We start from the raw sequence: 144,179 nt of genomic DNA, 5'->3' as shown, positions 1-144,179 counted from the left end.
TCGTGAAATACGTGCAACTTTTCAGCGCATTTGTTTGCTCTCGTAGATTTAGCTTAGTCTACCTGTTAATTTTTTTCAACAATGTCCTGACTGTTTTAATATATTAAGTACATTTTACATGGCTAATTATGCTTCGAATATGCTGGGTTGCTCCATTGGTCCTGCACTGTTCATTCAATTGTTTTCAATAAATATGCCTGTTTAATATTTGCTAACGTTGATTCAGTGAATGCGTCTCATGATCTATATTTAATGTACAATGATCATAATGCAAGGTGAGCATGTTGCAGATAAATGCCTCTTTTCAGTGGAATTTAGCGTCAGATTTGGAATAGATTTAAGTATTTTAAATGGGTTGCATAAATATATATATATATATATATATATATATATATATATATATATATATATATATATATATATATATATATATATATTTTACTGTTTTCGGAAGGTTGTTTTCTTTTTAGACTAGACGACTTCAAAAATGTTGTTTAAACGTCATTGAAAATAGTCGTTACGCACATCCCTATCAGAGACCAGTTCCTCTGAAAATGCTGTCTTTTAAACCATTAACTGATTAGCTAAAAGGCAGGTTTGACACAGGAGGGTTGTGGCAGTCCACAGATACTTCAGCTGTCTAGAAGCGAGAGAGAAAATTGTAAATGTTTGCTGTGCCCTTTCACTCCCCAAGTTGTGTCTCACCCTCTTGCAAATTGTGCATTCTCCCATGCTCAGTGTTTGAATGTCTCTTCACCTTTCTCACCTCCAAGCATCTCATCTTAAATAAAACCAATTCCTTTGCCGTTATTCTGGAACTGCATTGCATAGCAGATCTGTTCCAAAACCAGCAGTCTAGTTCACTGCCTCAACAAAAGGAAACAACTGCCAACTGGGATAACATGGTGATTTATTTTAATTTAGTACTGGTCTAGTTGGTGGACCAGCAATATTTGTCTCTCTCTGTATTCTGGGATTATCTTATTTGTGAAGGATACAGGAGGCAATGCTGCCTTTGAATTAAGTCAAAAAAAGCTCTTTCACTTTTTTCACAGTATAATGTTGCTGTCAACCTACTCATCAGAAGCATGCCTACTGTAGTATGATACCTTAAAATGCTCTCTGCATCCTGAAAGCACACTAGTTTTTGGAAAGGAGCTATAGGCTCTCTTTTCTCATTCAGTTTTATCTCTGATAGCTCTATTAGTTGAATGGCACTGCAGGACACAGATGGCTTTTTTCCTTTTAGAGCAGAAGAGACAGACCAATTAAGCACAGCTTCATGTGGCGTGCCTTAAGTTATGAATGATTTAACATCATCTAGGCTGCAAGATTTCTCTTTTTCACTCTCAAATGCACTGGGCATGCCTGTTCCATATGCCTCTAAGACCACTCCTGCTATGATGTTTCTGTCTTCTTATATAGGTGAATATAAAGGTGAGGCAGATGAGGTGTGTGTGTGTACATGTTTATACTACATTGTGGGGACCAAGTGTCACCACAAGGATAGTAAAACCTGAGATCACCTACCTTGTGGGGCTAAGCCAGTGGTCCCCACAGGGGAAAGATTTAGTAAACATAGTAAATTATGTTTGTTTTTTTATGTAAAAATGCAAAAAGGTTTCTGTGAGGGTTAGGTTTAGGGGATAGAAATTATCGTTAGATCTGTATAAAATCCATAAAATGCATGGAAGTCTATGGAGAGTCCCCACAATGATATAAAAACAAGTTTCTCTGTGTGTGTGTGTGTGTGTGTAAGGCACTTAAAGGCAGAGCTGCTGCATTGCTGCAGTCTCCCATGATGCAGCTGAGCATCTAACATTCATTTTGATGCATGACTTCACCTGTCCTTTGTCCTCTGTTTGATGGACAAATCCTGTTTATTTGGAATAAAGTCTATTGATGAATTGATCCCAATATGACCAGGAACATACATTTAAAAAAAGTAAAGTTTATGATGACTTTCTTTCTAAATAGATATGCTAATATTGTTAATCAAATTAACTCTATCTAGAATTTTAAACTGAGCATCCAAAACAGAATCCAAAATATTGAGGTAAGGGCAAGAGGAAGGGGAAGAAAAAATGCACATCACTTTTTTTATTTTGAATAGCTCTGGGTCAAGACAACCTTGGTCTAATATTCAAGGGAGGCACTAGACACGTCAGCATTAAAGAGCCAGAGAGAGAGTGAGTGAAAGGGGAGACATAAGGTCAATTTAGCTTTGCTCTACCTATTCCCGTATTACTCCATTTTATTTGTGTCTCATCTGTGATGCATGCCTGGGTCTAAGGCCATTCACTGTCAGCCTTGTCACTCTGATTACATTAAAGTTTAACAGCAGTGTGACAACCAAGAGAATTACTGCAGTCAGTATCCTGTTACACTCTACCATCAGCAACACCCCCACCCCACACACACACCTTCCCTTCTGCTTACCTGCTGCAGTGTTGTCCTGTGCTGTCCATCTTTCCACTCGATGAATACACATCAGCTCTAAATAATTTTCTCTTTCCTAAATTCTCTTCTGTTCCTTCATTCTGATTCATTCCAATGTTTTTGTGGGTTTCAATGGGTTTTACATAATAAATGTTATAAAATTACCCACAGAGCAAACACGCACAACAGCTAAAGTGGCATTACTAGACAGGTGTAGACATTACAGCTCTGTTACAAACCCTAGGCAACTGCCTTCTAAGACAGCATCCTAACCATCATGGAATCATCAATGACAGATGTGGAACGCTCTTCATAGGCAGCAAGTCTGCACGCTACTGATATATCGCTCCTCACTAAATACTTTGCATACAATTTATAGCATTTGAAGTTAGCATGTTGATATGCTAACAAATTAATCTTTTTTTTTTTTTTTAAGAATTTGGATTTAACATCTTAAGGCCCAGTTATACTTTGTTTTTGTGCATAACAGATTGGATTGTGCCTGGTCGACTGGGTTGTCTCTCAATTTATACTGTTTTGACTGGGAGTGAATACAAACGCACTGAACGCATGCGCACTATGACTGCTTTTTGAGACTCTCTCTTACAGTCAACGGCTGGTGCGTACGGCGACAATGCGCACAAACAGAAAGAAAATCTGACCCGCAAGTGGACCGTTCGCATAGACTGCTGATAACAAAGTTTGAATCATGCATACTGTGTGCGTGATCAGCAACACAGACAACCGAAGTATACTTGGGGCTTTAGAAGGCAGCGTAATTAAGTTGCCTACCTCTTGGAACAGCCTTCATGTTGGGAATGTGCCTATGGGTGCCTTAATATGCTTCCATATACTAACTTACTGAGTTTTTGAAAATACCATACAATTTCATCTGTCTTCACAACTGTTGGTAAATCTGCTCCCCAGAACACCGGAGGCTGCATTTTAAGGCATCATGGGCACACTACCAAGAAGGAGGCTGTACCAAAAGGGATGTAACTTAATTATGTGGCTCCTAAAATTAAAAAAATTGTAAAATTCTGAGGTAGCATTGTATATATCATTTCCAGTGTAGGCGATCCCAGAATTCACCATGATGAACTTGGTGAAGAATAAATCCAAGATGGCAGACGAAGGAAGAATACTTTTGATTATAAATATGTGTATAATCTATTCAATACTGAAAAGTGCAGATAAAAACGTAATAATAATAATCAAATAATGCGCACAGTTTCCACCTATGTAGAGTCTTCCAAATTGGTCTCTTATTAGGCGCCTGAGAAGACAGCTGCATATTAGGGCAGGATATATCGAGGCAGCTCACTGGGTTTTGGAACAGACCCATAATTTTTCTTGACATTTTGTACCTTTTGTAAAATCTTTTCAGCCATAAATCCAAAGTGTATTTAATGATAAAGGTTAGGGTCAGTTATATGACAATTCAACCACTTTTAAAAAGTGGTGGTAATGTAGGAAGGAAATCAAGGTTTTTTATTGTAACGTAAGGCTGAATTTACAGTAACTGAGTTGCTTATATGCTGCGGCAGTACTGGCCTCACTGCTGCACTGCAAGGCTCATTAATTCATGAGGGACAGCCTTAGTAGCAAAATGGGGGCATGTGTATCGAGCAGCACATCCAGAGGAGGGGGGGTATGTGTGCTCCACACAGCCTCACCTCAACCAAGAGGGTCACCCAGAGCTCTAAATTATTAACTCAAAGACCTCGTTAAAAAAAAACACTGATCCACAGGATAAAATTGTGCTTACAGGACATTAATTATTATAATTTTTTGGACCAGGCAGACCAACTCTGTTTATACTTTTAACAAATGCAAAATGTAAAAGAAAGAATTTTAAGGGGTGAAATTTGTTTTTGCCTTGATCTGAATGCCCAGAGAACATGTTTTCCAGCCTTGTTTTAAATGCTTTTGATGCTCTTCTGGCTGGGTCGCTGTGTTGGAACAAAACGTCTTGGCTGTTCTCTGCCAACTTTAAGGCCTGTTGAAAAGCCACTTGCAGCCCGTGGCTATGCCTGCATTGAGTTCACTGTCAGTCCCCTTTTCAAAAGCTGCCCTGTTACCGTGGTAACAAGTTCTGTATCTCCGTCACTGCTATTCAGGATTCAGAGCCTCTGAAAACGTCGGAAGCAGGTCCCACACCATCTCTCATCTTCCAGCTTTTAACACCAGACAGATTGTGTTGCGCTGAGAGGACTCATTGTTAGTATGGGTTGTTTTAGCTCCTGTTACTGCAGTTAAAGCTGGTTGATTTCCACAGTCTGCTTAGTAGTCTATTTTGTGTCCTTTCTAAAAGGAGGCTACCTTTCATTTCAGCACCCAATAATAAAATGAAAAGTGGAGTTTTGCAGCTTTTAGTCCATGTTTATTAGCTTTGAAGCCATCTATATGCTAGTGTACTCTTAAGAGTTGACCAAATGAACCTTTATGCACTTAACATTTACAGTCTTGGTCTTCTTTAAAAATGTACCAAAAGTTTTGGCTTACTGAAATTCTTACTGTAATTAAGCATATGGGAACCAGTGAGCAGCGGCGGAGCTAGAGGGGTGGCCAGGGGTCGCTGTGGTGCTCCGGACCACATTGGCCTACCCACTCACAGCCGCACCTATAAACGGGTCAATGGAGTCTGTATGTTATCTGGTTTGAGCTGAATTAATTGCAGAAATGTTATACTTAGGGTTTGGTGTTTCTTCTAAACCTTAATGTTATATCAAGTGCTTCCTGCAAGCAGTGCAACCATCATATACTGTGCATGTTTAGCCCCTTTTCTGCCATCAGGCTGAATGGCTCTTATTGCTAAACCGTGCCATTCCATACTGATCTGGGTCAGTTGCCACAGTTACGGTTCCTTTTTACACTGTGGTGCTTGAATGTACATAAGAAATACATCAGTTGGGGACTGCGTGAGAGGTAAACATTGGAGCAAATGTGCTATGGAGGATTATCGCATATTCTAGTTTTTAGGACTGCTTTTCTGCCTGGTTTTCTATGCTAAAGCACAGTAAATACATGTCAAGTCAGATTTATTTGTATAGCACTTTTTACAACACATCGTTTCAAAGCAGCTTTACAGAAAATTATTCTGTAACTGAAAATTATGTTTTAATGTCAAGCATGAAAGTCCTCATTGTGTCAGGATAAACCAAACACTATTTTTTAATTAACTGTATTAACCTCACCATAGCGAACGTTGCCAGCTACCTCAAAACAAATGAGTCACGGTTGGCAAATTGACAATCGTGTGTCACTACATCCTAAAGATATTCTACCAACACTGTTAGCTAACCGTGCCGAGAAAGCCGGGCCAAGAATGGTTTGTAATTGTGCCGTGCCAAACCATGCTTGAGTGGAAATGCTATTGGAATTGTTCCTGACTTGCTCGGAACAAGCCCAGTGGTGGAAAAGTGTCTTTTGTGGTGGTGTATATATCAGAATAATCAGCAGCCTGTCTCTGTTTGTGTTAGCATGATTTATCAGGCATGGGTCAGTGCTCTGCAGATAAGTTAAACTCAAATTTCCCTTCAGTCCATCGAATGCCCAAGAGTCAAGCAGGGTCATCCTTGTTTCATACCAGTGGAAAAGAAAATTGATCACCTGCTGCAGTAATAGGATTTAGGGTCTGGAATTGAATGGGTCGTATGTGCCTAGTTCCTAGTATTGACACATAACGTCTGTCACCCTCTACCCTTTTCACTTCCCTGTCTGCTCCTAAAAGGCCTTTCCTATCTACAATTTCCTTATTTTAACTAATTTTTGAACTCTCTGTCAGAATCCTGGCTAAATGAAAGTATCTCTTTAAACTTCTGTGATACGTTTTTTAATTAAAGATTTGCTTACCAAGCAGTAAGATAATGGGATTAAATAGAATGCAGTCACACTTTGCATTTAGACATTATTTTTGTATATTTATTAAAACGTTTAACTTGTAGGGACTGTGCTAGCCAGTAAGCATTGGTTTGTTAGACCTCTCTGCGATCTCTCCCCTTGCTTTATCTTCTTACATACTGTAAAGACTTGTTACATCAAAGGACAAACAAACAGCAGAACATCTCTGAAAATTGCATGTATTTGAGATGCAGGCTTGGGGAGTAACAGAATACTTGTAACAGTGTTACTTCATCAGGATACAATTTTTATTTTATTTTAATCCCTTACAGTTACATAAAAAACAACATAATTAGATTAGTTACATTTGGTACAAATTTGAATTGCTAGCATGATTACAATTTTTATTTTATAGCAAAAGATCCTCCTGACTTAATATGAAACAGACCGCTTCTTGCTTTAGAGTGGTAGTGATATGATCAGATGCATGCTTGTCATCTTTCGACATCTAGGGCAGAAGTGCCACTCACTGTCGCATATGTAAATAACACCTGTCTGGGGGGCCTGGGTAGCTCAGCGAGCAGTGGTGCTGACTACCACCCCTGGAGTCACGAGTTTGAATCCAGGGTGTGCTAAATGATTCCAGCCAGGCCTCCTAAGCAACCAGATTGGTCCGGTTGCTAGGGAGGGTAGAGTCACATGGGTTACCCTCCTCGTCGTCACGATATAGTGGTTCTCGCTCTCGATGGAACGTGTGGTAAGTTGTACACAGTGATCGCTGGGAATGGCGTGAGCCTCCACATGCACTAAATCTTGTGGTAACGCACCCTGCAAACCTACGTGATGAGATGCGCTGGATGACTGCCTCAGAAATGGAGGCAACTAAGATTTGTCCTCTGCCACCCGGATTGAGGTGAGCAACGCCACCACGAGGACCTAGTGAGCATTGGGAATTAGACATGCCAAATTGGGGCGAAAGGGGGATGACATCCAAAAAATAAATATAATGAAAATAAAAAAATAACACCTGTCTCACATCACCACTGTGCTCTCGATGAAAATGAGTTTCATCATGATGATGTTTGAGATGCCTAACCCTGAGTGTGTTGGGAATATTCACACATAATTTATTCACATAAAAACATGATTTCAAAGTAGAAAAATATCTAACATTTTAGAAGAGAAAAAAACATCACGGTTATTTAAACCTATGAGCATTAAGCTTTCTCGTCAGCAAGTCGTTTCCTATCGTGCTCGGAGTTAGTGCAGCTCTGAGAAAGCAACTGCGCTACACCAGGTCTAAAGGATATAGCTGCACGCAGAGCTCCAAAAAGGGCCAGGAGCTCCAAACTGACAGTAAAAATATAAGGAGCCCCTAACGTAAGCCTTTCCCTAACCCAACTGTGTGTGGAATTGACCCTTTTGGAGTTGGCTCAACCCCCTTTTGGAGTAACCCCGCCCTCATCTGGAGGTACCCCACCTTCTTTTAAAGATTCCGCCCCCATTTAGAGATCTCTGGCCTGCAGCTATACTGTACCTACTTGAAGACTGTGACCACCTTGCTCTGGCAAGAGCGTTTTTTACATAAATCGGCATAACATCACAGCAAGTCCAACAGATTTCTAACCAGCATGCACCTGCCGGTGATCACCGCTGATCGTTTCTGCAGAAAACTTGCTCATCTCAAACAAGCTTACTCTATTATTTTTGTTGAAATTTCTACATTCTAGACTCTTCAAATGAGAAAATGGAAACAATATTACAGTTCAGTGCAATTTATGTCTTCCAGCCCTGAATATGCTGTCCTTTTCCAAGGTTCTAACACACCATTTAAATAAGCATTTGAAGGTTAGCTAAAATGAGTTATAAGTTCACTGATCGTTTCGTGGGAGCAGGAATAGCTGCCAGTACTCTGATGAGAATTTTGCATCATTGACTGTATGGAAGAAAGGAACATGTTCCTTATTGAAGCTGAGAAACTAGCACTCCCCTCTGCGAATGGCCCGTATTCCTGTACACAGGACACCATACTGTCGAAACTGCACTTCGTAATTTCACTTCTCATTTCCATCATAACTTCAGTTGAAACTCTAAATTTGTTCTCTGAAATGCTTTTGTGATGTAATGCCAACAGCAAGAGGGGGACAGCATTTCTTTTTTATTATTAATAATAATTGTACACTTAATTACCAAATGAATAAAACATTTTAATGTGGTAATTTGATTAACTTACTGATTACATTTTTAATAAGTAATCAGTATTTGTAACAGTATTTGAGATGAATGCTGAGTGACAGATTTACCACTAGCTTCGTTTTGTAGGCCCACAAAGAATGTTTGTTTAAGACAAATTGGTTTTGTTTGTTTCGTCACAGAGGGCTTTCATCACATGAATGTGTACCACTTTCACTGTAATCCATAAGCTGCTTTTCGGCAGAGGGGGAGGCTCACGAACTGGGGTGTTGGCACAAATGTTGCTTGCTTCCTGTTGGGCATGCCATGAAAGGTCACTCTGCACTCTGTTCAATGTAGTGTATTACTTAAAGATTATATTTCACCTTTTATTGTGTGTAGATTTACTTCATACCTGTCTTCCATATGCTAATAAAACACCATTCTAAATTCTCCCTAAACAGTTTTGTGGGTCAGTGACGTAACATTTGTTTTGTCAAGTGGTGTAACCACCCGGAGACAGTAAAAAAATTAAAATACAAGTTTAATTAAAAGTTAAAATTGTTGAAAAAAGTAATGTTACTTAAGTAGTTTGGATTTGGAATATTTTAATATTGTTTCTTTAAAAAAAGAATTAAGGGGTAAAACAATTTTGTTTTAAAATATTTATAATAAAATAAATTTTTTGTCAACCAAATCAAAGTCAGGTGGTGTAACCAATATGCAAGTAACCATTTTGTTGTCAAATAAAAAAAAAAGAAAAAAAAAAAAGACATCTGTTTCATCTGTTTTGATTTATTTTTGAGATTTTTTTTTTTTTTAAAGATTTTTTTCTGACTCATTACTGTTTTAATAAAATATATTTTATTTAGATTTTTAAAAATTTAAGGCACATTTTGTTTAGGTCAAATGGAGCAACCCTTAAAATACGTGATATGTGTGACTTAAAAATTCATGATATTTGTAAAAAATATATTTTTACCTTGACAAATATGTAAAAAAATATTTTTTTATGTATTTAACAAGCATATATACAAATATTAAGAACGTGGTGTGTTTTAAACAAAAATGTTTAAAGTTTTTTTAAAAATGTTTTTTTATCATTTTGGACAGCCTTGACAATAGTTGTTTTCACACATACAGCTTTTTCCAGAAAATTACCTACAATTTCCAGTTTAGAGGTCATGTATGAATGACCCTTTTGAAAATACTGATACATTTTGATCTGGCAATTTTTAATAATGTGAAGTTAAATCATTACCTCTACATTTCCTTATTGATTGTATGTGTGAACAGCACATTTGTAGATTTACCAGTAAAGGCAAAAAATATATATTTTCCTGTAATTTATCTGGTTGCATGAGTGAATGGAGCTTTTGACTCTTAAATAGAATATAATAATATTACAGATAATTTTACTGGTGTTAGAACTGACTCCTCTCCTCAAAAGACCAAGATTCAGAACACTTCCTAGAATGGCTTAGTAAGAGGACGTATTAAGGAGTCATCAGTGTCACGTGTTAGTAAGATATATCAGAAATAGCTTCCTGGCCACTGCTTGGTGAAGCGCGTCTTTTTAGCCAGCTGAAACCCAGAGAGAGTGAGGAATCTTCTTTAATGGTACAGATACTGCACACGCTTCTCAAGATGTAGCTTATGCAACATTAAAGCTCTCCTCCACATATAAAATGGATTTGTGTTTAAAGAGAGTGAGGCGTGCATCACACATCTTAAAGTGGGGACCCAGATTGAAAAGAGGCTGTACAGTATACAGTATGATAGGCAGATGGTCAGTGTACAGTATGTGCTAAGATCACATTAATTATGCTTTAATATGAGTCTAGGTTAGTGTGTACAGATGGGCTGTCGGTGGGAGGGTTGTCTATTTGGCATGGCATTCATAAATCATCACAACATGATGCACTAATGCACCAGACACCATCATGTACCTTCAAGAGTCTTCATAAATTTAGCTTAAAGGCTTTGCATTTTAAGATTTATTATCATTCAACAAATACCAAATATCATTCCACAAATGTCTATGACTACAGCATATGTCTGATCTATAGCGGCTTCAATTGACTAAGACCACCCATTTAAACAGCAAAAGCCATCTAACTGACATGTTAAGTGACTAATCACTGTCCATTTGTCATAACGGGTGTTTATGGGCGGGATTATTGGAGATAAATCATACCATAGTAAAAGATCGACATGGGGGAAAAAAATTATTTACATAATGGCGAGTCTTTTGCAATTATGCAGAAAATAAATGGGATGATAGCAGAAAATGTGAAGGGAGACTAAGTCCAGCACAGAAAAACCCCATTATAGAGAATTTCGTAAACAAAGCAGACAATGCAACTCTGCTCGTGGATATCCGTTTCACATTCTGCTTCGTGCCTCAAATAAAACTCTGATTATGTTTAAAAGATTTGATGTTGCTAACGTGGCAAACGGCAAATTTTGTGATTATTTAGTCCTCAAATGCATTCATTCTATCAACACTGAACTTTGCAAAAACAACATGGCTTCCAGGTGAACTCATAAAATGTCTTGTGTGCGTCTACTCGTGGAGGTTCCATCGAACCAGCCAATGAGATATGCGCTGAGTTGATAGAGAAAGCATTTTCCAGTTTTGTGTGCTATAACCATCAGAGGTTTGGAGAATGGACTGTGGGCGGTCCGTGGGCCATTTGGTCAGGAGACGCAATGAGAATTAGGCTTAATGTTATTGAAGTAGCCGTCATATTTATTTGAGAACTTGATATCAGTAACGATTGAATTTAAAAGTGAATAACAAATTCTGTTTATTTCTGCTTATTACACAAAGTGATCGTATGGCTTCAAAAGACTTAATACTGTGAGTCATATTGATTACTTTTACATGGAGTTTTATTTTTTACCTGTTTGTGCTTGACAGACTGGACTCACTATTTACTGTCATTATGGTAAAGAAACCCTGTAAAGACCTTCTAAGTTCCACGGAAGATGAATTTTTGGAGTGACCTTAGAGTGAGTAAATTATGACAGAATTGTACTTTTTGGTTAACTATTCCTTTAAGGACTGATAGCCACGGTCCCATCTACTTTCATTGTATTGAAAAAGAGAAGTATCAATATTCATAAAAATTTCTCCTATTGCGTTCAACGGAAGAAGAACAAAATTAGATTTGTTTGGAACGACATGAGTGATGACAAAATTTTATAATTGAGTGGTGGTGGGCTAAAGCACATAACTGGTAATCAGAAGGTTGTTGGTTCGATCCCCACAGTCACCACCATTGTGTCCTCGAGCAAGGCACTTAACTCCAGGTTGCTCCGGGGGGATTGTCCCTGTAATAAGTGCACTGTAAGTCGCTTTGGATAAAAGCGTTTGCCAAATGCATAAATGTAAATGTAGGTAAAATGTTATATTGACCATTTATTGACCATTATTATTATAGTCATAATAATGTTTTTGTGTGGTTTGATTCACACAAATTTGATCCAAACTCCTACATGAATTGTGTGTAAAATAACATCTCTAGGAAAGAGCATAAGAAAGTTATTGTAAATGAAATGTAAAGCTGTTTGCTTTGCTTTGAATGATCTAGTGGTTGTACACAAGTAGCACTCATCGCATACTTACCGCATACTTATCACCCTCGTAAAGAGCTCTTATCGTCTCTTGCCTTTGTTTGTGTGTACACAGACACGCATTACAGTGTGTTTCTCATTACAGTACTGATAGTTGCTGCTTTTCTCGGTCTCAATGCTTCTCTGAGACCATCACCAGAGAGGTGAGAGGAAAATATTTAGCACTTGAAAGTGGACGATGGACAGTGTAACGTGAATAACACGAGAGGGGGAGAGAGATTATAGAGAAGTAAAGAGTTATTTGTTGAGGGGGAAAATGTGGCTGATAAACTTCTCTTGAGGTCTGACTGAGAATGTCAAGGATAGTCCTGCTGGGTGCCCCTCTGTTGGGGCCCTCAGTCCCCATCTGGATTGTGTTTATCAGGCTCAGAGTTCAGTACAAAGAGTCACAGTTCTCCTCCAAACACCTTTTCACACTCACAGGTGCTTTTCAGTGACTACACTCACTGGGCCCTTTATTAGGAACACCTGTACATGTACTTATTCATGTGATTATTTAATCAGTCAATCTTGTGACTGCAGTGCAATGCTAAAATAATAAAATCAAGCAGATACGGGTGGCAAGGTGCCAGACAGGCTGGTTTGAGTATTTCTCTAACTGCTGATCTACTGGGATTTTCACACACAACAGTATCTAGAGTTTATTCATAAAAACGAAAAACATCCAGTGAGTGGCAGTTCTGCAGACGGCAATGCCTTTTTGATGAGAGAGGTCAACAGAGAATGGCAAGACAGAAAGAAGGTTCGAGCTGACAGAAAGACTACAGTAACTCAGATAACCCCTCTGTAGAATTGTAGTGAGCAGAATTGCATCTTAGAATGCACAACATGTCGAACCTTGAGACAGATGGGCTACAACAGCAGAAGAACATGTTGAGCACTTTATTAGGACCATAGTATTCCTAATAAAGTGCTCAGTGAGTGTATATCTCTGAGATCATATATCTCTATATTGTTATTACATGGTTCTCTGGAATAATTATATTTTATAATATATTACATTCTGCTGTATGTATTAATATTATATTAATATTCACTTGGCATATGCTGTTATCCAATGCTACTTTCAGTGCATTCAAGGTTTGCATTTTATTGTTTGTGTATTCCCTGGCAATCAAACCCATGACCTTTTGTGTTGCTAGTTTCATGTCTCAGTTTCTTTCTTTGGCCATACTAAAATAAATAGTTTCATGTTCATTTACTTATTATTTAATTGGTAAGGAGCAATGTAATAAGTGGGAAATTCAGTCAGTTGGCATGCAAATAAACGCTATAATGATACAAAACCCCCTTCATTTTGCATTGGGGTTCTGATCGCCCTGAAAAGCTTTGTTTTGCGATAATGACTGACTTGCATTATCCCTTCTTAATTATTTGCAGTATCTTAAAGCAGAGCATTTCATAAACGGCACTGTTTTGAGGTGTTACACGCACACAAACACTCAGGTGATAAAGACACAGCTGCGAAATATCAGAGGTTCAGTCAGACACATCTCAAACTCCTCTATCTCTCTATTCTCCAACTCTATTACGGTACATTCTGTCTCACAGTATCTCATGTCACTGTTCTGTGAAAAACTCACATCTGCTTTTTTCCTTCAGTTCTCTATATTTTCTTTCCTGTCTATCTCTGTATCTTTCTCTGTTAGGCAGTGAGATTTCATAATGCCAGCCAAATGCAGTGTAGTACAAACCCCCCACTAATTTGATGCTTTAAAGCATTAGGGAATAAAACTGTTTTACATAATCAAGTGTCCAAAAGTTTTTTTCAGTGCATAAAACAATAGCAGCATTATGGACGTTAAAGGCCATAAAATCAACATAAAACAATCATAAAACTCTTGAAAATTAATGACCATGAATTCAACAGCAACAACGTTACCTAGGTCAAAGCTTTCATCTAAAAACACTGAAACACTTTTAACCCTTACTGATGGTCCATCATAAAGCTGAGGTGCAAGATATTATCTTTTGAACAGCAAGAATAATCTAAAAGAGAAAAATATTTTAAAACAGCAGAGTTCCACTGAGTCACACAAGAAACAATTGTCAAGTTTTATGACAAGTTTCATGCAGTGGACTACACCGCATCAGCAGCAAGATGGGCTTTGTTTCATATTAAAACATTACATGAACAAACAGTAATGAACCTGAAATCATGAGCAATGACATTGCTAGGTCAAAGCTAACAGCTTAAAACACTGACACACTTATTTTTAACCCTCACTACATAGTAATAGTCCATCACCTATTACAAAGATCAAGTGCATATCTTACAGTTGTAAAGTAAAAGGAGCACATGCTCAAAATTATTATCTGCAAACCATGAAAATGACATACCCGAACTTAAATGGTTGTATTTAATGGACCCTTTAGAGTACGGACACAGTTGTAGTATCTTTTGAAAGAAGACACTTTGGGCTTTATTTCCCAAGTTTCAGAATTACAAATTTGAAAATTATCTAACAAAAAAAGTGAGGTTCCTGCAAGGATTTTTCACTGTAAAATCACTGGAAGTACACAGAGTATAATGAAGGCTCGCCTTTCAAGACGACACAAAATCTGTCTGTACTGCTTGGCTATTATGAATAAAACTATGGCGCATTTATAAAAATAGACTTTGGAGACACGCTCATTTTGTTTACGGAACTCTAATATATAAGATAATAAACGATGACGAAGGGTAATTCTTTCAGGCGAGATCATATAACAATGGAGAATATATATCAATATTTCTCAGATTTATCAATTTAGGGACAAAAAGTGTTATTGGATGTTTTTCAGTGAACACTTGTCATGGACAATTGACCCAAGTGAGCCGAACTGGATTCATCTGGCGATCGCGTTTTCATAATAAATGTATGAAGTCCTATTTTGATATTGCGTGTTTTCATTTGTACTCCTGGCACAAATAACTAAATTGCTGTTTCTGGAGCTTTGCTATCATGAAACAAAGATCGGATATCAATGTTGAACCCTTAGACCTTTGAAAAGGTCTAATGTATAATTTGTTAACATTCATTACATTTATAGACAGTAAATTATATATTAAACGTAAGCAGACTGACGTCACCACCGCATGTGGGGAAATGCGTATCAACAGGTTAAATACTAGCATGCTAACAGCCATCGGACAAAGAAATGATATCATACCATATCTAGTTGGCTCTGAGATGCAATGTTTAGGAAGCTACATACTTTAAAATTTTTAAAAGAAGTCAAACTACCCTTAAATAAAGCAGTTAGCTACAAAACAAGCTGCTTATCATTTTACATTGCCTCTTGTTGGGGAAAAATATATAGTTGCTGGAAAAGCTGAGATACTGTCATGTTGCTAATGCTAGCTAATAGCCTACTCTGACACTACAGACACTCTCACTCCATTTAGCTAACATTTGGTCAAAACTGAGACCAAATTTGTTTGGCATTCATCTAAAATCTTTGGTTTTAGTACACACTACAAACATTATAACATAAAAAAAAATATTTAATCTATTTAGAATAAACTGGCATTCTGTATTATAATCCTTTATATTTTATGTATTTATCTATGTTATACTCTATGTACTATCTTTAGACATTTTGTGAGTCAATATTATAAATGAACAGCACTGTGGCACCAGTGGAGTCATTTGGGTTCATGAGCTCTACCATCTCTCAAGACCTGAAGTCGGACACCGACATAGACTCCATTGTGAAGAAGGCTCAACAGAGGTTGTACTTCCTTCACCAGCTGACGAAGTTCAACCTGCCACAGGAGCTGCTGACTCAGTTCCACTCAGCTGTGAGAGTCTGTCCTGTGTACATCTATAACTGTCTGGCTTGGTTCAGCCACCAAATCGGACTGTAGGAAGCTACAGTCGGATAGCCGGTACTGCTGAAAGGATTGTTGGTGCCCCCCTGCCCACCCTCCAAGACCTATATGTCTCCAGAGTGAGGAAACGTGCAGGTAGAATCACTCTGGACCCCACACACCCTGCCCACTCTCTCTTTGAACTGTTGCCCTCTGGCCGCATTAGGACAACCAGACAAAAGAACAGTTTATACCCTCAGTCCATTTACCACATGAACAATTAAACTGCCTTCAGGATTCACATAGTCCAATAATGTATAAATATGTTGTGTACATATTAGGGATGCACCAATCCAACTTTTTCAGTCCCGATCCGATACCTGTGCTTTGGGTATTGTGTTAAAATGTTAATAAGCTGTATTCCTCACTGTGAGGAAGAAACTGGGAATTATTCTATTATGTGTAAAGATTCAGGCTTGACTTAAACATTGCTTTCCTAACACTGTAAAGCTAAATGGAACAAATAAATACATGTATTCAAATTGACTGAATTGTTATTTATTATTAAATAAATCATGCACCAGCAACCTGGTAAAAAAATATTCTGTGTAAACCATTTATATCAGAAACAAATTGGTCAGGAATTAAAATGAATGTGGCAAACCGTACCGTGGTACCAAGTATTATATCAGCTGGCAGTTTCGTTTTCAACAACTGTCGGGTTTTTCATCCAAACCAAAGAATTAGAGAACCTTTTCTGTTCTTTTTGTTGCTTTCACACTATCAATGGGAAGTTTCTCGAGTCTTTGCAATACACCTGACAAATGTAACTGATTCATGGAAGCGTCCGCTATTTTTGTTTGGTGTTCTTTATCATAATGCTTCTGGAGGAACTTGATTAAGTTGGTTTTGTTATATTTTGCAGTGTTACCACCACCCCTCGAAACATTGGCTTTGCAGATATTGCAAATAGCCGTTGAACTTGTTGGTGTAGCAAGCGTGAAATATCTCAAATGCAGACCATCTGTAGTTAGCTCCCTCTATGCTGTGCTAGCTAGCTCGCCTTCTAGCAAAATGTACGGGTCTACCAGTGCACTGCTGACGCATGACATTGTACACGCACGCTCTTTTGTTCATGCACATACTATGTCATGCATAGAATAACATTTGAATTGAATATATCGTCCCCATGGTCACAGATACCCGATCCTGCTATTTGAGTCAGTATCGGAGCAATATCCGATATCAGTATCGGATAGGTGTATCCCTAGTACATAAGCAGTGTTTGAAGTGGAAGAAAAAAAAGTGCAGGTACTCTCTTATCTTACCTAACACATTTAAAACTAACATTGTAACATGAAAAACAAGACTTTTGATAATATGCATTTATTTACATTAAAATAGTATGTGATTACATAAATACATTTGATAAAATAAGACTCGATAAAATGCGCTCATCTAAAAGTTGCTGGTTCATGTTTTGGAGAAGAGTGTAACTGAACTATGCCCTGACAAGCTTAAACACGCGGAACTGGACCATGAATTGCTTGACCACCGATGCTGCTGCACGTGTCAAGTTTTGTTAAACTGAGTTTTGCCACAGCGATTTGATCAAAATCATTTGGATGGTCAGATAAATATTGATTTCAATATCTGTACATACCCCTACCTTGCACATAGATTACCACTTGCACATGCACATAAACCATTCTGTGATATGTCCTATTTTTTTGGTATGTCTATTTATACTCTTACCTTGTTTTGTATTCTGTGTCTCACTGTAATGTTCTGTGTGCACTTGCTTGTTTCTTCTATCACCAAAAAAAATTCCTTGTTTTCATGCACACACTTGGCAATAAAATTCAGATTCAAAATATTTTCTAAATGTCCAAATGTGGAATATATGTCTTGTTCTAAAATTATTGTACAGTGTAATTATTGCTGTATACTTTGTAACAAAACCAGTACACGTTCTGTAAAATCATACTGGAGCAAAAATGTACAAAATGGACCACTCTGTTCTTCTGAACATGGATATCAGAGTATATTCCTGCTTCTGATGTCCAGACTGTCTGCTCCACTCCCCCCTGTGGCTCTCACTCCAGACACAAAGGATTCCTCATTCTCTCTCTCTCTCTCTCTCTCTCTCTCTCTCTCTCTCTCTCTCTGTCTAACACATTTTTGATATCCCTTCTCACGCATGAATAAACTGAAAGATGTGAACTGACAAACAGGTTCTGACATTGTAAAATGAGCTCTACTGTGTAGGTAAGTGTAAAAAATATGTGATGGAAATTAATGATCTCAAGTGTTGTAAATGAAAAGCTTTTTGTTCTTGAAATAGTGAATATACTTGCTAGAACAGCTCAAGCCTTTATTATTGTTGCTTTACACACTTCTAGCAATAAATACATACATATGCAATCAAATAAGCAATCATTCTCTTCAATATCTATCTATACTCTTAGCCGTCTTTTTGTCCCACAGTCAGAGACAGTTCTGTCACACTCTTTTAACAAAAATCTTTGTTTGGCGCCAGATCAATGAGCTGTGACAGTGTTTGACTGGTGCACTATTACTATCCATACAGGTATTGATTAGTCCCAGAATGGCTGACTAGTGACTGGTAACCCTGTCTGGTTTGAGGCTTTGGCCTAACTCCGTGATAGTAGCGCTGCATCTACATAAAGCCTGAGTGTATCTATTGTCTTTGTCATGTTATTATACATAATTTTACAATGGCCTTTGTTGCCTTGTGGTCTATTTTTTACTTCCCACTAATAGTCATCATTATTGTATCTTACATGGTCTTCTGTCCCTATTACCTTCACTCTCTTTCTCACATACTGGAACAGAAGGCAGTGTTTGCATGTGTGCATTTCTGTGTAAATAGGATTATGAGAAACCCAGAGAGAGAGACTCACTTAGTGGGAGCAGGCAAGACTTAGTGTTTGTACTGTGCCAATGTGGTGTTGAGGAGAAAATAAGCCTGCGTTTGTTATTGGTATTAATGATATGGAGAGATTTATATAATTCTTTATTGTCGTCTCAATTTTTAACTGTCCAGCATTTGAAATAAAATCATGTTGTTGTTTTCTTCTGTTTGGTAACACTTTACAATAAGGTTCCATTCATTAACATTAGTTAATACATTAGGTATCATGGACAAACAATTAATAAAATATTGTTTACAGCATTTATTCATTTTTGTTAATGTTAGTTAAAAAATTACAATTGTTCACTGTTTGTTCATGTAAGTTCATAGTGCATTAACTAATGTTAACATATACAACTTTTGATTTTAAAAATATAATAGTATATGTTGAAATAAACATTATCTAAACTTAATAAATGCTGTAAAAGTATCGTTCATTGTTATTTCACGTTAACTAATCAACAAATGGAACTTTATTGTTCAGTGTTACCTTCTATTTTAATGTGCTCTTTTTCTTTATCCTTATTAGGATTTAACAAATATTTAAAAAATCAAGTTACCTTCTAAGCTGCACTGAATAACTAATGCTACTTCTAACTCAAAATAGTTAATGGAATAAAAATTATTACTTTTCAAAATCTGTGAAATCAAAAGTCATGCTGTTAAATTTACAGTACACTAAGAAGGGAAAATGTAACACTTTACATTAGTGCTGAAAAAAAGGAAAGAATTAAATGTATTCTTTCTAGTGTTAGAATGCAACATTATACACCATTGTTACAATTAAATAACTCTTAAATAAAACTTATTGGAGCTGGTTAGAGTTACATTTTAACTATATGAAAAGTCGTTTTTACTCTGTTTGGGAGTAATTTAATAACACTTCTACATGTGGTAAAATAGTTAATAATGTAGAGATTGATTCTATTAGAGTTTAAATAAACCTTTAAGCTCGGATGGGCTTAAACAAAAATCCATTTTTGGGCACAGAGACATGTGATTGGTGACTGTTACATATGGATCCAGGAGCCAGGTACATGAGACAGACACAATGATGCAGACACATTGAATCGAATGGATCTCATTCTGTGAAATCTCATTACTAAAATAATTTCTGCATGATATGCAAACCTTTAATCATTGTTGTGTTTGCATGTGTAATTAATTCTTATGAACAACAATTATGTTTTATTTGTTTGGAGAGGCTTTTGGGCACTTGGAGACATTTTGTACAATTGGTTTAATTCTATATAATATTATATTATATATAACTTTCAATTATTTTGTTGAATCAACACAAAAGATTACTCAGTTACAGGTGACATGATTGGGAACAAAATATGATTTTCAGAGCCACCTTATTTAAACCCAGAGATAAATAATGGAAAATTAGAAAAATAAGAAAGGTTTTTTTTTGTGATTTGTTTTAAGCAGTTTCTTAGGCTGAGAGTCTCAGAATTGAACATCATCTATATCATTAAAAGATGTAAAAAGTTTACTTTACAATGATACAAAACACTTGACCCTCCTTTTTCGTTTTGCTGAGTTATACGCCTTTAATTTAAGGTATGCCACTGAAACAGGGCGTCTTTAAAAACACCTTCAGAGCTTAAAGGGTTAACACTGCCAATTTTGCTGGGTAATTAAAAGGATGACAGTACATAGCATGCTCATTAGGCAACCATTGCTACGCTGCTTGTAAACATCCGGTTAGTGCTCAGATTAACTTAATAAAGTCATTGCTGTTGGCATGTCATTCTATTTGGGGCGATAAGACAAGCTGTTACTCAGCTGGGATAAGCCCTGAATGAACGTCTGATTGTGGAGACTAGGTTAGCAGCACCCAAGCATGAAAAGGTCAGTAAATCTGTGGAGGTCTACTTTACTACTGCAGTAATACTTCCTTGCTTGGCAGGTAGCACTGAGAATCTCCATACAGTTATGTAATGAAATGTATTGTAGTGTAGGATTGCCAAAACAGACATCAAACCTAACACTTGGGATGTCCTAAAATCTAAACTAGAAAATCTAAACTAAAATTAACTAAATGCATCTGCAAAAAAAAAAAAAAAGGACTGACAGAGAGAAAGATATAAATGCAGAACACACACAAAGGAAACCATGTGAGAAGAGCTCCAGCTGGGCTCTGCTGCTTAACATCATCTTATCCTACAGGTAAAACCTTCAACACACACATAAGACTCAGACATCACAGATGGTCTCTGATGTGCCTCTGCAGATTTTTGTTCTGTCCCTGGATCATTTCGAACAGAAGGCATTATCTAAGAAAGAGGGACAAAACAGTTAAGAAATATAGAGGATGAAATTGTAATACTTTATTGTCCCTCAGAAATGTGTCTTTTGCACCAGATTCTATGATCACCACCGTCAAGCACAAGAAGATGGCATATGACAATATATATAACATAAAGGACCGAACGATCCACCAAATAACATAATGACAGTAACAAAACAAAAACAAATACATCATAGTCACATAATGTAATTAATAAAAATCTAATGTTGTGGCGTCCTAAACCTCCTTCCGGAAGATAGAAGTTGATACCAGAAGTGTAGCTTATTTAGGCAATCACAAATTATGTTGTGCGCTTAGCTCATTACCTTCTGATGAGTCTATTTAATTATTTAGTTTGAGTCCTTTGAATGGCTGCACGAGATAATAATCTGAATGAGAAATAGTTTACAAGAGAGGAAAGGGGAAGGATTGTATACTCCAAGGTTATATGTTCAGGTCCAATCAATGTAAATTGTGATGATTTTCAAGCACCACAGGGAGCAGTCAATCAATCTGATTGACTGAAATGAATTGGACAGTGCAATGCTGTAAAAATATAAAGGATACTGGCTGTTTCATTTGGAGCCTTGGAGTCTATTTAGCTCATGGACTACATCAGACTTCATGTTGTAGTTTATGGCACCCTATTGAATGTCTTTAATTAATGCCATGAACTTACCCTTAAGGAATGACTTTGTGACCCTGAAATGAACTCTGCTCCTACGTCAATCTGCTGTTAGGAGGCAATTAAATGCTAAAACCATCCTGTTTATTTTTGGACATTCAACAAAAAAAAAAAAATTCTTGTTCCACGGAAGAAAGAAAATCGTATGGGTTTTAAACAACATAATCAGATGAGAAAATTTTTATTTTGGGGTGCACTATTTCTTTAAAGGAAAGGCCTCAAATCACATTTCCATAATGACAGACAAAATAGGTAAACAGAATTAATTAACTGGTTTTAGACAAGTGTTTTGAGGCACTATGTTTGAGGTGTTTTTTCTGTAGATAATGTCAGGATTGTTGGCATCCCTTCTTTCTCATCCTGCGATGATATGTGACTAATGAACAGTGGTGGCCTTCTGGGGGCCCTACCCCCCATAAAAAACAAAAGAAAAATAAAAAAAGCAAAGATTCAAGTTAGTTTTCATCAATATGGTTTATTTTCAGACTTCACGTTAAATGCATTATGTGCACTTTCAGCATCAACAGCTCAGAATAGAAATAATCCAAACAATTCCCTTAATTAAAAACTGAAACAATGCCATTATTTTTGTTTTGGAATAAGGAGAAGTCTCACCCTTCGGCAACTACAATTCGGCACTGAATAGCACTATGTGTTATATATCAGCTGACATAAAAACAGCTTAAACAATTCCCTCATATTAAATTAACAACAACAGCAATGGTGGGGTTGGTATCTCAGCAAGTAAAGACGCTGACTACCACACCTAAAGCCGCGAGTTCGAATCCAGGGCATGCTAAGTGACTCCAGTCAGTCTTCCTAAGCAACCAATTGGCCTGGTTGCTAGGGTGGGTAGAGTCATATTGGGTTAATCACCTCATGGTCGCTATACTGTGGTTCTCGTTCTCGGCGGGGGCACATGGTGAGTTGTGCGTGCATGCCGCAGAAACACGCTATGTCTTTGCGGTAACGCGCTCAACAAGTCACGTGATAAAATGTGCAGATTGAAGGTCTCGGACGCGGAGGCAACCGAGATTCATCCTCCGCCACCCGGATTGAGGCGAGTCACTATGCCACCATGAGGACTTAAGAGTGCATTGAGAATTGGGCATTCCAAATTGGGGAGAAAAAATAATAATAATAATAATTTGGGAGAAAAAAACAAAAACAACAACAGCAATAACATATTTTGCTTGGGAATTAGTTTACAATGAATGGCTGGTAGTTTACAATGAATCATGCTTTGCGCTCTTTCAGCACCGTGGACAGCTCACTACAGGCCTGGGTAGGGTTGCACCAGCTGTGTGTAAGGTCACACATAAGTTGGGACTTAAAGTTCACACTAAGGGCTTAGTAACTACTAGTTAGTTTGTAACTAAGTCAGTGCTTAATATGGTTGCACCAACTGTTCTTAAGTCAAGACTTAGCTAGTATGTAAGCTCTCCGTAAAGTAATGCGTAATATGATGTTTACCTGTATTGATCCAATAAACAGCCTTCATATTTGTGCACAGAAGTGTTAAAAAGCTGTGAATTTGAGTTTGATCTTGTTACAGTCGATGTTCAAACTTTGTTTGCTCACGTGACTGTCAGCTGTAATAAATGATATCCCCATTGAAATACGAAACGTAATAAGACAAGATTTCATTAATGATATAGGCTATTTAGCTTATGTAAATAACTATATTCAATAACTGTATCTAAAATGAATAATGGACAATAAATAAATGCTAATACAACCGGCTGGAAAAATAGGATGGGCCAGCCGAGAAAAAATATTATCAAAATATATATAAGTACAGTCTTGACCAACACAAAAAAATCATTTTAAAACTTAAAAGCTGTACTTTGCAATGCATGTAGGCACTATGGCCAAAACTGAACAAGTGCTTTGATATTTGCAGACAAATCAGAAGTGTTCCGTTTTAATAATTTGTTAATAATCTTGCACTACATATTATTGTAATCGGTAAAAACATCAAACTGATCAAATAGCCATGTGACATATGTCATTGGAAAGCTCTCAAAGAGTACAATAAAACCTAATTGTTTTACTCACAGACAAAAATATAGTGAGTAATAGCTAACTATATGTCTTTGAAATACATGTTACGTGTAAAACAGATGTTACTTACATGCCGTGTTTCCACATATAACTTCATGAAAAATAAATGGAACATAAAATATCATTACTTAGAGGAGGCAATTATCTTAAAAATGAGACCCCACACAACATAATCAGATGCATTAATCATTAGATAATCCACACATAGCACAATGTGCAAAAACATGTTAGCTTTCCTAGATCAGATGACTTCATCGGACTTCATCTGGCTGCTACCGGAGGTGGAAGTCATCCAAATATGGGCAGAGAGAATCATTCACTCTAATTATATATGGCCACAGGAGATGGTGCCAAATACATGACAAACTCAATAATGGCTCAAAAAGACACAGAATGGAATTGAATGAGATCATGTTACTCAGAGAGAGCATATCTTTAGTCATTGTTGTGCAAATAGTTCTTATGTACAATTATTATGCTTTATTTGTTTGGAGAGGCTTTAGGACACTTGGAGACATTTTTGGACACTAGGATAAATTATTTTGTAATGTTATAACTTTTGATTACTTTGTCGTATCATCACAAGCTTTTACTCAGGTTACAGGTGACATGATTGGGAATACAAAAAAGCAGTTTTTCGGAGCTACCTTATTTATACCTTGAGATATATAAAGTAAAATCAGAAAAAATATAACATTTTTGGCTCAAGTCTTTTTGTGATTTTCAGCTGTTTCTTAGGCTGAGAGTCTCATAATCTATATAATTGTAAAATTTTTCTTTATAATACCAAACTCTTGACCCTCCTTGTTTTTTTTATTTATTTATTCATTTATTTTAGGTCAAGTTATATGCTTTTAATTTTTGGAATGCCACTGAAACAGGAAGTCTTTAAAACCCCACTCAGAGCTTAAAGGGTTAAACAGAAAGACATAGTAATAGTAGAATATGATTTTTGAAAAATATGCTTAAAATAAGAGGAGTGAAGGCTCTACTCATATTAGTCTTAGAGTAAAAGCTACTTAATATGCTGGGTGCACATGCATGAGTGCCACCATGTTGAGATCACATGACCAGCCAAATATCACTTTCACTTTTTTCACAGTAATCCCTTGTGGAATGATTCAATAATGGTTGACTGCAAATAGCAGATTTTTAGCGGTAATTGAGAACTTCTGTTTTTGCATAAAGCTGCATCAATGCCATTATTTGTCTACACAGTTTTTATAAACAAAAAAATACTGAGTGCACCTTTAACTTATTATGTAAGTTATCAAGATTTTGATTTTGATCAGTTTTATTTATTTTATGCTCAGTCTAACTCATCAAATTTAAAACACCCAAATTTACCTCCCCCTGCTGCTGACTATTTTCTGTGCCCCCCAGCTTGGCTTCCTGTCACTATGGAAATGCTTCCTCCACAATGCCTCTGTCTCATTATGGATTCTTCTCAAAACATTTTGGAAGTGATGACTGGTCTTGACTGACTGAATAAATCGGTTATCGTTCAATTGTCAAGGTTGTGGTATATTACAGAGTATTACTTGTTATTTATGTTGCCTTTAATGGATTACTGAAATACTGGATATAGAATAATTTAACTTTGCATCCATGACAAAGTGTAGCCTAGTTCTCTAAAGAAGGGCTTAGCTTGCAAACCCCCCATTCTACAAAATGTGCATGATGGGTCAACCCAGCCAGCTTTTCTGTCTGAGATGACTAAAACTGTTTATGTCAAACTGTTTCATCTGCCACTGCACAATACTTGTCAATACATTGCCATGGATTGCTATTGTGTGATGATCTAGGACCAGAGTTGTTGTTTGCTTTTTAATGGTTAAGGTTGCAGTACAAATTGAGGAAACAGTTCTGGGTCAGTCCGAAAACAGCAATCTAAACTGCACACAGTACACTTGAATCTTGTCTGGACTAACATGGTAGCCCAGAAAGGCTTTGAATTTGTGGAACTACATGTTCTATGATTTACATTCGTTACCTCTCTTGCCTTCTGTCATGTTATAAATCTTGTGTGAATCTAGCCGTGCTGTCTCAGTCACGGATTTATTAGTAGGCTACACAGTATTAAATGCAGTGAATTAATTGCTTGAATGGCTCAGTTCACTTGCATTTACTCTTTCCAGGACTGTAAAAGATCAAATGTTTAGCATGAAAATGGCTAGTACTCCCTCATCACCCTCATTTTAAACTCATGGCTCCCCCTGTGGTGAAGCTTACTACTGCATCCTCCTGCATCACTACTGATGATGTCATATCCACCCTGCCCTTCTCTCTCCTTGTTTGTTTACACATGCTTCCAGAAACCTTTTCCTATTACTGTGTATAAGAGGGCTGAGCCTCACGCTGTATTATCTGCTCTTAAATAGAGGCAACTTTTGTCCATGAAGGCATTCATATTCTTGTTTACAAGACTTTAGGTGGGCACCATCACAATAATAATTTGTTGAATAATTTGCTGAATTGGTCAATTAAAATATTAAAATCTGGATATTTTGATGATAATGATATAATGAAATAAATGTATACAATAACTCCATGAGAATCTGAGCTTGATGTATCGCAACCCAGGTCTAATGAAGTTAAGCCCCCTTGGAGAAAGACAACCTCCAGTTCAGCTGAAGGCCAATTGGGTCAAGACTAATCCTGGTTGTTTTAGCAACCGACCAGCTGCTGCCTGTCACCTGCTATGACAGCCATTCTCGTTCTGGCATTTCTTTTAAACGTTTGCATTAATCATTGTTTAACATATATACACTCACACGCTCCTTTATTAGGAACACCTATAAATTTACTTATTTGATTATCTAATCACCCAACTGTGTGATAGTAGTGCAATGTATAAAATCATGCAGATACGGGTCAGGAGCTTCAGTTAATTTTCACATCAACCATCAGAATGGGGAAAAATGTGAACTCTGTGATTTAGTCTGTGACATTGCTGGTGCCAGACGGGCTGGTTTGAGTGTTTCTGTAATCGCTGATCTCCTGGGATTTTCATGCACAACATTCTCTAAAGTGTAAAGAGAATAGTACAAAAAACATCCAGTGAGCAGCAGTTCTGTGGGTGAAAATGGCTTGTTAATGACAGAGGTCAGAGGAGAATGGCCAGACTGGTCCAAGCTGACAGGAAAAGCACAGTCAGTCAAGTGAGTGTGCTTTGTATTTTTGCAGCTGTGTTCCTGTCTGTCTTAGCCCCATATTATATATATATATATATATCAGCATATATTTATTAATACATATTCCTGTACTGTTTAAATCTATGTATCCATCCATCCATCTAAATATGTGTGTGTGTATTAACACAGGTATATATGTACATAATATACAGCTTATATAATTATATATATAACACCCCGCCCCCTCCAGAAAGCTTGAGCTAACCTGCAGAAAACGCATTTCAATGCTTATGCAATGTTTATGTGACAAATAAAAGCTTCACACATGCTCTATATCCCATTGGGCCTCAACACAATACATTTCCATTTTCTTTTCTGTCCCAAGATGGCTGGATGTGCAAGTGAGTATGTGTGTGTGTGTGTGTGTGTGTGTGTGTGTGTGTGTGTGTGTGTGTGTGTGTGTGTGTGTGTGTGTGTGTGTGTGTGTGGAGAGAGAGAGAGAGAGAGAGAGAGAGAGAGAGCTCAGTGGTTAAGCCTGCAGTCAGCGCTTCTGTCTCTCTGTTGCCCTGGCTCAGACAAGTAGACGTGGGATGCATACTAACAGACGCCGGCCTGACAAATCAGGGTTAAGACTGCTTGACGTATGTGCGCACAATGAAGTATAAGGGCCCCTCTTAGCCAAGCAGTCATTTTAAAGATGATGGCAAAAATGCAGAGGATGCAGGTGGTTGTGTATGTATGAGATCCCGTCTATGTGTAGAGTGTTAAGACTGATAGCGTTACATAACAAGCTTTTCATCAATGAAGCAGTAACCAGCTGAGGGTACGAAGCTGAATGTGTGTGCGTTTGTGCCATGGGGTGGGGGTTGAGTGGAGGTTGCTGTGCGATGGATGGCGATGGTGCTTGTCTTGCCGAGGGTGGGGGTAATCAAACAATCTGGGACAGACAACCCATGTAATCGTCGCCATGGTGACAGGTTGCTCAAACCCTTTAGGTGCGCATAAGAGTATTTATGTTTGTGTGCCCTCATTCACACTTTTCTGAATTTGACATTGACTAGCTAGACCCTCACTTGCTCAGAGTGTGGGTATTTGTGTGTTTGTGCATGCATGTTAAGTAGCTTTGCTGGATTATAGGCCAACCAAGTTTGTGTTCACTGTTGGTCATGGACTATAATAACTGCCAACAAGCCATTTCATTCTTTTTTTATTATTGCAATTTGGTTTGATGGGATTTTGTTTGGCTGTGCATCTCTTATTAGAAAAATGTATTATTATATCTCCTTTTCTGCTTTTCTAGGTAATATCTATCTAGACCCATGATCCAGAAGCACAGCCATAACATAACCCATCATATTTAAAGGTTCACTCAAAAATTTGTATTCTCTCTTCGTACTTACCCTGAAGAGAGGTCCCTTACTCATGACATCTCAGATGGGTTCAACGAAGGTTTTTAGATGAATATTTAATCCATGTAGGTCTTCATAAGGCAAGTAAATGTGTGCCAACATTTTGTTGGATCTGAGCCCCCTCTGCTGGTGAGGATGGGTTATAACCTAATATACCAAATCACTGGTGAATCATCTTGCGTTAAAGCATTGAATAAAGATAAACTGGTAGAACAGTTATCAGCTTGCAACAAGGATTTATACATTAAAAAACAGTGTTGTTCATGCTATTTTTTTCCAGTAAAAATTACTGCATCTTTGAATGTCATCTTTTTTGTTTTGTTTTCCTACTGTCCTTGACTGTCTCCATCAACATGCCATGGTTTGAGAGTGTCCAACGATCAGGAAAATGCTGATCATATGGCAAGAAGGTTAATGTGAAAACACAAAATTATATTAAACGGTAACTGAAATGTTTATTCCACAACATAAGGAAAACCAGGAATAATAATAAAAAAAGTTTATTCTTTGTATCATGAGCATAAAAAACACAAATTCTAATAAAAATATGATGAGATGTTAGTTTTAGCTAAATTATTTTCATTTAATATCTATGAACAAAATATAAGCAAATTATGTTTTTAGTGCATTTTTAAATGCTAAACTTTTTTAGCCATTCAAGTCTTATCTTGTGCATCTGAACAAAAGGTTTCAAATGTCCTTAAAAACGTGCATAACTCTCCATCTGTTCCTTTTGTCACTGGATAATTCATCATGAAGAGCTCTGTGGTTGCACTTCCAATCCATCATCAGAGATTCCTCTCACTCTTTCTTCCCAAACACCACATAGACAGCTTGCTCGAGGAAGGTATGGAGCAAACACTACCTGTAATTTTCAGGGAGCACTGCTTCGGCTGTCTAATTTTACAGACCCCGCCAATCTACTGAGCATAAGTCTCATCATCACTTGCCCAATCAATGCCCATGCAGGAAGCACCTTACTCTCCACCAGCCTGTGTAAAAAAGTTATAACAGACTTACTGGAGAGCTTGGAAAGATACTAGAACAATTTGAGTAATTGTATGGTGGACTTTATACACTTTTCAGTGATACTTTCCTACACGCACGTTTCTTTAAATCTCTTTACTAAATAAGTATCTGCTAAGAATGTATCTTTCCCTTTCAGGCACTTTAAAACCTCATTATATGATCTGGCTTGTTTTGTAATTCATTTAAACCTTCTCAGATGAGCTGGGCTGTGATATATGGGGCCTGTTGTGGTACCTGTGGCCTATGTCACAAAGCAGGATTAAGCAGCTAGCTAGATTTTGCATACCAGTAAATGTGGATAGGCTTTCATCGGGATTCGTCGCCATAATAACATATGCTATTTGGCTAACCTGTTCTGGGGACGATTATGTTCCCGATCAGACATATCATCCAGATTCTGGACCAATCAGCTGTGAGCAAAGTGACAGTCACTCCCCCCAGTATCTCTCACTCCAATATAAAGTGCACTTCAACAAGACAATTTTAGAAATTTCCAAAATAAGCTATTTAAGACCATTATTTGTTGCAAGAAATATATTTTGGCAGTCTTGCATTTGTTAAAGACAAATGTTTTCCCAATCATTTTCCCCACATTGTCTATAAAACATGTATGAATAAATAAACCTAAAATAATTATATAATTTCAAGAAAGATATTAATTCAATATCAATAATGATCGAATGACTTTCAAATATTAAAATGAATTACTCCACAATATACTGTAGATATATCAGAAAAGTGTGAATGCCACCAAACCCCTACTTATTAGGATTTGCTGGCAGAGATGCCATGAACAGATTTCTATTGAAGAACAGTATTTCACTTGAAGATCAAAGCACACTAGCACACCAAATATGTCTTTGTTGTGAATTATGCTGCAAGAAAGAAAGAAAAAGTATTTATTAGTGCATATCATAAACTCGTTTTCCAATTGCTCACATTTTTATTATTCAATAGTATATTAATATCTAATAGTATTAAACTATATTAAGTTAGTAATTTAATACTAAAGCTTTTAATTTCATTTTTTTTAATTTAAAACAAGATATTAAACAAAAAAAAAAAGATATTTTGCCTGAATGTTCTTGTTGTGGACCTAAATAAAGTTACTTTCACATCAATATATTATTTTAATATTTTCATCATATTCAGATTTTTTTCGTGCTCTAGCAGCAGCAGCAGCAATGTTTCTTCTTGCTGTGTAAATGCCTTTACATTCTTTATCATTTACTAGTGATCCTCTGCGTTGTATGAATGTATTATAATGATTCAAGATTTCAGAGTGATTATTCGTCTAGTGTAAATGTGTTTTGATTGATCATAATTTTTAACACACTCTTGTGCTGCGTTATAACTGTGTTTAAAATTGTATAATTTATCATATTTTTCATAAACATATTCAGCAGAGAAGTAAATCTCGATGACTCTTGACTGTTCGCTTCATTCATGTGAACACGTTCGTGAACTAATCATAACCTCAGGATCAAACTCTGAATTGATAAAGTTGGTAACGAGCGTCTTGATACCACTTAACCCTAATGAAGCCTGATTGGATTTGGTGAGTTTTTTTTACACTAAAACCAATCCTGGTATCCAGAATTTGTCCATCTTTTTTGTGATAAATGGCACTGCTGTCATAACTGACACAAACTCTTACCCATAATCACACCTTCCTGGATTTGGGCCATCCACGACATCTGTAACCTGAAGCAGAAATATAGCATACCTGCCGTAAGCAACACAACATTCTCGTAGTTTTTAAAATGGGTCTATTATACATTATCTCAAGGTGTTTGAAATGAGATATGCTGGAGGTCTATCTTTGTGCCTATACCTAGTTGACACAAAGTACAGGTGCACCATATGTATGACTCAGGCGGTGGAGCGTGCTGGAAAAAGCCAATAGGTGGCGTGACCTCTCTACAGCCTGGAACTCGCTTCGGAACAGAGCAGCCACTGAGTCCACCACCACCAGTCGAACCAGGCCTTTCTTCAGCAGCACAAGCACATGCTGAGACACACATGTCTGCAGAGCCTCCTGTTTACAAACATATTAACCAACATTAAGATCCTATTGGCCTTTCTCATGCTTTGCAACCTATTACAGAATAGGCCAAATACAAATGAGTTCAGCTGCGATTTAAACAGTACAAGTTTTAGAGTCGAATGTTCGTCAGTCTCACAAGGTCAGCTGCATGCTCGATGAAGATGTTGTCAATAAAACGCCTGCTGTCAATCAGAGCTGGTGGCAGATCTGGTCTGAGACTAGGCTGTTGGGTAATGAGTTGCCGAAGCCATTTGATAGGAAAGGAATCTGAAGTGCAAATATAAGCAGCTCCTGTGAACATGCCATATAAAATATGGTTTATTGTAACAATAATATGGCCACAACAGCATTTCATCAGAAATATTGAATTTAATTAAAGGCACATTACCCCCCCATTACTTATCCCCTTACCTGAGTTAAGCCCCCCATTTTCCTGTGGATACTGGCAAGCAAAGCTGCAAACAAAACTCCCAGCAGCACTCTCGCCTGCCAGCTCTGTTATCCCTCGTAGGGGAGGCCACCACACATCAGGCCATCCAGAATGGGGCAGGCAAAAGAAATCATGTGTCCGGGCTCCAAAGCAGGGCATTATTCCTGGATCAGCTGCAAGGATGAGAATACATTTAAATAAATGGGTTTGCATCAGAAGTAAAAGGTTCTTGCAAGATCATTTCCCTTATTCTTTGACAAATTTCTGAGAAAATTATTGAAAAGGGGGTCCCAGCATATTGTTTTTATACATTGGCATCAACATTTTGCATTTAGTCATTTAGCAGAAGCTTTTATCCAAATTGACAACATCTGCAGTGTAGTACTGCCATGTTTTCAAGGTGGCTGGAGTCGTATAGACACTAGCGCAGAACAAAAGTTCTTTTTTTTTTTTTGAAGAGTAAGTGGAAGTTCAGTAGTAAGTGCTATTGGTGTGGATTGGTAATGTGGGATCATACAGCCATCATACTGCTCAGGAAGGAGACACATTCTGTCTCCTAGAGATGAATGTAGTTTGGTGCATAAAGTGCAAATCAATCCCAGAACAACAGGAAAAGACCTTATGCTGGAGGAAACAGGCTGACAAGTATCTATATCCACAGTAAAACGTGTCCTATATCGAAATAACCTGAAAGGCTGCTCAGCAAGGAAGAAGACATTGCTCCAAAACTGCACTAATAAAGCCAGACTAGTTTGCAAGTTCACATGGGGCAAAAATGTTACAGTCTGATGAAACATAAATTGAACATTTTGGCCACAATGACCATTGTTATGTTTGGAGGAAAAAGAGTAAGGCTTGCAAGCCGAAGAACACCATCCAAACCGTGAAACATGGGGGTGGCAGCATCATGTTGTGGGGGTGCTTTGCTGCAGGAGGGACTGGTGCAACAAAATTGATGGCATCATGAGGAAGGAAATTTATGTGGATATATTGAAGCAACCTCTCAAGACCTCAGCCAGGAAGTTTAACTTGGTCACAATTGGGTCTTCCAAATGGAAAATGATCACAAGCATACCTCCAAAGTTGTGGCAAAATGGCTTAAGGACAACAAAGTCAAGGTATTGGAGTGCCTTTCTCAAACTGAAAATAAAACAAATGTGTGGGCAGGACTGAAAAAGCGTGTGCGAACAAGGAGGTCTACAAACCTGACACAGTTACACCAGTTCTGTCAGGAGGAATGGGCCAAAATTCCAGCAAATTATTGTGAGAAGCTGGTGGAACGCTATCCGAAACTTTGACCCAAGTTACACAATTTAAAGGCAATGCTACCAAATACTAACAAAGTGTGTAAACTGCTCAGATATCATATCTGCTCTGTACTGCCCACCTCTCTGGACCCATTGCATCTACAATACATACTGCTCTCTCCCACCTGGAAAAAAGGAACACATATGTGAGAATGCTGTTTTTAGACTACAGCTCAGCATTCAACACCATAGTGCCCTCTAAGCTTGATGTGAGGCTCTGGGCTTAAACAGCTCGCTGTGCAACTGGATCCTGGACTTTCTGTCAGGCAGACGTCAGGTGGTTAGAATGGGCAGCAATCCCACATCTCCTCATCACTGACCCTTAACACTGGATCCCCGCAGGGCTGTGTTCTCAACCCACTCCTGTATTCACTGTACACACATGACTGTGTTGCAACACATAGCTCCAATGCCATCATTAAGTTTGCTGACGATACGACGGTGGTAGGTCTGATCACTGACAATGATGAAACTGCCTACAGAGAGGAGGTGCACACTCTGACACACTGATGTCAGGAGCACAACCTCTCCCTCAATGTCAGTAAAACCAAGGAGCTTGTAGTGGACTTCAGTAGGAAAGACAGAGTACACAGCCCCATCACCATTAATGGAGCACCGGTGGAGAGAGTCAGCAGCTTCAAGTTCCTCAGTGTCCACATTACTGAGGAATTCACATGGTCCGTCTACACTGAGGCCGTTGTGAAGAAGGCTCACCAGCGCCTCTTCTTCCTGAGACGGCTGAGGAAGTTTGGAATGAACCAACACATCCTCACATGGTTCTACACCAGCACTAGAGTGCATTATGGCAGCATCACCACCTGGTACGGCAATAGCACTGCCCACAACTGCAAAGCCCTGCAAAGTGTGGTGCGAACTGCCAGACACATCATCGAAGGTGAGCTTCCCTCCCTCCAGGACATATATAACAGGCGGTGTGTGAAAAAAGCTCGGAGGATCATCAGAGACTCCAGCCACCTGAGTCATGGGCTGCTCTCACTGCTACCATCAGGCAGGCGGTATCACTGCATCAAGACCTGCACCAACCAACTTCATAACAGTTTCTTCCCCCAAGCAATCGGACTTTTGAACACTTGATCTCTCACGATCAATAGACATCAGCACTGCACTTTATTAATCTTATATCTCACACTGGACCGTCATAATTATATTCTCCACAATATAACTACTGTAAATATATATTTTTTATATACTCTTTATTTTTATTGTATGTGTATTCTATATTGTGTGTACTGTATATTATTATTGTGTTGTGTAATTATCTGTACATTTGTTATGTAAATTCTGTTGTGTAAATATGTTGTTTATTGTAATTGGTATATGTCTCATCACTGTCATGACTGCTATGTTGCTCGGAACTGCACACAAGACTTTCACCTACTGTTGCACTTGTCTATATGGTCGTGTGACAGTAAAAGTGATTTGATTTGACTGATTTGATCTTATGACCCACTGGGAATATGATGAAAGAAATAAACACTGAAATAAATGATTCTCTCTTCTATTATTCTGACATTTCACGTTCTTAAAATAAAGTAGAAATCCTAACTGACCTAAGAAAGGGAACGTTTTCTACGATTAAATGTCAGGAATTGTGAAAAACTGAGTTTAAATGTATTTGGCTAAGGTGTATGTAAACTTCTGACTTCAACTGTAAGTTGTGTATCTATTTAGACTCAATAAGTGCCTGAGAAAAGGTATATGTATAGGTTATGTATAGACTATGTGTTATGTTTAGCTCAATATGTGTTTGACAGCCAGTTGCGTCTCATGAAATGTCAGTGTGAAAGTAATAAATCTATATTCGTGGCATCGTCTCCTTCAAAAATAAAAAATAAACATCAAAATATATTTTATTCTATTATTTTCTAATTGTCTAGAAAATATTTAGAAAATCTGACACTATCTGGGTATTTTGTAGATCAATGACGTGCCGGGAGTTTGTAATTATTTGGAGAAATCCCCATGCATTTAAGGGATAAATATATCTGTAGTAAATAATAGTTGTTGTAATAAATAAACAAAGCCGACCTGTGACAGAAGAGGAATGCAGATGCAACAGCATGATGCAGACGCTGATCATCAGTCTTTGACAAATCTGGTCCCGAGACACAGAGGATGTCCTTCGCTGATCTAAAAGTGGCTAAAAAGAAACAAGTATGCGAAATTAACCAAAATGTAAACTTTAGATGAGCTATGACTGTCAGTTTGAAAGGGCGTTGTGTTAAACTTTTCTCACAGCAGCAATCCTTAGATTCAGCAAGTTGTTCCCAGTCCGTCGTCTCTCGTGAATTTCTATTTAAACATCTCTGAACAGTGTAACGTTAATGAATTAAAGTGTTTTTATCATCTTAACCTTTAACAAGTAGCTGCACACATTTTGAACTGTTTACTTCCTGGTCAAACTATCAAAATCAAAGTCTTCGACTCGAGAAACAACTTTATTTGTGTTTAAATGCTTGTGTTTAGATTTTGAAGACAGATACAATATGTAATGTTGAGACAGGCTGAAGACAGGAACAGACAATGACGAGTGAACCCAAGTGCAGTATTTATTAACAACGTAAAATCCAAAACGAAATAAACATAAACAACTTGACAATGTTACACCAAAACAATACTCGACAAAAGACAATGGCAAACACGAGGGCTTAAATACTTGAACATGAGTTACCATGACAGAGACAACCAATGACGAGACTAAACTAATGAACATGAAAATAAGGCAATGAAACAAGACTCATAAACATAGACCAATGAAGAGTCAGGACTAATAAACATGGTGGAACAAGAGGGTTACATGACAGTCACATGACAAGGAACCAATAAGAACCAATTTGAAGAATGTGACAGTAAAGTTAATTTGCATTGTTTGTCATTTTATTTGAGTAAATAACTGAATAAGTTGTTGCTAATTAACTGGCTATGAATGAAATTGGAGATTTGGAGAGATACAATGGTTTTAATCAATGGTTGTTTCAGTCAGGACCACTTGCATCAAGTGTATCAATTTTAATTTCATTTAAAGTAATAATTTTATTGTATGCTTCTTTTCTGCTCTCACTGCCCAGCCATGAGCAGGGAGAATAGAAATGAATTTATAGTCAAAGTCCAATCAGAGGGCAAATTAATTAAATCAGGGCAAGAAAAATGTAAAGTAGCATTGGTCGCAAGCAGGGAGGCAGAAAACCAGATGAAAAAAGCCTTAATTCAGAGACACACATGGAAAATCCCAAACTCCCTGAACAAGTAAAAGAAACAGACAGGAAGAAGATGATCTAACACATGGTGGTCTTGCAAAAATCGAAATAACAGGCAGAGTATAAATTCATAGAGGAAAATTAGACACTAGCATAATAATTATGTGGTTGGAGATGGAAAAGTACAACTATTTATTTTTTTCTAAATAATTCATTATTGTACTCATATTGTTATAAATACTGTAATAATCTCACCTGTATGAAGTCTGTCTATCCTCTGGGAAGTTACTACAGCATTTAGAATGTGAAAATATAATTTTGGTGAATTTTAGTGATTTTATTTCTAAAAGAATTGATTAATGTACTTATAAAATTGATCATACTGTAATAATCTCACCTGTAGTAAATCCATCTATCCTCTTGGACATTACTATAGCATTTAAAATGAGAAAATATAATTTTGGTGAATTGTAGTGAATATCTTAGAAATAATTGATAACTGTACTTATATAATTGATCATATTTTAATAATCTCACCTGTAGTAAGTCTGTCTGTCCTCTGGGAAGTTATTTGAACATTCTGTAAAAAACATTTTTTCATGTATAACTTGCAGGTCAATTGAATGAATGAGTGGACATCTCCTATGTTTTGGCGAGTGAGTGGAGCTTTCAGACGGTCCCTTAATCTGCGAAACAGAATGTCTAGCGTCAAAATAACTTTACCGCGGTTCCATATTGCATTTTTAGAATAGTCCCTAATTTGTGCATCGCAGCTGGTTGAAAGGCAAAACTGTAATGGTGTTGTTATGAATCCAATAAATGTTATTAGACCAAAAAAAAATTATTAGACCAAAAAAAAGTTAGTCCTTTGAAATATGTTTCTTGTGGAAAAGCATTGCTTGCAACTTTAAATAGTTTAGGAGGACACTGCTATAAAGTGTTTGATCTTAACTCAAGTCCTGCTTGGGCTGGTGAGTGGTTTGATAAAAAACATCTTTAAACATTAGTAAACGTAGTAGGCTATTTAGTAAACACCTCAATACCCAGTTGGCCTTCTTTGGCCCTTAAATTTTATTCAGTAATGCAATCTTTAAATTACACTTAAGGTAGTCTAATCCAATTACTTTAGGATTACTCACTGCATATTTTGATGAAAATCTAATCTTTGGTACTTGTAATAGGTTTATCTAATTAAATGTATAGATGTTTTAAGTGGTTTTAAGGAGGATTCAGTAACTTTTGTCTTTTGTGTCATCTTGGTCATATACTGACACCAAGCGGCTTGGATGCAGCGTCATTTAAAATCAATAGATTTCAGTTTCAGATGCAATTGTAAAAATTTAGTTTTCACAGTCAGTCATGATTACTTTAATCAATGAGTAAAAGTGTTGAATAACAGGACGGTTACTGAGATTAAGTGGGTAGTATTCGCTGCTCATCTAACATGGCAGCACTCATGTGCAGAACCTCTCCATGTAGTGCACCTTTAAATCAAGGGTTCAGCATAGTCAGATTTTGGAAAACCACTCATGTCTTACCTCTGTGCTCAGTAGAGCTCCCTGTTAGGTTTAAATTATCCATGGAATGCCTCCAAAATCAAGAAAATCAAGTTCACAGTTTGGATTCAACTTTTATTTCACAGTGAAATCTTATAGCATCCATGGTCATCCTAGAAAAGAAAAATATAGACTGTTGTAAGAATGGGTGGTTTCATTGCTTAAAAACTTGAACATTTTACCCAAATTGTTGACATAAATTGCTTACATTTACTGTTGGATCATACATATTGCTTAATTTTGCTTAAATATGGTACATCAAGAAAAATTCAGAAATGGAAAAATACCTCTAATTATTCCTTTATGAATACGGCTTGTGCTACCACCAGGGAAGAACACAGTCCCTCTCATTTTGGGAGACTATGGGTTTTAATCTTACAGATTTATGATCAAATAGAAAGTGACCGTCTTTGCCCTCTTTTTGCCATTGTATAAGCTTAGGTAACTTTTTTAAACCATGGTCTTTGTCTTCATGCATGAAGTTGACTGCTGGATGTTCAAATCCTTAATTTTCATTGAAATGCAATTTCAGTAATTTAAATGGCTGAATACAATGATCAATGTTGGATGTGGGATATAACTCTCAGATTGGTTTTGGCTCAGGTCAGTTATACTTGCTGCAAGACTGTCCAAAATAATATTTCCATTGTTGCAATAGCTGGTGTATTTGGGTTCTTATTTGTTTGGTCCAGCTGGTTATTGTGCGTGGAGGCTTTATTGTTCCTGTTTCCATGTTTTTCTTGGAGTGGAGGAAGACTGTTGATCGGTTTGTTGGGATTTTCTAGGCCTAGGAAATGTTGAAAACCACAGTAAGGTGTGTGATGAGCTCCACCCCAGAGAGGGATTAGGACATTTTAAGTCAAAAACCGGTAATTCACAGAAAACTCTGATATTCGAACGCTAAAGTGCAGCACGCCAACATGGTGACTAACAGATATTTAACTAATAAATAGTCTGAAAATAACTATAACATTTTATTGAAAACAACTAAAATTACGAAAAAATAAATAAATGCTCAAATACAGAGTGGCACAAAACCGCTTTTGCGCATCCTGAACACAAAATGACGTACTTCAATGTAACCGAAGTGCTTCAGGTTGATCCACGCTGCGCATTCAAAAGTGCAAAGTTGCAATATTATATTGATGACATCAAGCAATTTAAACCTTTTTATTTAAGCAGTGTCAGACAGAATCAGCAAAAGACTTTCTCTCCACAGCACCTCACAGATATGGGAATATTACTCACAGCAAAGGATTTAACGACCGACTGTGATCAACTTGAAATGTCTTGTTGATGTGACGCTTTGATTACTGTAACAACAGCACATAAAATGACTAAACATAAAATATTAAAGGAATATTCCGTGTTCAATACAAGTTAAGCTCAATCGACAGCATTTGTGGCATAATGTTGATTATAAAAACATAATAATAAGTTGGACTCGTCCCTCCTTTTCTTAAAAAAAAAGCACAAATTTAGGTGAGGCACTTACAATAGAAGTGAATGGGGCCAAGGTTAAAAAGGCAGCAATGTGAAACTAATAATTTTATAAAAGCTCTTACATGAATTATTTTGTTAAATCTCATGTATTATTTGAGCTGTAAACTTGTTTAAATCATACATTTTACAGGTTAGTAAGCAATTTTATTACACTAAAATCATGTTAACATGTATATTGTTTACATCATGTCGCTATACTTTAAAAAAGTATTTTAACATTTAAAAAATGGCCCCATTCACTTCCATTGTAACTGCCTCACTGGAACCAGACTGTTTCTTTTTTAAAGTAAAAATAAACTTTTGTCATAATCAATATTATGCCACAAATGCTGTCGAATGAGCTTAATTTGTGTAGAACCCGGAATATTCCTTTAAAGAGGCAAAACCTCTGGCAGCGGGTTTTACTGTGCTGACTGTTAATTTGAAAATTGTGCCTTCCATTAAAACCACTACCACTAAAAATATTAATATTAGTAGTCGACCCCACTAATCAACTAATCAGTTGTAAGATGACCAGTTGTTTAGTCGACCAGCCTGACACATCCCTAGTTCGGAATGACAATTATATCAGAATTAAAAATGTATGCAATCTATTCCTTTAAATGTCTTGACTATTCATGATCAGTGTGGCATCATCTTTGCACTTTAATGACAGCTGCTTTTTAACTCTTGCCTGGTTTTCAGTGTGGCATGAGAAATAGGAAGCCGTCAGAGATGCACGACTGTTATAGTTGTTGCCACACAGAGATGCTTGATCCTCAATGATTTGGACACCATTTTCAACTGAAACATAAAAAGACAAACTGATATGATAATTTAAATACAGTATGTGACTTTTTGTGTGCAGAATAATGTCAAAACACAGCAACATACCTACAGCCTCAAATCTTCTGACTTTGCCAACAAAGCCCACATCAACAGACTCCCAGAAATAAAGATCACGACACACAGTACCTGGAGCAATTAATGTATTATTATATGTAATGGCTGGACAAACTAATAAATACAACACCACATGCTACTGTATTTTTTGTCATGTACAAACAAACCTTCTGGATCAGTGATAATAACTTCCATGCACCTCACGCAGTTGAAAGCAGAGGACCAGAAGCTTGTGGTATATTACAGTTTTGAATGTCAACTTTATGATTAACCTTTTTGTGTTTGTGAATTGTTGTTCACAGACACCCAAAACAGAAGCTGACATTCACTGATATACATTGACATTATTTGGCGAAAAACACTGGCTAGAACAAAAAAAAAAAAAAAAAAAAAAGAGCAATATGCTACTGAAAGGCAAAGCCAAGCACTGTTGTGGTTTATTTGTAACCTCCTCTCAGTTTTCCCAGGAGCTTTCCCGACTTTGTTATCAATTTCGGGTATGTCAATCAATGTCTTTTGGTTGCTATAGAAACACTTAGGTAGGTTCATATGCAATAGTCATTGGTAACCGCTAGGTGTCACTGTAATAACAATGCTAAACATTTCTATTTCCTCTGATTGCCACTCGAGGGCGCTGGAGCTTAGATTCATGAAGGTTTAAGAATTCCACTGACGAAATAATTGACTTTTATTTCTTTATTTCTCTATATAGTTTAAATTTGTTTTTACATTGGTGCTCACTGTGAGTCAACGAGCCCCTGTGATTTCTGTATTGTAATCACAAACTATTCTTACTTGTGTATTTGTCAGATTTGAACTGTGTGGAATTTCTCTGTAACATAACATAATGTGTCCTTTTGTGTGGTTTTCAGGTGCTTCTAAAGCTCCAGCCTTGGGCAGTGGGTTTCACACTGGTTTGGGAAAGGTATTGTGAGCTCAGACGCTCCAGAATGGTACAATTCTGTTTCAGTCAGGTGGCATTGTAGATGTACTCATGGGATGATCAAAATTCACGATCATTTATAACCACATGCAGGCTTTTAAAGAATGTTGTGTCTGCTCTTTTCCATTTAATGAAAGTGAATTGGGACAGGTTCCATCAAGCTCCAAAATGACAAAAAGCATCATAATAGTATCATAAAATTAATCCACATAATGTGTGCACTATTTTATTATAAGTCTTCTGAAGCCCTACGACAGCTTTGTGTGATAAACAGACAGAAATTTAATCTGTTATTCACTGAAAATATGGCCTCCTCTGCCACTCTCAAATAAATTATATAGTACCATTAGACACGTTGCATTAGGTTTGATAGAATTCCCATTTATAACTATTTAATTAATATTTGATGTTTCTTTGACTCATCTACATTGATTTCTGACCCAATTACATCTTGAGCACTAATTAGATTTACATGCATCTCTGTTTTTCTGAAAAAAACACACAAGACCTAATTAACTGTTGATCCACTTCATGCAACTCCCTGATTAATGTATTTGTGATCCAAGTTTTATGCACATACAGAGACAAGACACAATATTGTGTGAACATCTGCTTGTGAGGGGCTGAGAGAACAATGTGTTTTTTAATATTTTGGGTTGCTCATGTCCTGGTGCTTCATGTATGTAAAACTGTTTTAAAGTGCTAGTTCACACAAAAAGAAAAATTCTGTCATAATTTACTCACTCTCATGTTGTTTCAAACCAGTTTTACATTCTTTCTTCCATGAAACACAAAATGAGATGTTATGCAGAATGTCAGCCTCAGTCATCATTCTCTTTCATTCTCAGTCATCTTTTTCCCAAACATTGAATGTAAATGACTAAAGGCCCAGGTATAGTCTACTTTTCCATGTTCCGGATCGGATTGCGCCCGGCTGACTGCGTTTCCTTTCTGAGTATATTTTTCAGACCGTGAACAGCATGCGTGAGTCAAGAAAATCTAGGTGGTGCATAGTCAAGCCGCACGGCTCTGCTGCTGATGCAAGTTGCGCCACACATACTGTGCGTGGAGCGATTTGCAATGCAGACACCCAAAGTATACTTTGGCCTTTAGACTGTTATTCTGTTGTGTTCCACGGAAGGAAGCCATATGGGATTGGAACAACACTAGGGTGAGTAATTTATGTTCATTTTACTTGAACGTTTCCGTTAAGAACAGAGAGAAATAAGAGGCATTGTAGCACAGAAGTCAGAACACACGCTTGCGTCTGTCTGTTTTTAATGTAAATATGTTAAAGTTAAAAACTGGTCAACTTAAAAAAAACACACACACATACACGTCTCAAGACTTTTCTTTTATTTGTTCCTTTTTTGTGCTCCGTTAACCATTAACGCAAATATTAGTTAAGTGTAACACAAAATGCTTCAAATGCTCCCAGAATTAAAAGCATCAACAGTTTTAACATGATTCTGCCTTTTAAAAAATTTGTCATAGAATCTGGTTTTACGAGACTTCCAGTATGCGATTGAGTGGGTAAGATGCGTCCGGAAGCTGCTCCGTAAATGTTAGTTTTATCATATTTTAGGGGAACAATTTGCCTGTTTAATACTCTCTGACACCACCTGAACTGGAATGTTTCTTCTGAGGTGCTGGTAGAGTCTGTTTTACTCCGTCATTATGCCTAAATCAAAACGTAATTCTCCTGCACCCGATGAAGTGGAGGCCGACAACATGGCTGCGGTTGTTGCAGGGTTAACACCAACTCCCCTAAAAGAGATGTTCACCACAACAGTCCACGAGGAAATTGCTTAATTGAGGTCTGAGTTTCTGCTGAATTATGAGCTTCTATAGTTGCACTTCAAACTACCATCTCCAATCATTGTACTAAAATTAAAGACATCGAGACTTTGGTGAACAGCAGTGACAAAAGAATCGACAATCTGGAGCGCAAATGCAGACTGTTTGAGATGGATAACGAGACACTTAAAAGCAAGGTGGACAATCAGGAGAACCGTTTGCGGCAGAATCATCTCTGTATACTTGGCATCCCTGAAAATGCTGAAATGCTTAAGCTCTCCTATTTCATGACATCATTCTTTTCTGAACTTTTTGGTGATAAGCTTCCACAGGTGCCGAAGATTGAGCAAGCGCATAGGACTCTTGCACCCCAGGAAATCTTGCAACTTTCTAGGGAGCATGGATCTTCCAGGATCTCAATCTTCCCTGACCTCCTCATAGAACTCAGTAAATGGCAATACCAGTTTAAAGTGGTGAAAGCTGAGCTGCATGGTGCCGGAACTAAATTCAGGATGCTATATCTTTGCAGACTTAAACATTTCGTGCATTTAATTTAATGGAGTGACTCGCAGCTTCAACAATCCTTACGCCGGATCTACCTTCTTCACCACTGTCATCAAACACATGTTGGACTGTGGGAAGACCACAGTGGTCACGGGTGAACAGAAGGGAACCTAATTGATGAAATACGGCATGGTGCCGTCTGTTGTGGTCGGGGTAACACATAAGCAATGTTATATCCGATCATGTAACGCTTTCACTCTCTCCTCAGGTTCAAGTCATCCAATACTAGAAGCTGGAGGTTCAACTCTTTACTTCTGTCAGATAAAGTTTTCACTAACTTGTTCGAAACCCAATTAGTCACTTTTTAAAAAAATAAACACTAACTCTGTTGTGTCACCCTTTGTTTTTTTGGGAATCTCTGAAGGCCTACCCAGATAGCAAAAAATATCCGCACGGCTTCTTTTTGCCGCCGTCCCTAAGCTGTCGGCTATAGGTGCGTCCCACTGGCGGGGATGAAACGTTTGCCGCCAAATTCGTCACTCCCATTTCTTGCGAGATGCCGCCGGCGACCAGACGGCGGGCCGCCCGCTTCATTTTCTCTGGCGGTTGACTCGGGCTGATCGACCGCGGGCGGCTGGCGGCAAGCCGCTTTGAAATACAAGGATTTCTACTCACAAAATCGACCAGCCATGTTGGCTATTATTATTTTTTGCTCCAAAGCCATTAGGGTTTATAACAGAGTCTTGACTCTTGATTCCATGATAAGGTAAGGTTTAGGAAATGACATTTAAATTACTTTGAAACTCTGAAGCGATTATACAGTAATATATGTAAAATATATTGAATTATTTTATGCACTTGAAAATTGTTTACATTTCTTTGATTGCTGCGCATTTGAGACATGCACCAATAAACCAAAAAGAATTCCTTTTGTAAAACTTACTTGGCAATAAATATCTTTATGATTCTGATTAGGTTTTAAAATAGATATTTAATTCATGGTATGAACAATTTAGCAGAATAAATTGATGAAGTTAGACTTTTCACCAATGCCTGACTATCAGTGAACAGTGAAAGACATCTGCAACATGGCCAAAATCTCGGGTATACTTTAATTTTTTTTATTAATTTGCAACCATGGTGATATCTGTCATAAACATGAAAATCCCTGTTTTGACGTGAAGGATAAACTCAATGAAAAAGCGAAATTATCCTCTGGTTTCACAGTTGCGCAGAAATTTCGTTTATGTCTAAATTTTTTCCAACCTCGATTTTTTTTTGTTATTTTACTTTTTACGGGTTTTGCAATTATGACCTGTACAAATGTTTAAGAAAGTGTTAAAGTCCCTGTAAAGGCAATAAAAAAAAATCTAAACGCATTATAAATGTTAAAAATGTATTGCTAAAACACATTACAAAGACTGAACTGTGAAGTTCCGCTGTCGCCATATCTGTTTCCGTTTTACTTGCGCGTCGCCCAAAATGTCTGTTTTTACTCGATGTCTCCAGAATCTTCCGAAAATACGCGTCAGCAATGTTCATCGCATTGTTGATGCCTGGTCCCCTGCTCCGACAAGCAAGAGGGACAAGGGCTTTAAACTCTACATATCGAGTTATCTGCACAACTACAAGGGTAAGTATTTTAATCTAATGTGGTGTGCTGGCAGATAAGCTAGTTCGCCACGTGTTCATTTTTTATGTAAGGTTAGTATAGAAGCTTGTTTTTTCTTAGTTTTAAAGCTGACTGTTTGTTAATTTTTGTGATAATTGTAATATAAATTATATTAACTTGCTCTCCTCTCAGTTTCTAATAAAGATCAGGGCACAGGTGAAGTCACTGTCAGGGCATTGTGCTACAGGTCCATGAGGAAAACAGATAAACCTCACAGTTTGAGTGTATGGTGAAGCTAGAATTGATAAGACCGCAGTTACAGGCTTGTTACTTTAATAGCCCGATGTTCCTGGGGACTCGGCTAAGGTTATTCATGTTTAATGTAACTCAAATCAAATGAAAACAGTTATTGTAGGCAGGTAAGTTTCCCTAGCTGGTCCCCTCCGGGTAAAATGAGTTCTTATTCAAGTTTTCAACTCAGTCATTCGTTTAAGATGCAATCTTGTGTTATAAGTATTAGGCTATCATGATTATACAGTGAGCAAGCTATATAAATAAGTATTTAATATAATAAAAGTGTAGAGCAACAACCGAGGGTGTAAGGTAAAGGCTGAATATTGTAGATTTATTACAATATGTTGCATGTTTGAATTAAAATACCTGTGGATATGCAGGAGCACACACTCTACAAAGGCCTGACTGGAGATTTGCCTGATCTATCCGTCCTTCAGGTGAGTAGGGATATAACAATAGCAAATTTCACTGTACAGTATGATATATCAACCAAAATCTGTATACCAATATTTCATTATTTTCTTTTTCCTCCCTTTTACAAACAAATATTCTGCTTCAAAGAAAAAAAATGAAATTGATGTTATCATAAGTGTTCTTCATTATGAACTTGTATGCCATGCATAACATACTGTGGATAGAAATTACAGGGAAAGTTACTGGTATGATAATTGTAGTTATATTATATTACTATTATATTTAGTGTATTGCTAATCAATATATTGTTACTTCCCAGGTGACAGCGGCTCACTTATAGAGCAGGTGAAGCAAGTTGGGACAATGTTGGAGACATTTGCTCGCACTGGGCAATCGGGTACAACTTGCAAACAACACCTGTGGTTGTTGGTTTAATTCCCACTGGGGCCACCTGTACATGTAGTAGACCTGGATATAAATGTCATAGTTTAGTAGTTGAAGGACCAGGACTGACTACTTTATTCTTTTATTCTGGGAACCCCTGTAGGTGCAGATCAAACCCTAATGCTGCGACGTCTTGGAGTTTGGCGATGTTGTGCGTAGCATGGACAACAAAATGCTATGCTGCAACATTTCAGTGCCAATGTGTCTGTTGGAGAGTTATCCCTGCCAGGTGATCTGTTACTCCCCCCTAGACACCCAGGAAGATTTGGCGTTGCTTGACAACAGTTTGAGGCAGGATAAAGAGCTCCAGCAACGATTTGTAAGTGTGCCGATTTCGTTTATAACGCCATAGGGTAATCTAAAAAGTAAAATTAAGATCGTACACTGCATATTCTACAGTCTGAATCCACAGCCTGTCACATTTTAAATTTATGAGAAGCTTCAGAGAAATGTAATTTGTAACATGTTTTTTTTGTATTTTCAGCTTCGGTTTTTGGCAATCAAATGTGGGAGGGACCTAAAACAACCGTGTGGCGAATGCTTCAGAGTATCTTCTCTAATCACCTTTCCATCAATACAACCTGGACTGGTGTAGGGGATAAAGCATGTTTTAGAGACATGTTCCTGAAGACCATTGTTCAAAGTAAGTTGGATATTTTTTTTATATTTAAGTAGATGTGTATGACCTTATGCCATTCAAATGGAATGACAGATCTTTATTTTCTACAGGAGCCATCCGGAAGAACCCGGCAACCCAGGATGCCACTGATGAGGTGATCCAGGTTAACGTTACGCGTTACCTGAAAGGAGCATCTGAACATGAAGGTGGAAAAAGGCGCCGCACAGCTGAGAGGGACCCACAGCCGACCCCTTAAATGTAGGCTGACTACTGACACCCCAGCATCACTGACAACTGGAACCCTTTATTTATCCTGCACTCAGTAACATCAAGACCCCTAAAAAAGCCTGCTAAAAGTGTCAGACTACACTCACCCAATCCACACTGTTCACTGTGGAAATTGCTTTTTTTTTTTTTTCTTTTCTCTCGTGACCCTGCTTTGAGGGCAGCTCCTTGGATGAATATGGGATGGTTTTTCCTTTCATACAGGCGCATGAGGAATCACTGAAGATATGCCAATTTGCACTGCCTCATTCTGGAGGTCGGGGAAAACCGGTGATTCTTAGCCCAATACGCCACACAGTCCCTCTCCAGACATTCTGATTGGCTGTGTTCTCTACAGACAGATTTTCTGCTGTTAATTATATTTATTCCCACTTGTTGTCATGTGTAAGTTGAATGTCAAAATGTATATTATACCTGTTATCCTGCACATTCCTTGATACCAAAGATCTCAATTATTTCATATACAATTTGCTGCTTATTTCATTGTTACAGTGCTTAACTATTCTATTTTTAAATATAGCTTGTAAATCCTAGATTATACATCTAATACTTGATATTTGCACATTATCTGGTATCAAATATTCTACTTACCGTGACTTTAGTATTGGCTTATTTCATTCCTTCAGTGCTTAACGATTCTATTATAGTTTGTAAATCCTATTTCATACCTCTGATACTTGATATTGCACATTAACTAGTACCAAAAATTCTACTTTCATTCCGTCACAGTGCTTAACTGTTATTCTATTGTTAAATATAGCTTGTAAATCCTTGTGCCACAGGTCAGCATTGCAGTTATAATGGTATATTCTACTCCAGAGCTTTAGTCTAAATTATTACCACTTAACCTATTGTTAGAAATGACTTGTAAATATGATGTTATACCTCAATTTATTTGGTATCCTGCACTTTATTTGGTACCAAATATCCTCATTGCTTATGTTTACTGGTAATTCTTTTTATCCCAGAGCTGACCTCTTTATATTATTAACAATTATTGTAAGTGTTACAATAGTGTTTTTTTAAAAAAAAAAATTTTTTTTTACCAAAATTGAATTGGAAACCTGCATGTTCTTTAGTGTGTGTGTGTGTGTGTGTGTGTATATATATAATGTTTGTATTTTTCTGTTATTTATATTTCAGTGATCTGACATCTTGTTTCAATGACAGTTATTGTACTTTGAAATGTGGAATTAAAACGCCAAATGGAAATTTGTCTGGTTTGATCAATCATTATTCTTGATAAACTGCATGCTATATATATATATATATATATATATATATATATATATATATATATATATATATATATATATATATATATATATATATATATATATATATATATATATATATATATATATATATATATATATATATATATATATATATATATATATACAATAAGCGCGCAGATTGCTCGAAAAGCGTTTGCCTCCGGCCGTCTCGATATAACGGCGGCAGAACGGCGGATAGCCAGCGGGCCGGCCGCGGAACGAAGGCGGTAGGAAGGCGGCTGCCGCTTTTAAAAAGCGGCTGCCGCCGGCGGTGCGCCATCAAACGTGTTTGCCCGCCGACTTATTGCTATCTGGGTAATCATCTCATATTTAGCCTTTATTAATAGTCAACGAAGGAGGAAATTAGATGAAAAATCCCATGGAATTCTTCAACTGGATTTTGCCTGTGGTGCTTCTCCGGACCCTGAAATTTACAAAAAGAGATTTTAAACTGCTGTCAACACATCAGGCTAAAAAAATTATTGCTGAGGGCTAAATAGCCTTTCATTGAACATGGAGACAAGTCGAGTAAACTCTTTGCTATTCAGTTAAAAGAAAGGTTGGCTCAGAATATAATTACCCAGATACAATCCCCTACTGGGTGAATGATTACCGACACTGTTAGGATTACTACATGTTTTAAAGAGGACTATTCTTTGTTATCAGTCAGAGACTCCTGCTGACAAATCCTCAATGAAAAGTTTTATACAACATTTACCAATACCCACTATAGTGTAAAGAGTGAGAGAGGAGCTAGATTTTGCTGTAGAAGAAATAGTGCAGGCCATTTAGAGTATCCAGAATGGGTTCCCAATTTAATTAAAAAAAAAGTTTGCTTAAACACTTAAAACACCCATTCTAAATATGGCCATTTACTCTTTTAATAATAACTGTCTTCCTCCAACTCTTTATCTGGCATCCATCTCTCTGACTAAAAAAGGACAAAGGCCCAAATTACTACAGCTTGTACCAGACATGGGGACTTGTGACTTGGTGACTTGGACTCGAGTCGACTCGAGTCGCTATTTTTATGACTTGTGACTTGACAAAAAATAAAATACTTGAGACTTGACTCGGACTTGGAAGTTAAAGACTCGGGACTTGACTTGACTTGAGACACGAAGACTTGAATGACTTGAGTGTTAATGACATCATGTTTTCAATTTGAATATAAAATATGTAAATTATTTTAAAAAATAAAGTTGATCCAGCTGGAGCGCAGGCTGAGAATACTCACGACACTATAGGCTATCATCAGCCATGCCCTCTCGTACCTTACGCACACCACGCCCACTTAGATCAGATAACACATCAACATGTCAGCCGAGGGGTAACGTTACCGAGGGTCATCGCTTCGGCTTCAAAAATTATTATCAAGATGGCAAAAGACGAACAGCGCTTTGCAAGACATGCAACGTTAAGATCGCGGACAGCCAGACGACAACCTCCAATTTCGATCCGCCATTTGAAGAGCCATTCTGCCCAGTAAGTGCTTGTCAATTTGTTAATTTTATCTGGTTAGTTGGTAGTTAGCTAATGTAATAATAGCAGGGTTCCCACGGGTCCTTGAAATCCTTGAAAGTTTGTGAATCTGAAAAATAAAATTCAAGGCCCTGGAAAGTTCTTGAAAATAAACATACATATACAGGTCCTTGAAAGTGCCTGAATTTATTTTGTGCAAGAAGTTTTCTGGAAAAAAAAAATCTGTCCATTAATTTTTTATTTCGCCAACACTTCGTGGCTTATGCTGCATACTAGCCTGCTTGATTTACCTTAGTTACGCGCATTTACGTTAAGTGTTTCCCGCGCGAGGTACTTTGTTTTGTACGTTGCCATGACGTTCACGCGCGCTGGTACCTCAAGGTGCAATACCTTTTAAAAGAGGTAATGACTAATGGATATACTCTGTGTGTGTGTGTGTGTGTGTGTGTGTGTGTGTGTGAGTGAGTGAGTGAGTGTGGGTGTGGGAGTGTGAGAGCGCGAGAGACGAGAGTGAGTGTGTGTGTGTGTGTGTGTGTGAGCGCGAGAGTGAGTGAGTGTGGGTGTGGGAGTGTGGGAGAGAGAGTGAGTGTGGGTGGGTGTGAGAGAGAGTGTGTGTGTGTGTGTGAGAGAGAGAGTGTGTGTGTGAGAGAGGGAGTGTGTGTGAGAGAAAGAGGAGAAATGTAACAAAGTTTAATGTATGTAACTGTGTTTGAGAGAGAGGGAGGGAGGTGTTCTGAGAGGAGTCTGTTGGATGTTAAGCTGTTATTTGTTTTATGGACTCAATGTTGAAAATTTAAAACATTTCAAACACTGTTGGCAGAAGTGAAAAATAAATAATTTTATGAAGTTACAATTTTGTTTGATTCCATGATGTATTTTACTGAACATGAGTATTGTAATTTACTGACAGTTACTTATATCTTGTCTTTTCACTTTATTATGATCAGATTCTGGAGGTAAAATTACAATAATAAGGTGACTTGACTTGGACTTGACTTGACATAGCCTGTGACTTGACTTGGACTTGACTTGACATAGCCTGTGACTTGACTTGACTTGACTTGCCCAAGAAAAAAATACTTGGGACTTACTTGAGACTTGAAGGTTAAGACTTGAGACTTACTTGAGACTTGCACATGTGTGACTTGGTCCCATCTCTGGCTTGTACAGACCTATCAGTCTTCTAAATGCAACGTAAGGATACTCGTGAAAATGTTCATGCGGCGTCTTGACTCTGTTCTACACAAAATCATACATGACGACCAAACTGGTTTTATTAAACATAAACTGTCTTTCCATAATATACCAAGAGCAATGAAAATATTATACTTTCAGCCACATTGAATGGAACTATATTTTTCATGTTATTCAAAGATTTGGTTTTGGCAACGCATTCATGTCCTGGATCAAACTTTTGTATTCCTCCTCAACATGCTTGGTTCGTTCCAATTATGACTCCTCCCCTTTTTTCCCATTGCACTGTAGAACATGACAAGGCTGCCCATTTTTGCTCTTTGCCTTAGCAATGGAGCCCCTGGCAATTACCATTCAGACCAACGAGACTATAAAAGGTATCAACAGAGCTGGAATGGAGCGCACACTTTCATTAAATGCTGACAATGTGTTGCTTTATCTTTCAAATCCTGCTGTCTCAATACCTCAAGCACTGCAAATCATAAATTTGTTTAGTCTTTTCTCTGGCTATAAATTCAATGAAAGCAAAAGTGAGCTATATCCGATAAATTTTCCTACATCTGATCTAACTACAAGTATTTTAAGGTTTAAAACCCTTTCTAATGTGCAATTCTTTTTTATATTTGCAACTTCTGAGTTTTGTTTTAAAGTATATTACTCTAACTTCCCACATATCCCCTCAAAATCCCACCATGACCAAATTCTTCAGGTGAACATTAGTAAGAGGGGTGTAATATTTATACTACATAGTCTAATTTACTCCATCTCAATCTCCCTTCTTTTCCGAATAAGACAGCAATGGGAGTCAGACCTCCTGTTACGATTCACTGTTGCCTGCCCTGTGTTTTGCCTCTGTCATCTGTTCCCCCCAGACTACACTTCCCACAATCACCTGCTCTGATCACTTCCAGCTGTTCCCCATTGTTTCTCACCTGTGTTTCATTTACCTCATTATCCATTGTGTATTTAATGCCCTGTTGTTTGCTTAGTCTTTATCAGTTATTATGTGTTTTGACCTTCTGTGCTTGACCCATTCCCATTGTTCATCTTTTCTCTTTTCCTGTGTTTTTCCCATTGTGGATGTTTCTTTTGTTCCTGTGTTTACCCCGTTAATCTGAACATTGTTTATTTTATAAAATACTTTTAAGCTGCGTTTAGATCCTGCTCCTGTGACCTCCCTCCTTGTAACACCTCCAACTTACATTTAAAGGTGATATCTGGGATCAGATCTTGTCACGTATTTTCATAATTTATTTTTCAAAACTTCATAACACTAATGGCACTTTTCCACTGCTTGTTACGGGTTGACTTGACTCTACTCGCTTTACTTTTCTGAGCTTGCTTTTCCAATGCTGTTTAGTGCCGCCTCAATGTGGGTGGGATTATAGGCTGATCATCATAGTTGTGCCGCCTCTACTGCCGTGACATCATCTTAAATGCAAAACAAAACAATAACACGACCAATAGCTTTTAGCTACTAGCTCATTGTGCTGCATAAAGCAGTTGTTGCATGGTGATTTTACACAAGTGTAACAGTTAAATTGGACTGGTTGTTTTAGAAGCAAGCTTTCCAGTAGCTGGACAACTAAATAAAGTGAAGCTTTCAAGCAGATTATAGAGATAACATAACAAAACGTACCATTCTCCATCGTGGACTCCAGCCATGGCTGAGTCCATGGCGCTCTCCCTCCCATTGCTCGCCAGTCTAAATTGTGCCCATTTGGTCGAACCACTTCCACTTTTCCTTGATGGTTCTAGGGAGTAACTAACGACAGGAACGTCTGCTCCTCGTTTATTGACCACGGCGTGGTTTTACGCACAGCCATATCTTTTTACAATTCGAAAGTCACATGAACAAATTATACTGCCATTGCTGTAGCTAACTTTAAAACTAGCAGGTTGATGTCCCGTGTCGAAAATCCAGTGATGCTGATAGTGACGATTCTCTCTGATCAATCAGTGATCTGCAGGGTTTTAACGTCACATTTAGTATCGGCTGGGTTCGCTTGGAACCTCGACTGAAGTGGTACTTAAAAAAGTACCAGATACTATCCACAGTGGAAAACCCCCAAAAAGCGAGCAGAGTCGAGTTGAGTGGAGTTGTACCGTGCAGTGGAAAAGCCCCATAACACCCCCCTCCTCCCCTTTTCCCAATTTAATGTGTAGCCAAGATGGCAGTATGTATAATTTTTCTTGTGGACCCTTTTTGATATTATTAACATTATTATTAATAATAATAATAATATATTTTTTAAGAAACATAATAGATGCACTATATTATGGTATTAGTGTTAAATGTAATAATGTGTGATATTATGCACATTACATCAGTGATGATAATGTAATTGCTCCAACATGCTTTGGTAATACTTCTTTTTAATGTCTTTTTCCTTTTCTTTTTTTTCTCAAAGAAATGATTGGGTTTTTAAATTACTCTTAACTTGTTTATCTGGCTTTTATCCTGTTTCTTATTCAGAAAAAAATTAAATAAACAGATTAAACTAAAACAATTAAACTGGTTTTACCCTTTAGTGCATACCTCGGGTCTTTAGTGTCCCGGGCCCCCATTCCACCCCCTGTACCTCATCCACTTTTTGGAGTTATGCCGACACATCTTTAGTATTCCTCTATCTTTTTCTTCTGAGAGAAAAAAATGGCAAATTTATTAAAATTTTTTATAACTGCTTAATTACCAAAAATGTATAGGGTAGATATGTAATACCTAGATATGTAATATATATATATATATATTTTTTTACTTCCATAAATCATGTTTTTATGATTATTTCATATCTATATATGTTTACTATCACATGATACATATTTCTTTGTTTATTAAAATAAAAAATAGTGCTTCATTCATACAAATGACTACTTTATTACATTGTTTTTTGCATGTGACAATGTTGAATTATCAGTATTCCATATGTGTGTACACATACATATTATACATGTAATTTTTTATTCAAGGTGGTGCTGATATGTTATATTATTGACTTTATTTACATTTGACATTGCTATTTGATGAAGACACAATGTGGAAGTAAACTATAGCAAGTACAACAAATGAACAGTATGATTTGGCAATTGTCATGTGGGTCTAATAATGAAATGATGTACAGTACGCTGTGTTTCTAATTAGACAAAACATTTTCAAAAATTTGACTCAAAAAGTGTCTGAGAAAATATATACAGTATGTGTAGTTTATGTGTAGATTATGTTATGTGTAGATCAATATGTCCATGTAAACATGTCTGATAGACAATCGTATATAGTTAATAAAGCTTAAGGCATTTATTTTCTAAGGCATATTATTTTCAACTTTGTAAGTGTCCTTTGGGTCATACCCACAAAGTTTCATTCATAAAAATAAAGGCAGAGGTGTCCAGTGTTCCGCGTTGCAGCAGTTATGTAACTGTGCCGTCATTTGGGGAGGTCACTGCAGACCTGGCTGCTAATCCAATGGTGTTTGCCGCGTGAAACATACTCTTGGATTAGACAGGTCTGGAGAGTGTAACGGAGAGAGAGGGTAGGGATGTCACACAATGGTTCCAGAATAGAAGGATAACACTCTTAAAAGCTTTCAGAGTTATTTTGGGCCTTGGCACCACAGTTGGGGGGGCAGATAGTCCAACATCCACTTCATCAGCTGTGGTTCTGTAACTAGCTACATTCAGTATGCTAAAGCCCAAGTTTGATATTTTGATTTCTGTCTGATGAACTATATATCTGCTGTACGCATTAATACATCTCTACACAAATCTAGAGAGGACAGATTGATGAAGGCATTTATTACACATAAACACTTCTGCTTTTGCAATTTCATGCATAATGAACGACTGGAACATGCCAAACTCATCAACTTTTTCACTTACGGTAGGGACCAAAAGTCTCAGACTACTTGTGAAAATGCAACTTATTTGCATTTTTCTAATTTATTTACAAATTATATTATCAGAATAACAATTTGAGTGAAAAGATTAATCATTTTTTTGCTTTGGAACATGAAAACCTGATGACGCTGATCCCAGCATGATTTGAGAATATTCCAAAGAGTATCTTGTGTGCTTAAATGAAAACATGGAAATCTGATCATTTGTACAGAGGAATTAACATGGTCAGTGTCACAAATTGTATTTGATCAGTGACCTAGAGATACTACAGAAACATGGTATGAAATAATTTTCCCAAATCCTAAAACTGTCTGTATATTTACAGGTTTAAATTAGATTTTGAATGCCAGATTTTCAATGTGGACTTTTGAACCCTAAAGTACGTCTTTTTATGGAAAGAAACACTGAAGTGCACTAATTAAAAAATAAACACATTGCATTAACAGTACATAAATTTTTGGGGGATGCAATTTCATAGAGTTGTATATTTTAAGATATTGTATATTGTACACTGGCGACCTGTCCAGGGTGTCCCCCGCCTTTCGCCCAATGTTAGCTGGGATAGACTCCAGCCCCCCGCGACACTGTACACAGGATAAGCGGTTGACGATGGATGGATGGATGGATGGATGTATATTGTACGTACTGTATATTTTAAGTAAATATTTTGGCTCTACATAAACAAATAAAAGCTGCAAATTCTGCTCTAATATTTCAGTGGATAAAATTAGGTTGGAAATTCAACCTTGTACATACATCCTCTACTGCTTTTCCTGCAATGCCAGAATGTGCAAGGATGTACAAGGCTGACATTTTAGAGCCGAATTTGCAAAGCGAAATATAATGGACCAAATATTACCTGTTGAATAATAAAAAGGAAATAAAAAATAAATAAAAAACCTGAAGATTTTGAAATTGAACTTTGGAGGGTTAATATTAATTCTTAAATATTTAATGATTAAATTTAGCGTGAAATGTTTTCAATTCAGAAATATTCAGAGCTTAATTATACAACCACATAAAATTTCATTCCATAAAATGAAAGCACTGTTAATGCAATGCATTTATTTTTAAATTCAGTGTGCTTTTTTCGTTTTAAAGTCATCTGTCAAGAAATAATTCTATACCTTATTACCCTGCAAATTTTGCATGACTGAAATAGTTAAATTACGTGGTCTAAAACACACTCATCTTTTCAGACTTTCACTGTCTGGGCAGACCAGCTCTTTTGCTAAATGATGTGTTAAGTAAATACTGGAATCTGACAGATAGTCTACTAGACTGTGGTTTTAAATGTGAATTTGAATATGCTAAACACATTCAGGCCCCACTAGGGAATTTCAGGGCAGACTGATTTATTCTATGTGTACAATGAATTACAACTTGGCCTACACGGAGATCATCTGTTAAAGAGTTGAAAAGTGTAAATATACGAGAGACTTTGAGAGAAGGAAAATTGCAGATGGCCTCAGACAGGGTGTTAAACAGCTGTCCATATTTTCCAGGTTCCATTGAAAGTCTGTTTGGCTGTGTACCGTTCTCATGACATCATTGCTACTGGAAAACAAACACCTGCATGTGAATTCATGCCTCTGTGTGTGAGTGTACATGCATGGATCTTTGGTTGTTTGCACAAGCTGATGCTTGTATGTGTCCTCTCTCCAGCGAAATGACAGATACACAACCTCGGCAGCCAGCTGCAGCTAAACAAGCATTGCCTGGACATGGCCTTTAACTTCTACAAGATGGTGGTTAGCAAGCACTTGACACGAGGGCGAAAGATGACACACATCATAGCCTCCTGCCTCTACCCGGTCTGCAGAACAGAGGGAACGCCTCGTATCCTTCCCCCAGTGACCGCCCCTGAGCTGCTCAAGTGAAAGGCTTTATGAACTTTAACCTATGGAAAATTATAAAGAAGTGTGGACATCCTACTCAGGTTTGGTACAGGTGCAGGATGTAGCAGACTTAGAGACTCAACATGCTTCTACACACCTTTTTAAATTGTTTTTCAATGTCAACATTGGTATATGTACATATTTGACCGTTGCACCACTTCTCGCTGTTTTTTCAGCCTCTTACGCAGGAGCGCCATGTTTTTTTAGAGACTGTGTCAATTTTAAAAAAAACGTTTTAGCTTTTAAAAATGCATCTCAAGATACCTGTGCATAGACCTTATTCACAATAGTGCCATCTTTGATTTTTGACATGATTGAAAATGAGGCTGTGAGGGATAGACTTACTGTCTCTTCAATCACATGCACTGCAAAGCTCCTAGATCACATAAAATTTTGATGTTTTTGAGAGTTTTTTGTCTACTGAAATTTCTTGAAAATATAATTTTCAGTGTTTCGTCAGCGGAATGATCCAAAAACACTTTTAACAACTGTAGAACCCATTGAAAAGACTGTTGGTATGTCAAAAATAAAACAATTTGCTGTTGTTCTATTCTTTGCACTGCATATAGCTTCTTTTTGTTTTAGCACAAATACACATTCGGTCTAAACAGCCCCTTAGAGTAAAATAGTAGGCTAAATGTCTGCACACCTACGTATATTATTGCTCCCAAAAATGAATTCAGTAGACCTGGAGTCTTTTAGAGCAATAATATCAGTTAGTGTATATTTACTCATTTTCTGAACTTTTATCCTTGCTTATCTATCCACTAATCAAATCCAATTTTTTTTATAATATGGACAACTAGTAGCTTATATTGTTTTTCAATTTGTGTTCACCCCAAAACGAACATCCTGTCATCGTTGAATGCAATGATGCAATGAAAGGGAATGATGACTGAGGCTAACATTCTGCCTAACATCTCCTTTTGTATTCCATGGAAGAAAGAAATTCATACAGGTTTGGAACAACATGAGAGTGAGTAAATGACGAATGAGTGTACTATACCTTTAATCAGAAACAGAAAATATGTCATACTTTTACATTTTTATTTTACAGATTAGTTGTTGTTGTTGTTAGTTTTAGTTTTTTTACTATGAGTTTAATTGACTCAAGATTCAATATCCTGAAGACATTTACATTTTCTATTAATGCATTTGGCACAGTGAAATTACAATGCAAGGGATATGTTTTATCATTCCATGTATTTCCTGGGGGAAAAACAACAGTCAGGATCTGAAGGCCCAGTCAGGATGTGTAAACAATAGCGCTACAATATGCTGTCAGAGAGGAAATAGAGGAAGAGGAAGAGTGTTTACTGCACCTTTATGACTCTAATCACAGAGGATGTGCTCTTGAGTAAATCATTGAAAGTAGCTCAGCAAGTGATTTTTTAAATCACTCTATTAAAGGGATAGTTCTCCCAAAATGAAAATGTTCTCATTATTTACTCATCCTCATGCCATCCCAGATGTGTGATTCTTCAGAACACATAGAAGAATATCTCAGCTCTGTTGGTCCATACAATGCAAGTCAATTGTGACCAGACCTTTGAAGCTCCAAAAATCACACAAAGGCAGCATAAAAGTAATCCATATGACCAGTGTTGGGGAGTAGCTAATTACATGTAGCGACACTACTAACTTAACTACATTTTTCAGTAGCTTGACATAGCTGCTTCCAGTAACAAACTACTTTTTCTAGCATGGAGCGGTGTAGGGTGACCAAATTATATACTATCAGATTATAACTAATATTGAGTATAAACCAAACTTTTACTGTCAAAACTTCAGACGATCTGGCAGCATATTTCTGTCTGCTGATCAGAATCAGGCAGCGTCATCTTCTTCTTTTGTATTGGCAGATCACAAACAAAAATAGTGAATTACCACCATCTACTGAGAGCATATCACAGCTCACTTGGATAAGAATAGATTGTCTGATGGTTATGTAAAGTGAGCAACCACAGTTTGTTTACCTTTACAAGACGTACAGGGGCAGGTAAATCTGAAACTCTGAAGAATGTTTCAGACACTTTATTCTTAATAGATCACACAACAGCATATTTACATTTCTATTTTAAATAAAGTAATTCAAAAAGATATTATTGCCTTTTGAGGGATTTTGTTTCTGTTCCAAATACGTTTATTTCACTTCTCATCATCTGTGCGTTATTGGAAGCAGCGAGTGAATTATTATTATAATATTTATAAATATACATGATATATTATTATAATAATTACTATCATACAGAACTATTTGATTTCTCCATTTCTTGGCATTTAATTAACTATTATTTTCATGTAAAATAAATAAAATGATTGGTAAAAGAAATAATTTATGGCATGTATTATTATGCAACAATCTAGGATGACCATACGTCCACATTTTTTGGACCTGAACAAAGCAAACAAATATTTGTCGAACAACCTCTGTATGTGACCTGTAAAGCTGGCACTTGCATGTCAATGGCAAAAAAGTCAGAAAATATAATGAGCATGAACCCAGGTGAGGGGAGAAACAAGCCCCGAGTCTTTATCCATATATTTTCCACACTAACTATTATGGAACTATTATAGGCTACACCTGGCCACAGCAGGTCTGAAAAGTGTGAAGTATAGTATAAAATAATTTTTTAATGGCGTATGATCTTTTTTGTTTTTATTTTATACTGCTGTATTTTATTTTTTGGCCATTATTAACTGTATTAATGTTACTATTCATTAATATATTTAATTAAACACATTACATTTATTTAATTAATACATTAATTAATAAATGTCATTAGTGTAAATTTTGTCATTAATATTATTGGTTTGATAGTAACATAAAAAAAAAATATTGCCTCATTAAGTAGATTAAATATAGCTAGCTACTTTTTGATAGTAACTTGTAATGTAGCTTAACTACTTATAATTATGAAAACTACAGTTTCAAAGTAGCTTCCCCAACAATGCATATGACTCCAGTGGTTTAATCCATATCTTCAGAAGCGAGATGATAAGTGTGGGTGAGGAACAGATCGATATTTAAGTGATTTATTTTTTTTACCATAAATCTCCACATTCAAAATGTGAAAGTGGAGATTTATGGTAAAAAAAATTACTTAGATATTGATGTGTTTCTCACCCACACTTATCATCTCGCTTCTGAAGGTATTGATTAAATATGGATTGGCCTTTATGTGTTTATTTTTAAGCTTTAAAAACACAGCTGACATATTCTTCTAAAAATCTCAATTTGTGTTCTGCAGATGAAAGAAAGTCATGCACATCTGTGATGGCATAAGGGTGATTAAATGATGGGAGAATTTTCATTTTTGGGTGAACTATTCCTTTAAATGTATGGCAAGAATCTCTTTTTAACAAATGATAGTGAACTGACACTCATTTGATTTTAATTCATTTCCTTTTGACTGAAGAGTCATAGGGCTTTGAGACTGAAGTACGTTTCTCAAGAAGTAGTTGAGTGTTATGTGAGGGAAAATATCATTCCCCTATAATGAGTTGTACAACTTGAGGGCAGGGTTGTTTTTTCCCCCAACCTGTTATAATTCTGTTCTCAAATTATATGTGAGCGACACTTTCACTCACCACGCCTGTGTTACGACCCACACGCCAGGATAGTATTACACCATCTCTTTCTCTCTCCTTTCCACAAAAAGACAGACAGATTCTTACTCACACACAGAGGCAAACACCATCCTATCTGTTTGCTTAGTTTACACCCAGATCTCTGCTCTGCTTTTGTATAGTGTCAGGCTTGACTGGGTGCCTGTGTGTTGTCTAGAGTTGCCTAAGGAGAATTGTTACCTGTGTCTGGGTGGGGCTCATTCAGCTGCATGCTAAGATTCAGTACCCTATGCAAAAGAGCAGAAAGACAAAGGTGTCATCCAGCACTTTACAAACAGCAAAACCCATTCAAAATGTTGCCCTACTTTTAAATGCCCCTATGCTTACTATTTTGTGACATGATATAGCTGCAATTTTTGTTATTTGGCCTTTAAAGTTATAGCTCACCCAAATATGAAAATTGTTAGGCTCAGTCAACATTCACTTTCATTGCATCTTTTATCCATACATTGAAAGTGAATGGTGATTGGTGATCGAAGAAAGTCATATGGGTGAGTAAATGATAGAACCAAACCGACACGATGAACCAAATACCCCTTACACAGTTTGAAATATCACTGATGTCAGTCAATGAAGTATAAATATGTTTTTCTTGTAATGATTGAGGTTGTAATTTAGGCCGTTAAGAGTCCTGATTACGAGGGACTAGCTTGTCTTGTAGTGATGCTAATCTCTTTGCTTAAGGGGGCATTAGTCACCATGGAGACGCATGCCTCAGGTGTGTGTTTGGGTGAAGAGTAACAGATGGTCAGAGTGAATCTCTTGCAGAGATAAAGAGATCCTGCCTGAGACCTACTGGTGGAAAGAGATGATCAATACAAGTCTTAACTCCTCCAGTCACTATTACAGAGCCATTAATCACTGTGACTAGGATTGACTTCTTGAAGTAGGATAGACTCCTTATGCTTAGCTGCATTTGGACAAAGATGTTTAGATCTTTATCACACTTTGAACACCTTTTTTTCATATATAATTTCTTTCATGTTTTTGATTTTATGACTGCAGACATGTTCCTCAACTTGAGCTATCTTTTACAGGTTGGCTCCTTTTCAATTTCTTTCATATTTTTTTAAAACACTTACTCCGAATAACACAACGTCCTAAGCTGCTATGGCTGGATGATGTTTGACATTGAAATAAAATATTTTATGATAATATAATATCTCTGTATAACTGCAGTGAAGAAATGGTGTAAATATGAGACTGTTTCAACATAAAGAGTGAAGGTATTGTAAAGCATGTGACATAACAGGTAAGCAGACACCAATTGTGATTGTTATTTTCTAGAGTCATACTATCACATAAGGTATATGGGGACGAGTTACATTATGTTATACTCTTATTTTATACAGTAATTATTAATGTAGTTAAATGCTATTTATAGATGTATAAAAATTATGGATAGCTTTATAAATAGTTGATATCTGACTAGCCAGATTTGCAGGCGTTTTAGAATAGCTGTTATACTTACAACATGATCGATGTAATTCATAATATGAATTCTATATCAATACGCCAAGTTGCTTGTCCATGGTCTACAGAGAGGATAATGAACTAGATTACTTAGCACAACAATTGTTTAGTGTAATATTTATCAATATATGTGACTATTTATTGAACATTTGCAATGTTTTTGTATTGCTGATGCTGCTCTTAAAAAAAAAGCAATAAGACACTTGATTCCTTTAAAGTAATTGTTTACCCAAATATGAAAATTCTCTAATCCTTTAATCACCCTCATCCCATCACAGATGTGCATGAATTTCTTTCTTTTGTTGAATACAAATTAGGTTTTATAGAAGAATATCTCAGCTCTGAAGTTACTCACAAGCAAGTGAGTGGGTACCAGCATTTTGAGGCTACAAAAAGCACATAAAGGCACCATAAAAGTAATCCATATGACTCCAGTTATTTAATCCATGTCTTCAGAAGTGATATAGGTGTGGGTGAGAAACATATATATATATATATCCATATGACTACTTATCTTCAGAAGTGATCAATATATAAGTCTTAATTTCAATAAATTCTCCTCCTCCTATATTTTTTATACTCTCTCTCTCTCTCTCTCTCTCTCTCTCTCTATATATATATAAATTCTCCTCCTCCTATATTGTTTATACTCTCTCTCTCTCTCTCTCTCTCTCTCTCTCTCTCTCTCTCTCTCTATATATATATATATATATGAGTATAAACAATATAGGAGGAGGAGAATTTATAGAAATTAAGACTTATATATTGATCACTTCTGAAGATAAGGAGTCATATGGATTACTTTTATGCTACCTTCATGTGCATTTTGTAGCCTCAAAATATTGGTACCCATTCACTTGCATTGTGAGAAACTACAGAGTCGTACACTTCTAGGAAAACATTAGTTAGTAAATTATGAGAGAATTTTCATTTTTGGGTAAGCTATAAAGGATTTTACTGTAACAAGTGGCATTTCATGCCTTATTGCTTTATTAAAAACAAGCAACTGTAGTATTACAATTTTGTTTGTTAAACAATACACAGGATTCTCTTAATAACAAGATATACCGTACTGTTTTTATTAGATATTTCAGGGGCAAACATGTCAGTGTTACACAGCTGGTGTGATGTTATTTTTACTTTCCCAGCTGTCCAGGGAGTATGGCCCACAAAGCTCTATCTAGTATTGACCAGACACTGAGAGGTTAAGGTGGAGCCAGGCTGAAATATGACATGAATCTTTAGCAAGTGCAGCCACACCCAAATCTGACAAAACCCCAGTTTTTTGTGCCTGGGTGCCAGGCTAACTAGGGACCTGATGCTGAGGTTATAACCACCTTCTTTCTTATTAGGGAGCATCTAACGTGCTGTTTTAAAACGTAAACATTGCAATAATCTAATTGTAATAATAGTGGACTTTTCTTGCTATGAGTTTAAGAGGGATTGCACTGATTCTTGAGTATGGGATAAAACAGGCTACAGAACTAAACAAAATAAAGGTTTATGCTTCAAGGAGTTTGGATTAATATTTTATGCATTTTGAGAGGTATTTACCTATGTTGTATTGCAATGTACATTTTCTTACTAAATAAATTATTCTCCTTGCCATCACTCAATATGTTTCAACACCCTTACTGTCAATATGTATATATATATATATATATATATATATATATATATACACTCACCTAAAGGATTATTAGGAACATCTGTTCAATTTCTCATTAATGCAATTATCTTATCAACCAATCACATGGCAGTTGCTTCAATGCATTTAGGGGTGTGGTCCTGGTCAAGACAATCTCCTGAACTCCAAACTGAATGTCAGAATGGGAAAGAAAGGTGATTTAAGCAATTTTGAGCGTGGCATGGTTGTTGGTGCCAGACGGGCCGGTCTGAGTATTTCACAATCTGCTCAGTTACTGGGATTTTCACGCACAACCATTTCTAGGGTTTACAAAGAATGGTGTGAAAAGGGAAAAACATCCAGTATGCGGCAGTCCTGTGGGCTGAAAATGCCTTGTTGATGCTAGAGGTCAGAGGAGAATGGGCCGACTGATTCAAGCTGATAGAAGAGCAACTTTGCCTGAAATAACCACTCGTTACAACCGAGGTATGCAGCAAAGCATTTGTGAAGCCACAACACGCACAACCTTGAGGCGGATGGGCTACAGCAGCAGAAGACCCCACCAGGTACCACTCATCTCCACTACAAATAGGAAAAAGAGGCTACAATTTGCAAGAGCTCACCAAAATTGGACAGTTGAAGACTGGAAAAATGTTGCCTGGTCTGATGAGTCTCGATTTCTGTTGAGACATTCAGATGGTAGAGTCAGAATTTGGCGTAAACAGAATGAGAACATGGATCCATCATGCCTTGTTACCACTGTGCAGGCTGGTGGTGGTGGTGTAATGGTGTGGGGGATGTTTTCTTGGCACACTTTAGGCCCCTTAGTGCCAATTGGGCATCGTTTAAATGCCACGGCCTACCTGAGCATTGTTTCTGACCATGTCCATCCCTTTATGGCCACCATGTACCCATCCTCTGATGGCTACTTCCAGCAGGATAATGCACCATGTCACAAAGCTCGAATCATTTCAAATTGGTTTCTTGAACATGACAATGAGTTCACTGTACTAAAATGGCCCCCACAGTCACCAGATCTCAACCCAATAGAGCATCTTTGGGATGTGGTGGAACGGGAGCTTCGTGCCCTGGATGTGCATCCCACAAATCTCCATCAACTGCAAGATGCTATCCTATCAATATGGGCCAACATTTCTAAAGAATGCTTTCAGCACCTTGTTGAATCAATGCCACGTAGAATTAAGGCAGTTCTGAAGGCGAAAGGGGTCAAACACAGTATTAGTATGGTGTTCCTAATAATCCTTTAGGTGAGTGTATGTAGGCAATGCTACCAATGCTTCTCTCTACCATTATTCTGACATTTTGCATCCTTAAAATAAAGTAGCGATCCTAACTAACCTAAGACAGGGAAAATTTTCTACGATTAAAGGTCAGGAATTGTGAAAAACCTGTATTTGGCTAAGGTGTATGTAAACTTCTGACTTCAACTGTGTGTGTGTGTGTGTGATATATATGTGTATATATATATATATATATATATATATATATATATATATATATATATATATATATTATTATTATTATAAACATTGACAAATTTAGCATTCAAATTTTATTAAGAATGAATTAAGAACACAGGCTCCATCAATTGAATCATCTCCACTGTCAGATAGAAAATCTGATTGGGATGATGACATAATGTGTTGGCAAACTATAACATGTAAGAAATGCAATACTTTTTTCTTTTTCTGGTGTTTTAAGCTACAGTCCCTAATGAGGGACATTTTCTAAAAAATACCAAATTTCTACAAAAGTGATGGAGTTTATATATCATGCTTTGACTGAAAGCAGTTACCTAGTAAAATTATAACCTTAAAAAAACTAAAATCACCAGAGCCTGTTTATAGTGACCATGTCATAATGTCATAATTTTTATCAAATAAATAGAACATAAAATGAAATGGTATATTTATAAGAACATTCTGGTCAAAATTTCTGATTTATTTCATAGGAGTGTTGCTATTTTCAAAGTTGAAGGCAGATAAAATCGTGGGACAAGTTTGGTCCCATATTTTAAGAATCAGTGATTGTTAAAGCTGAATCCATTACAAGGACTGAAATATCTGTTCTCAATTTCTTCTACTTTACTGTAGGTTCATGTGTACATTCTGGGAAAGACCAACTCCTGTTGGCTAGAGAGCTCTGTATCAACGTTCCAGCTGTTGGCAAGTCCTTCTGTAATGACCTCTGTGACCCTTTTGGATGAACCTCATTAATAAAGCAACCAGTATTTCTCAGAAAACCTTGTTAAATTGTTATCAATAATACCCCACCATTGGCTGAGTACAAGTATACTTAATATGTCCATATGATTTGGCCTATGGATTCTTAATTTCATCAATTAAACTGGAAAATATGAACTGTCATTGTATCAATGTAACAACTTGCAAGTCTTTATAAGTTTTATGCTCATCCAGGCAGGGCTCTGCATATTGAGTTTTGAGTAATATTTCTCCACCTCATACTTTTGTATAATTCTAACAATTTTAGGCACAGACTGAAAATGCATTTACCCATCTGGAAATTACATTTTGTAAGTTGCGGTTCAGATGGAAATAACTAGGGGGCACTGCATCATGTAAAAAAAATCTATGATGGTCCATCATAGTTATTGCAAACCTTTTTCTGCCTTCTAAAAACACAAAGGTGACAAATCAAGTCTGTAATTTTTAAACTGATTCATCAGATATTACAGAAAGGAGAGTTTCTATCCAAGAGAGACACAACAGAAAGGCATAATCCCAATGCTGTCTGATTAGCAGTTCTGCACGTGTCATAATTCCATATTCATCTGTTTTTGTTTTTTTGGTCAAAAATCTGCTATTTTACCAAGCTGCATCTGCTTCATGTTTACGAAACCCTCAATTAGAATGCAAACGGTGGAGCAGCAGATTCTATGAGCTCAAATCAAACAGACTCCCTATTCAGTTCATCATGCTGCCTGCTGGGGATAATAGGTCCTTTATGTGGCCTTTCAAGATGAATATTTTATCCACACTTAATCACGGTTTCATTTGCACAAGCCCACTGCCGTTGCAATGTGTGAATATGGGTTAATTATTTTGAATTTCTGTTTGACTATAATGCACATCATAGCCTGGAAAGACTCTTATGCTAAGATCTGTAATAGTTTCATAATTTTACCTCAATCAGATATACTTATCCTTTGAGGGAATTTAAAGTATAGATTGTGTTCAACCTTCCTGGCAATTGATGATGGATGTCAGGACTATCACATTCAAACAACAAGGCTACACAGAATGGCACTATAAGATCTTCCTCTGATGCATTTCATGGCCGAGTGTCTATCAAAAACAAGGAGTCTTTTTATAATTTTATAATCTGAAATTCAGGAAGCAGATCACTAATACAATAAATTTTATTTGTCAGACAGCATAAAGCTGCAAACAAATTTACCTCAAGTTATGTACAAACATGACACACTAGTGGCTTCAGTCCACTTTAAGGGCAGTACAACTATCTTCGTTTTATAGATAGATAGATCTGCTTGACGCAGCATCAATAATTAAAATCAAATATATAGATTTTTTTTCAATAAATAAAACTGAAGAACATTCCTTCAATCAAAATCTGCCATAACAGAGTCTGTTGTGGTACTGAAGAGCCTTTACCATTAGTCTCAACTGCTACATTATGAACAAGCTAAGAGCTTTATAAGACCCTGTATTCTCCTGTGTTCATACCATCTAAATCCAGTGAGCGGAATGCACTGCAATGTGGATGTCCTAATGCCTTCAGGCATAGAAAACCAGCTCTGGAATTTGACCCCCCTGCACTCCAGTTCCATTGGTACTGTCTGAGGAACACTGAAATTGAAAGGTCACCTTTCCACATTGCACTTCTGTCATACCCTCCTGCCCAAAGTAACTGAGTTCATTCCCATCTAACACAGCAATGACTGTGTAGAAGGCATCCTGCTCCACCTGAACCGGGTGTTCGAACCATACAGAGAAGGTGTTGCTGGATCCATCTGAAACAAATTTAGTTAAGTTCTGGGCCAGAGTGACTCCTTGGCGCTTGAGTTCAATCTTGACGCTGTACTCTGCCTTTCCACCACTGGACCCATACAAGCCAAGCCCAGCAATGAAAATCCGCTTGTCCACAGCAAACTGGATGCTATCGCAACGTCCACGGTAGCGCCACTGGTTACTGCGGTAAGCAGAGGACTGGAAACGGTGGCAGCGCTGTGGTGTCAGACCCTTTCTTTTTTGCAGTGGGAACTCCAGCTTGGGCTTATTAGCTGCAGTGTACCACAGGAAGACATCATGAGTTTCTTCCAGTGTTAAAACGTCTGACTGTGCAGCTCCATTTGCAAACTCCTCCAGGGTCATGGTAGGGATGCGAACCAAGTAGAGAGTCTTTCCCAGCACTGATCTTTTATTACAAGAAGTTGGTCCCAGACCTTGCCTTTTGCATTCAGCAACTGCCCAATCAAGAGCAGCCTGGAAGACTACTGCCTCCCGGGTGTTGAGAGTCTCTCGCTTTAGTATGATTTCCAAGGTCTGAAGATCAATCTCACAGAAACCTTCGGAGCAAAGGGCCAGCTCTGCCTGAGCATCAATGACCTCCCAGCACCGCTGGGTTAGCTCAGGCTCTTCAAACAGCCGACTCTGAGATAACAGAACACAGGCATTTTTGGCCTCCAGGCTGGTCTCCAAAAAGGTGACACAGGCCTTAGCCAGTGCAGGCACTATATACTTTTTGGCAGCGTACAGAGTGGCCAGCACTGTGTCCGCTTCAAGTTCAATCTCATCACTGTACATGTACCTGGATGTGATAAAAAAAGAACTTCGATCAACAATTTAGCATTACACTTTTTTTAGAGATAAAACTGAAAAAAATCAACAAGGTCAGTATGTTTAAATGCGCAGTTACAGTTTAATCACTATACAGCAGGTTTTTGCATAGTCAAGCTACAGCCTACATCTGTCTACCCTAGTATATATGAAACAATGTGCAGTAAATATTTTTAAGAAGAACGTCAGCTGATAAAGTAGCGGTAATATGAATCACATCTGTCATTTGGCGCATGCGCACAACAGCGAGTACAATTGTGGACCTATTAAAGACGCGATCACTTATACCTTTGCATGGCGATATTCCGCGGGCCAAGTCATTTCAATAATAATTCACGCAATCGGGAATTTCGAGTGATGGACTTTACGTGGAGTTCATGCTTGATAAAATTTGAAAGTCGAATTCACTGCGTGGACCAATAGGAAGTTGTTTGGTTTGGCAGTGACCTCTGAGTGGGTGCTGCTTCGTACACGGCTACATTGAATATCTACAATGGACAAGGATACAATTTTAGCAGCATTTTAACATCACTCTAACAGAGCATAAAGTGCAGCATTAAAAAGAGGCAGTGTGGCAATTAGTTGTTTGCTGGTTTCAAACACACTCAACATCCACCCATGCAAAGATAAATGTGACTGCACCGTAAAGGTGCTGCAAGCGGGGTTTTTTCCATGGAAAGGTTACAAAAAATCTCCTACTCCCTCTAAGATATTAAGTAAATAATGTCATGATAGATCTCATCGGTCTCTGTGACAGCACTAGAATCTGTAAACAACAAACAAAAATGTGTCCGTGGGCTGAGGTCTCTGACGTTTTCTGCTTGTCAATCATTTTGCACATTTTCATATTATTGTAGTTGCAGTGAATTATTGAGGTTTAATGCCATTTTATGCCATCTTGTTCATAACAGTTGTCAGATGAGGGCGCTATTTTGCTGTTGTTGTTTTTGACAGCCGCTTCTGCTTAGTGTCAGTCTCAATTAAGTTAATTTGGTATCTTTGGAGTGCAGGATTTTGGAAAGATGGGTGTGGCTAATCCAACAGCTCAGCTAGTGGAAATTCCAGAACAGGTAATATTGCTAACAGCACCTTTAACTTGTATAAATCCTGGACAAAACCAAGCTACAATGGCTTTATCTAGCTCTGTTAGTCCTTCGTAAAAAAACGTTTTTAGTCGGATTAAAGCGTTTACATGACAATATTTTTTTTTGTCTGATTGTCAGTAAAATGTATAAAGTGCTCACTTCAAAAGGATTAAAAAAGCAGCAGGCTCCACGTCAGGAATATGAATCTCTGATTCTCCCTCTGCAAGACCCCCGTAAAACATGGCACCGAAAACAGAACTCCCCACTGCCAACACGTACTGAAAGCACAAATGTTACACAAAAGTAAAACATGGGCAGTTGATGAAAGAGTCACTTGAGATGCTTTTTGATACAAGAGGATGTGCTCACCTTATGTGCTGGAACTTTTTGGGATTCACCAGGAGGACCCACAACAAAATGAACATCTGCCATGAGTTCGTTATTGAACATCAAAGCATTCCTGGAGAGAACAAAATGCATTAGAATATGATGTTTTTGTATTGATATAGCGTAGATTATTTGGAAGGCAAACATTTTGAGCAAAATGTGCCGTTACCTCTCTCGCAACGTCGGATGAGTGGACTGCCAACTGGCAGTCTCAACGTTATTGTTGTTGATGTTCTGCTGAGTGGCAGTTGTGGTCGGTGTGGTCACCGTTTGAGTGACCTGGACAATGTTTTTTTTGCTTGCTGCTGTTACTGCTGTATCGTTACTGTTTGGGAGGTTGGTATTTATGCTGGCAGGATAGAGTTCTGCAGCCATCTTCTTCCTCAAGGACAAAGTCACGATTTCATAGCATACTGGCAGCTTGCCGAGCTGTTTCCCACTCTTTTTAGTCCTTTTTAAGGTTTCTGGAAGTAAAAGGAAAAACGTCAAAAACTTCATGATCCTGCCATATAGGCAATCTGGCGTTGTTGGCATCAGCAAGTCTATCCTCCAGTCAGTCGCGTAATTAAAAGGCAGGTGCACAGAAAAAAGCTCTCTTTAATTTAAGTACAAATTACAAGCCACGGTAACTCGTTCGTTATAAAATATGCCGTCCCATAGTATTTTTTTCCTTTGGAAAACGAAGCAGATGTCGTTACCAACCACGTTCAAAACAACATCATCGTATCCGTTCAGCGGAAATATTCCTGCTCGAAGACTTTTCCATCTTTCTTATTGCATCCTCAGATTACAAATTATCCCCACTCTAAACACTGTCTTTTTACGGCAAAAGTGATAAGATGCAATTTTGCAAGCGTGGACTTTTGGATAATTAACTGAAAGCCAGTCAGCTGTCCGATACGACTACGACAAGTGCTACTTGGTGGTTGTCATCCTACATATCTGAAGTGTGTTCTCAGCGTCTCTGCTGCATTTCTACTCTGTATTGTAAAGCCCGTTTTGTGTGACGGGAGAGGACGCCCAGCCCTCTGTTGACAAATCAAACCTACGGGTGAATTGGACGTCAGTAGACCCGAGGCGCCACCCACAGCCGAAGAACCTGCCCCCCTCTCTCGCTACTCACACAAGCAGGAATTAACCCTTTACGCATTGTTGACAATATATGTGCGCGTCGCCATATAAATACGGTCAATCAAAATCAGAACGTCTAATTTTTAAAGTCGCTGTGCAACCAACAGAACAGAAGGCAGGTGTCTCCAGACGCCTTTTTAAAAGTTTAAGTAATTTTTTTAACTTGACAGGGCGTCAAAACAGAAACAACAACAATGCGATTGTGTGTGAGATGTGGCGCAACGGTCAGACACCCGACTACCGCAAGTTGCATAGACAAACAATTGAAAAGCAGCCCGGACGGACGCAAAAACGCACTAGGTGTGAACGGCCCCTAACACCAGCGATAAATGAAAACCTACGCAAACCCTTGAAGGGATTTTTTGGAAATTCATAAAGTAACTTTTTCAATGGCCTAACGCGCAGTACAAAAACGGAACATTGTGCAGTCACCGTTGAGCTTCATTAGCAGTTTCAACAACATCGGATAGGTCAATTTGCTGATGAAGCCTTAAATGTCTCAACAATCTGATGCTACTGTTAGAATTTGGCTCGGGGGGAATCAACATCTGCAACGAAGTGCTCAGCCTAATTAAGCAATTCTTTAATATGTCAGTATATGCATCGAATGCTTTCATCGTTAACATGTATGATCACAGATTAAAGGGCTATTTTTTATTACAAACAGACTCGTTTTAAAGAGATAAAATAGCAGCCGAACAGATCTATCCTCCACCAAAACGGACTCCTCAGTCGAAGTAATATTAATCATTGTTTGCGTTTCAATAAACCAATACCGCAGAGGAACTTGAATAGCGCATAATTAGTCATTCTTTACCTTATTAAGCCGACCGAAGCGGAGCTGCCATGCAAATACATTCAGGTTTGATGTTTGAAGGCTCGCTGGCAGTCAGGAGCCATGTTAAATCCAGAGTATGCTGTGTTGAGAGAGGGGGTTGGGCTTTACACCGCTTTCCCGGGTCTCCAACAGAGGGCTCCGACGCTGGAAACTGGAACCTTCGCCTACGACAAACGGCATATGTTTCTCACAAAATAATTTCGACAGTAATATTTTGCCAGTCAAAGGCTGCGAAACATACAAAAATTTAGCCAAATGTCTTAAATCTCAATTTAAAATCCACTAGAGCACATTTTTATAAGTCTATTTGCATTAGAGAGTCTGCTAGTTTGCTATTCATGCCATGTATTGCAATATGCACTACAGTAGGCCTATAATGCCAATTAATATTAAAAACATAAGATAGCAAGCTAGTACAATAATTTACAAATGTACAACTACCATAGCTACTATCACAGTGGATTTACACATCAAAGGTGCTCAGATTAATTCATACTTCAATGAGTTGATGTTAGAACAACACTATTCAAATGGAATATGATGAAACTCTTAGATATGAATTAACATGCTCTTTAAACACTTTTTACCCTTTACAGTGTAGCCAAACTCCTCTCTCTGAAAATCTCCAGAACCACCCTCAAACATCTACATTTTTCACAAAAAGTAGGCCTATAAGGGGCGTATAAAAAGCATAGAAAAGGGGCATAAAACAAGTTGACCAATCAACATTTTTACAAGACAGTGCATTTCATTCTGTGTGATTTCACAACAGCAGCATCATTAAAATTGGTTTTACATAAATGTTCTAAGAGGTAAATGGATTGATCAGTGTTGAGCAATGTAAATGGCTAAGGTTTATTTGGTTTCAGCAACAGACAGGTGGTATGGAGTTGATGCAAATGGAACAACTGCCTCTGATCGAAAGAAGGATTTTGCACATGCAATGTGCTTGGTGGTCGATGCATACTTTGTTAGATCTGACTTCTTGCATAACAACCACATAATAACCACCAGATCCTCCTGTCCACCTTCCAAACCTGGGCATAACAGGAACTGCGCTTGGATGGTTTTGAGTCATACCTCACAGGCAGATCTTTCAAGGTCTGCTGGAGAGGAGAGGTGTCCAAGCCACAACAGCTAACCACTGGTGTTCCTCAGGAATCAGTGCTTGGACCACTTCTCGTCTTGATCTTCACTACATATCTCAGACCAATTATTAAGGCACATTAGTCGTCCTACCACTGCTATGCAGGTGATACACATCTCCACTTCTCATTCCAGCCTGACAACCTCACCGTCTCAGGTCATATCTCTGCCTGGCTTTCAGAGAAAGGATGAAGGAACGCCACCTTCAGCTCATCCTTGCCAGGACAGTACTCTTAGTGATCCCTCCCAGCCAACCCATCTGTTGACCACAACCTCACCATTTATCATAGTTCAACTACACTTTCAACCATTCAACCAGCCTTACACTTACAACGTTCAACCATGACACCCTAGAACCTGGGAATGGTTGTTGATGACCAGCTTAACTTTATTGCCCTCATCTCATTAACAGCCGGTCTAGCAGGTTCGTGCTTTACAACATCAGTAAATCCAGACTTTTCCTATTTGAATGTGCTGCACAGCTCCTGGTCCAAGCTTTAGTCATTTCAAGACTGGACTACTGCAACACTCTGTTGGCTGGCCTCCCAGCTAGTGCATTAAAGCCGCTGTAGCTAGCCAGAATGCAGCAGGGTGCCCAACACACACCCATTCCACATGCTACCTGTAACTGCCGGCATCAAAATTCATTGCTTTGACTCTGGCTTTCAGGACAACCAAGGAAACAGAACCTTCTTTCTCAAATCACTCCTTGCTCTTCGCAACGAGGCACAAATTCCACAATCATGTACTTTCCTCTGTTCCTCTTTGGTAGATTGAATTTCCATCCTCTGCCCAATCTGCTGAAATCATCTCAACATCTAGGAATCAGCTGAAATAACATATCTTCCATGAGCACATAACCAGACCACACTAATGGCACCTATTATTACATTATTTTATTTAATGTTAGTGCTGTTGGAATTAACACCTTAATCATATGCGATTAATTAAAAAAGTTTAACGCATTTATATTTTCTTAATTGTGATTAACGCATTTGTTGTTAATACAGCACAAACCAGCATAAACACTGATTGGGAGGGTGTAACCTTTGTAATATGTCTGCCCAGAGTCATTACAGTGACAGACACACCACAACAGCGCTTCCCTGTCAGTGATAAAATTATGGAGAAAGGAGCTCTTAGTGCTATTATTTGATTTAAAAAAGAAGCCCAGATGGGACTTGTGATAGAAATCAAGTATTTTCAGATGCACGTCAAGCCTTAACTATCACCCCACTTATCCCATGGAGTTCAAAGCGGTGCTAGACGCTGGTGTTGATGCTCTGACTCAAATCATGAGTGCAGCTTCACAATTGCTGTAGGAAGGATACCGGCAGTCTACTAGCAGATTAATATTTTGGAGGATGAGAGTTTAAGAGATTTAATGCCCATTGCAATAAATACTAAAGCCATCTTTGCACAGTAAAGGTTGCACAGAAGCTGCATCTGAAGTGGTAATTTGATGTATTTTTACAGAGCAAGATTGGTTTGAGTATTTCTAATGCTGATCTGCTAGGATTTCCACACACAACAGTCCCTAGAATTTACTCTGAATGGTGCCAGAAACAAAAACATCCTTGAGCGGCAGTTCTGTGGATGGAAACACCTTGTTGATGAGAGAGGTCAACAGAGAATGGCCAGACTGGTTTGAACTGACAAAGTCTACGGTATTCAGATAACCACTCTGTACAATTGTGGTGAGAAGAATAAAATGCAGGTTGGTGCTATTTTGCCGGCAAAGGGGGACCTAAACAACATTAGGCAGGTGGTTTTAATGTTGTAGCTGATCGGTGTGTGTGTGTATATATATATATATATATATAGAGAGAGAGAGAGAGAGAGAGAGAGAGAGAAGGAACGTTTTAACTCTTTCTTATGCGCTAGTTTCTATACTGCTCTAGATTTTCTGGGAACTTGGCAGTGCAATACTGCAGATTTTGTTGACTTTTGTATGAACATTTGCTTATGTTCCTCATTTGTAAGTCACTGTGGATAAAATTGTCAGCTAAATGATTAAATGTAAACATTGTATGACTTTGTGTGTGTGTTTAAGAATTAATCTCCCAAAATTATCAAGTATATATACAGTACATATAACCAAAATAGCTCCTTGTTGCAAAACAACTTTAAATGTCGCAGCAACCATGGGAAAGTCACTCAGTTTGGTGAAAAATTCCCCAAATTGGCAACACTGCCTTCTTCGTTACATGTTGTGTTTTTCTGTACACTAGAAGTACTGATTCTTAAAGTGTGGTTATGCATGCTACTCCTGAATTAATTTATAGCCTACTAGCCTACTATTCTAGTTTCATGTGGATGTTTTCTTTACATAATCCCCTTCTGCTGCAAAATTAATCATATAATAACCAAAAGTACAGTTACCACTTCTGCTACGTTTTGTACTCCCACTGTGTCAAAATCAAGCTTTCACCATAACCAGCTGATTAACATTTTAACAATCGTAGACATGTAAGACAAGTGCAAGACAAGGTCAAGCAGAGACTGATATAGTTTCTGAGAAGAAAAAAAAGAAAAAACTGAGTACATTCAACCTAGATCAGACATCAGTATCTTTAGGCCCATGACCATTTAGGCACACTCCTGTTAGGTTGATTAATGTTTGGTTTTTAATGTTAAAGCTGGCACATGGTATGGCAGAATAGTATTATTTTGTTAACTGTATTCATAGAAATGATTCATCTCATTTTATTATGAAGGGAAATATTCAGTGGTCATTAGTTTTGTGATAATTATGCAACTCTTCCACTTTGCTTGTTCTTCATTGGGTTGTCTGTTATTGTCTGTAAGGGATATGTACCTGCGTTGGTATCCGCAACTCTCAACATTAATTGTTTAAATTGCCTTTTTCAACACTAGCAATTTGTTGGCTTTTGTCCTGAAAATGCTTTTAGTTTCCCGTTCCCTCTAACAGTTCTCACGTCTATTTAATTATTTCTCTCTGTATTCATTTATCACTTTTTCTTAATCAAACTCTGTCAGCTGCACAGTCTTGCAAATCAGATATTTTACTGGCATGAGTGAAAAAGAGGTCTGAAAATCAATTTATATTGCAGTGTGAATGGATGACTGCAAAGAATGTTACATGTCAAGTCAAGACATTTTTATTTGTATAGCGCTTTTCACAACACGCATTGGTTTCAAAGCAGCTTTACAGAAAATCATGCTTTAACAGAAAATGAAGCTTTAATATCTATACATTCTATTTAAATAGTTAAAAAATAATTATATTTAGAACCCCAGAGAGCAAACCGAATGCGACTGACAAGGAACACAAAACTCCATAAGATGTTGGTTAATGGAGAAAAATAACCTTGGGAGAAACCAGACTCACTGTGGGGGCCAGATTATCACATGAGAAAATTAATTTTTTCTTCAAATTATTTAAACTATTTCCACTATATTACAGATGGCACACAATATTTGCTCTGTCAACCACTGTGCCCTAGTACATTAATATGATAATTTAACATAAAATTACCAACATGTATAAAAAGGCCAGTGACAGTGACATTCTTGGGGAAGTAATACAGAATGTCTTTTAAGTGCAGGTGCAGTCCCCATAGTGTAGCATTAGATAGAATCATGGCTGGCCGCCTTTCTGAGATGAGCTCATTTCCTTAATAGGACAGCAGTGGTGTTTGGGCTTTATTGGGGCAGCAAAATGAGTTTAACCAAGGACTTAGAAGTAGGTGGAAGTGAGGGATATTTGCTCCCATGGACTGACTCCAAGCCAATCCACTTTTAGAGGTTCCCATAGGGAGACTGTGTTCTAGATTCAACTCTGAGTCAACGAGAACCTCAGAAGACTTATGCTGTTTCTTAATCCCACGAAAGGACATCAATTAAAATATGTACACTGGAAGAGAGTCGGTTAGTCTTTATTTGTGATAAACTCAAACTTTCAGCTTAAGTGACAAATCAGGTTTGTGTAGATCAGCAGATGTTAAATAAACATCCAACTTCCAAACTGTTGATATCTATATATAGATCCATGTCTGTACATTCCACGTTTCGCACACATGTTGGAGTTTGGTGAAAAGACCCATGAGGTTTCGATGACTGCTCTCAGACTGTTGCAGAGGATGAAACGAGACTGGATGCATTCAGGACAATGGCCCTCAAGCTTATGTGGTGCAGGTAGATTGTCTAACACTCAAACGATAAACTCTTTGATGCTGTAATATTTTTGTTTGTTGTTAACTTCCCATGCTCTAATAATTCAGATTCTAGCGATTAGATTCCTTTGTCAGATTGAAATAAAAATAGTCTAAGTGTTATTTCAGTCACCAGTTCTCTGCATCAGTTAGATCATAAAGTAAATGCCTAGCACTTCATGTGCTAAAAGTTTGACATGGGATCTGGAGCACTGAGTTCCATAATGAGGATACAAAACAAGATCACTGCAAGTCCTTTTCACCACACAGATCTTGGTGCCCTCTTTAAAGCAGAACACACTAATCCCTGCACTCTATCATCAGCAAGATGACCTGGCTGCATCTCAAGTTCAGCCCTCTGTCTCTGTCTCACTTTTTTCTACCTAACATCCGCCAATTCATCATTAATCATTCACAGTGTTCAGGCGAGTAGTTAGTGTAAATGCCAGTTTTCAGTATCAAAGTTGATTGTTTCAGAACAAGTGGTAAACAAAAGTAGACTTTACCTTCTTACTCAGAGACTTCAGGTGCAAATGATTCAAGCTAAAAAATAAATTAAAGATAAAGAGAATGACTGCTTCAATTTATGAAGTTGTTTTGTCTGATTTTGTTGTTTTGAAAAAATTTTGCTCTGTATTTTTGTCTTGTTTTCCAGCAAAAATATTGAAACATCCTTAAAACAAAACAAATTTAGTGAGGTTTATGGTTAAAATAAGAATTAAAATAACTATTTGCCAATAGGCTAAGACAAATAGACTTAATTTTAAGGGAAAAAAGGCCTATTGTGTTTGTGTTGTAAATACAACTCCGCAGCATTTTTCATACAACTACTACATGGGTTACTAGATCGCACATCTCAGCATCTCCGGAGATTCTTTTTACATGAATCTATTACTAAAGAAAATGCACTTTCAACAGTTTTGTATGGCACATATAATGTAGGCTTGCACAGTAGTGAAATGTCATACCAATTGAAAACAACTGGGTCTGGGGACAAAACATTTATCCTCATTGTCTCTCCCACGCCCTTAGCTCTGCTGGTGGCAGCCCGTATTCATGAATTCCGTTGCACAGTGAAGGAGGTGATATCTGTCGTCAAGGTGTGCGAGGTCACGCTAAGAAAAAGGTGAAGGTTTTTTATTTTTTTATTGCAGTGAATTGGGGACAGTAGCAAATGTTATTTTGCGTTCCTGATTGCTCCAATAGCAAAATAAAAAAATCCACTATTGTGTTTCTATGACTTTCCAAGAGGAAATAATAGAGAGATGGATTACAACAGTCATGCCAAATTTATTGTTACTCCCTCAGCAGCTGTATTTGAAATGCCATTGCAGCAGTGAGCAGTGTTGACTAGTTTTTTGTTTTATTTTTGAATTAAGGCCAGATTAATATAACACAAATAAAATAGATAAATAAAAAAAAGAATGTAAAATCTAAAGAATCTAAGGTATATGTATGTATATATATATATATATATGTCACGATCGGCCACCGGAGATCACGCTCACCTGAGTTCTAATCTCCTCCTTACCCACATACCGGGGCTTGATTAAGGTACAGCTGTTCCTCATTCAACTCCCTCTACATAAGCCACGCGCAGTGGCATTCACATTGCGAAGTCTTGTTTGTTCCGGCTACACTACTGAGCGTTCTAACTACTAAACCTGATTCATTCTCTGCCTACCGACCTTGCTTACCCCTCTGACTACAATTGACTGCTACCTACCTACCTACCTACCTACCTACCTGAAACTCTTGCCTGCCTCTTCGTATTGCCACTTGCCCTGACGTTCTGCCTGTCTCACTACGCACTCAGCCTGTCTACGATTGCCCTGCTTACCCACTGCTTGACCATTGCCTGTTTATCTCTGTGAGTTCAATAAAGAAACTGCTGATGGATCCCAACTTACCTGAGTCTGTGTTACAATATATATATATATATATATATAAGGTGGAAATGTGTCATCACAGTCTGTGAAAAGTCCATTGTTCAAGAGTACATCACTTCAAATACAAGCAAAATACTAATACATTTTCAGTCATGGAAAATCTGGAAATATCATTAAATTAAAAATAATTCTAGGCTTGGGTAAGTCATGGAAATTCCTTTAGTGCAGTGTTTCTCAACTAGTGGGTCATGACCCTGAAATGGGTCGCAGGTCTGTGTACAGCAGTGAAAGAACAATGCCAGGATTTTTTCTCCATTTAAATGTTTCAGTGGCAAAAGCAAATTTTCAGGCCACAATGACAAGTTTTTATGATATTCATCTCACGTTCAGGTGCTTTATACACATTAAAAACGCTTCTCATCTGAAACGACATCTCAGAAACACTCTCGCCAATGATCTGCTCTGCTCTAACCTACTGTCTCTCTGGATCACACGCACATCAACCAGCTCCCCTCAACATTGCAGTGTAGACCACAAAACTGATGCGACCCATTTGAATTCATGTGAGAATTTTCTAGTTTAGGAATTGAGGAAGTCAATCTTCTCAAACAGCTAGACAGCCCAGACATTATAAGCAGCACTGATTTACTCTAATTAATCACAATTTACAATAGTAAAAGTTACTGTGGTATTTGACAAAAATGTCATAGTTAATAATCTATTAGGTGGAATCTATTGGAGCTTAATTTTATTGCAACTGTAGCAATTGTAGTTTTTAGGCTAATATAGCATATTTTTATACCAAAATATTATAAGTGCCCTATTTTAAGAGTGCAAACCTTATGCACAACGCAATGGCTTAAGTCATAAGCGCAAAGTCAATGGGCATGGCCATAAAGTGTTGGAATTTGTGCAAGAGTGCACTAAGTATATGCGCAAGTGGGTTTGATGAAATTGCGCATGCAAGGCACTAATCGGGTCCGTGGAGGTTCTTCTCTGTTACATCTCCGTCCTATTATACAGTTCATTGCCTGTCAAGCACCATTGATATAAACAAAGACAGCACATTCATATGAATTTGATAGTGTAAATGGACTGTATGCATTTAATTGGAAGAATAAAAATATGGATTTACATTAAAACAGCAAAACCAGTTGAGAACCACTGCTTTAGTGAAAATATATTTTTCTTGTTATGCCTAGCTCTGAAAGATTGCTGTCTGTCTAAAGTGATTTAAGAAAGTCTTATCCAGTAATCAATAACAGCTGGAACACTAATGAAAATTAATTAGTCAAAATGGGTGAGAATCATGAATGTTTGATATGTATTTCTTTTAAAATCCAAATAAATGTTTAGTAGTACAAAACTCTTTTGACTGATAGTTTACTCTGATTCCTTTACTTAGCCTACGCTTTTACATTTGACCAAACTCTTCCTATATATTTATATCCAGGCTGACAGAGTTTGAGGAGACCCCACCAGTAACATTATGATCAATGAGTTCATGTGAGTGGACCTTTTGTCCATCTTTTGTTGCCAGACAAAAACAACTCAAGATGCAGCAGGTACTCATATCAAGAATATGTGTGTAACCATATAAGAAGCTATAAATAAATGAGATGTAACCATACAAGACTTTAGATGGAATAGTTCTCCCACAAATGTAAATTCTGTCATAATTTATTCACCCTCATGTTCTGTTCCAAACCCATATACCTTTATTTCTTCTGTGGAACACAAAAGGAGATGTTACGCATGACTACCTCAGTCCCCATTTATTTTCATTGTATGGAAAAAATATGAAATTAAAGTGAATTCTATCTGAGGTTGTCACTCTGCCTAACATCTCTTTTTGTGTTCCACAGAAGAACAAAAGTCATACAGGTTTGAAACAACACGAGGGTGAGTAAATGATGATAGAATTGTATTTTAGGATGAACAATCCCTGTAATTTAAATTTCATTTTCACTCTTTCAGATGGAGCAGGAGTTGGCCAAGCAACTTAAGAGTATCAAGGTTAGTCTGCACTGCTGGAATAAGATATTGATTCACTGTATTGATTCTCAACAAGACATCTGAATGCTCTCTGTGGTGCCGTTATCTCAATTACATTAAGGGTTTTAAGATTTTCTCAGCGATTATGATTTGCAAATGCCCTTGTGGTTTGGACCTTAATGCCAGCAGTGGATTTGATAAATGGTCTCCATATATTGAGACTATATAACCTGACAATCCATTAGCATATGTTATATGTGCATACTCAAACAAAAAAAAACCTTTGTAATCACTGTTGCATGCTTCATTTCTGTCAGACAAAAGACTGAACTGTCAATCAGAGACATCAGGCTTCAATGCGTGTGTGTGTATACGTGCGTCTGCAGGTGAGATCAACTCATACCGGGATTCGATTGAGACACAGCTGGTAGGGAACAGCAGGACAAACTGAGAGGTATTTATGCCTCATACGCAAGAGAAGGTAAATCAAATCAAGTGCTCTGCGTGTTTGTTTAGTTAATCTGGGCTTTCTGCACCTTATCTGAGCATGATTCTCTGATGATATTTGTTCTTCACTTAGCAGAGATTATTTTGTGGTTTTATGCAGATGCACGTTGGCTTATTTGCCCAGCATGTAAACTACACATATTATGAGTAGGGCTGTAAGTCTATTACAATTTTGAATTAAATTAATTGCATGATGTTATGATTAATTGAACTAATTGCATATATTAATATTTGTCGATTAAATGGAGAATTCAAAGATTTTATTTGTTTTATTTCCATATCATTGACCTTTAAATGGCCTACAGTCCACAGCAATCCAAGGCAGATTTATGGGCCATTCACAAAGGACACGTTCTTGCATTCGGTTTGCCCTATTTTTTTAATGCTGAAGTGTGTCATTTATTCACCACTATTGTCACCAAAATAAACATTGTTTTTAAAAAGCTTTACAGAATACTCTCTCCATTTACAATTGGTCGAAAATACAGATAGTCCCACCTCAGACACCGATGTTTCTGTGTCTGGCTGGTCGGGATGCTCAAACAGCAATTTTCTGACAGCACCACGGAGACAATATGTTTACACTTTTCAGGGAAATCAACCTATGAATGGTTTACTTATAGTTTTCTCTGCATATTAAGCTGGCAAAGGTGAATGGATTTTTACATTGGAAAATTACATTTTAAATCTTGTCTCATACTATGAACGTTGTATTTTTAAGAGGCCATGCCAAGTAAAATAGTTCAACTTTAAAAAAAATATTTCTCAATATCCCTTTCTGTTTCATTCCATTGTGCTCAAACTTACTGCTTTTGAATGCAAGAATAAGTAATTCTATATTTACTAATTCTGTGGCTGTGCTGCAAGTTGCCTGTACTTATTGCAGTGGTACTTAAAGCTTGATGTGCTCTGATGGTAGGAGCTATGTATGGGCCAGGGGGCATGATTAATTGTGTCAATTTATGGAGCTATTTTCTTTAGAATTAATCACACTACATAAACAAGTAAAATTGACGGCTTTAATTGTGAAAATATAAAAACAATGTAAGTTGTTCATGCATTTATTCAGGAATGGCTTTATATTTAGGCTTTAACACAGTTTCAGATGATGACTGTGTATCTCTGGGCTGGCCAGGGATGAAGATGAAGAGGAAATGTAAGCAGCAGTTCAACACCTCAACCAAGAGTTCATCAGTCAGGTGTTGCCTGAGTTTGAGCAGTGCGATCGGGGAGGGTTGGAGGCTTATGATAGGGGTGTGGAAAAGGCACAGCTCTCCAGCCAGTCCACACACATGCCCCTGACAGCTCTTCTCGGCCCTCTGCCCTGTGCAGCCAGTCTGGGACTAACAGACTCCATTCGTGAATGATGAGATGAGCCAGGTGAGACAATGAATGGTGAGTGTGCTACATCCTCAGCAAAGGATGATGTCCAACAGGGCAGAGCAGTGCTTTTATTACCATGAATTGCGCTTCAGCTTTCTCTAATTTTCATGAGAGAATGTGGTCATGCACTCAAGTCATTAAAACATTTAAAGAGCACTTCCTCTCTTTCTGGTGATGCCTTCATTCATGAGAACATCATTGTTCAGTTACTTACATATGCTTTAAGTCATTTGACGTGATTGTTTTCTAAAGTGACTTAAAGTACATTTTACTATAAGGGCAATCCCTAAAGCGACTTGGGTTTAATTGTTAAGTGCACAATAGTGGTACTTTAAGAAATGCCTCTAAATTGTTTAGAACCTAAAACCTTTCAATTACCAGTCCAAGACTTTCTAACTACTTGTTATCCACACCACCCCATTTAGTTGCTTGTCATTTAGCATACACTTGTTTTATCTAAAGTGACAGCATACAATTTGTAGAGACAGTTAAAGTCCCGACGCAAGTACGAAAGTAGAAAACTTACATAGAAGCGGGCAGTTCACACTAATCTCACTATAGCACCCCTTACGGCAACTTTATGAATGTAACGGGTAGATGCATTGTGTTATGAATAGCGGTCTGACATATTACAGAACACAGCAACAACGTGTGAAGGAGCCTACACACTAGGGACAGCTCAGACGGAGCGTTTGATGCATGGGAATGCGAAAGGTCCATTTGGAAGGCGTGTAGAGGGAAGAGGCAGTTCAGTTTGAAAACAAGTGGCAATCCAGTGGCTAAGATAGATATAATGTTTTGACAATGTACCTTTAAACACTGAAACACTTCTCCAGGCTCTCCCTCTACAATAGCTGACTTTGTAGCCTGGGAGAAAAACATAATAAAGGATAGGTAATGAATACATGTATGAGTTTGTTCTCCTTGTTTTTTAGATTTCACAAGCGAAGCTAGTTCCACCTTTCGAATTTCTCATTGCATTGGTCAATAAGTAAGTGAGGATGAGTGCAGGCTTCACTCAGTGTATATAATGAATTTTAAGAGTGCTGGCCTAAAAGATAACATATAAAATGGAAAAAGTGGCCGCACTATGCATATATTGTTTATTTTGCACAGACGCGTTTCGGCGTGTGCCTTCTTCAGTGTGCAACAAAATCACAATGTACCCGGTCTTATATAACCACACCCATTACCACACCCATATTAACACCAGCCTATTATATAGGATGATGATCAGACCAATAATACCAACAGTACACAGATGAGGCTGTTATACATTTGCAAAAATATTTAAAAAAAATGTATACAATTGTTCCAATTATAAGAAACAACTTAATGATAGATCATCATTCATCCCACACGGGATACATGTGTTTAAGTTGAAGATATACCAAGCGGTTCTCACAGTCTCCCCCTCTTGGGGCCTGATCAACACATTCTAAGCCCATAAATTTGAGCGTATTGACAGCATGGCCCGCAGAATTGAAGTGCTTTGCAACTGATGATTTTTCATCATTCTTCCTAATAGCACATTTATGCTCAAAAATACGGGTTTTAAGTTGTCGCTTCGTTTTGCCCACATAGAGTAACCCACACGGACACGTCAGTAAATACACAATAAAAGTAGATACGCATGTAATTGAATTGGTCAATAAGTGCCTATGTTAGAGTGCATTGCAGCAAACGTTTAAGTCGCTTGACAGAGCGTTACAATCGCAAACCCTTGAGTTTTCTCTCTTTGTACTTCCAACCCACCCACCCTGTTGAAATCTATGAATATGCTGCATTTTATCTGACACAGCATAAACTCTAGTGTGTAGGCTCTATAAAATTTAGCTTGCGTTGCATGACTCGTCTTTGTTTACATACTTGTGTAGAGTATGTTTTGGCCCTTACACTGGAGCACTCTGGTGATAAGTGCCTAAGATACTCTTTTACCCTTTGCAGATCTGTTCGATTAAGTCTTAATTCCAAGTTAAGCGTTATATTTTTCCTGACCTGCACCTCAAAATTTAAGGGGTTTATTTACCTCAACTGCTTTTCAAAAGTCTTAAAAGGGTCATGACATGAGGAATCATGTTTTCCTTGATCTTTGACCTATAAGATGACATTGTACTATAAAAACATACTGCACGTTTCAGAACTCAAAACGTACTCCTCAATGCAAAAAGAGCATTTGTTGAAACCAAGCTCCCAAAATGGCTCATTTTTGATTTCCTCCACATTGTGATGTCACACTATGGTAGATATTTGTATCTGGCTGCCTCAACAAGAACCCATCAACGCCTACTTTAGAGGTAAGCAGTGAAATGGCAATGAGAGACAGCAGGTCAGTCAAGAGCAGACAGCCAATCATAATAGTGGGCGTGTACTGTCGAGTCTTAAAGGAGAAGCTACACCAAAACTGAGTGTTTATGACAGAGGGTAAGAATGAGGGTGGAAAATGTTAATGTTTTTCAAATATATGACTGTTTTTTTTTTGTTTTTTTTTGTGCAAAAAACCTCAAGAAACATTATTATTATAAAATGTCATGTCATGGCCCCTTTAATTCCAACAATAAATGAAGTCACTGTCATTCAAATGCATTGACTATTTTTCATAAAACAGTTTTGGATTCTTTACAAATAGGTATTTAAATATTATTATTATCATTATAGTTTAATACATTGTCCAATATTTATTCAAACAAAATACACAACATAAATATTCTCGTATATCAAGCACATTTTTTCCTCCAAAACCTTTGATGTTTTCTTTGTTATGAGATGAATGACTGTATGTAGGGTGGAGAACATTTAATAAAGTAATTTTTCAATGGAGGCTCTGCAATACATAATCACTTAGAGCTTTGTGAAATCATTTTAAGACATTTAGTAAGAGCTACTTTGTCTGATTGACTTTGTCTGTCTGATTGATGCTGAAGATGAGACGCCACAGATGCACTTTCTCATTACAATGTCTTTATGCTTGTGTTACATCAGTTTCTAAAGTTCAAATGATTTCAGCCAGACAAGAGAACATGGTACTTCACTCTTAAAGATTATTAGATGCTGTCCTGGTTTGCTCGCACTGACTGCGATCTTTGTTGTTTGACTGTCATTCAGAAGTTTAAACATTAAGTGGATTCAGTTCAACATAAACTAACATAACTAGGTAGTATGTCATTATATTACTCATGCACAAGACACTGACTCCCAGCATAAATGTGGTTAAGCTGTATTGATCCACAAAGTATTGATGACATCCAGTTAGGCCCAATATTAAGAACATTATCTGGCCATAACACATTGATTGATGTGGCTGCAACAGATTACTTTATTTACTATGGGCTTTAAATCAAAGATTATTGATGTTCATCAAAGATGCCTTTGGGAGCACAGAAAATAAAATGTCAAAGGATACCAGAATATTACAAGATCAGTCTGCCACACAGCCCAGCTACACTGGCCTCAGCACCTGCTCACTCGCTAAACTCTGGCCATTCCCTTTTACCCTTTGACCCTGACCCCTGACAACTCTGCGACCTAGGTGTTCCCTGCAGCTCTAAGCAACTGTGATAAGCAGAATTGGTTTATCTGGACGCCGCATATGTCTCTCCATGCCAGTCTATAAGATCAGCGCGGAGTCGCTTTATTTTAAAGCAGTCCAGGGTATGATCTGCTGTCTATGGCGCTCTCTGTGGACTGTTCCTGTAGTGCCATTTTGCTGATATGTTTCCCTGGTCAACATTGTTCTTTTGAAGGAGAAGCTGATGATTCTGTGGGAGTGAAAGCCTCTTAGAGTTGCTCATAAAGACTGCTTTATGGGGTTGCTGTCAGCACAGCTAAATCTTACTCCTCATAACAATACACACAGCAGACAATGAAGGCTGGAGAAGTGCTGCTGCTCACACTGAAGGTTGGGTCGTGTATTTGTATTTGTGTATCTGACAGAGAAGAGCAGAGATATTGGAGAAAGAGCAAGTTATGAGATTTATGAGATTAAAGCTTTGTGCTTTTTTAAAAAAAAAAAATTTCAATTAGCATATTTTCCACAATTATGAACAGGATTAAAATCACAGGCATCAGTATTGAACTACTCATAGGCCTATCTAAATATGAATAGATCATCTCACTAATGTCTTCTTAAAAAAATCTATTTAATAAGAACATTTCTATTGCCATTATAATTATTCTTTTCAAAGAAGGCCAATATAACGTTATAATGTATTATGTGTCATGTAAATTTAGACCTATCACATAGCAGACTGTGGATACTTGATTTTAAAGGGATTTTATTCAATGCTTTTTCTTCTCCTCTGAAATAGTGTACAATGGCTTTCCAATGATCAAATAATCTCACTGAGCACTTTATTAGAAACACTTGTACACCTAATTATTCATGCTATTATCTAATTAGCCAATCATATGGCAGCATTGCAGTGCATAAAATAACGCAGATATGATGTTTTGCAACAGACCCATTAAGTACTACTTAAGTGTTGCTAATATTCTACTTAGTGCTTTGGGAAACCCAGCCCATATCTGAGTAAAATTATAACCAATATTACAACTTTATTGTCATGATGATGTAATGCCGGAAAAAACGGTAATCTGATTAATGCTATAATGCCGGTAAATCCATGAATTTATCATGCTAAACTCAGTAGGATGACTGAAATGGACTGAGTGGTGTGTGTACACTTTATTAAATGAAATAGTGCCAAGAGCCACATTTTTAAACTGCTGCAGTATGCAGGTCTGCATTAACTCTGTGTACTCTAAATAGGAAATGCAGGAGGCAGACAGAGACAAATTAAGAGTGAATGAGAGAGGTAGAAAGGGAAATACCAAGAATGTGAGACAGCAATGTGTGTGTGTGTTTGTATGTGTGAGGTCTGGCAGATGCTTCTCTCACTCTCACTGTCAGTATTGCAGTGTCTCACTTTTTCAGACTGTCTGTCTCTCCAGTTCTCTGGGGACACTTGAGATTCACTCACTCTCTTTCACTCTCCTACTTTCACCGCAGTGAAGAGAGTAACTAGCCAATGTCAAAGCCTCCTTTCCTTCAACAGCATCTGTTATATGCAGGTTCACTTCACATTTTCACACCAGTTTAGCCCATAAATCTCCCTCTAAAATCCTGCTTATTTAATTAATATATTTTTTCCAGAGCACTGAATGAACTGAAATATGAATTTCATCTGATGATGATTTAGGGGGTTGGGAATCTATAATACATTTTTGTTTTTCGCTATTCAACGTGTTTCAACCCCAGACAGAGTTGGCCACCAGATCTTTGGTAATGCACTTCAGATTGACTGTGCGTGTGTGTGTGTGTGCGTGTGTGTATTTGTGAGTGTGAGATATATAATGAAAGATGAAAATACAGGAAGGATATTCCCTTAGGCTTTCATGTTTTTTTCTGTCTCTCTTGTAGTTCTTGGTTCTATGAACCTTGTTTGAACTTTGTCATTTTAAATGCCAGGCATTAGCCAGCATGTATGTGACTGAGAAAAGAGAGGAATGTTCCTCAAAGGAGAGACCAGTCTGCTCTTACAAAGCTTCCTGTGACTCTCTTCTTCCTGGATCACTTTGAAACCAGGATATTTTGTTACTGAGTATGATGAGCAGCTTTCAGAGACAGAAATATCAGAACCAGAGTCACAACCATGAAAATAAGGCCTGACAAAGAACTGTGGAAGGCCAAAGCTGCGTCTAAGTTTGCATACTTATGAATTATTCGACAGCATTTTGTATCTTAAGAAGTGCAAGTAGCATGTTCACACTGAAAAACGCAAAGAGACTGCGAGTACAGCAGAATACCTGGATGATTAATTTCTTCAACTGTAAAAAAAAGTGTGGAATGTTGGACACTTTATGAACTCAACAGTTGCAGCTTTCCCTACATAGTGGAATGCTGACCTGACAAAAAATTGCCTTAAACAATTACAAAACCCCTGTAGAGTAGGTAGCAGCTTGTTAAATGTTAAATGCTTAACAGCTGCCACATGTTGGTTGAACATTTACATAATTTGGGATGGAAATGGACTAACGCTAGCGACAACACATATCATGCATTTGAAACGTCATTTACCGCACCCTTACAAAAATCTAGAGATCTGGCAACTTGCTGCAAGCTACTCGCAAATTATTATTAACTAATTATTTTCACGTGCAAGTTAACTTCATGGCAAAGTCTTCATTGTTGCCAAAGGTTTTCTGCAGGTTCACCACTACCACAGTAGAGCTGCGATCTTTTGGAAAACATTTGGGACAAATCACAAGCTCATTTGCTTTTGAAAATATTAATTGGGAAGTTTGCTGCAAGTTTGTCAGAGCTCTAGATTTCTTTGGTAAAAAAAAAAAAAAAAACAATTCTGAATGCTTCAGTACAGATAAAATATTTTATTGTTCCATTTGAGAATATTCTAACCTTTGAAAAGTCATCCACTTGATAGACTTGCGTGTAGTGTAAGTGCAAAGTGGATAGTACATAATTTGAGACAACTAAAAGGGTATAATGCTGTGTTCCAGATGAAGCTAGAGGTTGAAATTTCCCACTTCTGACCTCAATGTGTTCCAATCACTCACACGTCATGGTCATGTACACATGTAAATGTGCAATGTCTTCCAATTGCCAGCTAGCTGGCTATCTAGTAGCTATTTCACAAGCAAAATAGGTGAAAATGTTAGTTCTGGGTTGTCTGGAATGTAGCAAAAATACTCAAGAACTAATGATTAACTAGACCTGGAAATAATCAAGACAGGGAAGTCTGTAATGGCAAACTAACTATACTACACTTACTACTTCTGCCACATCTATATATGGCAGAAATAGTAATAGAAGTATTGTAGTATGCCATTGTGAACTCGACTAAGGACCAGACCAAAACACGCAACCAGAGCTTCAAAATAAAAAAACACAATGCCAAGAGCACAAAGAACCTCAAAACCATCCCTGCATTCCAAACACATACATCAAGCCTTCAGTGGGCATTATGAAGAGGGAAAACTCATGCTAGCCATGCTGTAAGGTTGTTCCAAAAAGTATTTTCAATAAAAGTGACTTACGAAATATGTGAGTTCCAAATGACCATAATTTTTGGGCCCTTCACCTTTTAACCCTCCCAAGCTCTCACATTTGTTGGTAAATTCTTCTAAGGTAATAGGTCACTTCTAAATGGAATGTACTCCATGACTTATTTCCCGATCCCATTACCTCTCCCTTCCCTCATCTTTTTCTTTGGACTTTATAAAAGTGGCAAAAAGCCTCAAATAAAATGTTTTGAAAGTAGTGAATATAAATCCAATCATTATGTGGCATACTAATGACTTACTCAACTCGACTTTTAAAGCATATATTCCAGCAGTGAAAAAAGCTAAATTCTCCTGTCTGTGTAAATTTATACTGCAGCTCATCTTGATTGATTACACTGGCTTGCTTAGACCTTAGCTCATCATCCCATACCGCACTGCTGCTTTGCACGTACAATTTTTTCACTGAGCTCCAGCTCTGGTGATGCGGTCACATTATCCAGCATAGTCTGTGCTCTGTCCCTCCCTCTCTGTGCTGCCAAAGGGCTGTGTTGATGTCGCTCAAGCTTGCATGTGTATAGTATTGATCTTATGGCCTCCATGCCTTCAGACAACTTTGCTTGATTCAGAGTGATAGGCCCATGGCTTGGGGAAAGAGAGAGAGAGAGAGAGAAGGATGGGAGTCTGTGTGTAGCTGGAGATGACAGTTATGCTCAGAGGACATTCACTGAATGACGCATGGCACGAGAAATGGAAAAGCACAGCTTCTGCAGGCAAATGCAGCATTTAACCTTTCAAGCAGAAATAGATGGAAGTGTTTGACATGATCAAAACATGCTGAGTGATAGTGTGGCGCAAGAGGCTATTTTGATGTCTTCCCATATTTCTAGTTAACAACATGTGTAAGATGTTAAAGGGATAGTTCACTCAAATATTAACTCACCCTCATGTCGTTTCTTATCCCTATGACTTTCTTTCTTATGTGGAACACAATTTTTTTTTTTTAAATGAATATCGCGGTCAATTGCCTCACTTTAAAGCTTGAAAAAATAAGCAGGTCGGGGGAGTAACTGAATACATGTAATGGGATTATGTATTTAAAATACAAAATATATGTAATTGTATTCCACTACAGTTACAATTGAAATCATTGGTAATTAGAATACAGTTACATTCAAAAAGTATTACTGAAGAGATTACTTTGCATTTTATTGTCATTTGTGTCATACAATATTTAGTCCTTTCAGATGGAAAACATTTATACATATAAATGATCCAAAGTGCATTTGAACAGTGGTGAAACACTTTCTTATGATGTGTTACATTCATACGAGCAGACAGAGAAGTACGTTTGAAGTAAGTTTGGGGCACAAGAAATAGAAATAAACCTTGTGTAAATTGTCAGCTTTATGCTAAACTAAAATACTATTTCTAGCCATTTTACATGCACATGTTACCAGACATGATCATATTTTATTATAAGAAAATTCACGTTGGATAATAATTAATTTTTTTCTAAGACCTTTGATATTATGGCAAAAATCATATTCTTGATCATAATGTTTGTATTGTTTTCCTGTAATAATATATAAAATCCTTAAAACAAGATCAATTTGATTTATCTTGTTTAAGAAACAACACTGCATATGATATTTAAGGTTTTCAGAGAATGTCATTTTTAACATGTGTATTTTGTCTTACTGTACTAGCAGAGTTTTTATAGTCAAAACAAGTGAAAAAAATCTATCAATACTGAAGAAGTAATCCAAAGTATTTAGAATTCGTTACTGACCTTGAGTAATCTAATGATTACATTACAAATGACATTTTACAGCATGTATTCTGTAATATATAGTGGAATACATTTCAAAAGTAACCCTCCCAACCCTGCTCATAAGTATCATAGTAGTATTTCATCATATTCAATGTCTTTTGAAGGCATACAATATGTTTTGGTAAGAAACAACCCAAACGTAATAAATTTTTCAGTGAAAACTTTGATACCCATTACACACTCATGAGGACTACGAGAGAAGCTTGTTCGCAGTGGCTCATTGTTTAGCACTTAAAACAACCCACTTTCTCATGTGAAGATGTTATACAGACTTGGAACAACATGAGGGTGAGTAAATTGTGACAGCATTATCTTTTTTGGGTGAACTATCACTTTAATGTGTTAGGACACGTACACTCACTTAGCACTTTATTAGGAACACTTGTACACCTACTTTTCATGTAATTATCTAATCAGCCAATCATGTGGCAGCAGTGCAATGCATACAATCATGCAGATAGGGGTCAGGAGCTTCAGTTAATGTTCATCAATCAACCATCCGAATGGGGAAACAGAGAATTGCCAGACTGGTTCGAGCTGACAGAAATGCTACGTTAACTCAGATAACCACTCTGTACTATTGTAGTGAGCAGAATAGCATCTCTGAATGCACAACACGTAGTCATTTGGCGGATGGGCTACAACAGTAGAAAATGACATCGGGTACTTTATTAGGACCATAGTGTTCCTAATAAAGTGCTAAGTGAGAGTATGCAGTTTGTATAAAGTATCTAAAAACCTAAATAAAATATACAAATATCAAATTTGAGCAGCTTATCTGGAAATGTGGCACAAGCAATGCCAATTTATGGGTTTAATTCCTTTATATATTTTATATATGTATATACTAATTGCATTTTAAGTTGCTTTGGATAAAAGCATCTGCAAAATGCATAAATGAAACAAGAAATTGTATTAAATGCATAATGAAATTTAGCTATTTCTAGCCATTTTACATACACACGTTACCAGGCATGATCATGTTTTTTTTTTTATCAAGAAAATTCTTGTAATTTAATAATAATAAATAAAAATTCTAGACTAGTCTATTAGGGCAAAAAACGTATTCATGATAATAATTTTTGTATTGTTTTCCTGTAAAAATATCTAAAAATCTATCCTTTAAACAAGATCAGTTTTATTTACCGGTATCTTGTTTTAAAAATAACACTGCATAAGATATTTAGGTTTTTCAGAGAATGTATTTTTAACATGGCAGAGTTTTTGTAGTCAAAACATGTAAAAAAAAAAAAATCTCCCAGTGCTGAAGAAGTAATCAAAAGTATTTAGAACGTTACTGACCTTGAGTAATCTGACGGAATATGTTATAAATTACATTTTACAGCATGTATTCTGTAGTGGAATACATTTCAATGGTAACCCTGCCAACCCTGCATACATGTATATTCTTCACTCCTTGGCCTGCTTGCCCACAGCACAGACAGTTGGAGAGGCTGGAAAAGGCTCTTAGAGGTTATCTGTCAGGCCTTCACCATCCTTCATTGTCAGATACATAGAGACTTTTATGTTGACATCGTCTGATTGGAGGATCATGTCCATGAGTTCCTTGAGCTGGCTAATGTGGTGCACTATGTTGACCACGCTCTGATGTCATTTTTCAGAGCTGGTCTAAATGAAGCATTAAAGGCACAGATGCCTCAGGCGGATCCTCATTGGACATTATGTGAGTACATGGATTTAGCTCTTAAAATTTGTGGCTTGCTTTTCACTGTAAGGGAAGAAAAAGAGGACAGTAATTCTACCCCCACAGAGAATGCCCCCTAGGTGGCCGTCACTTCCATGGCTCCTTCCTCCATGGCTCCTTCCTCCTGGCCTCCACTGCTCCTTCCTCCTAGCCTTACACGGCTCCTTCATACTGGCCTTCCATGGCTCCTTCCTCCTTGCCTTTCATGGCTCCATCCTCCTGGCCTTCCATGACTCCTTCCTCCTTGCCTTTCATGGCTCCTTCCTTCTTGCCTTCCATGGCTCCGCCCTCAGAGTCTTCCACGGCTCCGCCCTCACTCCCAGAAACTCCACCCTCAACTTCATCATCCTTCGTTGTCAGATACACATCGACTTTTATGTTGACATTGTCTGAGACTCTTATTTTGATATCTTGCCTTATTAGAGTTTATTATTTCCTTATTTCCTTCCACCATTGTTTCACATGTGTTATCTATTTAGCTCATTTATTTCTGTGTATATATATGCCCTCACTTCCATTCTCCTTTGCCAGCTCTTGATTGTTGTTACATGTCCTCCTTGTTTATATGAGCATGAAACACTCTCAAACTGCAACTCTATTGTCAAGCATCCAGTTTCATTCTCGGAGGATGACGCTAGTCACACGTGAAATTGATTTGATTGAATAAAGATAAAGGCAAACAGGTGGGATTCACTCCTGCAAATAAAAGGTAATGTCTTAATTTGTTGACAGATGGGCTATAACCATATTAAACTTATTACATTACACTAAAATATGTTATAAAATACAAATCTACAAACATTTGTCCTTTCAATTTTGGGTGATCATCAAAAATGCAAGTGTTTCTCCCAATGTTCATTCATATTTATGGCATTTTATGTTGGAGCATCAAGATGCCCTGTTTATTTGCATAATGATTCACGTGATTCATTATGTAATCTGGATTATGTTCACTCAAGTGCATAAGCATATTAGAGGCTCATTTCTTGAGTATTACATCTTCGGATTTTGTTCTTTATCTAATCTCACACACACATCACGTTTTTGAAGATATTCCCCTTAAACTGTAAACGGTAGTGAATGCTCTTCTTTCTTGCGCAGTTATGAACTTGAAAAGACATTTTGAGATTCATTTGGTGTTTATTGACTCAAGTCACTTTTAGTGGCTGATTTGACAACAGTTGCTGCTAGCCACACTCTATGAGCCTTGTGTAGTTAGTGACTAGAGTTTGTGTACCGTGCCTTGCTGGTAATAAAGCTTAGCCTGTGTGACCTTTATGTGACTTCTTTCACGTTTTCAACCCCCTCTGAAATTGGAGATCCTTGTGAGAGGCTACCAACTATCCAACTCCAGTCAGACACACGCCAGCCTTCTAAGGGGTAGAAACCTGATCACGCCATGTTGTTTTTCTTTCTCCCTTCTTTCCAAGCCGTCTGTGTTATCACTCTGGGGAAACACTGTAATTTCCTTCACTGGGTTTGATATGTGACAGCCAATGCAAGCTGCCTACAAACAAGCCCAATTCCCTCCTATACCAGTGTGCCCATGTTGGTCCATGCCTGAGCAAGTATCCTATCTCCGTCTTGTGGAGGAGAGACCTGGATTCAATTACAGCTTTGCTGAACATTTAGAATTCATCTCCCCCTTGAAAAGCTCCCAGGTGTTAGAGGAGCAGGCAATAAAAAATAGTAGTAGATGTAATAGAACACGGAAACACAGCAGTCAGAACAACCACAAATATTTGATTGGCTTTTGATGGGCTGCATTAGACATGGAGGTTGTGAGTCCATGAGTACGTGCCAAAACGTGTACATACTGCAAATTTCGTCATCAAAACTGTACACATGGACTGTTCTCATGCAGACTGGTTTTCTAGACACATGGACTGTATACATCTTTGCTCGTCATCGGCACATGCACAAGCTTTTGTCTGTGCTCAAAGTGAATAAAAAAGCAGTCATAGTGCGCATGCTTCAAACGCGTCCTTATGGGCTCACGGTGCACGAGATGGAACAGCACCCTAAAAAAACAAAGTATACCCTAGACATAATGCCCACTTTTTTTAAGTCCTCCTGAGAAGTTTGTACTTATGAGGTCAGAACTTGATGTTATTTGCTTCTCTTTTTTACTTTCTAACAAAGACAATAAGCTTTTTTAGCATCAATGGAACAAAAAGATAAGCTAAGCTGCACATTAGGTGTGTAATTGATGAATTATCAATTTTTTTATTCTCGTGCTGCCACATATAATGATTGGAATTGTACAGTGGTTTTGTTGCACATGCCTGTCACCTCATAAACCAACTAAATGAGCCATATTTTCTGCAATCTTTATCACTTTTCTTCATTAACAATACAAAAAATGCACTCACACAAAACTGTATAGTCAAAATCCACAATTAAAATGGAATGATTACCAATAACAATTTGCTGCCATGATTATTTATTCCGAAAGTCGGGGCTCAAAGAAAATCGAATTTCCCACTGGTAATGTAATGACTTGAGGAAGCAGACAAGGGGTTGGATCCAAGCGCGGTTTATTTGTAAACAATAATCAGGAAAACACAGGAACAAAGGAAGAGACCACGATGGGCAAACTAAACTCAAACACAAAATGAAACACAGGAGCAAAGAAAAGTCCACAATGGGAAAATCAAACTAAAACACGAAATGACACACGGCTGGGAGAACAAACACGAAGGGCAGGTAACAAGGGCTAAGGCACGACAAGAAACCACACACGACATATAACCATACAACGAACGACAAGGCAAAAGGAAAACAACAGGGTTTAAATACACAAAGACACAATAAAGACTAAACGAGACACAGGTGAGAACAATGATGAGTGCTGGCAGAGATGAGTGCTGGGGATAGTGGGAAATGTACTTTTTTACACGGACAGTGAGACTCAGGGCGGACAACAGGGAAAACGTGACATGGAACGGATCGGTGACGGGTGAAACGGAAAACACGGAGCAGACCACACGGAAACATGACATAAACGTGATGGGTGAAACAGAGAACCTAGGGTAGACAACATAGGAACGTGACAGGTAACTATGGCTTTGTGTTGCCTTTCATGTGTGTTTCAGTTCAAAGAAAACATTGCTTGAGCAATGGGGTCATGAAATGCTCTTTGTTTATATAGTTTTATTATCTTTATTAAACTGTTCATCTCAAGCACATCTGTTAACACTCACACCCTGTCTACACTAGACACGAGAGTAGCGTCAAAAGCAATAAAACAAATTATAATCAATGATGCTGTCTACCATGAAAGCGTCTGTTGCGGCGCGTTGTGCTGACAATAAACAGATGTTTGCCCGTACAGCCAACAACACAAATAAACCATTTAGAAAGTTTGTGTCGACGTGCCTGGTGTAGACAGGGTGTCAGCACCATAAACTATCAAACAGTCATGACATATTAAATATTCAGAAATGAAACTGTTTACTCACGGTTTTTGCTATTGCGTCCAAGTATTTGCATCCAACTGCCCCATCCTTCAATAACCGCTCCTTTGCAAAGCTTGAATCGTATTATGACTGGTATGATATGAGACGAACATATAATCCACTCTAAAATATGCTGAAGACACATCCACATCCAGTTTCCAGTAACATTCCATCATATTTTCATACATCTACAACTAAAAATAGCACAGGCAAAAGAACGCAGCTTTGACAGAGAGCTTCTCCTCTTCAGAGTTGTAACTTGACACCGCATCTTTTAAAGGATGCCTGAGATGTGTATCAAGCGGTCAAAAACATCTGTCTGTGCATGTTTAAATAGAAAGACATTTAAATCAGGTGTGACTGAATGAGCACTGTAATCCTTGTAACATCACATGTTCCACGAATTCCAAGCAAGCCATTTTTGCAGCTCGGTTTAAATAAATGCTCTTTTTCTTTGAAGGAGGAAGTTTTCAGTTCTGAAACTTACAGTATGTTTTTATAGTACAACAACCTCTTATAAGTCAAAAGATCAAGGAAAATGTTATTCCTCATGTCATGACCTCTATAAAGTAATTATATTTATCCGTTTTTATGTCACAAACTTTTGAAAGTAACTCTATCGCCCTCTTGAGAACTGGGGTTTGGTCCTGCCACAGAAACGCAAGAATGCACTTTAAGTATGTTCAGCCAGATCATGTGTTGGCAAAGTGCGGCCAAGCGCTTGTGTCTGTGTTTACATACTTGTGTTAAGTATGTTTCTGGCCTACGAATGTGACTTGGTTTGTTTTCCTCTTTTACCATGATGGAAGTGACAGAGAATAGTAGTAGCAACTTTAGCAGTCAAACTGTCAAGGTAATGTCCAGTCTGCATTGTCTAACATACAAGGTCGATCTCCCAAACTTTTGAATACACTTGACTGTCAAACTTCAGTTAGAGTTCCTTTTTAAGAAGGTTCCTCTGAGGTATCAATCTCAAATATTCTTAATCATATGATACTGGAAACCACCTTTGAAGTAGTTTTGTGTCTTAGACCTCACATGTGCAGGAATAAGAATCTGAGATGCGGGACAGATTGTGACCCATTTAATCCCTTCTCAGCTCAGATATTTAAATCTGTTCTCCCTGGCTAGCCTCACTGGAAGAACGTCAAAGTGTATGAATGTGAGTTGGATGGCCACAGTAGAGACACCATTCAGATCTCTCTCTGTACAATTCATGAACATCTGGTCCTGATCCACTGAGGCTCCACCAATCCTATCACAGTTTGTCTTTGCCTTCTCCCAGGCCAACTATTGAAAGCTTTTAAAGTCACTTAACAAGGCATGCTAAACTACTTTTAAAAACAAGTTTTGCATGCGTGTTATTTTTCACTTTAGTTGGATAGGTTTTTAAATCTAAATGTTTGTTTAGAATAGATCACACACAAATGGAAATCAGATCCAGGGTGTTTCTTTTGTGTTTCTCTAAATTTATTTTATTGTTAATCCATCATGAGTGAACACTAATAATTATTATATTCCAATAAGTATTGTATTCCAAATATTCAAATATGTTTTGATGTGCTCGTAATCCATCATAATTACAGTACATTCACATTTTCAGGCGTATATACTGTTGTATTTTGTGATTGTTTTCATTCATCTCACCTATTTACAGCTCTAATGGCCCTGATCTCATTTATATTTATGTATTAATTTAGGCACGTTCTTATTTGCATAAAAATTAGATTTTAATATTGGGATTGATAAATGTGACACTGTGGATTTAAAAACATTTTGGGAAAATATTTGAGGAACACACAATATCTTTTAACATCACAGCTAAGCCTATTACTAGCAATTACACAACATAGAGCTGGCGGTGCATGCATTATTGACAGAACTCCACCGAAATACGGTACTTCCTAATTAAAGGGGATATCTATAGATAGTTTTGTACCATCTCTGACAGATGCTAACTCCAGTCACTCTCTGTTATGTCACAGGGCGTGTGCTGTGTTGCTGGAAAGACTGCCCAGAAAATCAGATAATCAGATTCTCCATTTTCAATAAATATGACAAAGGAAAGCACTTTCTCATGCATATTAAAATGAGCTCTAGATGGTTGGAGCTCAAAAAGGAGAATTCTTTTTTTTTACTGTAGACAGCTCAACATTAAGGTTGGCCCAATGGCCTGGGACCAGTGTGAGATGTTTTCGGCCAGTTCACAGAAATTTTACTTGCCCTAACAGGCTAATATTGTGTGGTCACTATATCTTTCATTTGAAAACAATTTACATTGTATGCCTTAAAGGGATAGTTCACTACTCATTCATCTCATTTACACACCCTCATGCCATCCAAGATGTGTATGACTTTCTTATTTCTGCTGAGCACAAATGAAGATTTTTTTAAAAATATCTCAGCTCCATACAATGCAAGTGAATGGTGACCAGAACTTTGAAGGTCCACAAAGCATATAAAGGCAGCATAAAAATAAACCATATGACTCCAGTGGTTAAATCTATATCATCAGGAGCATGATAATTGTGGGTAAGAAGAAGATCAAAATATATGTCTTTTTTTATTATAAATTCTCCTCCTTGCCCAGTAGGTGGCGATATGCACGAAGAATGTGAATCGTCAAAAACAAAAGAAGAACATGAAAGTGTAAGTTTAATTGTAGATTTATAATAAAAGCTTAAAAAGGCTTAACTGATCTGTTTCTCACCTATCAAATCACTTCTGAAGTTATTGATTTAAACACTGGAGTCATATGGATTACTTTTATGCTGCCTGTATGTGCTTTTTGGAGCTTCAAAAAGTTGGTACCCATTCACTTGAATTGTATGGATCTACAGAGCTGAAGTAGTCTTCTAAAAATCTTCATTTGTGTTCAGCAGAAGCAAGAAAGTAACATCTGGGATGGCATGAAGGTGAGTAAATGATGAGAGAATTCTAATTTTTGGGTGAACTGTCCATATAAACATTTCTGTGACACTTTGAATATTGTTGTTACAAATTCTGCTGATTTAAATATTTCACCAATTGTTCTTCACCAATATTTCGAGTTTTCTAGCTTGCTAACATAGATTTGTAGAGATATTTGTCAAAATTGCGAGAATGACCTATGATAATGGAAGCATCATAATCAGTACTATTTCATTAATATATGTGTCTTTGACTTTGCAGAAGACAAATCAGACAATGGGGAGCTAAATCTGGATGGGATGGATGAAAATTTGATCGAAAAGTTATGACGTCTATTATTAGGATTCTATTTTGCCTTATGTAACACATTACTGTTCTCAAGTAATTAGCTACAAACTGCTGATGAACTTTAGCTGGACATATGAAGTTCAGAAACTACTGATGTCCTCCATCCATGATGATCCTTCATTAGAATACATTCGTTTCAGGAATTAGCACCCCTCAACTTTGAGTTACTTAAGGGTCTGTCTTCTTCTCTGCAGTATATTCTAAATGAGATGGAGGTGGAGGCAAAGTCGGAGCTGTGGATGAAACAGAATGAGGAGTATTTGAGAGAGCAGAAAGGAAAGCGAACAGGAGAAGAGCTTAATGCTTTTATTAAGTAGAGCTCATACACCCGATCTGTGCTGACGTCAGAGGCATGTGGCCCATTGAGGGACTGATTCAATATTGCTCAGCCATAGAGATAAAAATTATTCTGTGAAAGGATTTTGAAATACTCAATTGGCACAGTGAACTACTTCCTGAACCTTAAAGCTTTGGGAGATTATGCTGGATTTTTTAAAATATGCAAATGAAAATAAAAAAATACAAAATACCTGTGATAAAGGAAAGATTCACCTCCTGAAGTCAATATGCTCAATGGTTTAAAAGTTAGTTTTTTCTTACTTCACAGTACTTTTGTGAAGCCATTTTATTCTTTTGTCTGTATTTTTTTATTTTTTTTATTGGGCTTTTTAGAGCTCTATCTAATATTCATTCTTTTAAATGAATATTTTGGGTTCAATACAAGTTAAGCTAAATCATCAGTATTTGTGGTACAATGTTGATAACCATAAAAGTTAATTTTGACTCGTCCCTCCTTTTCTTTAAAAAATAAAGAGCAAAAATCAAGGTTACAAAGAGGCACCTTACAATGAAAGTGAATGGGGCCAAATTTTGAAAGGTTTAAAAGTAGAAATGTAAATCTTATAATTTTATAAAAGCACTTACATTAATTAATCTCTTTAAACTTGTTTATTATTTGTGCTGTAAAGTTGTTTAAATTTAAATTTTTACAGTCATTTTAGGATTTATTGATATTACATCGTCATGGCAACTAAATTGTAAAATTGGCTATAACTTTACACAGAAAAGATTAGTAAGTGATTTTATCACACTAAAATCATGTTAACACACATATTGTTTATGTCTTAAGGCTATACTTTTGAAATGGTGAGCAGCTATTTTAACGATTAAAGATAGTTCACTTCCATTGTAAGTGCCTCACTGTAACCCAGATTATTTTTATTATTATTTAAGAAAAGGAGAGAACATTCTAAATGAAATTTTGTAGTAATCAACATTATGCCACAAATGGTGTTGATTGAGATTAACTAGTATTAGACCTAAATGCTCTGTTTGTTCAAGCGCCTTCATTTGCTCGCTTTTTTTCAGAAAAAGAGGAGAGAATAGCTAAAGAGAAGTAGCAAGGGAGCTATAAGGAGCAGGTGAGCCAGTCTGTGAGTGCGTATAATGTGTGTGTGGGTCTTAGGTATAGTGCTGACCTGGACTTCTCTCCCGTGCCGGGGTCTTAAAACACTCAGCAGCTGCAGGTCCTTGGGGGACTGCATGCTTTCCATTTTATGCCCACTTGCTGCTCTAGTTTCAACCCAGGCTCTCAGCCACCTCTCCTTACCCTGTCTGTTCTGACATCTGCACCATGACTCCCAGTCGGGGTTGGATTAGCTGGTCCTGCTCTGCACCTCTAATTAGATGTCTTTTTTAGAAAGCCACATTTTCTAGAATAGCTAAAGAGAAGGAGCAAGGCAGCTATAAGGATCAGTTGAGCCAGTCTGTGAGTGTGTATGTATAATGTGGGTGTGGTTCTTAGTTATGGTGTGGACCTGGATTCTATACCGAGAATTATCTAAGCACCAATTCTAAGTTCTAACCCAATGAACCCTTATGATGCATTTCTTAAATATGCCTTATTTAGTGGCATAAATTGAAGAAACTATATAAATATATATATATACCACAGTTAGTTCCGATCCTCAAATCTGATTGGACGAGAGACGTTCCATGAGCACTGGTGGTGTGACGCTTCACTGTGTTATTACCTACGGCACTCGGCCTGTGGCCGAATCACAGCAGTACTGATTTAGGGCCATATAGCATGATTGCGAGTGTGATATTGCTTCTATACAACAGTTCAGTGAACAAGTAAATATAAAAAAAAATCAGGAAAAAATGAGTACGGTCATAAAAACACATTTGTGCATTGAACTACATTATTACGCAATGGATCAGAATCTGCCATTGTCGGTTCAAACCAAATGATGCGTCCAAGCCGTCATTAGTAATTAAAAAAATTCACTTCAGAAATGTTATCACAACTTGTGCTATTTCTAACAAGTTATTGGATAAACAAGGATTTGTGTGTGTGTGTGAGTGTGTGTGTGTGTGTGTGTGTGTGTGTGTGAGAGAGAGAGAGAGATGGCGCATGTGTGATCACTTATTGCCACACCCAAGCAGAGATGCTGTCAGCTTTCTGGATATCAGCTTTCTCAGTTGAACAATGGCCGTCCAAGCGGGGGTAATTCTCCCTATTTCGCGGTAGCCAGTACGCAAGAGTCATTCCCTATAGAAACCACAATATCTTCTGCTATTTTAAACAGCACCCATTGTGTGAATAGTCAGTCTGTTGTGTCTCTCAGCTGCGCCGTAATGCTGAAGTTGTTCGTTTAAAGCTGTTTAAAGCTATTTTCTAGATGTAGTTGTGTATTAGTAATACGAGCGATCACGAAGAGCTGTTTTAAAAAATGACTGACGGATTCACTTCAAGTCACCAACTGCTCATATTACACACAAAAGTGATCTTTTGCCACCACCTGCTGGCTAACATATGTAATGTCAAAAAATTACATAAAAAATACATGTAAGAGACACTTTTACAGTAACTCTTAACACATATGCACTACTCTTACACTTTATTTTAGAGCAGCAGGAACACAAGCGGAGTGATACACACACAATGAGGCTGCGTCAGACCATCACTGTCAGAACATCAGTGCTCATGGTACGTCTCTCGTCCAATCAGATTTGAGGAACTGTATGTACGTATGTATATTGTGCAAAAGTCTTTTATATTTCACAAAAACACATAATATATTTCACAAAAACATTTGTCTTAAGATGGTTAAATATATCTTTAGCTGTAGTTTGTCAATAGGAAATATAAATTTTGAACTCCTGAAAATTTATTTTGCAAATAGAATAGAAAAGAAGAACAGGGGGCCCTGCAACAGTTAGCATGGCCCCCACAGAGCCCCCCACTGTATATAAGAGTCAGTCTGAGATTACATATAGAGACAGAAGCAATTGAGACAGCCTAAATAGATAGAAGAACTGTGGCAAATTCTCCAAGAAGCTTGGAACATCCTATCTGCCAACAACCAAGAAAAACTGTGTCCAGGTGTACCTAGGAGAATTGATGCTGATTTGAAGGCAAAGGTGGTCACAACAAATATTGATGTAGCTAATTTTTAGGTTTACTGGATTTGTATGACGTTAATTGATAAATGAAAAATTTTTATGGCATTTGAAGACCTAAAATTTTAGTGCCTAAAAGTTTGCACATTACTGTATATCTGTATATATATATATATATATATATATATATATATATATATATACACATTATTATTTATGTCATAAAACACAAATGACCCTAGGATTCATTTAAAAACAAAAGCAAAAACTAGTCAAACCTTCTGCTCAGTGGTGTTCAATGGAGCTGCTGAGGGGATGACAATAAATTTGGCATCTTTCTCTCACTATAGTTTTGGCATCTTTTTCTCGCTATATAGTTTACTTTTGCGTTCCAAACCTAGAAATGTGAAAAGGGTCCATTTGTCTAATCTTGTGACTTTTGTGCCTCAGCCCAAGAAGCTGTCCAAGAAGCGAGAACCTATCCTGGCCAGCTCTGCAGAAGAGGCTATAGAGAAGATGTTGGAACAGAAAAAGATTTCTAGTAAGATCAACTATGATGTTCTGCGAGACCTCAACAGCAAGGGCAGCAGGATCAACTCTATGCAACAAGCCGAGGAACCACCCACCAACAGCTCCGGATGCAAGAGCTTGACCCGCCGCAAGAAACATCCAAACAAGAGCAAACTTGGTCTGGCTAAACCCGCTGGCCTTATGGGCAAAAGGTGAGAATTTAATGAAGATAATTTGATTATGAACATTTGAATCATTCACACAGTTAGCTTTCTGCTAATTTTCCCATTGAGTTTTTTATTAGAGGTTCAAGCATGAAATGCTGAAACCCTGTTGTTATTGTAGGGTTCCACTTTTATTATTATTTTATGCTAAAAATAGGCCTAAAAATGTTTACTTGGTTGGAAGGCAGTATTATTGATCGCTACTCAGGTGCAATGACTATCTCCCCCAAAATCTTTGCCATATTGGAGTTTGTTTTTGCAAAACAAGCTAGTCCTAGGGCATTCGCTGATCGGAACTAAACCAGTGCAGAAAGATTCTCTGGAGTCCCAATATCAGTAACTTTAGTTTCATCGTCGTAACGGTACTCCAAAACGTATGAAGTGGTTGTGGACACTTTTACATAAATAGTTAAAACTCTTGATTGAAATGAGATATTTTCACAAGACTTGGGACGACTATGTACAGGGTCAATCTGAGGACACATAAAAGAAATTGCAGGCCTCTGCCTCATGGTGGTGCTTTTACATTTTCAAACCTAAAAATAGCTCTAAATAAGTAATGGTTGGTCTGATCAACTTGGAATTTTGCATGCAGTTTCGCATATAAAACATGGTCGCCATTTGCCAATACATTTTAATTAGCTATTAGACAATGTTAACAAAGGCCGATCAAACTAAATGTGGTGGGCCTATTTGTGTCTTGGCCCAAGACTGTCTTATTAACACTGAATATATTTTACATATGTACTTAATGGCCCTTAAACGCTTGAACTCCGTTATTTGCTGCCTGCAGCTATAATTGTTCTTCTGAATATTTCTTCTTTTTATCTTTTTCTTTTTTTTTTGGTCAGTTACTGACACAAACCACCACATCTGTCTTTGTTGTAGCACGGCACCGCTCCAAGGTGTAAAGAGCCTATTTTTTTCCTCAGACAAAGGACATGATCAAAAAGGCTGTTCCCTTGCCCTTGAGGGTTAGATTTTTCTTGTCTGCCTCCAACATTTTGTCTTTCCTTTGCTCCTTTGGCTGACCTTCACAGTCATTTCCACCAGGAGAAGACTTGTCATCAATTTAGTGCCAAGACTGTCTGTCTGCCATTACCTGGCACCCTACAGTGCATGCTGGGAGCCTGCCCCTTCTTCAATTAATAGTCCTCTATGGCTCCAAATGTCCCTGTGAGAGACGTAATGAATATAAGATAGACAGAGCACAAGATCATGACTTCTACACTTTGGCATTGAAAGATAATTTCTCTTTGTGTGATGTCTTTCCTCCAGTCCATTTGGTTAATGATAATTACTAATTTCATACTGAATGGTGAGATGATAATGAATCAGAAATATGAACGCTGTCATAGACCTCATACCCTGAAGCTTCGAAAAAGCAATTTACTGACCTCTTTCTTTTCAATCTTATACTTATGAATGCGTTTGAAACAATCTACACAATGTTAGCGTATATTAGTTTTACATTTGGGGGTTTTGAAATATAAATATAATCTTTAAGATATACTTAGATTTTTCTGTTAGAAATGTTATTTACCTTTAAAAGGATAGTTATAAAAAATAAAAACACATTTTACTTAACTCTCTTGTTGTTCCAAACCCGAATTACTTTATTCCATGGAACACAAAAGGAGATGGCAGGCAGAATGTTATCTTCAGTCACTTTTATTGTACAGAAAAGGATGCAAAGTGAATGGTGAGTGAGGTTAACTTTCTTTCTAACATCAACCTTTGTGTTCCAAGGAAGAAAAAAAAATCTTAGTTTACAGTTTACTAATGTCATTATTTATCAAAAGTATGCGATTCTGGAGAGCGTTTTCGAAATTCTGATTTCGGTGGAGGAAAACGTAGCTACAGTGTGGATAAGAGGTGTAAACATTGCAAACTGAATGCTGCTTTCAAACGAAAATGGATTAGTGTGGACGTGGCCTAAGCCAAATATGACAGAATTTTAATTTGTGAGTGAACTACCCTTTATTATTATTGTTATCTCTAATTTTATCACTACTACTTTTTATTGAGTTTCATTTGAGTTCCCTATTTTATGTCGGTAGTCGGAAAGTGGCGTATACTTTATTTCGAAATAATCTCCTCAAAACTTTTTCTTTCTTGATTTACATTATTTGTTAATTTATCACCAACATTTATTCATGAAAATTCTCATTAATAATCGCAATGGATGATGTAAATTACAGAATATTTTGCTTTAACTGGTGTTCAGCCCTTCAGCTGGCAGACTGGCAAAGGCCAGTGTACAAATATTAAATCATCAAAGGCCAATGACACTGTGGAACAAATTGGACAATCCTCTTGAATATAGCTCCAGCTGCAGTTGAGAGAGGTTGTTCCTTTTACTCATGCTGATTCATGGGAAAAGTTGTAATGAGCTGTGATGGGAGGTTTTTAGTTTTGTTGCCTGATCAGAATTTGCCAGGACTTGCAAGTAGCATCTGTATGAGATATTTCACGCATTACTTTTAGAGATAAATGGTTACAAAGAGCCAGCAGCAATTTTCTGTTCTGGATTGATTAAGTGCACTGAACTAAATGTATTCTAATGTTCAATTTCTCAGAATTCAAAGTCTTGGAGTGCTCTCTGTCACTGAAGTCACACTTTCTGGCTGATCAAAGCATACATCTTCAAAGATATTTTGATATATAAGCTCAGTGCTGTTGTTTTTGACAAATACTGTTATTATTGGGCTTGAATAGGCTAACATAGATATATTTGTATTTGTCTGTTGTTCCTTTTCATTTCCACTCCACAGTGCCTTTGTTAGCTCCAAGACCCCTTTCAGCCTCTCTGGTGTACCCAGGTAGAATCACTGAATTCCCTCCCCCTTTACCAGCCGCACACACCAGCTGCCAGATTGAACCTCTGCACGACCTCCAAACTAACAGCAATGGAAAAGCACTCTACCTAAAAGAGAAGATGATAATTGCCATGCAGTTACTTTCTTTCATTTTTGTCTTTCTTCCTCCTTCAACCCCCTTCTTTTTTCTACACATGTCTTTTTGTTAAGGCTTACAGTTCTTAAAAAACTGCCTGGATTTGCTTTTTGAAATTTAAATCTGATCTCAGTGCGTGAGGATGACCTGTCTATGGATCTTTTCCCCGCGTACCTCAGAGAAAGTGACAGCCCGACAGAATGCTTCACCTCCCAGCTCCAGCGTACTGCCAGATCCTGTTTCAGTACAGCTACCGCTTTGAAATCAGAATCACGATATGCAACATTAACCCTGGGGACATGGGAGGCAGAAGTATACAGTACATATTTCTACTCTCCTCATCTTCAGTCAGGTTTTCTAGTTCCACAACCACACACGTGGAGACTGATTTCTAAATGTTAGCTTAAGGTCAGTGGGTATGAGTTAGAGTTCTTCCTGATTTGCTCCTACACTGAGTAAAGTTCATAGCACCTCTCATTTATTTTGCAAGATGCAGACAGAAATAGCCAATGAGCCGGGTGCCCTGATGTGTTTCACAGGCCCCCGACGCGGCCTCCCTCCCTGTTTGACCCTGCCCAGTTTCCCACTCTGTATGTCATTGTTTCCACCCTTTTTGCTCATTATTACAGTAGGCTCTCAATGTCCATACAGTTAGAACCTGGTGGCTTGCGTTCTGGAGGACAGGAAACCAAGGCAACCAACCGTGGAGTGTGTTACTGGGGTTCATCTCAATAGAGCTCCTTGTTGCCAAAAACCCTTCACTGCCTCCTAGCAACAAGAGCAGCAGTATGAGTAATTTGGCTTGATTCTAGCTTGGGCACACTGACCCAGGACCAGAATGGTCACATGAACATAGGAGGGTCTCTAAAGTCTTTCGTCACAGAAAATCTCTTGTGGTCGTTCTCGCAGGGTCAGTTCAGATAACACTCGTGGAAGGACATCTTAGGACTCAATGTCAGAAATCCATCTCAGTTCATTTTGTGTTTGGGTCCCGATCTCTAGGTTCAGTGAAAAGGTTTTTAGGTCAGGTCTCTCAGCATGTCAGGCTCTATTGTTTGAGGATGCCATTTATCAGTGGGTTGAGATCTGTTTGTCCAGAGGATGTCTGGTGGTGGGAGTAAGGGAGCCACATCCTGCTGATGGGAATCGTGTTCTGTGGAGATAAGGCAGTTGGATTGTTTTATTTACCATGTTAGGCCAGTAGAAATATAATTGTGGATTTCAGAGTATCTATACTGAAGACACAACAATAAGATTAGTTCATTAATAGTTGAATGTAGACCTTCTTGACACCCCAAATGCTACAGTTCAAAACAGCTTGTAATGGCCATGGCTGATATTTCTGAGAGGGTGGAGTGCATGCTGGCTATTAAAGAATGCTGGCTTTTGAACTGAGACATGTTGTACAATTCTAAACAAACATTATCACCTCTACAGTGTGTAATTAAATATAAGCTACCTTTAGTGATAAGCTGTTACTTGGGTACATGTCATTTAGTAGGGGAGACCAGGGCTTGTTTTCAAACAAAATAGTTGACCCAAAGAATATACACTCACTGAGCACTTTATAAGTGAATTATACTTTCAAAGCTGTGCACATACAACTGTGCACAAGACGGAATGGAATGGAAAGTGAAGTATACCTGGGCCTTTACAGTACCTTAATTTCAAGAACAGTCCCCTTGGTGTGACCTAGGGTTAATTGCCTTGCTCAAGGGCACAATGATAAATGGTTCTCTCAGGAAACCCAAGTTGACAGGTCTCCCCCTACATGGGACTGAACTTGCTATGTATGTGTAAATTACCAACCCAGAGACCTAACCAATAGAAACCCCACCACCCCACCAACCCACCTCCACTTCACCATCTCAAATCAGCAGATGTTACAAGGCCAAAGTACTGCAGGTGAAACTGAAAGGCCATCTTGAAAGCCTTGCAAATTCTCCTGCCTTCCTTTTCCATCTGCTCCAGAGTCATAGAGAGAGTTTGGCTGACTTAGTGCTGTTAATGGAAACGTATTTCTCCCAGTGGCATGGAGCACATATGCATGTACAGATGTTATCGTGATTGCAGGTGAGAACCTCCTGTGCACAGTCCTCAGCACTGTGAGATTTTAAATTCTTTGTCGTGCACAAAGCGCCAGTGTTTTGGTGAAAGCTGTTACTAAGCAGCAGTCCCTTTGATGAGAAGAAAATTGCTACTTGCTCCATGGAGGCTCAGCAGCAGGACAAAGTCTTAGTGTGTGATCAGTTCAGGGCGTTCTTACTCCCACACAATGTTTTGTTTGGTGTATGGCAATGATCAAGAAATGCTTTCAACAGCACCAATGTTGATAACTGTGGATGATGTGAGTGTTTGAGAGTTCTGTTGAGTTTAGGACATAGTTTTTGTGTATTGCGCATTTGTGTGTGCATGTGCAGCATAGTATATTTTTAATTCAGTGTTGAGAGGTAACTAAAAGTAGCAACGCTACTAACTAGTTTTTTTTCAGTAGAGTAAAAGTAGCTCAGATACTTTTCAGTAACTAGCTACAAAAGAGTTTATGTAAATAAGCCAGTTAAACTAACAATTCTCAGATTCACTTTTATAAAGAGTTGGGGAATCCAGTTTATTTAAGTGAATCATCTGTTCATTTGGACATTTCATGTAAGTGAACTAGTTCAAATAAATTATTGACTTGATCACCAGTTCGCACCTGCACGTAAGTCACTGTATTTTTTTTAAACAAGTTATAATGTTGTGAAGGGGAGGGGGGCGGGGCTGGGTCGGAATATCGTGCGCCCGGTCCCCAATCGGCCTGATGAGGCACGCGAGGGATAAAGACAGCCGGTGACGATGGTTCGAGAGAGAGAGAATTACGGGCATGTCCGTCGTGTGTTTGTTTAATTTTTGTGTATTTTGAGTTTAGTTTTCATTTAACGATTATTTATGTTGACAAGCCGGTACTCGCCTCCTCCTTGCCCATCATTAACTGTGTTACATTGGTGCCGAAATCCCGGGAAGGAGGAGGGATGCCCGTTGCAGAGTCCTCGACACTGCTGTCCACCCAGGGGAGCGCCGCTGCCAACTGTCGGGTGACGGAGTCGCCCAACCGGCCGGATGCGGGGAACGGCCGCCGTCCGCAGGGCAAGTGGGGACTGGATACCCTGACCGCCTGGAGTGAGGGAGCCGCTGCCGGGGGCGGAGGAGTGCCCTGCCGTGCCCAGAGACACGGAGGGGTCGAGGGAGACCGCCGTCCGCGAGGGCAGGAGGGAAGAAACTCCCCGACCGCCCGGAGCGGTAGGGCCGCTGCCAGGGGTGGAGGAGTGTCCCCATTTGCTGCCAGAAAAGCGGAGGGGCGTTCTGCCCACTGGGGGTCGGAGGTTTGACTCCGGTTCACCCGGGGTTAGAGCGGCTGTCATGGAGGAGTGTTCGAGGACCACACGACGGTACATCAGAGAAGCGGTGAGTGAGCTTTTTCTCTCTCTCCTCTCTCTCTCTCTTTCGCACTGTGTTGACCTTTTCCCTCGCCTATTTTGTTTTCTTTGTTGTTGTTGTTGTCTTCCCCTTCTGTCTCCTCCCAGGGCGAGGAAGGCGGGGATGACCACACGGGACGCAAGATACACCCCGCCCCAGGGATGGGGAGGGGGGGGTGTACGTCATTCCGGTGGCACCCCAGCCTGAGATAACGCCGGGAGGATTGTGGAGCGGAGGAGGGCGGGGCCGGGTCGGAATATTGCGCGCTCAGTCCCCAATCGGCCTGATGAGGCCCACGAGGGATAAAGGCGGCCGTTGACGATGAGTCGAGAGAGAGAGAATTACGGGCATGTCCGTCGTGTGTGTGTTTGTTTAATATTTGTGTATTTTGAGTTCAGTTTGCATTAAATTATGATTTATGTTGACAAGCCGGTTCTCGCCTCCTCCTTGCCCATCCTTAACAGTGTTACAAATGTATATGTCAGTTCATACATATTATAACTGTGATGAATAACTATTTATATAACTATAGTATATATATATATATATATATATATATATATATATATATATATATATATATATATATATATAAACATAGCACTGTATTAGGAACACTATGGTCCTAATAAAGTTCTAGACGTGGTCTTCTGCTGTTGCAGACCATTTTCCTCAAAGTTCGACATGTTGTGCATTCTTAGATGCAATTCTGCTCACTACAATTTTACAGAGGGGCTACCTGAGTAACTGTAGCCTTTCTGTCAGCTTGAAACAGTCTGGCCATTCTCTGTTGACCTCTCTCATCAAGGTGTTTCCATTTGCAGAACTGCCGCTCATGAATGTTTTTTGTTTTTGGCACCATTTTTGTGTGAAAATCCCAGGAGATAAGATGTTACAGAAATACTCAAACCAGCCCGTCTGGCACATCATCATGATCATGCCATGGTTGAAATCACTGAGATCACATTTTTCCCCATTCTGATGGTTGATGTGAATATTATCTGAAGCTCCTGACCCGTATATGAATGATTTTATGCATTGCACTGTCACACGATTGGCTGAATAGATGATTGTATGAATACATAGGTGTACAGATGTTCCTAATAAAGGAACAAGAAATTGACGTGTTCCATATTATCACCCTAATTCTGCAGATGTAACCCTAATTGAGATCTCCATTTTTTCCCAACACTGATTTGGGTTGAAATATATTTATGGTGTGTGATCATTTACAAAGCTGGACCTTAAGTGTAATGGAAGTGGTTGTGTATCTTTGTGGATAGCACACTTGCCTCACAGGCTGCTGTATATTCATCTGAAGTTGGGGTGAAACTGAGTGTGTAGAGCAAGGGACCCAGAACAGTCACAATAGTAAAATCAGAGACAAATCCCCCTCCCCTCTGATATAATGGACTGCTGGAGGGAGAGATAGAATGAGGATAATCACGTCATTCTTCTCCTCCGTGGATCTCTCTAAGTCTTGTCCCCAGTGAGGCCCCTGGGGGCCTTTTTCAGTGGCCTGCAGGAAGTCTGATAAGATGCTTTGTCGCCAGGAGGTGTGGAAACCACTGGGCCCTTAATGGTTGCCTCCTCTGGGTCAGATCGCATGCCTTCTCTCCATATCTCCTCCATCATGCTAGATCTGAGAAGAAACTGCTTGCGTAATGGCTTTGTCCTTCAGGAAAAGGATGCTCTGTAAGAGAGCTTCCAGTGGTACTTGTTAGGGAAGCTTTTTTTTGGTATTTTGTGCTGCTGCTTTAACCCCCTTTCTCAGTTTGGAGAGACTGTGCGCCATCAGTGTTAGGTTCACCACTGTTTTATATGAGTTGAATGATATCGGATGGTTATTATGGATATTTTTCCAGCTGTGCAACCACTTTTGAGGAGGAATGGGACTCAGTCCTAAAGGAGTAATAATTGGGTTCAGCTGGTGTAGGTTATTGGAGACTAGCTACATGGTAGCTTAGATCAGCACTGGTTTGAATTCGGTAACAATTTACTGTTGTTTTGTTTTGTTCACCTCCCTTCTATATGACTGCCTGCAGTACAAGAATGACATTTACACCGCATTCTATTGTTGTGATTTTGATCACAGTTTTATGCACTAAAGTACAAAATTGAACAATTGAAAATTATTACATCAGCCAACATTTAAAGGACAAACATAGCTATTATACCATTAGTGGATAAAGCTAAAAATGTGTTTTGTTGTCAAAGTGACTCAAAATGATGGAGCAAATCACATATATTTTTGATAATCAATTCTGACTATTTGTGATCTAATCTATGATAAAACATTTTATGAAAGCATGTTACATGTGGACCTGCCCCTCAATCTGGTTCACAAACAACCCCTACAACTTAAATGCTGATACCCCAGCTGGAGAGCGGGGATTACAGCTGCAGAGTGGCACCCAAAACTGGTGGAGAGCCTCCATCCATTACACCCCTCTCCCCTCTCACATTTATTTACACAAAGCCAGCTGCTATGTGATATTGGTTCAACAGAAATATTACCACCACCCCCTCCGCCCCCGCCTGATTTCATCGACATTCATTATTGACAGACTGGCATATGGGCCCGGTGGAGCAAGAGTGCTCCCACTGAAATGGTTAAGCCTGGGAATTTTTTTTTTCTTTATTAAAGGAGATCACACTGAGAGCTGTTTAAATGTGTTGCCTAGCTACAAAGCTGATAAAAACACATCAGTAACATTAATAGTGGAAGTGTTTGATTTCCATCCTACAGCATTCAACGTGTTATATATATATCCCATATGTGAATAGATTGTTTGCTTTAGTACTCAAATATTTATGCATACTTGGTGGCTAGAATTGCACACATGTTAAATGCACAGTTGGAAGGTAAGGAAACAACTGTGTAAATTGAGACAAAATGTTCCAAAGCAAATTCTGAGTTCTAGAATAAAGCAATAAGCCACAAGAGTCATTTTATAGTGATTTTACAACACAAGTAAATAGAGTTTTTTGGCATTATGTGAAGCAGAGAATTGTTACTTTTAAATTAAGGTGGCAAATAAATGTTAAATAAATAAAATACAAAATTATCAGTATATATTAATATTATGTGTGTAATATTAAATGTAATAAATATATAATATTAAAAATATTATTATTATTTTAATATATTTCTAAATATTTTCATATGTATTTTTTTATTATTTAAATATTAGAAATTATTAATAGTTTTCTATTAATGAATAAAAGTTATATTGTTATTTAGGTCACTTTGGATAAATATATCTGCTAAATGACTGAATGTAAATGTAAATTAAATTATATTAATATTCTTTATAAAAATGTGCCTAAGTTTAGGCTGTTTATGGTTTTCAATTAACATAGCAACTTAATTTTTTTGATATGTTAATATAGAAAGTGAAATTGAAAAATAGCAAATCTAATCATAATTCAGAGTCAAAACTGTCCGTTTTAATGAAGATTATGGTAACACTTTACAATAAGGTTCCATTTGTTAATATTGGCTAACAACATAATCAGAATCAGAATTTTTTGTGTCTTTTGTTTAAGTTTTTCATTAAAATATTATTTATATTGTCAAGCTTTATTGCCAAGCATGCTTACACATACAAGGCATTTGTCTTGGTGACAGAAGCTTCCAGTGCACAACAATACAAAAACAGCAACAAGACATAGATAATAATACATACATACATATATACATATATATATATATATAATGGACTAATAACAAACAATACCTTTACAGCATTTATATCTACAGTACCCAAATCTTGGTTCATTTTAATTTCAACACATAGTAATATATATCAAATATAAAATCAAAAGTTGTAAATGTTAACATTAGTTTTGTTTAGTTGCCAGTTTATTTAAAGTGATAGTTCACCCAAAAATAACAATTCTATCCTCATTTACTCACCATCATATTGTTCCAAACCTGTATGATGTCCTGTCTTTTCTGGAACAAAAAAGATGTAAGTCTCAGTCTCATTTACTTTCAGGGCTTCTTTTTCCTATACAGTGAAAGTGAATGGTGACTGAGGCTGTCATTCTGCTTTTCTCATCTCCTTTTGTGTTCCACGGAAGAAAGAAAGTCATAAAGGATTGGAACAACATGAGGATGAGTATATGGTGACTGAATTTTCACATTTGGGTGAACAATTTTCTTTAAAGCTTCAACCTTTTATATCTGTCATAGTCATGTAAGATTTGTTTGCATCAGTAAATCAGTCTGCGTTTGAAAGAGTCCTGGGAGATCCTAGGAAATTATTGATGACAGAGGAGCGTTGGGATTGATCGTTAAGTGGGCGAATTTGTCTGGCATGAATTCGCTCCATTAGCCAGCTCATTCACCATCTGGCCCCTGGGCGGGCGCAGGCAGCCGCGGAGTGTGGAGCCTGGCATTTGGGCTAGGCATCCTCACCAGCTTTACCCATTCAGCCTTGAGGGCACACCATCTGACCTGTGGATCGCCCCATTTTTACCTTCTTCTGAGAGGTCACAAGAGGGACACGCTAAGTGTAAGATGTCTCTATTCAACAATGCATGTCATCCATCTGGTTATGGTAATTTATTATCTGTAAAGATGACACAGTTCTGTGTTGCAGAGGCACTGATTTTGCTTCACACTTTCACCTAGCACCAGGCACTTGTGAAAATCCTGTGTGGGGGGAAGCAATACACAGATGCTACCTGGTGTTTTAAGCGTGTGACTATGGTTCAGACCCTCTGCTTATATACACTCAGCCACAACATTAAAACCATCAGCCTATATTGTGTAGGTACCTCTCATGCTGCCAAAACAGCGCCCACCGCATCTCAGAATTGCATTCAGAGATACTATTCTCCTCACCACAATGGTACAGAGCGGTTATCTGAGTTACCATAGAGTGTAACTCAGATAATGGAGTGAATTCGTCTGGTTTGAGTATTTCTGTAGCTGCTGATCTCCTGCGATTTTCACACACAACAGTCTCTAGATTTGACTCCGAATGGCTCCAGAAACAAAAACCATCTAATGAGGGGCAGTGGTGTGTACTGAAATGCCTTGTTGATGAGAGAGGTCAACAGAGAATGGCCAGACTGATTAGAACTGAAAAAGTCTACAGTAACTCATATAACCGCTCGGTACAATTGTGGTGAGAAGAATAGCATCTCAGAATGTTGATTGGCGATGTTTTGCAGGCATGAGGGAGACCTACACAATATTAGGGAGGTGGTTTTAATGTTGTGGCTGATCGGTGTTTTGCTACTTGTACTATCTTCTCGGTAATACTTTACAACAAGGTTGTATAAATTTACATTCAATAACTACATTATTGAACATTAACTAACAATGAACAATATTTTTACAACACTTCTTAATCTTAGTTATTGTTAATTTCAACAAATACTTATAAATTTTTAAAAATGAAAAGTTATTTGTTAACATTAGTTAATGCATTCCAAACTAACATGAATAACTCTCATAAGTTAACATTAACCAAGTATATTAAAAGCTGTTAAAAATATTGTTCATTGGTAGTACATGATACCTAATGCTTTAACTATGTTAACAAATGGAATTGTATTGTAATGAGTTACCGACTTCTCATTACTGAATTATTCATATTGTAAAATTATTTAAACTCAAATCAGTATTTCATGTCCATTTATTTACTTGATAAGTAACCACTCAATAAGGAAGATAATGTATGGTTAGGGAAGATTTGTGATAATGACTGACTGTACTTTATCCCTTACATATTAAACACTGATTTAGGTTTCATTAAGAAGTTGTTGTCCCAGTTAGATTAAAGTTGGTTTAATTTAGCAAAGAACAGTGATTTAATGTAAACGAAACTCAGGGATTTAAAGGGAAAGTTCACACAAAAATGAAAATTGTCTCATCATTTACCCACCCTCATTCCATCCCAGATGTGTATGACTTTCTTCCTTCTGCTGAACACAAACAAAGATTTTTAGAAGAATATCTCAGCACTGTTTGTCCTTTCAATGCAAGTGAATGGTGGCCAGAACTTTGAAAGTCAAATAAGCACATAAAGGCAGCATAAAAGTATCCATATGACTCCAGAGGTTAAATTCGTGTCTTCTGAAGTGATATGATAAGTGTGGGTGAGAAACAGATCAATATTTAAGTCCTTTTTTTACTACAAATCTTTCACTTTCACATTGTTCTTCTTTTGTTTTTGGCAATTCACATTCTTTGTGCATATCGCCACCTACTGGGCAGGGAGGAGAATGTATACTAAAAAGGTATACTTTGACAAAACAGTTCCCCTTAATACTTACTGTCAGCAAGATTCATCAGTTAACGCCAAAGCATCACACTTGACTGCATTTCACACTTAACTCATAAACTATTAGCAGCAGTACCCAAACACTGTCATATTTCACATCTACACAAACTTTCACCTAACGACTTCATACTGGCCCTTTACTTTCACTTTTGGAGATTTCAGACACACCCACACACATGTTCACACACACACACAAAACTGAAGCTATGTTTATACAGGACCCATCTTGATATTTCACCTTAACCTCCAAACACAAATCAGGCCCTCACTGCCCTTAGTTGGCCAGGTCACATTCCAAAGGCCGTTTAGCTCAGTGTCACTCTCGGTCATGTGTATAATATGCGAGTGTGTAGCCCAGGGGGGTAATGGGTGATAGTTAATGGGTGTTGTATTGTGGTCAATCCCTACCAGGAATGAAGGTCAGTGAAGCAGAGATGGGGAAGACCAGAGTTCAACATCACATTTATAGCTTGTCCCGGAGATATACTTATCTAAACTGGTTCTTTCTCTGTATCTCTAAATTTTACTCACTCGCATTCTTTCTCTAAGCATCCTACAGCTCTCTGATGCTCACAGATCAGACATCTTAAGACCACAGATGCCGGCTATTAAACACACGAAAAAACTCTTGAAGAATAATTGGATTTGTTTACAGTAGTTTGCTCATCTGACACTGGAGACTTTGCTGATAATTCTTCCCAGTTAAAGGGCCTCTGTGCTGCCGCCTGTGTGCTCAGCCAGCTGATTGTAATCTGTTAAGAGAAAAGCAGAAGCTCTGTCATAAATTGCATCAGTTATTTATAGAGATAGAGAGCCCGTAGGAGGGTCAGTGTGTTCAGGAGCCAGTGTAAAAAGCAAGAATGTCTGACCATTTGCATCAGATTGTGAGATAATGTCTCTGGTCTGAGCTGCCTCACTGTCTAGTGTCTGCATAGGCAGCTACTTTCTAAGGCAGCATCCTCATGACCAAAATTAAACCTCACTGATTAGACACGTTCTATATGGGCAGCAACTTACAGAGGTTTGACTAAGAAGAGAGACTTGATTAATGGTCACAGATGATTTCAGAGGATGATTCCACATTTTGCTAAACTAGTAATGATGAAATACTCGAACAAGCGCAGAAAATACATAGTACACAAATATAAGGGGGTATAATTTTACATTTTTAATTATTTTTTAAAATGTTTAGAATTTATACGTTTCAGTACATAATAACATTTGTATTGATTCAACATTCAACTTTGCCACACTTAAGTTATATTGTGCAGTTATATGCCCCATACAGTAAAATTATGGTAACACTTTACAAAAAGGTCCCATTTGTTTAATAACATTACTGTAGTTAACATGAACTAATGAACTACATATAGAACATATACTATTACATTTTTAAAATCAAAAGGGTATTAGTTAACATTAGTTAATGCACTATATGAACTAACAATGAACAATTGTAATTGTATTAACTAACATTACAATTAATAAAGGCTGACAAAATATATTATTAATTGTTTGTTCATGATGCCTAAAGCATTAACTAATGCTAACAAATTGAATATTTTTATGGACTTACCAAAATTACATTAATTGTAAATTGCAAACATTTATTTGATTTGAAACAGTTATGTATAGTTCTGTTGTCAATATCAAAAGGTCATTGTGACATACAGGTAAGCAGTAAAAACCATGAGAGCATCATACACAGCAGAGATATGTTCAAAAATAAGAAAGATATATCCATTACAAGCTCTTAAACTGCTCAAGTGAGAAATCATTAATATCTATGATTTGTTTACTGTCTTTGGCATTTTGCTGTAACACAAATCACTAATTATTAAGAAATTGCGTGAAGACGCGGTGTCGTAATGGTTAAAAAGTAATTGCTACGATTAGTGGTATTGTGACCGACATTAATCTGATTTCAATTGGGATCCTCATAGAATAGCACTGAGATGAGAGCTTGATGAGATATTGAGAGCACCTGGAGAGTGCGCGTGTTTGATTGACACTGCGAGTGAGCATATTGAAGGGAGTGAAGTTGAAAGTGCATGTTTATTTGTTGTTTAATTCGTTTTTATATCCATTTGCAGACCTTTTATCCTCTTCCTGCTCACAGAGCAGCAAGTCATAATTACTACCGTAATGACTCTAGAAAATGGACAACTTAATATTCATACACATGTAATTCATGCACATTAAATATTCAGACACATCTTTGAAAACAAACCTGCGTATTCATCTGAATAACAGCATGTCTGAAAGTTTACATTTGTGAATACTTAGAATTGCCAACAATTCACCCTCCAGAGGCCACACTGTCACAGACGAAGATCAGCCGATTTAGATCGATTGGTGCACCCCTATTATATACATTTTATTTGTTCAGGTTTTAAAAAAGACTTGAAGTTGGACTTCCAATTTTGAAACATTTCAGGAGATTTAAACAGTTAATGTTAAAAAAAAAAAAATGTATTCAAATAAAGTGTCTATATTACATAATAACAAAACTTTAGCCAACGTTTGCAGAGAACGGTGTGTAAAATATGTTACATTATTCTCTCTTTTGATAACCGTACACCTGTAAAATGCTAACTTTGCAGAGAATTGTTTACTCTCCTCATTTTGGTTGATAGAAGACAGTCGAGCACCTGCCAAGCTAACGTTAGCATTGCATTATTTCGTTTAGCATCTGAAAATGGAATGCTTAAATGGCGGAGATTGGAGTTAGGTAGGAATATAGGTAGAAGTAGGAATATCCTAGATACGACTTTGAATGGAACACAGCATATCTGGCGAAACTGAGTGAAATGGCTAAAAACAAGTTAAATAACAGTAATATCTGTTTTGACCTTATTGCAGATGATCTTACTATACTGTATGCTATGGCGTTGGGGTCCCTTTTACAACCCTTGTTTCTTCTTGACTGCCCTTGAAGAATTTCAACAATCACTTGAACGTTCTGCTCAAGTTTTCTGCCTCGCAATTTTTTGCAGCAACCCCTCTCATTTCAGCTCATACTGAGCTATCTTATTGTAAGATTATCTAAATTTCTAAATCCCCACAAGCAGAGGCATCCAATACATAGTTTTTGCTCTAGATTCAGCTTGAGACCATTTCACTTCCATGGCTAAATATTTGTAAGTGTATTAGTCACACTTGGGTGGAAGATCTGTGCCTCTTCCCAAGACTATTCTCTCTGCGAGGCCACTCACGGGTGATTGTGTTTTCCAGTAATGTGTTGGTAAATCCTAACACGAGTATTATGTTGAGGGTGTGTGCCAGAGCCAGGACACTGGTTCATAGAGCAGAACTAGCCAGAACAGACTCCGTTCAGTTCAGCTTAATGCAGATGGCTTATGTGGGCCACCACTCCTAATCAGTTACGACAAAGGCAGCCCCACTCTCAGCATCTCTCTCTCTCTCTCTCTCTCACACACACACTCCTCTTCCTCCTCCTCCTCTCTTCCTTAAGCAGATTAATTAGCAGCACTTTCCCTTATCTGCCAAGAAAGAGCTCTCTCTGATTTCGGGGGAGATCTCACCAGGGAGGCATTGTCCCTGCCCAGCTTTCCTGCACTTTAGTTTGTGTTTTTATGAATGTATTTGTATTTGTGTGCTACTGCCTGTGGGTTAGTGTGTATATTTACACCGTATTGCAGCTAAATATAAGGTTGCATTTGCATATGCAGTTTTCAACTATACATTTGCAAGTATACCATAAATTAAAGGGATAATACACCCTTGTCATAATTTTCTTGTGCTTATGCTGTGTCCAAACCCATACAACTTTCTTTTTTTTTCTGTGGAACACAAAAAGGAGATGTTAGGCAGTGTGTATGTCTCAGCCACCATTCACTTTCCATTGCATTTTTTTTTCCAGACAAAAAGGGGTTTCAGACAGAAATTGAACGGTGACTGAGGTGTTCCATGCAAACCAGAAGAAAAAAGGTTGAGTAATTGATGAAAGTATTTCCTAAGAATTAACATGTGGCATAACAGAATGAATATTTTACGATATTCACTGTAAGGTCACCACAAGTCTTTTGGGAGGCAGCTCTAAACATCCAGGCCAACTGTGACATAAATAGCAGTCTGTCTTCACGGTACACACTGTACTAACATGGAGGCAGATCAAGGTCATATTTCAGAATTTTCCCTATAGTTCCTCTCTCTCCTTCCCCCGTACAACTAATTAATAAATTATACTAGTCTCTTTAATATTATCCTTAAATAGTGCTGGTGTTTGATGTTTAAATCCAGTCACCAGGAAATGTAAGCTAAGCACTTCATCAACGCCACAGGTCTTATTTAGCCCTAGTACTGCAGGTCTCAGTCTGAATCAAGTGCTTTAGATATGCCACAGTAATCTGTAGTGAAGGAATGTATGCAGGAAGTATGCTTCATATTTTCATATTTTTAGAAGGAATATTAGACTGGTTATGAGCTCTTGAAAGCTTCCCAGCTTCTATCAGCGTACGAGTTGGTGTGAAGAAGGATCAGATTTGAAAATAATTTTTTCTGTATTATTTGTGTGGGACTTTTGTAGTGGTAATGAAACACTTTTATGAGGCTTTTTGAACTTCAGCTTGCTGTTGCACACTTTTTTTTCTAAATCACTTTGTTTGGGAAAATATTTCTGCAGCTCATTTATAACTGTGATTGAAGAAAATACTGCAATTGACAAAGTCTTTTTAATCACAGATTATTGATTTACCTTTACCTATATCTCTTTTTTAGGCTCCGTCACTTAATATCATATGCACCAAATAAGAATAGAACACCAGCCTCACTGGTGGGTTAAACTAGGGCCCTGCAGTATTACTGTTAATATATATAATATTATGTTTATTTTCTGTTTAAAGGTGAAATGTGATTTCTGCATCACTAGTGTCACCAAAAGGAATTACAAAAATGTCATAGTTACTGTTGTAACCGAACGAGACGTTGTGTCGAATTAAGTGACACAAGGGGGCCTTCCTGGGATGCCAAACCTACCTCTGAACCTGAGAAAAGGCCAATGTCAAGTTGGCAGACAGAATTTGCATGCCCTGCCCCGGACATACGGGTATAAAGGGAAGCGGGGCAGTGAGTGCCAGTCAGGATTTTGCACTGAGGAGCCGAAAATAAGGTACGGCCGTTTACAGTGGTAGGTCTAGTTCTGTGGAAGGAGGGACGCAACGTCTCCTTCCTTCCCTCGGGGAACGTGGGTTACAACAGTAACCATGACGTTCCTCTTCTGTCACTCACTCGACTTTGTGTCGAATGAAGTGACAAAAGGGGTCCCATATAAAAACGCCACACACTGACCATGTTACGTGAACTGTCGAGACAGGTGCAAGCAGGCTACTGTGTCGGCTGCATGTAGCCCTCCCCAACACCCCCAAAGAGATGTCACATACAGACCTTAGGTTCCCCGCACCCCTGAGGGGGGAACAGGAGCTACATGACTAGCATGGGAGCAAGCCCAGCAGCCGCGGCCTTCTCTCTCACTATGTCTCTCAAATAGGACGTGAAACGGCTGGGGCTATCTTAACGCTATGAAAAGCGTCGGGGAAGGCGGTCTTTCTCGGTCCTATTCTTTCAGGGGGAAAAGACCCTGCATAGGCCACATCCTGCCCAGTCTAGGGGGAGATTACATGTGGCAAATACACCACAAGGGTTGTGAAGCCGTACGTGGGAAATGGCACAGTGGTAGTTCCAGCCTAATGAGGGGGGACTCTACAAGTACGGCGACCGGGGCAGCGGGGCTGCCCAAGGGAAAGGGAGTTTGCCTGAAAAGGGAACTAAGCCCGTGGAGCTCGACCACAGTACAGAGCACCTGTGACTCGTAGTGGGCCTGGACGCGAATTACTCTGCTGAATTCGCAGGCCAGAAGTCTAGGGAGGAGAACATCCAGGGAGCGACGCTTAGTGGCTAACCTGGGATAGAAGGCGCACTGGATCAACTTGGTGAAGGGCTCTGTGTACAAGCGGAACACCTGGTCCATCAGCTCTACCGCCGCGAACCAATCTAGCTGTCGAACACAGATAAGAATCTTTTTCTGCGTGAACATTTTGAACTGGAGTCTGTGTAAGGCCCAGTTGAGAACTCGCAGGTCCAAGATTGGTCGTAACCCGCCGCTTTTTTTGGGTATGATGAAGTAAGGGATGTAGAAACCCTTCTCCATCTTGGCTGGAGGGACGGGCTCTATCGCATCCTTGAGGAGCAGGGTCTAACTGAAGTGGCATTCACCTTGAGGAAGGAGAGCCGCGACCGCAACGCTGCCATGGTCACGTTCTCGCACTGAGTACATGAGCCATCCACGAACACCGCCTCAGTGTGATCACTGCCCAGGCACACAAGGCAGCGTCTGTGGCCGTCGGTCTTGGAGAGAAATCGACCGCATCCAGGAACAACACAGGCGCGGAAAGGCATCTTGAAAAGGACGCGTCCTGAAAAGGACAATCAACACTGCTGTGTATTGCTCTTTTGTGAGTGGAAAACTCAAAAGAGAAATCAAAACTCTTTTAGGTGGAGAACACTTTTTTAACAGTGAAAAGCGATGTCGAAGCGCCCAGGGGCGTAGACTGCACAGCGTGCAGAGAGAGAGAATGCCAGCTGGAAACGCGCAGTGGATCCAACAGCAATGCTTCTCACTGACAGGTGAGTGAAACAGTGGTGAACTTCAGCTTGCTGTTGCACAACCGTTCTGCTCCGAAGAAACATTCTGACTGGCACTCGTTGACCTGCTTCCCTTTATACCCGTAGGTCTGGTGCGGGGCATGCAAATTCTGTCTGCCAACTTGACATTGGCCTTTTCTCAGGTTCAGAGGTACGTTTGGCATCCCAGGAAGACCCCTTGTGTCACTTCATTCAACACAGCGTCGAGTGAGTGACAGAAGGGGAACTAATGTTTTCAAATAGGTTTCCCGAACACTTTCCCATCTGCAATTGGTCACTCTAACTGATGGTCCTACCACAGAGTCACACCATTGGTTGACCCAATGTTGCTGCATCTGGCTGGTTGAGATGTTCAAACAAACAGAGCAATGTTTTGGAAGTGCCACACTGCACAGTGTTTTCACCCACAATATAGTTATAGTTGTCTCACATATTAAACTGGGATAGGAGAAAGGATTTCAACATTAAACCATTGAGAAAAATAACATTTTAGAAAAGATAGTTTTCTCCTTTTTACATTTTTGAAGAATTCTTGATTTGAAAATGCCAAGCTGTTTCTCTCTCTAAATCAACAGTATTCTTGTGTTTATCTCATTTCATAACCTAAGGTCTAATGAGATTACTGAATGGCATCTCAGTATAGAACTGTATGTGGTATATTTTCTTGTTGACCTATACTTCAGCTTTGTATATGAAAAAAAAAATGTCTCCCCAATTTTGGCATGCCCAATTCCCAATGCACTCTATGTCCTCGTGGTGGTGTAGTGACTCACCTCAATCCGGGTCGCAGAGGACGAATCTCTGTTGCCTCCGTATCTGAGACAGTCAGTCCGTGCATCTTATCACGTGGCTTGTTTTGCGTGTTACCTCGAAGACTTAGCACTTGTGGAGGCTCACGCTATTCTCCACGGCATCCACACACAACTCACCACGTGCCCCACCGAGAGCGAGAGCCACATTTTAGCGACCATGAGGAGGTTAACTCAACGTGACCCTACCCACCCTAGCAACCGGTCCAACTGGTTACTTAGGAAGCCTGAGTCAATCAGCATGCCCTGGATTCATACTAGCAACTACAGGTTTAGTAGTCAGCATCTTTACTTGCTGAGCTACCCAGGCCCCCAGCTTATTATATTAATATTAATATTATAATATAATATTTATCAGCTTATTAGAGGTCCAATTAAATTGACTGGGCTCAACCGTGCTAACCCTACTGGACTTCAGTGGTAAATCCATCATGATAATCAAATAATTCAAACGAAATGTGACGGCTGTAAATATTTGACCAGCACATTCCATAATACAGGGTAAATATGACACATTCATTTAATCTATAGTCAATATCTGTGATAATTTTAAATCCACAAAACTTGATGAATTGGCACTGTGCTATCTGGGTCTTAGTGCCCCAGATAGCACAGTGGTCAGGCTTAGATGGTCAGGCTTAGATAAGCAGCAGTGTGGCTGGCATTTAACCATATCAAAGTGCATGCACAAGAGTAAGGGAAAAAGACAAAAAGCAAGCACATAATGATTGCTGGGATCAACTGTAATGTTGCTGGGCAACCCCCCACTGTGCCTTCCAGGTTGCTGCCGAGCGGCTTTTGTCATTGATTGGTGAGACATTATGAAATGAGTCTGTTACATAATGTATTGTGCATTTCTTAGAGAGATACAGAGGATACTCATTCTTAACAAAGATTTATTAGCAGGGATGCCTTATTTCCCATAAAATAAAACCACAAATACCAGTGCTTCATACATTGTTGGAGACATACATAAAGGGGGTTTGCTTCTATATTACTTTTTATATACACTCACCTAAAGGATTATTAGGAACACCTGTTCAATGTCTCATTAATGCAATTATCTAATCAACCAATCACATGGCAGTTGCTTCAATGCATTTAGGGGTGTGGTCCTGGTCAAGACAATATCCTGAACTCCAAACTGAATGTCAGAATGGGAAAGAAAGGTGATTTAAGCAATTTTGAGCGTGGCACGGTTGTTGGTGCCAGACGGGCCGGTCTGAGTATTTCACAATCTGCTCAGTTACTGGGATTTTCATGCACAACCATTTCTAGGGTTTACAAAGAATGGTGTGAAAAGGGAAAAACATCCAGTATGCGGCAGTCCTGTGGGCGAAAATGCCTTGTTGATGCTAGAGGTCAGAGGAGAATGGGCCGACTGATTCAAGCTGATAGAAGAGCAACTTTGCCTGAAATAACCACTCGTTACAACCGAGGTATGCAGCAAAGCATTTGTGAAGCCACAACACGCACAACCTTGAGGCGGATGGGCTACAACAGCAGAAGACCCCAACGGGTACCACTCATCTCCACTACAAATAGGAAAAAGAGGCTTTTTCCAGTTGAAGACTGGAAAAATGTTGCCTGGTCTGATGAGTCTCGATTTCTGTTGAGACATTCAGATGGTAGAGTCAGAATTTGGCGTAAACAGAATGAGAACATGGATCCATCATGCCTTGTTACCACTGTGCAGGCTGGTGGTGGTGGTGTAATGGTGTGGGGGATGTTTTCTTGGCACACTTTAGGCCCCTTAGTGCCAATTGGGCATCGTTTAAATGCCACGGCCTACCTGAGCATTGTTTCTGACCATGTCCATCCCTTTATGGCCACCATGTACCCATCCTCTGATGGCTACTTCCAGCAGGATAATGCACCATGTCACAAAGCTCGAATCATTTCAAATTGGTTTCTTGAACATGACAATGAGTTCACTGTACTAAAATGGCCCCCACAGTCACCAGATCTCAACCCAATAGAGCATCTTTGGGATGTGGTGGAACGGGAGCTTCTTGCCCTGGATGTGCATCCCACAAATCTCCATCAACTGCAAGATGCTATCCTATCAATATGGGCCAACATTTCTAAAGAATGCTTTCAGCACCTTGTTGAATCAATGCCACGTAGAATTAAGGCAGTTCTGAAGGCGAATGGGGGTCAAACACAGTATTTGTATGGTGTTCCTAATAATCCTTTAGGTGAGTGTATATAGTGCTGTCGAAGTTAACATGCTAAAAAATGTGTTTAACGCCACAATTTTTTTTATGCCGCTAACGTGTAATATGACCCTTTGAATAAACCGTAGTTCATGAGAAGTGAGTCAGTTCATGCAAACACCGCTAACGTCACATGCATTGACCATTGGGAAAGCAGATGGTGGGAGACATTAGGCTGATACCTGCGCCAAGTATTTTATCAATGTAGCATAGCAGTAGAGCATGCTCGCAAAGCACAGATAGAGCTCGGAACTTTGTAACATGATTGTAGCTCCAAGACAGCTGCCATTTGAACATCAGCCTTGCACTACGAGGCGCAGTGCTAGCATGTGGCAAAAGTTGCGAGGCTCGCCACGAGTGTGAAGTGAAAGTGTGAGTGCTAGGTGATTGTCTGTGTTCCACGACTGCTACTGGGTCCTTGAATAAAATATAACATGTGAGTAAAGTTTCAGATGCCTGTGGAGTTTCTGTTGCCCCCACTAGGAAGTTGGTGCCCTTCACACACTGCCTAATATGCATATAGGGAGGGGCAAGGACGGATTAATCACCGGGCTGATTGGGCCGTTGCCCAGGGGCCTCTAAACCCAAAGGGCCCTGAGCTCTAAAAAAATTATTTATTTTGAGATATCTGTTATAAATCCACATAAATGTCAGCTTTATTTGAAATAACATCTGGACTACAGCAGCACAAGCACAGGCACTTGAGTGAAGACTCAGGGAATCTGTGTCTCACAGGTGCAGCATGTTTATTTGAGGGACTACAGAGTCTAATTTACAAAACACTTCCAAATGTAATGGTGGCCAGCTGATAGATAGATGTGCAATGTGTATAAAACCTCACTCTCCTGACCTCAAGCGGTGCACTAGCGACTGACACTAGAGGCTGTAGCTTTTAGCCTCCTTGTTAGCGCACCCATCTCCCATGCCGAAGACGCCGGTTTGAGTCCCGTATGGAGTGGGTAGAAGAGGAGCGTAACACAAACACAAAGATAAGGTTCAGTTTACCCTGTCTGTGTACAAAGTTGTTGGTTAAAATTCATATAAGCAACATAATTCGTGCAACAGCAAAGAGGACTTTAAAATGTTTAAGTCCTGCATGCATTTACTGATTAATGATAACGCGAAAGATGCCTTAATACCCTTAATATGTGCACGTAACCTTTTGTAATATTTGGTTAACCGCAAGAGTTCACGAATGGTTATTCTGTTATTTGTCCAGACTCGGGAATAAAGAAAGTTTATTGCCATGGATGCGTCAAACACAATCTCAGGTTAGCAGGGAATAAAGTGCACAGTGAGCTATGAGCTGAAATAGCACAATACATAGATCTTCAAATGATAAAATCACATTAAAGTCCAACTTAAATAATCTCTGCCTGCAACATAGTATGCCTATTCTTAATCAATGGAAAATGCATAATTCTGCCTGGAGAGGTTCACTTTCCATGAGACAGCGAACGCTACTGTTTATAGGACTTCTTCAGGATGATTTAGATTTTTAAATGATTCTGCATTTAACTTGTGTAATTATAGTCTGCACACCAGTGCCTAATGGGGAAAAACATTGGCTCACTGTTTAACAAGCGCTGAAACTTTGCCAGGTGAAAAGCAATCTGGAATAATGTGTAACAGTCACATTAAGTCCTCTTCGCAACCTAAACTTCAACAAAATGTTGATGTGTGACACCAGCACTGAAAAAACTTGATGCAGGGTTACAAATGGTGAAACAGAACACATTTGTCTCAAAATGCATTTATAAATATTGAAGTTCTTTTAAACTTAATGCAGTGTCTAAAAAATGTGACGGTCCTGAGTTGTGACGTGGCACAACGATCAAAGATGTCCGTTCAGTGCGTGTTTACATAGAAAAAAAACATTTAAGAACAGTGCAGACGCACGTGCAAACAGCCCATAACTCGCCCTATAGCCTACTTGAAAAACTGAACCAAACCTGGCCTAAAACCTGCAGTTTTGTCGGGTACCGTAGAACTCAGAACGGTTTGAAGAAGTTGCGTGCAGAATAACAGATTTTGATATTTGAATACTGTGCACATCCCTGATAATAATGCATGATTTTGAATCGGTTCATAATTAAAAAGTAGCCTACATATAATTGGCTGTGTCAGACATTGCTACAAACTTTTCTTCCATCTGTTTGAAAAATCCAACCAAATCAGACAAGTGTCCTGTAGCACATAAAGGTGAACGTTATCATGTCATGGGGGCCTCCATGGTATACCGGCCCATGGGCCTCTCTGATCTTAATCCGTCCTTGGGGAGCGGCGGTACTGAATACTGGCAAACGGAAACCCTGCTGTTGTCTCCAAGGTTCTGTCTCGGTGTCTCTGTTTGATAGTGCATTAGCCAATGCAGAAATTGGAGACATTCCTGGAACCCTGCAGGTAATCTACACTGTCATGAATCCATTTAATCCCACCGGATATAATTGTGATGAGGTCTACAAGGAGTTTTTCCTGTATTTTGCAAAATGACAGTGCTGACTTTTTGCATGTCTGTCAAAACTCCATAAAAAAAGCAAATAAATCCTGTCATAATACACTTACAACTACCCTATTTTGTACATAATTTGAATTGAGTTGTTTTCATTTTCTGCTGGTCAACTCTGGTGGTGGGGTAGGTTTTGTGTGGATGACTGATTAATACATTTAGATGAAGCATATTTTGTCCGTTCATGTTTATGTCTTTACACTATCAATGTATTCTGTATATCTGATTGATGTGTAAAACAACTAGCCTCAATTCATTTGTTGCATTTGTTATCTCATAGGCAGGTATTTGTGTTGCTGGGATTATAAGAACACACTAGAACTACTAATTTGCCAAAGATATAAATAAAATACATTTTACAAAACAAAACAAAAACTAGTACAAATTTCAAAGCTTTAAAAACCCTGTTTCATGTGCGTCTTATGTTCATAATGAGATCATTAATGATTCAGCCCAGATTCGCCAGCCGTCAGGCCTCTGCATGTCCCTGTGATCCCAGCCCGGGTTACTGGGTACTCAGGGTGTAACCTACAGGTGAGCTGCAGGCTGTTTTATAGGCCTCTGCCAAGCTTGGCAGTCCCACTATTTCTAGAACCCTGCTGCTGCTGTTTCCCCTCAGCTGGCAGTGCCTGAAGAGCAGCCTCATGGTACAGCAGCAAATATGTGCTATAATTACCACTGAGACTTTCATGCACTTCCTCAGTTTTTCTCAGACATGATAATTGATTTAGGCTTCTGCTTCCCCTAAGTGGTACTTCTTTTCTCAGATGGGAAATGTAGGCCTGATTTGGTCTTTTTCTTTTTTGCTTGCTATTATTGTATTTTCTGTAACTGTGATATATCTGGTTTATTGGAAATAAAGTGGAGAGTGACAGGAAGTTGTTGGGCTGAGAGAGGGAACGGGATTGTGACCTGATCTTGTCTCAAGCTGGATTCCAACCTGCATCATCCACTTCAGCACCACGGCTTAACATGTCAAATGCACGTCTGCTAACCACTGCAAAACAACACAGATAATGAAGCTGTTTTGAATAATGTCACATACCTGTGGAAGGATCGTATTCATAGTTTATTGGGAGTTAGGGCTAGGAATGGTTAGGGTTAAAAATTGTGAGTTTTTAAAGAAAAATGTTGAGCTATTATAGAAGTAGATGCAGTAGGAGAATATCACAAAAGTAATTCTGCTATTGTACTGAAATTTAACTGCCTCAACAATTGCAGTTCGATACACATATTTCTATTTGATTAGAATTTGTTTACTGTTACTTGGTGTGCTTTCTTAGTTCTTAACATTTAGCAAAAAAGGTAAATAAATGAAATCAGGTACTGATTACAGTACAGATTACACAACTAAAATTGCATGTTCCCCGTCTGTCGCTCTCTCCACGTTGTGTCGGAGAAGCGACACTAGGGGTCTCTCTTGAGCGCCGAATATGCCTCTGATCTATTGAAAAAAGGCCAATGAGAAGTTGGCAGTCAGTATTTGCATACCCCGCCCCCGGACATACGGGTATAAAGGCGAGGCAAATACTAGAGTTCATTCAGAAATTTTCTTCGGAGCCGATGGTTGTACATGCTGTTCGCAGTGAAACACACCCGCTCCTGTATTCCTCTGACGCTACTGCATGCTGTTGGATTGAGGGCGATTACAGCGCGATTCTTCTCCTTGCACGGAGTGCATATTGCCCCTGGGCCTCGACAGCGCAGTATAAAACTCAGACGAGTTTAAAGAGTAATTTTCTTTAAAAGAGTGATTTTCTTTAAAAGAGCAATTTTCTCTAAAAGAGCAATATACATACACAGCGGCGTTGAACGTCCTTTTCAGGATGCGTCTTTGTAAAGATGACTTTCCGCCCCTGTGTAGTTCCTGGATGCGGTAGAGTGCCCTCCGCTTCAGACGGCCACATGCGCTGTCTCGTGTGTCTGGGTAGTGATCACACCGAGGCTGCGTTTGTGGATGGTTCATGTTCTCACTGCTAGAACATGACCATGACAACGTTGCGGTCGCGGCTCACTTTCAACCGGACCTCGCATTGCTCCTTCTTCCCACGGGATTGAGGATGGTGTGAGTGGCGCTGGAAGCGATTTGGGGATGGCAGCGGGCGCGGCTCCGTCGGGTACCCCCCTCGGACCACCTGTCCCCCAGCACGCTTGTTGACTCCCGTCCGTGCTCGAGGCAACAGCAGCTCGCCTCACAGCCAGCTTGCCTATCCTTTAGAGCTAGAAGTGGATGAGCTCGCCGCTGCATCGGAGAGCGCGGCGTCTGATGTGGATGACTCCCTTGGGCTGCCGCCTTCGGGCCAGCACGCCCAAGCCGAGGCTGACGCTCAGATGTCCGACATGCTTTCCAGGGCCGCCGCCAGCATGGGTTTGGACTGGCACCCCCCATCCTCCCCACAACCATCGCGGTTGGATGACTGGTTCCTAGGGTCCGGGCGCCGCTCACAGCCACGCCCCCCCCGGTTCCGTTTTTCCCGGAAGTGCACGATGAGCTGACGTCGCTGTGGAGGGCACCGTTCACCACACGACATCACAAAGCCACACGCTCATCCGCTCTCGCTACCCTTGACGGTGGAGCGGCCCACGGGTACGTGGCGATCCCCCCGGTGGATAGGGCTGTTGCGCTCCATCTATGCCCCGGAAACCCTACCACCTGGCGCGGTTGCCCTGTACTCCCTTCCAAGGCCTGTAGGACAACATCCTCGCTGACAGCGAAGGCCTACAGCGCCGCCGGAACTGCCGCTTCCGCCCTGCACGCCATGGCCCTCCTGCAAGTCCACCAGGCCAAGGCGCTCAAAGAACTGTACGTGGGTAGCCCTGATCCTGACGTGCTGCAGGAACTGTGCTCAGTGACCGACCTCGCCCTCAGGGCCATGAAGGTCACGGCGCAGTCACTCGGGCAGGCGATGGCCACCCTCGTGGTCCAGGAATGACACCAATGGCTGAACCTGGTCGAGATGCGTGAGACCGACAAGCTTCGCTTTCTCAACGCCCCAGTCTCCCAGTTCGGTCTCTTCGGCGACACCGTTGAGGACTTCACCCAGCAGTTCTCCGCGGTGAAGAAACAGACGGAGGCGATATCAAATATACTGCTCCGCCGCAAACCTGCCGCCCCGGGCCCTGCCCCATCTGCTCGCCGAGGGCGTCCCCCTGTGAGGAAACAACAAGCTGCTCCGCCTCAACCCGGGCCCAGCTCTCAGCCCACGCGTCGAGCACCCCGCAGGAAGCAGACGCCCCCCGTCTCACGGACCCCCTCGAGGACCCGGAAGGCTCCCAGGCGCTCCTGAGATGGACGACCCAGAGCCCAAGATGTTAGCTCCGGAGATGGTAAGACCACTCCATCCCCCGGTGGAGGGCCGGGAGGAGAATTTTCCTTTAAAAACCTTTCTTTTGCCGCTCCCCTTAACCGGGGCAGCGGTACCCAAATTCTCAATAAAAGAGCTATTTCCTTTGTCTCTGGGTCATCTGGCCCGCAAATGCCGTTCTCATGGCACTCTGCCCCCAGATCTCAACAGTCCCGGCACGCTGGACGTGGCCTCAGGCCTGCCTGCAGCCCCACGACTGTCCCCCGGCCGGCCGGTTCTGACGAGTCCAGAGGACGCCACTACAGGACCTCCTCCTCAGTCACCAACCCACCCCCTGCCGGATGTGCGGAGCAAGGTAAGTGCTTTGAGTTTTTTCTCAGCACCAGAGCCTCGGGACGCGGCCGCACCTCCCGACGGCGTATTACCTGCTCCACCCCGCTGCAAAGCCCCGCCGGGTACGTCAAAAATAACCGTCCCCTTGGTGCCCCTAGCACGGAGATTGAATGCGTGGCCGTTGGAGAGGGGCCCCGCTGCGCTGGCATATCAATTGCCTAGAGTTGTTGACTGTCTTCTTTGCCCTGCGGCGGTTTCTCCTGTTAATTCGAGACAAACACGTCCTAATCAGGTCAGACAGCACCACTGCGGTAGCGTACATAAATCGCCAAGGCGGCGTATGCTCCCGCCCCATGTCACGACTCGCCCGTCGTCTCCTCCTTTGGAGCCAGCAGCGACTCCGGTCAATGCGTGCCACTCACATCCCTGGCAAGCTCAATGTGGTAGCGGACGCACTGTCATGACAGAGCTTACCCAGTGGAGAGTGGAGGCTCCACCCCCAGTCGGTCCAGCTGATTTGGGAACGGTTCGGCAGAGCCCAGCTAGACCTGCTTGCCTCCCGAGAGACCTCCCACTGCCCGCTCTGGTACGGCCGAACAGAGGCTCCCCTTGGGACAGACGCGCTGGCACACAGCTATAAGTATGCTTTTCCCCCAGTGAGCCTTCTTGCACAGGTGCTGTGCAAGGTCAGGGAGGACGAGGAACAAGTCACACTAGTGGCTCCCTACTGGCCCAACCGGGCCTGGTTCTCGGACCTCGTGCTCCTCGCGACAGCCCCTCCCTGGCGAATTCCCCTGAGGAAGGACCTTCTTTCTCAGGGGCAGGGCACGCTCTGGCATCCGCATCCAGACATCTGGAAACTCCACGTCTGGTCCCTGGACGGGATGCGGAAGATCTAGCCAGTCTACCACCTACCATCGTAGACACAATCAACCAAGCCAGAGCCCCTTCTACCAGGCAGCTTTACGCCCAGAAGTGGCGCCTGTTCGCAGATTGGTGTTCTTCCAGGGCCGAAGACCCACAGAGGTGCGCAGTTATGTCAGTGCTCTTATTCCTGCAGGAGAGGCTGGAGGGGAGGCTGTCCCCTTCCACCCTAAAGGTGTATGTCACTGCTATCACGGCTCACCACAACGCAGTAGACGGTAAGTCTCTTGGTAAGCACGACTTAATCATCAGGTTCCTAAGAGGCGCCCGGAGGTTAAATCCCTCCCGGGCCAAGCCTGTTCCCCTCCTGGGACATCTCGGTAGTCCTCGCGGGCCTCCAGAGACCTCCCTTCGAGCCGCTAGAATCAGTTGGACTCAGGGCCCTCTCCCTTAAGACGGCCCTGCTGATCGCGCTCGCTTCCATCAAGAGGGTCGGGGACCTGCAAGCGTTCTCTGTCAGCGACACTTGCCTGGAGTTCAGTCCGGCAGACACTCATGTGATCCTAACACCGCGACCGGGCTATGTGCCCAAGGTTCCTACCACGCCCTTCAGAGACCAGGTAGTGAACCTGGAGGCGCTGCCCCGGGAGGAGGCAGACCCAGCCCCTTCATTGCTGTGTCCGGTACGTGCTTTGCGTACCTACCTGGACCGCACGCAGAGCTTTAGACGCTCTGAGCAGCTCTTTGTATGCTTTGGGGGACAGCGGAAAGGAAATGCTGTCTCCAAACAGAGGCTTTCCCACTGGGTTGTAGATGCCATTTCATTGGCTTATCACACCCAGGCCGTGCCCCCACCCTTGCAGGTCCGAGCTCACTCGACAAGGAGTGTTGCGTCCTCGTGGGCACTGGCTAAGGGTACCTCCCTGGCAGACATTTGTAGAGCAGCGGGTTGGGCGACACCCAACACCTTTGCAAGATACTACAATCTCAGGGTTGAGTCAGTTTCATCCCGTGTTTTCTCAGGTCCGAGCCAGTAGAACTCGGTAACATGCTGATGGGCTGGCCGGGTGAGTCGCTTGCGTATACGCCCTTTCCCTCGCTTGAGGTAAAACAGAGCGTCTTTTTTCCCAGGAGACTCCATTCAACGTGAATCCCTGGTTGATTCCTCCCTAGCCCTCATGAGTCCGCAGTTCGGCGGAGGAACTTGCCGACCCAATCCACTGCGGGTACTCAGATCTACCCTGTACTGGAATAGGTGCTCCACAGAGTAAGGGCCTCCTACGCGGACTCCACCTGTGTGTATTTTCCGCGATACGGTCCCCTTACGAGCAGACCCGCGTTTTCCTTGGGTAAGTTTCGGCTGCCCCCCGGTCGCCGTGTGTAGCAACTCCACCCTCGCTGAGGCTGGATCTGCCACCGCGCCACTTCCACGTGTCGCCTAAGAACAAGTGACGTATTCACCACCATACCTCCCCATCTGGGCAGGGGTGGTCTCCGCGGGTCTTCCCCCCCCTGAAAATATGGGAAATTGGGTAAGACCCCTTCCCTCAGTGCGTGTAAGGGCCCCGGCTGTCTATTGCTCTATGCAAGAAACATAGAGAGAAAAGAGGCCCAGCCAGGCTTGGCCCGTTCCCAGGTTGGCAAGTGTCGCCTTGTTCCCCTGCCTAGGGTAACCAAAAGGATCTCGACGACTTTTCTGGGGCATTGGGGAAGGGTACGTGCCCTGGCACAGCTGGTCGTTTGGCACGTAACAAATACCTGCCCGCTCCTGTGTCAGCAGAACACGTACACGGCTCAGCGCATGGCGGATTTAAATTGGACCCCTAGTGTCGCTTCTCCGACACAACGTGGAGAGAGCGACAGACGGGGAACGTCTAGGTTATGGATGTAACCTCCGTTCCCTGATGGAGGGAAAGAGACGTTGTGTCTTCCCGGCCACGTCGCTGAGCCGAACCGCTGTAGTGGCCAGAACCATTTCCGGCTCCTCAGAAAAATCCTGAATGAACTCTAGTATTTGCCTCGCATTTATACCCGTATGTCCGGGGGCGGGGTATGCAAATACTGACTGCCAACTTCTCATTGGCCTTTTTTTAATGGATCAGAGGCATATTCGGCGCTCAAGAGAGACCCCTAGTGTCGCTTCTCCGACACAACGTCTCGTTCCCTCCATCAGGGAACGGAGGTTACATCCGTAACCTAGACGTTATTTTATTTTACTCATTGCATGTCTTGCAAAATCTAATCATTAATTTATGCAATATGTACTAATTAAACCTCCTTTCATTAAACAGTAGTAATCATAAAATCAAACAGCAACTTGCTATTTGTCAGTTGCTGAGTAAAACAAAAAAGTTTTTGCAATATGTGTTTTTACTAGAGCTGCGATTAATTGAAAGGGTTTAATGCATACTTTTTTCTTAATCGTGATTAATGCATTTAATTTTAATACAGCATAAACCAGCATACACATTGTTTGAAGGGCGAAACCTTTGTATTTGTCCACCTGAAGTCATGACACTGATGCACACACCAGAAACATACAATGGCTGTGTCAGTGATTCAATGATGGTGAATTAAGCTCTTGAAGCTTTTTGTTGTACAAAACCGGCCCAGTTGGGACTTGTGTATTTTTCAGCCTAAGTAGCTTGTATTTTACCAAAGAAGCAAGCCAAGTCTTAACTATCACTAAAACGCAGAATGAGACGTTTTTGTCTGCAAGCACTTTTCCTGTGGAGTTCAAAGTGACGCTTGACGTTGGCGCTGACTTGAATCATGAACACAGCTTCACGATTGCTGTAACAAAGCGGATAGCCACAGTCTACCGCAGATTCATTTTGTGGAGGATGAGAGTTTAAAAGATCTAATGTGCATTACAATGAATATGAACCTATGTGGGGACTAGTTCTTTCAATTAGTCAAACTCCCACTTAGACTTTGGGAAACGTTTAATGTTACTCGAATTGGTGCAATTTTAGTGAATTTCTATCATTATACTATGGAAGGCGTTGTTTGGAAAATGTTTTTGAAGCATTATATTGTTTGTTTTCTTTCTTAAGACAGAAATAAATACATTTTGACAGGAAAAGAAGTATAGAGACAAATTTCAGCATTTTCTAAATCTGCAATTAATTGCGATTAGCTACAAAAACTTTATGTGATTAAACATGATTAAATATTTCAATCGACTGACAGCACTACAATGCCACATGTCCAATCAGAATAGAGGACCTGAACTAACTGTTATATAAATTGGGTTATAACAAACTTATAACCCTTTTTAATATTATTAATTTCAGGTCACACCGAGCATCACCATGATGTTGTCTCCTTCAGTCCCAGAGACCCCTACTTCCCCCACTCCTCCCCCAGTGGTGGAGAGTGGGCCTGTGGCATATGAGCAACCAGCTGAGGAAGGGGTAGAGAATAAGGAGACAGAAGAGTTAGCCTTGTGTTAGCACCATGCAACTGATGGGTGGAAATGGTCAGTGTGTCACAGCCTGTAACTTTGACAGATAATGAAGTCAATGTTCAAGGGTTCAGTTATCAAGGGTTTTCTAGATTACAGTCCTTGGTTCTTGATTTTGACAAATTGTGTAATATTAAGTGGACCAGATCTCTCCAGCACTTTGTGCCAGACTGCATTTGGAGTGTTTATCATCATGATAAACTACATCTAACGCTTCTACTATGCAAGTCATACATCTACAAAACTTGCTGATCTCTAAAGTATCCTAGTAGCAGTCTATCTTATTTAATCTTCAGTGTTCTGTTTATTTACCCTTTATCCAGAAATCCCTGCATTCATTAAACTATCTTTATCTTTACAGACTATGGCTGTGAAGTTGAAGAAGAGGAAGTATTATATTCTGAAGAATTTCTCCTGTCCATTAAAATTGTCTTTGAGTAGATGTGCATTTCATCTGCTTAGAAATGCTGTACCATCACCCTGAAGACAAGTGGTTAATGCACATTTGACATAACCATAATATGTTGCACATTTATAAAAGCCAGTAGTGAAATGTTTTGCCATCACTATACTGCTCTACAAAGCCAAAATGCAGGAACTATGCAAAAAAACTGAGGAAATCATGTTTTTTTTATTTATTTATTAGCCTGTCAAATGCATATTTTATATATATAAAAAAATCACCACATTTTCTCAGAATCTAAGCATATTTACCCAAATCTATCAAAGTCTCAGACCGGAATTGGTAGTAGCTCAATATTGTCAAAATGTGTAGGTACTACGTTTTGCCTTTTCATTGTAATATAATAATTCCATTGAAGTAAGTTCAGGGCAGTGCCTCAGATATTGTGTTTCACAGTGAATTAGTTTGTATTATAGGATTTGAAGATGTAGGTAATTCAAGGAAGTTGATGCTGACACCTGCCTAGCATGATAGCTAGATAGATAGAATGTGTTAGCAATTTGTTCTGACACCAATTTCCATCAATGTTTATTTTCAATGTACAATAGGAACTCCAGCTTGGTGACAGCTGTAAAATAATGAAATAATATCTTTTCAAGCTACTATACAATGGGCATAACACTAAATCACGAACAGCGACTGAGTACCAAAACAATAGCTCTTATTAGAGGTAGCCATTTCTGCCAGTACCTAGCAGCTTGATTTATGTTTAACTGATATTGTTTGACTGGATTATCTGTTTTTGTATTGATTAACTATTTTTGTTGTATACATTTTTATTATGTATTTATCTGCTGAAACCAGAGGATATGTATGTCTACATACACCGGTATTTTGTCAAGTGCATTGTTATATTTCCTATTTGCATTAAACAGTAAATGTGCATCTTTGTTTTCTAGTGATACATATTGATGTGTATGTAATGTATTGAATTGCAATGTTATGACTCTGATTTTTATTTCAATGCTGAATTATTGTTATTTATGCATTCATTTGTATAATAAGCTGTAAATATCAGACTTCCTTGATTCAAGGAAGAGAATCGAGTGATTAGAAAATGTTATATGTATGTAAATAAATTCATGTTTTCTTCAAGAAGTTGACCTTCTTGAAACTCCTCTAAAGTACGTGTGCAGCTAGATGCGAGGCATAATAAAAGTTATGAGCATAACAATTCAGCGCACAGTGAATGTGTTTGACCAGATAAGATGGTCAACCTGAACAATTTCCATTTTCCTTTTGATGTTTTGTTTAATATTGTCAAGGCTTACATTAATAATTCAGTTTCCCAGTAGGCTGTTACAACGTATTAAATTAATGTTAATTTCTTCACATCTGCTTTCTCCTCATGTATTCCCCACATTTCTTGTCTATTTTCATCTTTTGCAAGACAAGCAACAACTGTACAATCTCTTACTAAGTGCAACCTGTGGAACCCTACCCAGGTTAAATGTGTGTTTGTAAAACCATCACTAATGTCTCAAAACAAATTTGTTCAGGAGTCATGGTCAAGTTGGTTCAAGACTGATTCATCACTTTTTCCTCAATTTCATTATGAGAATAGAGCTTAATGTATTTGTGCCAATGTGAATTGAGTAAAAAACAACACAAACTTAAACATATGAAATCCTTTTTTGTTTGTGAGTAACGAAATGGCATATTATATAGATTTTTATACGATCGAGGTCAGATGAATGTAATGGGCTTTGCCTGTGGTTCATCTACTTTGACTCATTAAAGGTATCTCATAAGAGCAGAAGACTCTGAAGCGATTCTGTTGAGCCATTTGCCTCTGCATAACCAAATAACCATTAGTCTCTCTGTGTGAAAGGCTGTATTCATACTCTGCAGTGTGCAGCTACCTGGAGCCTTAAAGCCTTTAATGTGGGGGACAGCACAGTGCATGTGTTTGCTTTCTAGAAGTTGTAGCCCATTGAACATGCTCTGGTGAAGGGTAATAGGACACTATAATTGTCTGGTTCTGCAGTGCTGCAATCTGTCACTCACATTTGATTTGATTTGTCCACAGATGAGTCTTAGCATGCCCTTATAATTCAACTGTATCAGGTTCAGCTTTTCAAAACATCAAGTTAAAACTCCTTCCCACTCAGTCTGGCTGCAAACCTGCTCTGGTTTCAGCTGGGCTGGTATATTAATCACCCAGCCTTCTCTGAGCAAGGTCAATACTGTGATTTTGACATCCATAAAGGAACTGCAAGGGATTAAGGAGTCTTTTAATTGCTGTCCGTAATTGATTGTTTGTTGCTTCTTCTGTGACGTACTTGGTGAACATAGTTTCAGGCTAAAAGAATATTGCACACCAGAGTCAATTTAAAGTCTTAAGGCTAATGCAAATGGTCCCACTTTATATTAGGTGTCTTTAACTATTATGTACTTAAGCATTTGATACAATGTACTTATTATATAAATATGTGTTGTTGCATTGTACTTACTTTTAAAGTACCTGCATTTAATCACATTTGTAGTTACACTGTTCAACTCACCTCTAAACCAAACCCTTCCCCAACACTTACCCTAACCCTTAAACCATAACCCTACTCCTAAGCATCCAAGTACCTCAACCTCAGTTGCAGTAAATGTGAATTTTGCAGAACAATATGTAGTTACACAGTAAAAATATTGTATTGTGTGTATTTTAATGTTAGTACATTGTAGTTAAAGTTAAGTGTTACCATGCAAACGGCAATATTACTATTGTTTTATATTTTATTTGTACAAAACCTTAACCATATGTATTAAACTTCAGCACAGAACTTGTCCCGCATAGTTTGTACTTCGGATATGAATAATACCTCAAGTCATGCGGCCTAAGGAGATAAGTGCTTTAAACATATTGTTTGCGTACTTTTCTTGGCCATTGGACTTATTATTGCCACCTGGCTGGCTAGGTCTTTTGACTAGTAGGCAATCACCTTGACAACCACCCATGACACCCTAGCATTGTGGTACTCACATTTTGTCAGAAAATGTAAAAATACTATTTTGATTTATTTCACATTCTTTTTCAAACTGAGTGATTATTCTAAATTATCCTCCTGAGACCCCGCATCCACATGTGTGGACATTACGTTCTGGCTTCACTATTTAATATCATTTAAACCAACTGATCTCAGTTCAGGAGAATCTAGGTTGTCATTAAAGGGTAAAACTTTCGACGCACCAAGTCATGTGACAAAACAACATGATGCCAATCTCAGCTGAGTTTTTATTTGGGAGAAATGGCTACATCAGTGCAGACAGACAGCACACTGGAGGTTAAGTCATTTCCTAATTAGGGAGCAAGGGAGCATCTTATAGCTTTCCTATGTAGCCAAGTACATTCATCCTAACATCCGATCAAAAGTTCAGTTTCAGACTGCAGATGATTTTTGGACCACTTAACATGTTTGGTTGACATGAGACAATTGTAATCTGTATGTAGATTCATACAAAATGTTATTTTAACATGGCTGGCAGTGATTAGATGATGTTGGTTATTACTTTGAATCAGAATTATTTATGATTGTCTGTAAAATCTCAACCCTCCTGGAAACATATTACAAATTTTATTTAAAAATAAGACTTTCTATAGCTTGGTATTATTTAAAATTTTACAAATTAGTCCCACTGTCCACATACTAGTCTATATGGACACCCATTTGTATGTTACTTAGGGGCTAGTTACAAATAAAAAGAGAAATGGAAAATGCACATAGCAGTCACAATTCAGGAGGTTATCATCCATCTGTTTATTATGAGTCTGTCGTAATCCACAGAATATCCATAGATGCTGTCCATAGACATTAAGTGGAAAATAACTATAAACTATAGTTCCCCGTCTGTCGCTCTCTTCGATGTTGTGTCGGAGAAGCGACACTAGGGGTCTCTCTTGAGCACCGAATATACCTCTGATCTATGAAAAAAGGCCAATGAGAAGTTGGCAGCTAGTATTTGCATACCCCGCCCCCAGACATATGGGTATAAAGGCGAGGAAATACTAGAGTTCAAATACTTTCCTCGCCTTTATACCCGTATGTCCGGGGGCGGGGTATGCAAATACTAGCTGCCAACTTCTCATTGGCCTTTTTTCATAGATCAGAGGTATATTCGGTGCTCAAGAGAGACCCCTAGTCTTGTTCCCTTCATCAGGGAACCTAGACATTCCATTACCTTTTGAATAATAGCCTGAAAGGACAACTAATTAAATAAATGCCTTTTTCATGAATGTCAAGTCAAGTTCATTTTTATTTGTATAGCACTTTTCACAACACACATCGTTTCAAAGTGGCTTTAAAAGAAATCATGCATTATCAAAAAAATTAAACTGTTATGTCTATAAAGTCTTAAAGTCATCATTGTGGAGTTTGATTAAAAATGATTGTAAATTGTGTCTGGAAATTATATAATTATATAATAATTGTATTTAGAACCCCAGAGAGCAAGCTGAAGACGAACGTGACAAGGAATACAAAACTTCATAAGATGTTGGTTAATGGAGAAAAATAACCTTGGAAAAAAACAGACTCACTGTGGGGGCAAGTTCCTGACTAAACAACATAATGGCAATATTAGTTATTTGTGTGCAGTGCAAGTCATGGCTTAAAAATGTTTAATTAAGTAAGCGTTAAGGTCCAGTGTTTTAAAAAATGTTACGATTAATGACTAATGTCTTTGAAGTCCATTCTGGATTAACTGCAGATGTTCACATAGATGCATTGTCCTTTATTAGTTGGCTGATGAAGGCTTTTTCAATTATATTCTATGTATTCCATTTCAAGACTCTAGACCATCAATAGAAAAGGTGATGCAGACAGAGATCAATGAGGTGAGGTCATTTCGGTTAGGTTTAGTGGGTTCCAGCATAAGTCCAAGTTTCAGGCAGTGGCATATGAATTATCTGATGTCTTACAATTGGAGTTGGCATCAGACTCTGAATTCAAAAGACTGAAGTTATGTCTGGTTTACACCGGCTGCAGTTTGTCGTCATCACTCAGTGACATGTAGCAGTGGAGTCCAACACCAAGCAGGATCTGGCTGGCTCTGGTAACCTCAGGATATGAACCCTGAAGTTGAGATATGGAAACAAATAGAATAATATTAGCGTAGATGCCATTCAGTTTTATGTAGTTATAGATCAAGTATTTCTGGTTCCGGCAGACCTAACAAAAGCAGCCTAATTGTGAGTTGATGGATAAATTACAGTAGGTGTATGCCTGGCTAAATATATGAGTCTTTAGTCTAGACTTAAACTTAGTGAGTGTGTCTGTGTCCAGAAATGTATTAGGGAGATTATTCCATAGTTTAGGAGCAAAATATGAAAAGGATCTACCTCCTTTTGTGGATTTTGCTATTCTTGGAATTATTAACAAGCAAGAATTTTGTGATCATAATGAACGTGATGGAATATAGCATGACAGAAGGTCACTTAAGTACTGCGGAGCTAGACCATTCAAAGCTTTGTACGTAGTTAACAGAATTTTGAAATTAATACAAAATTTAACAGGTAGCCAATGTAACGATGCAAAAAATTGACTAATATGATCATATTCCTTGGTTGTAGTCAGCACACTGGCAGATGCATTTTGAACCAATTTAAGTTTATTTATTGATCTTGCTGTACATCCTCCTAGTAATGCATTACAATAATCTAGTCTTGAGGTCATAAACGCATTAATTAGTTTTTCGGCATCAGCAACAGAGCATTTGTCATTTTTTTATATTTTAAGGGCTTATTTTTTAAGTTTTTGGTTCAACAATAAGTACCACTGTTTTGTTGGAATTGAGTAGAAGGACATTTCTGGCCATCCAATCTTTGATTTCATTGATACACTTTGCTAATTAGGAGAATTGTGAAATCTTGTTGGGTTTAGAAGAAACATAAAGTTGGGTATCGTTGGCATAACAGTGGAAACTTATTCCATGATTCCTGATAATATCTCCCAGGGGAAGCATATACAAGAAGAAAAGCAGAGGCCCTAAAACGGATCCTTGTGGCTCTCCATACTTTACTTTTGTTTGATTTGACAATTCCTCGTTTACGCATACAAAGTGGTAGTGGTATGATAAATAGGACCTAAACCATGCTAATGCAAGTCCACTAATGCCAACATAATTTTCCATCCTATTCAAGAGAATGTTGTGCTCTATCATGTCAAAAGCAGAGAAAGGTAGCTGTAATCAGATGATAAGAGCAAGTCATTTGTTATTCTGATAAGTGCAGTCTCTGTACAGTGATGGGGCCTAACTCCTGACTGAAATTATTCATATATACCATTTCCCTGTAGAAAT

At 38.7% G+C, this 144,179-nt stretch overlaps 1 protein-coding gene, 1 long non-coding RNA gene and 2 pseudogenes across 3 annotated transcripts; 2 read left to right on the top strand and 2 right to left on the bottom strand.

Moving 5' to 3' along the window:
- Positions 1-29,160: 29,160 nt before the first annotated feature.
- Positions 29,161-36,868, bottom strand: LOC127621697 (DNA repair protein XRCC3-like; annotated as a pseudogene).
- A 1,688-nt stretch (positions 36,869-38,556) lies between these two features.
- On the top strand, positions 38,557-137,869 carry LOC127621696 (transcription factor IIIB 90 kDa subunit-like; annotated as a pseudogene).
- LOC127622359 (uncharacterized) lies at positions 43,404-48,428 on the top strand. Its single transcript, XR_007967965.1, has 4 exons — positions 43,404-46,342; positions 46,493-46,708; positions 46,874-47,032; positions 47,119-48,428. It is a non-coding gene; the product is annotated as an uncharacterized LOC127622359 (long non-coding RNA).
- On the bottom strand, positions 65,643-72,131 carry btbd6b (BTB (POZ) domain containing 6b). Of its 2 annotated transcripts, XM_052096442.1 has the most exons (5): positions 72,027-72,131; positions 70,248-70,542; positions 70,061-70,151; positions 69,851-69,969; positions 65,644-68,577 (listed from the first exon to the last, which is right to left on the bottom strand). In XM_052096442.1, exons 2-5 carry the CDS (start codon positions 70,451-70,453, stop codon positions 67,545-67,547), a joined length of 1,449 nt encoding a protein of 482 aa, XP_051952402.1. In that variant the 5' UTR covers positions 70,454-70,542; positions 72,027-72,131; the 3' UTR covers positions 65,644-67,544. The 2 variants fall into 2 exon arrangements, with proteins under 2 accessions (XP_051952401.1, XP_051952402.1); XM_052096441.1 differs by lacking the exon at positions 72,027-72,131 and having other exon boundaries at positions 65,643-68,577; positions 70,248-71,036.
- Positions 137,870-144,179: the final 6,310 nt, after the last annotated feature.

This window comes from Xyrauchen texanus, chromosome 28 (assembly GCF_025860055.1).
Source record: "Xyrauchen texanus isolate HMW12.3.18 chromosome 28, RBS_HiC_50CHRs, whole genome shotgun sequence".
Classification (NCBI taxonomy): domain Eukaryota; kingdom Metazoa; phylum Chordata; class Actinopteri; order Cypriniformes; family Catostomidae; genus Xyrauchen; species Xyrauchen texanus.
Note: the sequence above shows the minus strand (reverse complement) of the source record. Positions and strands in the feature narration are given on the sequence as shown.

What these genes read in the sequence shown, in the direction of transcription:
- btbd6b (XM_052096441.1), bottom strand. Translation starts at nt 70,612, where the DNA reads ATGCCAACAACGCCAGATTGCCTATATGGCAGGATCATGAAGTTTTTG. An exon ending in AAAAAGTTCCAGCACATAAG is followed by an intron (nt 69,970 to 70,060) that starts GTGAGCACATCC and finishes TTGTGCTTTCAG; the next exon opens with TACGTGTTGGCAGTGGGGAG. An exon ending in GCTTTTTTAATCCTTTTGAA is followed by an intron (nt 68,578 to 69,850) that starts GTGAGCACTTTA and finishes TATCACATCCAG; the next exon opens with GTACATGTACAGTGATGAGA.